Raw genomic sequence first — 144,179 nt, 5'->3', positions numbered from 1 at the left:
TGGGGAAGTAGCTGTGATTAGTCGCCGGGAACAGCTTTTTTAAAAGTCATGGTGACTAATCACCCCTTGTGTCTTGGTACTAATATGGTACATGTATGGGGGTGGTGCTAAATGGTTTGGGTTTTTATTGAGCAGGGCTGACAACATTCTATACATTTATTAGCACTGGTATAAAGCTGCTTATACACAGGCTGACCAGTCTACCCCTCCAGCAGGCTACCCTCTATGCTTACAATTTAAGTGTCGAAGTGGGTCAAGGGGGGTGAATTATTAGTAACAACTCAGTTGTGCTCCCTGCACTAGAAGTGAAATAATTTCTGGTTTAATAATTGGAATTTTGTCTCTTATAGTTACCAGTAGTGGCTATTTGCCACCATTGCAGGGCACTGCTGCCTGATGCAAGGTTCTCACCCTGCCGATTGTTCTGCCTAAATCTGTTCTGGTAAGGACTTCATTAAAGCCACTCGATCTCTCTATCTCAATAGACTCCCATTTAAAGTACAATAATTGGCCCCCTGGACAAAAGCCCAAATCAGCCTGATTTAGCCTAAAAGTGTAGGTGGCCAAATTGGACAAAAGTCCACTTCTTATCAATAACTCTGTGGCCAGCTTTACTCACTTGGGTATATGGGAAGTGGGTCTATGCAGTCTATGTGAAATCATGGTGTTACTTGCACGTAACAACGCTTCACATTCTGTATAAAGTAGAAAACACCACATTTTGTTAAAGACATTGTGGCATTAGGTTAACTCATCAGGCAAATGTCACGTGACTGCACTGGTGGTTTCAATAAATAGTTTAAGCCCCCCTGTGGCAGTTTATGTTTGTGAATGACAGACTGGATTATGCCTTATTTCTGCTTCACTCCAGTGAGGTAGGTATATCTTATTTTTTTCACTGACCTTTGTTTGAGAATCATACAAAGCCTACAAATGTTATTTTATTGACAACAATCCTGTCTCCCATGATGTGTCACTGGAGTAGCTCCTGTATGTAAAGGACGTGAATAAGACAGGAAATACTACGTTCTGCATAGTAAAGACTGTTAGTATGTATACAGATTGAAAAAGCAGAGCTGCATTTGGCAGCACTTCAAAAGAATGGGTTAGGAGGTGGGTTCCCCCCTGGAACACCCTTAGGTTATGCATCATGAAGTATATACAAGCTCTGGGGCACCAGGTAATACAAGTCATGTATGTACATTAAGTACAGGACTTCCTTTTGCCCATCAGACAAATGTACCTACGCTGTGCATTGGATTTTTAACCCTGCCAATGGTTCAGGTGCAAGTTCTTACCTTAGTGCTTCACCACTAACTAAGCTCTTATATTTCCCCAGTAATACTATACAGTGAAACCTGCTCAATACAAGATACCAACTCTATGTTGTGCAGAATGCATGCTATACAGAACCTGCCTTGCATATTAGAAACTTATTCAAACAGGCAGTGCATAATTATAGATAAGGAGCTGGCATGTTGTAATAAGTAAATGAGACTTGCATCTAATCTTAATTTAAAAATAGTATATTTCAAATAAATGTGATATTGCTGCTTATTAACTAACTTAAGAAGAAATGAACTGCTAAAAATCACGATGGCTTACCTGATATAAACCCCTGCTATTTTCCATTACTGAGCATAAAGGACTTCCTGACAACACAAGAGGACAGTTAATTCCCTATGGTGAGAACTGTTAAAGGTGAAATCGAACAAGTTCTGAGAGTCCGTGCCTTATGGAGTAATTAAAACTCTTTGAATACCTGAACAGTTAACTTCCGCAACCCACAATGCTCTCTTGCAAATAAAATAGATTTTGGTAGTCATAAAGTGTAGAATATGGTTATATAATAAAATCGCCCTATTATTTTAAGCATTTTATTATCTTTAAGCATTTTATGTATAGAACGCTGTACGTCCATTTTCTTTGCCATAAGCCATTTAGATATGAACTGTAACTAAATATTATTTATAAGACGTGACTATGGATCTGTCTACCTGAAACAAAACAGTAATGTTTATAAAGATACATAAGAGAGGGGAACTAGCTGGCATAGTTAGTAAGCAAGGTTGTTAAAAGACAAAACCATCAGGAGGCCAGCTGGAAATTTATGTTTGTAGAGGACCAAATCAGTTCTTGCCTAACCCCACAAATGGTAACCAGTGACTTCCTGTCTGGGTCTACAATGCCATAACAAAACTAATTTTTTTTCACTTACAAGGATACATAAGGATAAAATCTTTGGAAAAAAAGTGTTAAATACACTGAGAAATACCATTAAACTATGAAACCTTAGTTCCCTGTACTAATGGGAAACTCTGTATGGAAATGTACAGTGACCCTGTGGTCTATATCCACCACCAGACTTACTGTATACACTCACAGTGATGTCTTCACTGGCATCTGTGCCCTCTCCAGCCGCTCCTTGTCCCTCTATCTAACAATCATCCTCCTTTTTCTTTTCTTCTTACCAAAGCAGTAAGTTTGATCATTGTAAGAATTTCAGCACAAATTTTCAGTAAGAATTAACAAAGTTACAGATGGGCAGTAAAATGTCACTAAATGTCTTCATTCTCCCCTAGGAAAGAATGAGATTTTACTACATCTGAAGTGGCAATTCATTTCAGTTCTATTTTGCATTAGTTTAGCGTTGTAACTTTTGTAAAAGCTGACAAGGTGACATCAGGAAAATTATCCAAAAAATGTGAAAACTTATTTTACTACTTTAGCGCCCTAATGTCTAACATTCCCTGTTAACCAATAACAAATGTTGTGATCCCTATGCAATCAACTATGGAAGTCTAGAGTTTATTTTAAATCTTGGGGGCACATTTACTAATCCGAATCCTGAATGGGAAAAATTTTGTGACTTTTTCGTCACCGTCACGTTTCTTTCGTATTTTGCGCGATTTTTTCATCGCCGTCACGACTTTATCGTCGCCGTCACAATTTTTTCATATTGAGCAATTGTAAACGGCGGAAAAACCAATCCGATTTTTTCACAACATCACCGAAAAAGTCGCAGAAAATATACGATAAAGTCGTAACGACGACGAAAAAATAGCGGGACATACGAAAAAGTCGCGACGGCGATGAAAAAGTCGCAAAAATATCGATCATTACGAACAAACGCGTTCGGACACTTTCGGTCCGTTCGTGCATTAGTAAATCTGCCCCTTGGATTTGAATTCTTATCCTGGATGTTCAGCTGCTTGTCATTCCATGGACACCTTTTTTCTGAAGTTCTTCAGTTTCCTTTCATAATATCGTCCCCATTCATGCTTCTTTAATAAGGTCCGGTAGTGTATGTTTTCTTCTCAGGGTTCTACATGAATGAACTGCTTCTTTACTCACTTTAAATCCACCATTAACCTTATATATACATATATAGAACAGAGAAACTCCCTCACATAGGCTACTACAAAGTGAATTTTGAGCCCTTTCTCACATGTAGCCTCCTATACAGTAATTACTTTTTTCAGCTCCTGCTTTCAATTGTTAAACCTTTGAAGCAATTGCCCTTTTATATAGAATAGGTTTCCAAAACTTAGCCATGACTCTGCAGCTTAAATCTTTATTCAGACACCATTTTTTTTAAGGGACAGAATACTGCCAAGTTATAGGGCTGCATAACCACCAGTGTTTTAGTTGACTTGTTGCTGAGTAAAGCTGGCCATATACAGACCCTCCAGTATGACAGTCAGCAGTTTATCGTCATATGTATAGGGCTCTCAGAATGGCCTGTCTGACCTGTATCAGCAAAAATCTTCCAGAAATCAGGCAGGCTTAAAATTCCTGTCGGTCTGCGTTGATGTGGGTCTCCATTCGCCTGCTTTATAATCTAACTGTTGGTCAGTGGGTCAATGATCAAATCAACCCAACTTGGTCTAAAACTTTCAAGCTTAAAAGTAAAGCAACATATTCCTGTACACAGCCTACTCTCAGCTATTTTCCTAGCACAATTTCAGACGTTTTTATCCAAGGTTGCAGGTTTCTGACCTATGCTTCAGCAAATACACAAGTAAAATCTCTCCATGAATAAAACTTCCATTATTGTACTGTGTGAAAGTGGATTTTACTACCAAGCATGTGATCTACCATTTTATGACCGTTTTGCCACAAGAGGCACTATTTCACAATGCCGTCTATGGATATGCTCCTCAGAATAACAAGAATGACTGATCTGTTTCACAGGAATAAACACACAAATGGGGATAAGACTAGGCAGTATGACCCAAGCCTAATGTTTTGCTAAGCATTTCTAAAAATTCAAAGTGAGTGAAAACCTTAATTTATGTCATGTTTCACTTTCTTAAAAATGCCTTCTTGACATCTCAAAGGAACAAAACACACATCCCTCCCTTTACAAACTGAACTGTAAATGCTTCTGTTTCTTTTTTGCTGTTTATTCAGTTCTGTGTAACATCTTTGCAAAGTTGCTCATGTTCCTGCTGTATTTTACAGGTCTTAGAAGGTTAGCAAATACATATGTTTAACAGCTCTATCCGCAGATTATAAACAGTAGCCTGCCATTTGTGGAAAATATCATTGCGCATAATGTATTCCATTTCCAACATCAGTTGTTTTACAATGAGTTTATCTAATTGGCCACTAGATGGAAGCATTGAGTAGTAAAAGGTTTTGAAGGAAAAACAGCTTGATCAGAACCCTTTTTATATGAGCTGAAAAAATTATATATAATCACTTTCATTGTCTTTTTATTTATAAAGAATAACCTTTTATTTCCAAGCAACAAAATTAGTTGGCCACCAATTACTGCAACACAGGTAAAGTTTACCTAAGTACAAACAAACTGCTTAACTCTGCTTAAAAGAGCTCACAGTCTAAAGAAACTGTAAGCAGCACAGGGAGCTGAAAGTCACCTGGATTTGCTGGTGATTTCATTGTTGCTAATACATACTGGTATTATTTGATGAACATTATTATTCAAGTAAAATCTAATCTGAAGAAAAATTATTATGTTGATAAGCAGAAAAAAAGAATACAAGGCCTGTGAAAAAGAGAATGTGAATATTGACCACAGTATGACAGTAAATTAAGCTATTATAAATCAGTGTACCCTACTACCTATGCATTCTGAAGTGTGCCTTTATTTCTCTTCTTTCTAGGAGAATGACAAGCACTTGGGGAGTTCATTACTAACTATGCCCCATGACTATGGGGCAGATGAATATGATACTTGCAGCAGATATTGCACAAGAGCATTTTATTCTGTCTAGTCAAGGTACAACACTAACCTTGCACCAGCATTTCATTAAAGGTCTCTATAAAAATATATTGCATAAAACAGCCCATATGTAAACCCTGCTTCATCTTAATAAACTGTTTTGATAAAAATTTACTTTTTAGTAGTATGTGTCACTGAATAAACCTAAGTACAATATTGCCATTTAAAGTACTAAGGGCCTCCCCCGAGATCATTCCATTCACAATGCACGCAAACAAACTAAGGGCACAAATACATGTTAGGTCACATCAGCCAATTAATGGACAGAACTCTGTCTTTTACTCCCATGCTTCTTCCTGTTACAGTAAGACTCTTTCCAGCTTTCAAATGGTGGTCACTAATCCCCAGCAGCCAAAAACTGTTGCTCTGTGATGCTACAATTTTTACAATTGTTATTGTTACTTTTTATTATTTATCATTCTTTCAAACCACTGCCTGGTTGCTAGATAAAATTGGACCCTAGCAACCAGATAGTTGGCCAATTTCTAAACTGAAGGCCTGCTAAAGCGAAATAATTAAAAAGACCAAAAGCAAACAGGTTAACACTCTCTACATCATACTAAAAGTTAATTTACAGGTGAGCAACCTTTTTTACCAAGTGTAGTAACTTTAAGCAACCAGTTAGAAAGTTGCTTTTATTGTTTAACTTGGGCTAAACCAACTATTAGTACTACATTAGCCACTGTGGTTGTGAAGATGATAGTAAAAGTTGATTGATCATGATGGTTAGGTTTAAAAAATAAAATTCCTACAGGTATGGGACCTATTATCCAGAATGCTTGGGACCTGGGGTTTTCCGGATAAGGGATCTTTCCATAATTCGAATCTCCATACCTGCTAAAAAATCATTTAAATAATGAATAAATCCAATAGGATTGTGTTGGCTCCAATAAGGATTAATTGTATCTTAGTTGGAATCAAGTACAAGGTACTGTTTTATTATTACAGAGAAATAGGAAATCATTTCAAAAATTAGAATTATTTGCTTATAATGGAGTCTATGGGAGAAGGTCATTCTGTAATTCAGAACTTTCTGGATAACGGGTTTCCGGATAACAGATCCGATACCTGTAATAAGTTCAAGCTTTGTAAACAATGTACACACTGACCCAATGGAAGGAGATCAAAAGATAATCAGGCCAGTGGCCATTTCCGTTTCATAGGGAAAAAATATAATTCACCTCATTGTAACTTTTATTAATATTTTGTAACTTTTGTTAGAGCATCACATTTTCTAAAATCAAATGTTCAGCTATCTAATCTCTCTTAGATTTTCCGCTTTTCTTCTGTTGCATTTCTTCTAGCTTAATAGCTAAGTCAAGTGAGGAACAAGATGGATTATCCTTAAATTTTTCGTGTAGAGATTCAATTTCTCTGCAGACCTTAATTAACTGGCAGCCTCTATATTTAATGAGAATGGCCATTAAACGATTAGGACATTGATCAAGTGATTCTTGTAATTCTGCAGTATTCAGTGTAACACTCGTTGGTATGTGAGCTGACTGTATTAGAAGCCACCAAGAAGTTCCATGACCATATAAAGCCAGACGGCTGCAGTCCGAGCACTCTTATATAGGTAATATTGGCAAAAACAGAAAGAGATAACAATTTAAGTACAGGAGGTATGGACATTTCTTATAGACTGGTAACATAATTATATATTTTTCTAAATGCAGGGGAATATTTCTTACCATTAAAGCTAATTTATAAAAAAATCAAACCAAAGAAAGAAATCAATTAAATAAAGCTCAATATAACAGAATGATTATACTGAGAGTCAACAATAATTATAGTCACTCATTTTAAATTAACATTTCATGGAAACCTATTCCATCATGCAAAGATCTAATTAATTTCATGTGTGTTAAAGAGACTTTAGTCCCCTAATTGTCAGATAAAATGTTTCAGTAATTAGTGATTTAAAACGTGTGTGCCATATGTATTACTACTGTTATTACTAACTGTATAAATGAAATATATATATATATATATATTGCCCTAGAAATAGTAGAAATAGCACTAGAAGGTTTAGTTATAGTTACCAAATACTGATAACACAAGGAGCTTCATAGGCACCTGTACAGAGGACCATCTTTTTTTTAAAAAAAGAGCAATTCATTGTATTGCCCAGATATTACTATAAACTATCAATAAGAGAGCCACACACCTTCATAACATGTCTAGTAATGCATTCTTACTCCCCTGCTGTTTAACAAGCGCTACAAGCCCTGTATTTATATGCCTTGCAGGGGGCACAAATTAACTTTTGCCTTTGGTGCCAAAGCTCCTTGACTTAACTAGTTTAAATAATCATAGCTAAATATCAGTGGAAAGGGTAAATGTAGCATATGCATGCATAACAATAGCAAAGGACCCTCTATTCTAAATAAGGCTATAGTCTTCATTTAAGGAGGAGGCAGAACCTCTAAAAATCAATGTTTAATATATTATATAGTAACATAGTAACCTAGGCTGAAAAAAGACACACATCAACCTTTTGTGTCTAAAACCTGCCTAACTGGTAGTTGGTGCAGAGAAAGGCAAAAATGTAGAAACACGCAGGACACAGCAGTACTGAATTCTGCAATTCACCTTTTATTGGTGCATATCACAACATGTTTTGGGAGCTAGTCCCTTTTTCCCAAAATATGTAGTAACAAAAGGTGAAACACTCAAAATTGTACTTTGCTCACTGTACTTGCAGATTTACATGTGCACTAAGGACTCATAGTTGGAGTTAGGCTGTAGGCAGGCAGCTGAGGCTCCTACGGAGTTAAGAGAGAGGCAAAGACTTTGTTTTAATCAAGGACAGCAAGGTGTAGGGGCAAAGTAGGTGTTTTATGCCCCCTTTATTATACGCCTCCTTACTGGTGTACCATTACTGTGACTGGTTCTTCTTGTTATTTTCATCCAGACAAATGATTCGAGTTCTGAACAGCTTCTGGGAACCATTTTCGTTTATGTATATAATGCACATATCAATGCACAAAAGCCTTGTTGGCTGAGGCAAACAGCATTGTGAACATACAAATGGCTCTTTCCAGTCAACAACTCTTATGTGACTGACTGAAAACCCTTGTGCTCTGCTAGAGCTGCTGGCATCATACAGGAGAACAGGACCCTAGTGTTCTGTAAAAACATATAAAAAATATACAATTTCTTGGCATAGTAAGGAGTGCAGCAAAAGTGACTGTCCCCAGTGTTCAGCTAGTATGGTTTTCACTATCCTATGTTTTTGCCCAATAAAAGTGAAAAAGAGGAAACTCCACCCAAACACAAATTAAGCTTTTTGAAAACTAAACATAATTTTTGCAATATACAACAGTTAAAAAAAAAATTCCGATTTATAATGTAATAATATGATTTGGAACAGTTACCTAAGCCCGGCCCCCTGTTCTCCTTCTGATCTTCTTTGAGACTCAAATAAATGTAACAGTAGTCGGCCGCCCTCAGCCTGGCTTCAGCCTGCATCCTACAAAATCCCACAATTCCCTGCACACAGATGTCAATAAGGAAAAGAATGTCACAGTACAGTTCCTGCATGCCGTCTGTAAGCTGTGGAGAAGTTGTGAGAATTTGTAACATCAATGTTTTAGTCCCTCCTCCCCTGCTAGGATTTCAAATGATGCAGGATGAGAACAACTGTTTTGCAGCTGGATTTCAGCATATATTATTATTCATACTTTTTGGAGGAACAGATTACAGTGGGTATATTAGGGGTTTCTGTGTTGTGTGGAGCTCTTTAACAAACTTTGCTATGGAAGTTGGAGTTTCCGTTTAAATAGTGTTCTTACTATGAATTGTTTTTCAAAAATGAATATAGACAGTAATCATAAACCTTAATAGTTCTGTACAATCATAAAGCAAATAAAATATGTATGTTTTAACATATATGATTGGAATTCAGCTATGGGATGGAAGATGAAGGGGCTTTAGAGGTGAGCCATTGACTTTTGATTTCATGTAATTTGTGTTTGAATCTGTGTTTGATCCCTTCATGTCCCTGTGCATCAATTACCTGTGTTCCTCGATATACCACCTGCTTGAATCACAGGCCAAAGCTGGCATTGGAAAGCGGATGGTATTATGGCAAGCATCCCATTCAGCTGACCTGATAAAACTGAATGCACATTTGTCAAGGAAATTTACCTGGCAGTATGTGAAGCTGGACCTAAATAAAGGGGATCATCTCCGATCGCCTATAGGTAAAGCAAACATCTGACTGGGTGCTTTAAGTTACTAGACCCAGTGCAAACAAATACTATAGTAAACACATTTATTTGTGTCATAAATTGTGATTTTCAGTGTTCATTGATCCCTTTTGCCTGTATGTCTTGTAAGTCCTCTTGAAGTTAAGGTGGAAGCTTTCTTTAGTACTGCTCAAAGTAATCCACCACTGGTTCTTTATTGGGCTTAAAAAGATAAATTATTTTTTATTTCAAATATTATTACATCATTTCATTTCTGCAAAATGCCATACAAATGGATATTTCCAGGTGCCTTTCTGTAAGCATTTTGGCTGTGCTTCTGGAAACCCTTTTTTACAAGAGTATATAAAGGACAGTAATGCAAATAGCTCAGAAACACAAACAGCTGTGGAGCATACATGGACATGGAGTAATTTAGGCTTTTAGTGTTGAAGATTTTTAGGAAAACTGTATTTATTGTAACACTGCATTTACAGCTATACTTTAATAAACTTCAGTCAATGGCTGTAGTAACATAATGCTGCCCACTTGGCATGCCTCATATGCTGCTGAGTCAGAAACCTCTTCACTGCATATGCCATTATATTGATATTCTATTTCACTTGTCAGTTTCATGGAGATAAGTTGGGCATGAATTTCAGTACTAGGCAGTGTTTCATTACACTGAATTACATTTGGTTGAATGCCTTAAATACAGCTCTGTAGTAGAACATAGTTAGTAAATCACTGTTAGGGGTTTATACACTGCAATTTGGTATACACAAAAAAGTTACATCTTAATATAACCAATAACTACCTCTATAAAAAACAGCAGCTGGGTCTGCTGTATCAACAGTATTCTGTTCCATATTTATCCTTCCTACAAAGATTGTTGCGCAATGTAGTGCAATATTTCTACTGCCCTTTTAACTGAGCTTAGTAAAATTAATTAAAGATAATCTAACTGATTCTTCTTGTGTCGAATGATCAGATGGGTCACAAAAAATGCTGTATTCAGAATACATGAATTCCTTTCTCGAGGCATTACTATAATGGAAGCAGGCCGTGCAACTTTTGGGGGAAACATTAGTTATAGGAGGCCCAGTGGGGGGACATTTTTTAAAAATGATGAGATGACAGATAATAGATCTAACAGTAATATAGGAAACAGCTGGGTATACTTAAATAAGACATAAAAATGCCCCATAAAATGTGCCTCTGTACACTAAGATGCTAACTTAAAGGGAAGGTAAACATATTTTCCTTCTCCAAGTACTTCATTAAAAAATATTAAACTACTGGTAAAACTCTGGGAATCTGATAAGTGTCATCTGGTTCTTAAAGAGGCAATACACCCCTTGTTCAACATCAGGTCAGTGGATAGGGCTTATACTGAATATACTGTTTACTTATCGTTTTAATCATGTGAGATAATATATTACTGTATACAACCACTTTTCTACCCCCTTTGTTGTAACTGTTTAGTTAGCAGGGGATCCTTATCTGTGAAGATCTGTGAGCTTCATTTGACAATCTAGAACTCTTTTTTAAGCCACTCCTTAGTGGATTTTCTGTTTATGATTATTATTATTGTGTTGCAAGGCTTACTTTCTGTTGAGCTTCAATTTCTTTACAGAGGGTACAGGGAGAAGTTATTGTGGATTCTATGATGCTCAGGCCCTGATTCAGCAAGCAGCACTAATCCATAACATTTCCTCCACCATGCTTTACAGTTGTTGTTTTTTTCTTTGGTTTTTGTCAAACATGCCTTCTGCTAATGTAGCACATCATTCTACCTTTGCTCTGTCTGTCTAAAGTACATTGTTACAAAAGTCCTGGTCTTTGCCTAGGTGTTCATGGGAAAACTATTGTCTTGCCTCGTGTTCTTTCTGGACAAAGGTGTCCATGTGGCACACCTACCATGCAGATCTAATTTGTGCAATCTCTTTCTAATAGTAAACACTGCACAGAAGAGATCCCATGATAAAATTCTGGGAATCTGGAAGACTTCTTTATGCATCTTGCATTCTGCAGAACTTGCAGGGGTAGCCAGGTCTGGGCAACTTCTGGAGTGACTAATGTCCAATTATTTGGCTTCTTGATACAGATTTATATGCATTAATCTAAGAGTTCTTAAAATCTAGGTATGGTGATACCACACACAATTCAACAACAAATTAAGATGATCTTTAGAAATGTGACAATCATTTGTCTCTAACCTGGTGCCAGATACCTATTTTTAGTTATCTGAGCTAGTAATAAATGTAGGGGTTAACTTACTTTTCCACATGCAAAATGTGGGCCTTTCGTTTCCCTTATAATAGGCATATTACACATCTCCCCATGTAGAGAAAGCAGACCCTGCTGTCATGAGGGGGGCTTGGGGACAGGGGAACCTGTACTAGGTGAGTCTGCTTCCTCTGTAACTGTAGAGATCCCCACTTCCCAGGCACTCTGCTGCTTGAGAATAGGCTGTGGGGAGCAAGGCAGGCTAGCGGGATGGTGGGTGGGGAGGGGGGCTGGAAGTTAGGGGTTGTGATGGGTGTTGGGCTTCTCTAAAGATTTTTTGTAGGGGGCCCTGTGCCAAGTAGCTACACCACTGAGTTGTTTAAGGTCCCAAAACATCTCCAAGTTGACCTATCCTGCCAAGATATTGAAATTGCTCATTATTTAGGGCCTTACTCAGCCCTCTACACTCCTGGGCCCCCCTTCATCTGGAGGGTATGCTTCCTCCGTAGTTATGCCAACGGGAAACTAGGTGCCAACATTACTTTTTGTAATAAAGATTGTTTATTTTAGCAAAAAAGATAAACATAATTCCACTTGAATATGCAGGCGCGTTCACATACACTGATACGGTGGGCATAGTGCAATTATAAGCACATTCACCATGTTTTCTCCACAGCACAGCATTTTTTCTGGTATCATTGTGGATGCAAACAGGAGATTCTGTTGACGCAACTGTGCTGTGCTTACCACAGTTGCTTCTGATTCGCCAAAATGGACGCAACTGAGTTTGTGCTTTGTTGCAAATCTGGCCCATCATGAGGCACATAAATATCCATCCTAAAATGTGTTATTTGTAGACAAAACAATAATAAAGTCTACATTTTATTAGCAATTATCGGTTTCATTTCAGTAATGGTTAACTCAGAGAGTGGCATAAACATGGGAAAATCAATAAACAATTCAAACAAAACAGCATCACATAAAATGACCAGCTAACATACATTTCATTCTGGGCCAAATACAAAGCAATGAACCTGAAATATTAGATTTATGTAAAATTAAAAATGATAAGTCCAAATGCTATGTGGCATATAACTAACACCAAGAAGACATTAGTTTAAAAAGATAGTTATTATAAAAATCAAGATTATAATATATTGTATATACTCAAACACATAATGCATTATTGATATAACTATTCATTGTATTGTATTACTTGTACAAATAAATTACAAAATGTGCTTCACATATACAAGTGGTAATAAGATATAACAATATAATTGAAACTTCATCAGATCATACCTTAAGTTCCATAACTCCTTGTTCAGCTATGATGTTTATCAATCAAGCTAAATCTTCAAGCTATAAATTGTAATATAATAGAAAACTTGGATGAATTCTACTTGCATAAAGAGTGGACCATTTTCTCAACTGCAGGATTAGCAAAAAAAGGTTATTTTGGGCAAATAAACCATGTAGATATTAGAGTTAGTCCATGTAGGGGTAAAAACAATCCCTGATAATTATACAATTTAATAAACCACCCTAGGGCAGTGCTGGTCATCTGTTTGTTGGAGAATTGTCTTAATATGATGACCTCATACATACAAGTCAAAGTATCCCTTTTGAAAGATAGAGGCAAAAAATTCTCTTGAGTGCCCCTAGAACCATACAGGTGAGCTTATTTGGAGGTCTAAAGGAAGGAATTAATGGTTTTACAGGTTTACTTTGTGTGTTTGCCTGATAACTGTTCTATCATATTTACAATGGTAAAAATGATTGTTTAAAAGTATGGGGTAGGTGAGCTATGGTGATGGGATAAATGATGATACAGGGAACTATGTCACAAAATATGTCAGGGATTCCCACAATAATAATCTTTCCACTGAAACTGTAATAGAACCTTTAAAGTTTAACGCGTTTATTGATAGCAAGATGCTGGAAGTCGACCACGACTCCTTCACTAAAAGAGGTAACTATAATTCTCAACAACCACAGCATCTTGGAATACTTCAATGCTAGAAATAATCACCTTCTGCACAAATACCACGCAAAATGGGACTTATGGAATAACAGCAAGTATGTAGGGGAAAATCCAATTAGGAATTTTCTTTGAAAAATGTCTCTGCTGTTAGGCCTTGGATGCAGCTAAATAATTGATATACTATTTGTTGATATGCTTTTTTTATGCGCCTTGACTACTTTTCTTTTCTTGCCCTTCTTATTCTCTTTTTCACTTCTTTACCCTATCCTTCTGTTAGATCTGTTTAGTTGTTTAGTTGTAGATAGTTAAAAAATAAAAAACTGGTGAAACTGTGTTTAGTGTTCACCTACCTGCTATGGAAACAACACAACAGTGTTACATCATATTCTAGTGCTTTGGGCACGTTTTGTACCTTGTTTCTTTATACTTCATATGGTATAATGTAAGATCAATGTAACTTTTTTTTTTTTGATGTTAATTTCATTTTATTCACCAATAAAAACAATAAATAATAAAAAAAAAATGCAAAAAAAAAAAAAAAAAAAAAAGAACCTTTAAAGTTTGATCAAAATTGTTGTTGAACTGATAGTTGTGGAGAATCTGTATTTACTCCCTGGTTTAGAAGAATACTACATTTGTTGTCCTACTTAGGGTAGAAATTAAGTGGTCTCTATACAGGCTTCTGTGGAAGGATAAAAGATGGGTGGTTACTAACTTCACTAGTAAGTTGTTACTCCTATAATGTCGCTATACGATTTTTAAAGGAGACATTTTATATAAAGTTTATATTCAGTTATAATATTCATCCTACCTCAAAATGTGAAATGATGCAGAAAGAAAGATGTTTTGAAAGCATTTTACCTCCTAAAACTGTCATTATATGAGAGCTGCATACAGAACCTCTCTAATCAGAAGCCAGAGTGAAATGAAAGATGGGAGTGTCGCTTCAGTCTCCCACAGGAAGTGGTCACAGCACTGACCGACAGGCTCTACTCAGCAGTAGCAGGGAAAACCCCTCCCACCTGGGAGGACTGACTCCACACTTCGGTCAGTGCAGGAGGACCTGAATAACATCATGGCCCAGTTGGCCCAGCTCCAGGGGGACATCAGGGAAATGAAGGGCAGCAAGCCCTAATTTTATTTTTTTTTTATTTTTTTTTTAAAAAAAATGTTTTATTGTTAAAAAAAGTTTTTATTTTTGTACTTTTGAACTGGGTAATGTCTAATTATTTTGCCATAGTTTCTCCTACACTCTTACATTTATCAGTAACAGCATCAATATGCTATATGGTTTAAATTTTTGCAAATATTCTGCCAACAATTTTGTCTTTAGCCCATTTTATTATCTCTATCACTTCTTTTTTTTTTTGTTACTTATATTTTTATTGTTTTTTGGGGTTTTTTTTTGCAAATAAACATTTATACAGCCCCTCTCTAGCACTCTGTGCTCTCCCAGGGCAAAATGTCGCCAGTTTTATGCTGCCGATTGTCGCGTGCGTAATGTCGCGACAATTAGCGATTGCGATAATTAGTGTGCATGCGAAATATACCTCGCCCGTTATTTATCGCGACAAAAATATCGCTTGCAGTATCGCGCGTAAAATAGCGCAAATGTGCTAATAGTGAATCGTTCGAAAAGTCGCGAAAATTAAGACGCAGTAAAATTTTTACCGCACGCTATAAATAGCACACGTTTGAATCAGCCTCAATGTTTCAACAGTCAGAGCCACCAGGGCAGAGAATAGAAAAGGACAGGCAAGCACTGCTTCTAATAGCAATTATAAATACAAATAACTCAAAAACCATTACAAACTTGTAATAAATGCATATTGCAAAGCTGCTTAGAATTTTGGTTTCTTTTATTAGGAAAAAAATTATATTTTCCGTCGCCTTGTCCTTTAAGATAATATAGTTATTTGCTATGCACTATGGTGACCCATTGGAACATTGCATTGATATGCACATTGTATTGTTGCCTTATTCACTTTTTTTGCTGCAATATGTGTTGTGTATTGTTCCTTCTTTTATGGGCATGTAACATGGGCCCAGGGGAGAGGAAATGGTATATATTATTATGTATTGTGGTAACACATTGAAATTCGAAATCCAAATTGTATTTTTTTTTTGTACACTGTATTCACTCTTTGTTAAAATATGTGTTGTGTATTGTCTTTCTTTATTTGAGGCCTGAAATATAACAATTTTGTCCCACTGTGTAAGTTTCTTATGCAGTTAAATGACAAGATCTGAACTGAACTATAAACTTTTCAAATCAAACCTATAAGGGTGGCACAAAAAAGGAAGAAAATATGAGGTAATTAGTGGAGAGTTTCAGAGAATTTTTGGATGTAAGGTTGGAGATGTAGCTGCTTTTGTTGGAGGTGGCGTTGTTGAACGGTAGTTTATTAATAATTCTGGAATTACAAGCAGGTAATTTATTGGGAGGAGGAAAGCAACAAAGAGGAAGGCAAAATAATCTAACCAAGAAATAGCACATGGATTATTTACAGTTTGATTGTTTTTTGCAACAAAGGTTATGTTGTGACACTGTGACAGAACATAATGCAACAAACCAGATGGAAATATTTTGAGTATTATCACTACTGTTCATGTACTGCAGCTTTATCCTTCCATTGTTTGTGCAAACCATTGAGTGCTATGGCCTCTCTCTTGTAAAGCAGAGTTACTGTTTACTTCTTTCCCTTTTGTGTGCCTAAAGAATACCACCTGAACAATTTCAGTTTACATTCCATCCATAATTTTCTGGTTATTTCCTGCTTAACCCATATATTTTCATAAATTGTGTAATTTCCATGCCTACTTGAGCCCTTTCCACTTGACAACTTCCTTAATATTTTTGTTCCATTTTTGTCTTCAGCTATTTGTTTCTCCCACTGATTTCATGCAAATAAACTGTATGGAGCTAAACCAACCAAGCTGTGTGCCATCATATAATGTCAATCACAGTTTGTCTTAAAAATTGTACCTTGAGCCACAACCAAACACCCAATGGCTTTACTGTTGCCAATGGTTTACCTATTCTTTTCTGCAAATCTCTTAGATTTGAATACAAGAGGAATAAAATATTAAAAGAACTACCATCCCCCTCTGATCCGGTAAGCAAGTATACTCCTCAAGCAAAACAGGGGTATTCAAATGTGGTAGTTGTGCAATGTGTAATTCTTTAATTGTGGGTGATACATTTTTTCATCCTCATATCAGGGAAGCATACTCCATTAGGTACAGACTCACACACACCTCACGTAATGTGCTATATATCATTAAGTGCCCATGTGAGGTGATTTATTGTGGGAAAACCTATGGGTAGCTATGAGAGAGGATTAGCACGCACTGTGCCACCATTAAGGCAGCTCTTGAACCTAAACTAACAAAGTCGAAGAAAGACAACAAACAAGATATTTTCAAACAGCTGATGGCACAACACTTCTTACTAAACAGCCTACTTCATCTTTTAAATGTATGCCTACTGACTGTGTTCCAGATCTACTAAGTGGTGGTGATACTGACCGTGCTTTTTGGACACATGAATTAAACTGTGTGCATCCCAAAGGCCTGAATAGCTTACTGTCATTGAACTGTTTTCTGTGATTTTGAATATCCAGTATTGCCTCTACATTATAATGGCGAAAATTCTGAAATGGTAAATGTTGGTTACACTGTGTGTGATTTGTCTTTAACATTATATTATATTGCTAAATTATGTATTCCTAAGTTTAGTATTTCTTGATGTGTAGTGATTTGTTATAAGATCTTCATTATGCTTCTGTTGCCTTTCTGCATTCGACTTTGAGTAGATAGCTCTAGGGTAACTGTTGAGTAGTCACTTTATGGTTCTCTGATGTCACTTCCTGTTTGTTTCCCTATTATGGTCTTGTTGTGTATATATACAACACTTATGGCTGTGTTTTACTTTAATTAGTCAACCCATAATTGGGTTGTTAATTTCAATAGATCCGTGTGGAATATAGGTAGCAGCATGTATGTTTTTAAATGTATGAGAAACTCTGATCAGTGAGCCAATCCTTTGTCTGTACAGTATGCCAAAAGTTCCATAGCACCGGTCCATGCATAAGCTTAGCAACTTGATAGTCTCTGAGAAGACAGAGTTTAAAGTCTTATTTTGATATATGTGGTTTATGACAAACAAAACCACATTGTATTTCTTAAATAAATTAGCTCACCCATAAAGAATGTAGACTGTGTTTAAATGTCTGTGTAACTTATAATGTGAAATCTATGTTTATAAATCCTAATCAGAATTATTATACAAAATAAGAATTTTGCATAAATGATATTTATGTTGTAGATTTTTGGTATTATTTAACTAGCTTTTCAGGCCTTTCCAAATAATTTTCCATTCTAACTCCTAAACATGCCTGGTTGCATAGGTTATTAAGCCCTAGTAACTAGAAGCTATTGCTGAAGCCTAACTACCTTCCTTCTCTCTGGAGGTTTTTTCACTGTTTTGCTTGAGAAACCACTTTTATCTTGTCTAATGTAGAAGTAAATGATGACAATGGCATACATCACAATATTTAGAGAGCATTAAGGAATGATTTGTCTAATCATCTCTTTGTTTTGGATATTGGAACTAAAGTTTCATAGTACATTTTTATCTGACTTTCTGTACCGTAAAACACATTGATTTAGACGTTTAAAAACCAGTGTTTAAACCCTTAACAAGCTGTGAACAAGAACAGAAAAATAAAGGGTAATAAAGAGAAATCAACCTTTTTAAAATTACCTAAATAAATCTCCCACATAAAGTTTACTAAAGCATTTCAGCTCAGCCATAATATTAGGTTATTTATTAGTTTTACATTACTAGGTGACTATATTTAGAGCCTGTTTTGCCTTATGTGTTAAATGAATGCAGGGACAGGCATAGTGAAAGTTCACTCTCTGCTCCACATGTTCTTGGTATTTCCACCAAACGTACTCCTCTCTTTGACTGTTCCTTGTAAGACAGTTAAAAATGTGGTTTACTTTCATTTTAAGCAGGCCCGGATTTGTGGCGAGGGCGGCACAATTTTAGGGGCGGCATGCTGCCCGCCGCAACGAAATTTTAACATTTAGTGGCCATATGGAGCAATGGGGACTTCTCCCCACTGCTCCGTATAGGAGTTTAAATGGGCACACATGCGCACTTGTGTCGGCGCAGCGCGGCAGGGAGGTTTGTTTGCGCTTGCGCGCTGGGGAGAGGGGGGGGGCGGCCTCGAGGCGGGTGGATTTGAAATCCGGCGCTGATTTTAAGTATGTAATAGAATCGACTATATAGCAAGTTTTCATTTGGTCTTCATTCTTTATAGTTTTTGAAATTATTTGCTTTCCTTTTCTGACTCATTCCAGCTTTCAAATGGGCGTCACTGACCTCAGCTGCCAAAAAAACAAATCCTCAATGAGCCTATAATTTTATTTTTATTGTTACGTTGTCTTATTTATCTTTCTATTTAGATCCTCCTATATTCATAATTCTGTCTCTCTTTCAAATCACTGCCTGGTTGCTAGGTTAAATTGGACTCTGGCAACCAGATAGCTGATGAACAAAAAGCTAAAGGAGTTAAAAACCACACATAAGAAAAATGAAGATCAAATTGTCTCAGAATAACACTCACTACATCATACTTAAAGTTAACTTAAAGGTAAACAACCATTTTAGAGAAGTCTTCTTTTGAGTAGTTTACCAAGAATGATCCACCTTGCAAAGTCATCCATTATTGATGACCAAAGATGGTTCATGTCCAATGAAAGCCCTGGCTTAGAGACAAAATTATTTTTGAATCATATATTATTTTAATTCTTTTAAAAATATTCATATTGTATCATATTATAACCATTCCTTTGTCAATTCTGGAGCCCAAGCAAACCTGTACATGTATTTATCCAAATGTTCTGTAAACCCAGACAGAGATAAAACTTTATTGTTGTAGATAGAATTTCCATCTTTGTTTCCAGGACTGACCTGGCAATTTCTGTATTCTGCCAAATGCCAGTGGGGTCACTGTAAGATGCCATAGACAGTGGTTATTGGGCCTGTCTGTGGCTGTGTCAGGGCCTGTTAATAAGTCTTAGTTCAGTCCTGTCCCTGTTTCTGTATCTACAGCTCAATAAAAGGCTTTAAACTGAAAGCAGACAGACCCTAAAATATGGCCTAGAACTTGTACATATGATCCATGAAGCAGATAGCCTTGACAGAAAAAATATGTCATATATGATAAAAAAAAATGCTATGCAAAGATCCTAAAGCATACCACAATTTATATTAATTGCATTTTGTACTTGCATATAATAAATATATTGTTGAATAATATGGTGCATATCTGCAAAAAAATAAAAAGTCTAGTCCTTATTGTAGAATTTGCAATATTTAGGATTAAGAGCAGGTCCAAACACTCAGAGATGTTAAGAACAACTCAACTGTATAATAACTTGATTTTCATGGGTTTTATGTCTCTTCACAATTTCATTGAAACAAAGTCACTTTGGCTGCAAATTTAATGGGCCTTGTGATAATTTGTTTAATCAAGTCTGCTAATTTCCTTGGAAAATCTCAGCCACAAATCACCATCTTGCTAAGCAAAGAGACAAAGAACCTATAAAGAATGTGCTGAAAATGCATATGTTTCACAATGGGATCATTTTATTCGCATGAAGATTAAGTGACTTTTCTGGTGTCATAAGCAGCTCCCCTTTGGAATGAACTAACATTTTTTAAATGAAAATTGATTAGAAAAAATTGTGGCGATAGTATCCCTTTAAGATGACTTTAATTAGTATTCAAGTCTTGATTCTTCAACAGACTGCCTCATTCTTCACCTATGTCTGGCCAACACAGGAAATTTATCAGGCAACACCATCTCTAATACAGTTGCCATTTATCTAGTAAAATATTTCTAGTTTGTCAAAAATATTTCTAGTTTGTTCATAATCCCTATTAACACATACATAGGGCTATCTATACAACCTTGAGATACAATGGCTTAACAACCCTACGCCAGGGCTCCTGCAAAAAAAAAATCTTCAGAGGGGCCTGGCACGCACCTAACCTGCCATCTGTGCCCCCCTTTGCTCCCTAGTTGCTCCTACTGAGTAGGTAAGAGAGTGGCTGAGGAGAGGATTCATCATACAGCTATAGAGAAAGCAGACCCCACAGTCCAGGCCCCCCTGTCCCCCAGCCCCCCCCCCTTCCCACGACTGCAGGGTCTACTTTCTCTATAGTTAAGTCACTGTTGAGCTAAGTTTTTCTCATTCAGTTAATTCTTAACCCAACAAGAGAATATTGAAGCAAATTCGTAAAACTGGTGGGTTTCTCCACATATTTAGTATTTTTACAAATACACATAATGCTGTTCATATGGACAGACAAATGATATTAGTAAACATAGGTTTTGTAAAACATACAATAAGTAGACATCCTGCTAAACAGACATACATTAATATTTCTTTAAACACAATGCTTTGTATTCTAAAAAGCAAGAAACCCTGCCTGTACCAGATGCATGTTTGGTGAAATTAAAGAGTACTTTTGTGTTTATGCCATGAAAAATGTGATAGTATAAATGGATAAAATGACAAAACAGGCAAAATGTGTTCTAGACCTGCAACTGATTGTTGGTGTGGAGGTTATGGCAACAACGAGCTATAAAAGGGGAATTACTGTGACCGGCAACCCATATATATATCCCTTTCAAGAGTATATGTATCCAACCAAGCCATTTAAATTAGATTCATATAGGGTGGTGAGGGAACTTAATCAATAAAAAGAATTCTACACCAGCACACCCTCACCTCACCCACACCTCCAAAAGTTTACTACTTGGTGCACGGCCCAGAGAGTCGGCACTCTCAATGAAGTCCAGTCCAAATATTTCAGCCAGCACAACAAGTAAAGTGCAAGCGGGGCTTAGCCCCTGCATGTTTATTCAAAAAGCAACGTTTTGGGGGCCTACCCCTTCGTCAGGCATACAGACACACCAGTGCACATGATTAAAGTCACAACATTAGCATATATAATTATATAACTGATATATTAACCATTAAAACACTCTAAAAAGCTTTTAATTATATAACTGATATATTAACCATTAAAACACTCTAAAAAGCTTTTCCCAAATTGTGCAATACATAGTTCACAAAAACCATTAATAAATTGTGTTATACATAATTGACAAAACTTCCCAATGTTCAATGTCCATAAGTGAAACCTCCATAGGGACGGCATAATTCAAACAGTGTAAATAGATTAAGAAGATTAATACATAAAAATCCATAAAAACATGCACATCAACCTTAATTAAAAGCATTATCCCTTCAATCAGTTTTCTATATCCTTCACACTCATTGTTGTTACATAATCTCATCTAACTTTATAACCTTATACAATGTAACCAATACTACAAAACCTGAATTTTGTTTCCAAAGTTAACACAAAGTTACCAGATCAAAACTCAGACTCAACCTGAAGCAAGAAAGGATTCCCTGTCCCTGTAGCTCTGCATGCTTCCTCAAATATATAGTAAATTATCTGCAGAGAAAAATGTTTATATATAATTCACTAAACATACTACCAACAAAATTCATAAGAAGCAGGACATAATGCACTCTTCATTTAGTCCTCTAGGATACATTGTTTTTAAAGCTCAGATCCAGTAACATTCCCTTTGTAGTAAATATCCCGCTTGCACTTTACTTGTTGTGCTGGCTGAAATATTTGGAGGGAACTTAATCACACATTAATCAAGGCCACATTGCCCAAGCACAATATTAAGTACCTAGATCTGGACTTTCAGTTCATCTGATGTGTCCCTTACATTTTGGCTTTTGATTTTCTTTGCATGGTTGTTGAGAGAGACTGTAAAACATATGAAACATTCTCACACCGAGATGTAGAAGAATAACTGAGGAACGCACCAGGGATATCTTTGTGATATAGAAATAGCTTTACAATCCCTTCAGTAGGATAGAAAAGTTATAGTTTTGAAGAAACCTCAGAAGAAATCTGAAGCCAGACACAGCTGAGATCAAAGATAGAACATAAGTCAAGCCAAGTAAGGGCAACAGACAAGCAACATGAGGAAACAACTTGATGATGAGCAGGTAAACACTGAAAAGAGTGTAAAAGAGAAGTTAAGAAAAACAGATTTCATGGAATTCAGAAAGCAGAGAGCCACATATTTGGTAGAGTGAAAAGTGCTTATCTACTTTAAGTAAAAGCCTCAACTGGCATTTACCTTTTATAACTTGAGGGTTCAGGAAAACCTTCCTTTGTATAATCTACAAAACCAACTTTAGTAATTGCATCTAAATCTAATTGCTGATTGGTTGGTATGGGGTGGCTGCTATCAAAAGTGATGTTTGTCTCCACTGTTAATAAATACACCCCAAATGTGTTACTAGTTATTCACCATTGGTCTTGTCCTAAAATAACAACAAACTGTATATTAGTAGATCCTATCACAGCTTTATTTTATGAAAAACCTGATAAGTGATTAAAAAAACAGTTGTGGAAAAAAAAAGTAATCTGATGTATAGAAACACAAGTGAAATAAAGACCCCAATCGCATTTTTTTAAATGATATGCATAAACCTGGACTACGACTAATAATAAATCTACAGCTTAGAGTTCTACAAGTTATTCACATAGCTAAAACACACAAAACACGTTTTACAGGACTACTCTGCCCTGAAGCAACAGCAGATACCCAAAAAGTATACATTTCTTAGAAACAATAATGTATTCAAAATCTCAAGATTTCAAGACTGTGACAAGTTTTTGATGAAATTTGTGGTTTTCAAATATTTGCCAGAAATATGCACAACGGTGCACAGTGCAGAATCTCACATAGATCAGTTCACAGTAATGGGAGACCAAAATGGCCGATGAAGCCGCATAACTGTCTCAAAATTAGGCAGAAAATTCAGCAGGAAAAGTAACCCGCTAAGCTTGGATTTTCAAAAACGTTTTACATACTCTCTTATCATTCACAACTGGCAATCTGTAGGTTATGGCTAATGCAGGTTATGGCTAATGCCAGAGTGGCTGCTGTAAGATGGACAGTTACTATAGGGTTGATTCACTAAAGTGCGATAACGCTTATCGCATGCTTTTTTGCGTTAAAAATTGACACGCAAAAAAACGCACGATTCGCTAAAGTATTATCGCATGCGTTAAGTCGCATATCGTGTGTGTTAAATAGCGTAATTATAGAAAAGTACAGTTCGTGAGCTTTTGGCAACACAATATGGACTTTGTAGTGGGATTTATTCAAGTCTGTGTTGGCCCTAGAGTGATGCAGCCTCCAGTTTGCAGGGAAATGTCATTTTCAAAAAAAGTATTTTTACGAACGTAATGGTGTGTATGGCTAATATGGCGTGCACGCAATAAGTAGTGCACGTGCATTAATTAGCATGCGCGACAAGTAGCGCGCTGCATTAACTAGCGCACGTTGCGACGAATAACGCAGGGAAATAGTCTTCGCGACTTAACGCAAACAGCATCTCGTCTAAATTAACTCAAATATACTTTTTGTGAATCATGCGTTAAGACGCGATAAAATTTTCAACGCATGCTATAAATAGCGCTCGTTTTATCACACTTTAGTGAATCAACCCTTATGTATACTATGTTACCATAGACAGTTACTATGTATTGAGCCTGGGGGGAGCTGTTTGAGCCTCTGTGTTCCTGAAATGCCAGGGTCTATTTTAAATCTTAGTTTAGACCTGTTCACAACTCCTGATAAATAGGCAAAGTGTTGCAAAGTACAGGGAAGATGGACACAAGGTGGCCATGCAATTAGCACCTGCTAGCACATGATTTTCAGGTGTAGACATTTTCAGGTTGCTCAAGTTGCTTAGCAGTCATCTTTCATTTGGCAAGACTCACTTCTTAAAGGTATACGGTCACGATTTTTATGGTATACTTTTTATTTCTAAATTACACTGTTTACATAGCAAACAATTTACCATTTAAAATTGTATTCTTTTTAGCTGTAATATTGGTGTGTATGTGCCATCTCAGTGCATTGTGCCTGAGTCTGAGCTTTCAGAAGGAGCCAGCGCTACACATTACATCTGCTTTCAGGTAACCTATTGTTTCTCCTAATTCCATGTAACTGGAGGAGTCCCAAGCCGGACTTGGATTTCTTACTATTGAGTGCTATTCCGATATCTACTGGGAGCTGCTATCTTACTACCTTCCCATTGTTCTGCAGTGATCGGCTGCTTGGGGGGGGGGGCTGATATCACTCCAACTACAAGAGCACAGGTCACATGGCTGTGGCACCCTGGGAAATGGGGGTTAGCCCCATGTGAAATTTCAAAATTAAATATAAAAAAATCTATTTGTTTCAATGCAGGATTCTGCTGGAGAAGTTCTATTTACTGATCTGTTTTGAAAAAAAAAAAAAAAAGTTTTCCCATGACAGTATTGCTTGAAAGCAGTAATTTGTTGCCCTGCCTTTCTTGTAAGAGCGTCCATACAACAGGTTTTGTCACAACCAGTGCAATGCATGACATTGGCTCTCATTAACAAGCTCATTCTATGACTTTAACAATACATACATCATAGTGGAGCTTGGGATAACACCCAGCTATGTGCCATTAATCCACACTGTCGTGTGTCAGACACCTGGGTGGAAGAGCTGACAAACCCTTGAAATGTATTGATACAGTTTTGTATTTTAAACTGTAAGAAATATTAAGCTTTACCCTCTTTACATCTTGTATAGGTTATCTGTTGTATATTTGTTTGTGTGAAGTTTGATGTATAAACCCAGCTAATGTATAACGCTGCAGAGTGTGTTGGTGCTACTGTATGTAAACATGTTAAAAACAGGTTAACATTGGTAGTGACAATTCAATTCTCTGCATGTATCAATGTTGTATAATTTTTGTAATCCATATTTTAATATATTTCTTATGACATTTTTCTAGAACACTAGGGGAAACTGTCTTAGAAACAATACCTGTTACTAGTAATGCACTTTAATGTTACTTTAATATAACAGTATCTTATGTTATGTGCAAATGCTAAAATAAAACCTCAAAAATTTAGAATTTTCCTTTTACCTATCAAAATGAAAACCTTTTGTCATCAAGGCATGTTGTGTGCTCAAAAAGAACTTTGTTAACTTTCCTAGGAAAAAAAAAAAATGTTGCTGATATTGTTCTGTATATTGTGCCTCAACCTTTCTTACTTGAGCCATATTCAAATGTAAAAACACTTGGGGAGCAACACAAGCTTTTTGCGGGTGCCAAATAAGGACTGTGGTTGGCTGATTGGTAGCCTCTATGCACACTATCAGCCTACAGGAGGCTTTATTTGAATAAATCTTGTTTTTATTCAACCAAAACTTGCTACCAAGCCAGAAATTCAAAAAAGAGCACCTGCTTTTGGAACACTGGGAGTAACACCCAAGAGGTTGGTGAGAAACATGTTGCTTGTGAGCCACTGGTTGAGGATCACTGGCTTAGAGAGTCTAGAAAGTTGTTTAAAACCCCTTTATTTCATGCGAATGTAAGATCTTTTGGTTATATACTTCAGAGGCTATTTACTACTGACTGGGGGAAGAAGTGCAGAGTGCAACACTGCACCCCTTAGTGCTTGTTCAGCAATCACTTCTGCCCCTGGTCTCGCTGAGGTCTGTTCCTTGCTCCAGGTGAAAAAAGGTACAGGCCAGCCTTCTCCTCACTGTATGCCATAGGGCGGGGGGGGGGGGTGTCTTCATGCCCCCTCACCCACCTCTCTTGAATAGAGTGTTGCCAAATGCTGACAGTGCTTTATTCAAGAAAGGAGCTGCAGGTATCGGCATTACGCAAAGTTAAAAGAATATGCACATTGCTCCTGTAACTGTCTCTGCTCTTTCTCTGGTTATATGGTCTTTTTGATCTAGATCAATTTTTTTTTTTTGTGTTATTTAGACCCATCAGCCACAAATATAAATGGCATGTTTGGGAAAAGTAGTTCTTGGGAAGGTAAATAAAAAACAGTTGCATAACTTGCGGGGGTGCAGCTCCACACTACCTTGGGGCATGCTGGATGGCAGGAAATAACCTGTCTGGGGAGAGGGCACATCCTGCACCCATACTGGGCATGCTAGTTATTTTACTGGGCATTTTTTTAGTTGCTATGGTTGGAATCATTTGTGCTCCCATAGCATCTAACATCAATACCAATAACCTTAAAGGAGTTAAAGCTTTAAGGACATGTAAACCCCACACACAAAAATTTAATCAGTAAACAGCCTCTTTGAAATCTGTCAGTACCTGCCATTCTAGTTGTTCAGAGGTTAATAGTAAGGCTGCAGTGTCCCCTTTATCACTTAGATTTCCTTCTCCTCCTCTAACCCACTCGGCCCCCTCCCTTAGGAATTTGCTTTGACTTCTGGCTTGTGGGCATGCTCAGTTGTTCTAAACTCAGATTACTAAACACGCCCTCCAGTTTAGCAGCCAGTGAAGAGATGGCATTGCTGGTTCCCATAGAAACTCAGCTCTAGCTGTCTGCTTCAATTTTTTTTTACCAGAGACAGTTCTGCCTGTGTGAGCCTGTATTCTTGATGAAATGTATGCTGAATAAGGGCCTGTGTGTGTGTATGCTGTTTGCAGATTTAAATGTAACAGATAATGTATCTGAGGAAAAATGGCCACCAGGTGAAAGCTGCTATTTGCTTTAGGAAAATGTGATGGTGCTGGCAAACGGAGGGATATATGCAGTTCAAATTATGCCATTTGGGTGGGGGAGACATGCCCAACTGATATACATTGTAGGCAAATGTAGACTTTACATGTCCTTTAACAAAGTAGCAGGCTAAAAATGCTGCACATTATTTCTCTGTATTTACCATTGTACCAGCCCAAGGCAACCCCATGGCCCTTTAGCAGGGAAGATCTGTGCCTCCAAAGATGCCCCAGTAGCCCCCATCTTCTTTTCTGCTGATTCCCTTTACATGCTCTGTGCTGCTGTCACTTACTGAGCTTAGGGACCCACTCACACTATACTGTATATATACAATATAAATGTCACAGTATAAGGCTGATTAGTAATTTATTCAGATTTTCATTACATGGCAACTCAGAAACCTGTGCAGTTAGCATTAGAACCAACCATTAAATATCATTTTCTATGTCATGTGAACCTCTCAGCTGCCCTGAGACTTTAGGCTGATGCAGTAAGTTTAGTATATAGAATATGGCATTTCTAGCCATATTTGTTTTTAGGGTTTGGTCTTAAACGTTACTATGGGGAACAAAACGTAACGTTGGCTGTTCATGCATTTTTTAATACACAATTGATTTTTTTGCAATAAACTTGGCGTTGCTGGTCTTTTTTTAAAAAAATATATATACATATATATACAGTATATGTGTGTGTGTGATATAATTGGTATCACTGAGACCTGGTGGGATCAGGCCCGGATTTGTGGAGAGGCCACAAAGGCCGTGGCCTAGGGCGGCAGAAATTTAGGGGGCGGCATGCCGCCCCGCCACAACAAAATTTTTGAATTTTGCTCCCATACGGAGCAATGGGGACCTCTCCCCACTGCTCCATATTGGAGTTTAAATGCATGCGTGCTCTCTGCTGCGGAGGGGGTGTTCGCGCATGCGCACTCAGTGAGGGGGGGTGGCCTTGGGGCGGCCGGAACACAAATCCGGCGCTGGGTGGGATGCAACATGTGGCTGGACTCTGAATTTAAATAGTTACACTCTTTTAGGTGGGACATAGGGACTTTGTCTTTATGTAAAGCCAGAATAAAAGGCATGTGCTAAAGAAATAACCAGAGACAGCAATGGGGACGGTGTGGAATCCCTTTGAGTAGAGATTTCAGCAGGACTAAAGGTTGCAATAAAATTATCATTGGTGTATGCTATAAACCACCCTGTATATGTGAGGAAAATGAAGCCCAACTACTATTCCAAATGGAGTAAACTAGGTCAAGTTGTTTTTATGGGGATCTTCAATTATCTTCAAGGTCTGTTACTCTGACATCAGTAGTAGGAAAGCTTTTAGAAGGGATAATAAGGGATAGGGTACTTGAATACATTGCAAATCATTAACTACTGTGCCAGTATGGTTTTATGCGTAACAGGTCTTGCCAGACTAATTTAATTGCCTTTTATGAGGAGATGAGCAGGAACCTTGACTCTGGGATGGCAGTGGATGACATCTACTTGGACTTTGCTAAAGCATTTGATACATTACCACACAAAAAGTTAATGATAAAATTGGGGAATATTGGCCTGGAACATAATATTTGTACTGGGATAGAGAACTGGCTGAAGGATAGATTGCAAAGAGTGGTGGTAAATGGAACATTTCTCTTGGAACCTATTCAAGGATTTTGGGCAGATTTGACTGTTTAAATGCCCACCAGATGGTAGGGTGAAACAATTGTGTGGCTGTAAATAATATAAAAAAAAGTATATTGGTGGGGAACTAACAACCACAGCTTTTATTAAAATGTTGAAAAAAATGTAACACATCAGGGGAAATTTAAAAAAATGGTAACGGTAAATGTCCTAAAAATTTTGTATAAAAATGGCATTTGTGCGCCGACTTTTTCACAGACCAATTTTTTGTCATTTTTTTTTCAAACAATTTTCAAAAAAAATATTGTTAAAAAGTGTGTGTGGCTATTGTGTATGACCTTTCTGAGAATTAGTTGTATCCACAACATTTTTACACTAAAATATCTCTACCATAACAAAAATGTTTGGCAAAAAATTTTCATATTAAGCTTAAGTCTGTATAAAAATTTTTTTGCAATAACCGTGTATATAACACTTTTTAAAATGTGTCGAAATTATGACAAATCCATAGAACTACAAGATACCTTAGGTGCTGTGGTGTAACAAGCTGGAGGGGCCCGGCGAGTACAGCCTGCTTCTGTTCTGCTTGTAGCACCAGCAATCTCCCCACCTGCTCATGAGCGTGCCTGCCAGATGCGGGGCCCGCACACATGAGTGGCGAGAAGAGGCAGGGCTGGCCTTAAGCTAATTGGCCCCCACTCCCATGATGGTCCCCCCACCAGAGGGAAGAACCGATAAGAATTACCCCAACATATACAGCTGCCCCAAAACCGATAGACTCCGTCCACCCCACTGCCTGCAGATGTCAGGCAGGTTACCTCCCCACTCACTCCCTGGGTGAGGAGGCGGGGCGAAATATCACGAAAATGCTTACGAAAAAAAACCGTATTAGTCACGATAATATCGTATTGGCGATCCGAAAGTCACAAAATTTTCGTATCCGAACGATCGTAAACAGCAGGAAAACCTTTCCGACTTTGATCCATCTGTGCATGATTTTGGAAGCCTCCCATAGGACTCAATGGCACTCTGCAGCTCCAACCTGGCCCAAGGAAAGTCACGATACCGAAGCTTGAATGAATCCGAAACTTTTGTACTCGGCGAGACAATACGATTTTGTCACACAAATGTTGTTGCAAAGTACGAAAAAGTTGCAGAAAATAAGTACAGTGCGATTAGATACAAATTTTTTGTAATTCATACCTGTCGTACTTTAATAAATAAGCCCCTTAGTCTGCAGACACAGGTACTTACATTCTTAAAGTGTTATTCACCTTCATTCATCTTACCCACACATGCATTTCCCAATACCAAATATGGACATGTTATGTTTCACTGCACCACAAACCCCTGGATACTCACTTTGCCCCCACCAAAGTTTGGTTGTGGCCACTGTATTAGATAATTAATTTATGTGCTATTAGTATCTAGCAGAGACTTACTGAAATGTATATATCTGCGTATTTCGGAATAGTTTTTCTATAGAGGCCATAACCTCAGATCCACTGTTTTCCATTTAAATGGAATTACTGTATTATTTTTTTCTATTATGTATAGTGCAACACATTCTCATGGTATACTATATATTTCAACAGCACCCCCTAGTTAAACAATTATAGAAGCTGTGAGCAACTTCATAGACTTTGCCAATGAAGTATATTTCCTACAAACCTGGTATTACATTACATTAATGCTGGTTTAAAACCCTGCACTCCTATCATTATATGCCAAGCCATTCCACTGATTTTTACAATTTCCCCATCCATGTAAATCTGGCCATACATTGAAAGGTATGTTCCTTTGGCTAGGTTGCCAAAAAAGAGGGTGTTTCCCTGATATGCCCACCCAAAGTGGGCAATAGTGGACTGATCTGATCTTTTGAACCTATATTATTGGATCACAACAACAGAAATACAGGCTGATGGGGCAAGGACTGAATTGACCAGCCAATGCAGTTCTCGATCCGATGGGGATCAGTGCAATTAGCATCAGAATTTAACAATCAAACCTGTAGCATCAGTTTATATGACTGACCACCCTCATTTTCTGCTTGATATTTTGAAATGACCCCTAAACTTAGCTTCTCAACAGCCGCTCAGAGACCACTGAACATGTGCACTGTCCTGGACAATTTTAACAGAATCCAAGATGGGGAGCTCCAGTGTGAACTGTAAAGACCCATATCATTACTACTACAGAGATCCTGAAATTTTAAGCTAGTGCAGTCATTTTATAAATCTTTAGGGTATAGTTCTCCTTTAAGATGTACGCAAACGCAGTGAGCATTCAGTGACATGAGAGGGGCCCTTCCAACAGGCCAGGACCCCACATCAAATAGACCACAGCTAGGGATGTAGTGAACCAAAAAAAAAAAGTTTGTGAACACGTTTGCGAACTTACGCCGAAAAGTGTGAATATTAGGGAGGAAGTGATGGGGTTAACAGAGGGAGCTGAATCCTTATGGGTTGAGCTTCTCACAGATAGTAAGGAATCTACCAAACTAATTGTAGGGGTATGCTATAGACCCCCTAATGTAAGCGAAGAGGAGGAGGCCCAGCTCCTGTTGCAAATAGAAAAGGCTGCTAGTTTGGGGCAAGTGATAATAATGGGGGATTTTAATTACCCTGATATTGACTGGGGCAATAGTACTGCCAGGACAGTAAATGGGAACAAGTTTATAAACTTGCTGCATGACAACTTTATGTCACAAGTTGTTGAGGAGCCAACCAGGAACCATGCTATACTAGATCTAGTGATCTCTAATGGCCCAGAACGTATAGCAAATGTGCAAGTGGTTGAACCCCTGGGTAATAGTGACCATAATGTTATTTCATTTAATGTTTGGTGCAGGAAACAAATTTACACGGGGGCAACAAAGACAATGAATTTTAGGAAGGCAAATTTTAGCTCCTTAAGGGCAGCGCTTCAGGGCATAGATTGGGGCATTATGTTTTCTGATAAAAACACAGAGCAGAAATGGTTGTCATTTAAAATGATATTAAATCATTACTGTTCTCAATTTATTCCATTAATAAGAAAAAGTAGAAGTGTTAAGAATCACCCTATGTGGCTTAACTCTGAGGTAAAGAAGTTAATAGGGAGAAAAAGGAAAGCTTTTAAGAAATATAAGTCAGAGGGGACAGTAGCTGCGTTTAATGATTATAAACACTATAACAAGTGTTGTAAAACAGCAATCCGGAAGGCAAAGATAGAAAATGAGGAGCGCATCGCGGCCGAGGCCAAGACTAACCCCAAAAAGTTTTTTAAGTATATTAATAGTAAAAAGATGCAGGTTGAGGGTGTGGCCCCATTGAGTTATAATAACAATATGGTTACAGCGGATACAGAAAAGGCAGATGTGCTTAACCAGTTCTTTTCTTCTGTGTATTCAGTAGAGGAGCCAGTGGGCCAAGTCCCACCCAATAGCTTCACTGTTGCCTCAGCTCCAACTACACAGTGGTTGGCACAGGATATGGTGCTTAAAGGGTTACACACGATACATGTAAACAAGGCACCTGGGCCAGATGGAATACACCCTCGGGTACTGAGAGAGCTAGGGGCAGAATTGCAGTGGCCCTTGTTTCTGATATTCTCAGACTCTCTTTCATCAGGTATGGTACCTAGGGATTGGAAGAAGGCGAATGTCATTCCCATATTTAAAAAGGGAGTAAGATCTCAGCCTGGCAATTATAGGCCTGTAAGTTTGACATCCGTGGTGGGCAAGTTATTTGAAGGCTTGTTAAGGGATCACATTCAAAATTATGTAGTGGAGAATGCCATTATGAGCAGTAATTAGCAAGGCTTTATGAAGGACAGGTCATGTCAGACCAATTAAATTGCTTTTTATGATGAGGTAAGTAAGAAGCTGGACAGTGGGGATGCAGTAGATATCATCTATTTGGATTTTGCCAAAGCATTTGATACCGTTCCCCACAAACGACTGCTTTCTAAGCTAAGGTCTATTGGTCTTAGTAAAGCCGTTTGCACATGGATAGAAAACTGGCTACAGGATCGGGTACAGAGGGTGGTTGTTAATGGTACATTCTCTACTTGGAATAAGGTCCTCAGTGGGGTCCCTCAGGGTTCTGTACTGGGTCCACTTTTGTTTAATTTGTTCATAAATGACTTAGGGGAGGGTATTATGAGTAATGTATCAGTGTTTGCAGATGACACAAAACTCTGCAGACCAGTCAATTCTATCCAGGATGTGACATCCCTGCAGCAGGATCTTGACCAACTGGCAATCTGGGCAGCTAAGTGGCAGATGATTTAATGTGGATAAATGTAAGGTCATGCACCTGGGATGTAAAAATATGCAAGCCCCGTATACCCTTAATGGGACTGCACTAGGCAAATCCATAATGGAGAAGGACCTTGGAGTCCTTGTAGATAATAAACTTGGCTGTAGCAAGCAATGCCAGGCAGCAGCTGCAAGGGCAAACAAGGTTTTGAGCTGTATTAAAAGGGGTATAGATTCACGGGAGAAGGGGGTTATTCTTCCCCTTTACAGAGCGCTGGTAAGGCCCCATCTAGAATATGCTGTTCAGTTTTGGTCTCCAGTGCTCAAACGGGACATTACTGAGTTAGAGAGGGTCCAGAGAAGGGCAACTAAGCTGGTAAAGGGTATGGAAAGTTTCAGTTATGAAGAAAGACTGGCCAAGTTGGGTCTGTTTACACTGGAGAAGAGGCGCTTAAGAGGTGACATGATAACTATGTATAAATATATAAGGGGATCATATAATAACCTTTCTAATGTTTTATTTACCAGTAGGTCCTTCCAACGGACACGAGGGCACCCACTCTGTTTAGAAGAAGGGAGGTTCCATTTAAATATTCGGAAAGGATTTTTTACAGTGAGAGCTGTGAGGTTCTGGAATTCCCTCCCCGAATCAGTCGTGCTGGCTGATACATTATATAACTTTAAGAAGGGGCTGGATGGATTCTTAGCAAGTGAGGGAATACAGGGTTATGGGAGATAGCTCTTAGTACTAGTTGATCCAGGGACTGGTCCGATTGCCATCTTGGAGTCAGGAAGGAATTTTTTCCCCTCTGTGGCAAATTAAAAAAAAAAAGTTCGTGAACGCGTTTGCGAACTTACACCGAAAAGTGTGAATATTCGCGAACTTTGCAAACCCCATAGACTTCAATGGGAAGGCGAACTTTAAAACCTAGAAAAGCCATTTCTGGCCAGAAAACTGATTTTAAAGTTGTTTAAAGGGTGCCACGACCTGGACAGTGGCATGCAGGAGGGGGATCAAGGGCAAAAATTTCTCTGAAAAATACTTTGTTGACACAGCGTTGCGTAAAACCGCAAAGGCAGCTGGCAGACCTAGCGGAAATATGCGGCGTTTTTTGCTATTTTGCGCTATTAGCACCATGGAAACGGGATTTGCTGAAAAACGCCATGTGTGGCTTGTGCGGTGTTTTTAGGCCAAGAAAAAACGCAGCGGAAAAACACCACGCGAACCCAAATTGCGAACATACGCGAAAAGTTCGCAAACACCCGTTCGCGCAAACAGTTCGCTACATCTCTAACCACAGCCACAAATCTCAGATCCCCCCAGACAACAGCATTACAAAAGGTGGCATCTTTGATGACTTTGCCCAGTAGAACATTTTCTGCAGACACCAATGTTGAGGTACTCACTGGAGATAATCCAGGTCTACTAAAGGGTTTCACAGAGGTTATGTGGGATCCTGCCAAGTGACTACTAAGTGGTGTCAGTGAGTTATGATTTGTCAATAAGTGATGTCGTTCAGCAACACCGCTTCCTTCCTCCACACCCGAATGTGAGCTGGGAGAGAGGCTCCAGTGTAACCAATGCTCTGTGTTTGCTAAGCTAGTAGGTGAGTGCAGCTAAACTGGGGTTACTACAGGAAAACAGGATACCTGTAAAGCTACTCAAGGCAGCTGCACTTTGTGGCCTGAACTTTAGGTGTGCTGTGTATCAGAAGGCAACAATAACCATGTTAAGGACTACAGCTCAATTAGCTGCCTTTTACTGGGCGCAGTCACTGGCACATTAGCTTCCCTATGAAACAGCTCAGAGCCAGCCTGAAGGAGATCGAGGAATAAGTACTTGGAAGGAGCAACTCCATCACTTCAGCAGCACCAGTAACACTGGGGCAATTATTTAAGGCTATTGTTGCAATTGTGTTTCTTTGCAGCGGATGAAGCCAAACATATCTAACGTTATAAATAAAATGTACTTGTAAAAAAAAAGCCAACTTTGTCTACAGTGCTGTAAACTGTGAGGTAAACAGGGTCCTGCTCCACAGAGCTGACTATCTAAAGAGTTCCCGCAGGCTGCACAAAGCGTGCCACCAAGGCACACAGCCTTCTGTCTCAGGAATGGCTTCCTCTCACACAGCAGCTAAACTTATAAAAGCGCCGCGTATAATGGCTGCAATGAGCCGGGGGCCCTTGTGCTGCCGGGGGGCCCTTGTGCTGCCGGGGGCCCAGAGCACATGCTCCCCTGTGTGTGAGGCAGTTGGCCGGCAGGCTGGGGGCAGAGCCTGGGCTGCGGAAGGCGGAGGGTTAAGCGTGAGGAATGCGGGAGAGAGGAATGTGCATGCAGATGAGACGGATGCTAATCTCATGCTAATGAGTCTCAGGCTGGGAACAGGCCGAGGTTATTGGCTTCTCCGGATCCTAAGCCAGACGGCTCCTTGCGATCTCCTGCCCCGGAGCCCAGCAGCCCAGAGCCACACGCTTCATGCAGCGGGAGAGCCAGCCCGACATGCTCGGGGAATCCCTGCCTACGGTGCGAGCCCTTAGATAAAGCCGGGGGCTTGCCTGCTTTCATCCCCTCCACACAGACATCGCTAGCTCCCTTCCCAGCCCCGTTCTGTACTTATGGAGGAGCTGGTAGAGGCTGATCATGCCTAGGAAAGGGAATGGGCAGCTGCCTTTACCGGATGGCTGGGAAGAAGCGAGGGATTACGACGGGAAAGTCTTTTATATCGATCACAACAGCAGACAGACCAGTTGGATTGACCCAAGGGACAGGTATGTACATAAGTTCCCCCCTCAAATCAATTTGGAACACCCCCTCGGAAGGAACAGTCCTACTTTCCCTCCTCCCTGCGGAGTTAGGGTTTATATTGTGCAGCTTCCTACTGAGGGTGTAATGGTGCAGCCCCCACACTTACTGATACAAAGTTGTGATACAGTGAATATTATATATCTGGCAGCTGAGCGAGTTGTAAGCTTGTGTTGTATCTGTGCTGGAAGGGGGAGGCTGTTTGGGAGAAAGACAGGCAGGGCAGGGGGAGGAGAGCTGTTAGGGAAGGGGGAGGCCAATAAGTGGCAGTCACTTTGGGTAATGAGGGTGGGGGGAGGAGCCAGCTCAGGAATGTTGGGCTCTGCAAGGAGGATAAAAAAAAAAAGAGTAAAAATGTGGTGAAGCAAGAGAGAGGCTTAACCCTGAGGGGGGTGGGGCATGGGACTTTTTTGCAAGACTAAAGAGGCAACTAACTTTTTCCCACACTCTCCTCCATTATCACCATTATTATTTATAAAGTAGTAGTTCCATTACATAGTGTACAAACACCGGTTGCTTCCTAATAGTGAATGTACTGGAACAGCAATTTTATATTGGATATTGAGCTACAAATCCCTGGGCCACAGGCTAGTAATCAGTAACAGCCCAGTGTATTAATCCTGAAATAGTTAACTTGTATCGGCCCTGTCTGCAAGAACTCACAGTACATTCCAGTGATCTTTAATCTGATTTAAGGTTGGGGAATGTCCGACCCGTACGCATGAAAGTTAACTTTTTCTTTTTACTTTACCTCCTAAATCCTGTTCTGATTCTGTGCAAAGTGCATGTGGGCATGAAGTGGTTAAGAGCGGTGTTTCATTATCCTGGGGGACAGGGACGTACAATGGCTTACAGTTATAAAGTTCCTCATCTTGGAAACCAGGGCATTTGTAAAAGAAGCCTTTGGTTGTGGTATGCGAGGCACTGGCAGCTAAATAATGGCTCCCTCCTTTAGTGGCTGCTCATTGGCCCTCTGCAGTTTGGTTCTCTCAATGCCTGGAATGTGTTTTGTCACTGCATGGGTACAAATACCAGTGGTGCAGGAATTTGCAGCTTTGCTTGTGTATCAGAGTGAGTACAAGTACCACAAGATTGCATTGCTTGCAGGGGGCTTGCATACTTTAGTTTTGAAAGCCCTGTTTTCTGGTAATGTTGTGTCTTGGACTCCACGTGCTTTGCACAGTTACCGATGAAGTTAGGGCCACTAAACTTGGGGTTGGAGTTAATCCAACTTGCAGTCCTCCAGCTATTACTGTACTATAACTCTCACCAACTCCCAGTGCCAGCCTTTAGCAGTTTGGTAGTTATAGTTTCACAACAACTGGAGGGCTGCAGGGTGCACAGTCCTGATAGATACACTGAACATAGCTAACAAATTCAAAACAGTGTTATATGTTCTTTGTACTTAAAGTTTGCCCCCCTGGCTTACTGACAAGTCCATTAAAAGTTTAAACATTAAAGCAATGGTGTAAATGGTTGATGTGTAATTGTAATGGTGCATTAGGAGATTAGACACCCACAATAAATCTTCACTACTGCAGGTGACTAGTCTCCCCGAAATGCCTACCCACTCGAGGCTTAGTTTTTATGAAGTCACCTGGTTTCCTCGCAAGGCAACTTTGGCGACTTGTGTATGTTTTCAGCGGTTCACTTATTGCTGGTGGGAAAGCTTTTCAGGAAGTTAGTCACCCATGGTAGTGAAGATTTGTCCTGGGCCACTAATCTCCAGGTGTACCAATAATCCTAACTCATTGACTCCTGACCAGTGGCTCATGAGCAGCATGTTGCTCCCCAATCCCTTGGATGTTGCTCCCAGTGGCCTCAAAGCAGGTGCTTATTTCTGAATTCCTGGCTTGGGGCCAAGGTTTAGTTACATAAAAACTATGTGTACTGCCAAACAGAGCCTCCTGTAGGCTGCCAGTCCACATAGGGGCTACCAATTAACCAATCACAGCCCATATTTGGCATACCATAAACTTTTTTTAATGCTTGTGTTTCTCCCCAGCCCTTTTTACAATTGAATGTGTTCATGAGTATAAAAAGTTGGGGATCCCTGCCCTAAGTGGACTGGTGGACTTTAGCACCTCTTTTTGTTGATTGGTAATTGAAAGATATAAAACATATTTTTCTTTTCTCAATTTTCAAAAACAGTCATTTCATTTTAAAATATATGTTGAGTAGTCCTCAAAATGTGGCACTAACCAATGTAGAGGGACCAATGCAATGGAAAGGAGGTCCAACCACAAGGTCAATAAGGGTGCAGTTTTAGGTGTTAGGTGTGAATGCTTATTTACAGTTTTGGATAACCCTGCCGATAACTACAGCAGGGTGACCATCACTGCTCTGCTTTCCTATATGTATAATATGTAAAACCCCAGTTAATACATGACCAGGGATGTTTTGAATGGTGTAGTTGTCTGTAATTGGGTTGTTTATCAGGTAGGAAATATGACAGAAAATACAGGATGACGTACCACAACAATGATGTTTTACATCATTAAATGCCCTTGTGGATGTCTTGCGTTATAATATTGTTAAAGGGGATGCCACCTATTTTTTTGGTATAATAAAAAGGTTTGGTGGCAGGTAGTATTATATCACCTTCAGGTCAGTTTCAGTTCTTCTTCAGTAAAAAGGATTTTTATTGCCAAAAGCAGGTCATACATGGGCTGATATAAGCTGCCTACTTGACTGTTGGGGGGCTTTCAAACAGCATGGCCAAATGAAAATCCCACGTTTAAATATCCCAATAAGTAAGGACCTTGTGGATGCGGCCCTCATATGATGCATCTCTTCCTGCACCTGGTCCCCAATGGCCTAATTGTCCCGAGATCCTAAGCGAGTAGATTTGAAGTTTGACCAGCTTAAGAAGTGCAAACTGATTTGATCATTTTGTTTAGTTTCAAGTTTGTTGTCTAATATTTGGTAAGGTCTCCCTTTAACTCACATTAATGTCAAACAGAAGTGAAAACATTGATGACTTTTTAAATTACGTAGGACAGCAAATAATTATTCATTCAACATCTCATCCTGATTTTCTACAGTGTTTTGCACTATTCATACAAAGTGTCAATGTCGTTGATGTACTAACTCTGGGAAAATCAATTTTGCTGCCGTATGATAGATCAGGTTGCAACAGTTTACATAGCTAATAATGCACTCACCTAAAATACTGTATAAAAAACTTTCCATGGCTATAATGGTATAAGACTGTAGTAAAGGGTTGTGGAACTCTATCTGTTACAAATCCTAATGATGTAAACACGATAAATTACTTGTTAACATACACAAGTTCAGTGAATTGCGCCAAGTGTTTTTTTTTTTTTGTATAATATACAATAATGCACAAATTATTACTATTGACATCACTAAGCATTTCTTTAATAAGGATGTAATGTACAGTATATTCTTGGCTCTTGTGTATTATGATATAATGACTATTATTGTGTAATTCATGATGTTTTAGTACCTCTCTGTTTTTCAGTGTCCCGCTGTAAGTCTCACATAACAGAAATATATGGGTTAAAGAGTTCAATACTTCGAAGAATCTGTTATCTGATGCTGCAGTTTCCTGTGCACTCCTCACTTCCCGATCAGGAAATCTGCAGTATAGTGTATAAAGATGGGATAGAATGTGTTAGGTCTTTCTTTTAGTGTTGGCATGTCGCCTCACCTGAGTTCATTCTACATCCTTTTGAGATTGGACACTAGAGTTTGAGTCCAGCAGCACTTATCATAGAGCAGCATGTAGAAAGCTCGCCCCTCACTAGGGCAGAGCCATTGTATATCAAGTGTAGCATGCTGAAATATTTACGGATGTGGACCCTTCTGCCGTTCCATGCTTTGTGTATTTGTGCTGCAATATTTCTTCTTGTTTCAGTATCAATGCAGTACCCCAAGATTCTCAAACAGTGGCACATGTACCTTTGTGGAGTAGCCACAACATATCTAGGTTACTTCATTACCTCTACTGCAGTTAAACTGTTCTTTATTATAATTTTTACATGTTCGTTGAGGATTTTGTGTGGTTGAGTAGAATAAGCGGCTGAAATATATCACATGCTGTCTCTCCCAATTCATATATCATGATATCCCCAACAATAGCAGTACTGGGGAGCTCAATTCTCTGTTAACTTACCCAAATGGGTATCAGGTGCAATTACTGAAAGAACCTCTCCTTGCATGGGGGTCAATATCCAACAGCAAAGAAATCCAGTAGCACACTGAAGTTGCAAGCTGTGAAAAAAGTGTTTTATTTGCCCAAGTACATACAAAAAACAAGAGCAACGTTTCGGGCCCCTCCGCTTGAGAAAGGGTCCGGAGCGACCCGAAATGTTGCTCTTGTTTTTTGTATGTACTTGGGCAAACAAAACACTTTTTTCGCAGCTTGCAACTTCAGTGTGCTACTGGATTTTTTTGCTGTATGATATCCCCAACAGGCATATATCCATTTTATTCTGGTTACTTTAGTTCACTTTAGTAAATTACTTAAATACTCAATTCTTTTGGGTTAACAATCCAAAAAAAGTTAATATTTTTTTTTTATTTAATTTGAAACTAACAGCAAGATTTTCTAAAGTAGATTCCTGGATGAGATGTACCAAATAGCAATTGGGATAGCCACAGCTCCTCCCTTATCATAGAGCTAGCCATATGTTCAAAGATCTGTTTTTCTGGCAAGATCTGGAGGGACCAAGTCAGCAGCTTTTATTGGTCTGTGTATGGCTAGCTTAATACAGGAATATGATCTCTTCAGCAGTTGGGTATCTTCTATTCTGCTGGAGCATGCTGGGGGATGTAGTTTATCAGTAGCAGACAAAGGGGTGCAGGTTGTTACCGCAATCACCTCTCTGCGAATGCCACTTATGCCCTGCCAGTAAGGTCCTCCAGCACAGTTTATGGATGACTGCCGAATGTACATGCTCATGTGCCCCACCCCCCAGCTCTGTTGTCTGCCCCCTTATTATATTACAGAGTGAGAAGCTCTCTCAGTAATTGGTTACATGTTTATCATTTATTTATCACATTGTCAAAGGAAGGATAATTTAAGGAGCATGGGCCATATTAGAAACTTATTAGAAACCATATTAGAAACTTTTCTTTTATTAAACATGTTCAAAATAACAGTCTTTACTCAAAAATATATTATATGTGTGTGTGTGTATAAAGTAAAATATACTTGCGTATAAGCTGTTGGATTGTGACTGCAAATGGATTCTGGGAGCTGTAGTTCATAGGAGAAGGTTGCATGCTTCAGTTGCAGTATGAGAAGGACAACAGGCAGAAAGCACTGCATTCTTGATTAAGCCATTGAAACAAAAAAACAGATTTTACGTAATTAATACAATTGGCAAAAAGCATGTTTAGCACAAGTGTTGTCCATTGAACATATGTTGAAAATGATATCGGTCACTGCACAAACAGGGTGGATTTCAGTCCAATAATGCACCCATTTGCCTTGTGTGCTCAGTAACGGGGGGCTGTCATTCACTAACAGTAATATTTCTTCAGCATAAAGCCTCTGTCCCTGTAGAAAGTAAGTGTGTATTTATCAATGGGTGAAAGTTAGATTTTTGTGGACAGTCCCACATTGCAGGTCTGAAAAGGTACTGGGATTGGTGGAAATGTGGGAGTTTGGGTAGATCAGGGGTGTGCAGGCATAACTGGCTGTAGCCAGGGGCGTCATCTTATTTGTCTTATATTGTTTGGTAGAAAGTACTAAATAATATCTGTGGTGGAAAAAAGAAAAGGCTTTTGGGAATGGCTCTAAAGCTAAGGACCCACGGAGCTGTTTAGTGGCCCACAATAGATCTCTGCTGTCCCGGGCAACCAACCGCTCCGAAATGCTTTCCACCAGCAACAATAGGGGTCGCCAGCGGAAAGATCATCACTAATTGTTGCCTGTGGAAAGGCATTTTGGAGCGTTTAGTCACCCACGATAGCAGAAATCTATTGTGGGTCTTTAGCCTAAGGGACTAGGCCTACAGAATGTCTTTTGGTACTCTGGCCAGTCTGACCCTGGAAATGTGACCACACCATATGGAATGTTGACAATCATTTATTATTCATACACTCCTTTAGATGGTTTAGAACTCTTTGTAAGTAGTAAGTGCTAAAAAGAGTACAGAAAACCCTTATGGGTAAAGCCTCTAGTTTTAAGTTAAATTAAATCTATAATAAACTCTGAACGGAGTCGAGAAACCCCTAGCCCTCGGAATAAAACCTCTAGCGACAACTTCTGCTAGTATGTGCTTGGCTCTGGAGCACTGCTAACCTCATACTTGTCCTACTGTCTGCTTTAAGATTGCTAAGCCATTGCCTGCTTTCTCAACAGTTGGACTCAAAAAAAAAAAAGACCAAAACAACATTTTGCACCTGTTTAAATATTTAGTTATTTCAGGAATTTGGCACTGATTGCTGTGTAAAAAGTGACCATGTTTTGATTTTATTTTATGTTCATTTCACTTTTTTTTTTTTTTTTGGAGTGATTAGTTTGTGCAATTATTATGCTGACTTTATTTCATTTAAAGAAAACTTGTGTTTTTGCACTTGAATGACATTGGGTGAAAAAACATTTTGAGTTAAAATAACTCTTTCTGCCCTGTAAGTTGTAGCCGGGTGGGGGGCATAGGGTATTTTGGTGTTTTATCCCAGTCTACTAAGTGGCCAGATAAATTGTTTTGCTTATTTACTTCATGACCTGAACTAAGGGATTTGCCGAATTCTATTGGATAAAAAGGTATTTTCCCATTCTTCTTCCACCTGTGGAAGAGGCCACAAATAACAATTCCAAATGGCATCTATTTCTTAAAATGTTTTCCTTCACCGCGACTGCAGACTGATAGCACCCACACTATTTATGAAGGAACCAATAGCTGAGAAATGCATCCCCTAGTTCTGTGTTGGCCTACAGCGGCTTTCTACTCCCAGTGTGGGTGGTCATGCTGAGCAAGTATCCCAGATTAGGAACCCAGTGCCGGCCACCACTGTCCAAGGCTGAGAGGTTTGCCTTCGAGCTGATGCTACTGGGAAAGTAATTTGTATGCCATAGGTGCACTTTTAATTGTCTCCTAATTTTCTCTAGTGTGTTTATATGATATATTTGGATTGCAGACTGCACAGGGAGAGAGATTTATGTACCTAAATTATGTGTTAATCTCTGCAGAACATTTTGATAGATCCATACCTGGTATGGCCTGGGAATGCCATGGTCATCTTCCCTGCAAATGTAAATTAAGTGTAATGATAACATTCTTGCCATTAGGGCCTCATGAATGTAGAGTTTTAGAAAGATCTGCAGCATAAATAATTTCTAAATTTGTGCTTTTGGGTTATTTTAATATGGACACATATACAAACATAATTCCTTATGATCTTTGGAGCAAAAGTGAACTTAGTGTGGGCAGAGAGTTGCTGTGTTCTTAGAAACATGACCCAAGTGCACAGCATTCCAGCACAAAGGTTGTCATCTTCCATTAAAAGCAATGCACTAGCGCACCGTCAGCAGAATGCTCATTATCTGTATGTTACAAGTGGCCCTAAACCTTTATATTGTGCAGTGGTTGGAAAACCTCCAGTACACTTGTTTTTTACTGATTAATAGAAAAGTGACACTTTCACCCATGTTCATTTTCTTGGCCTTCCACTTTGTTATCTCAGTTATCTCAGATAACAGTTAAAAACACATTCCTCTGTTGTTGTTTTTTTATAAGCTTTTCAAGGTATAGAAACTCCCCGAGTCCTGAAAAATGTCTCTTTATCAGTGTGACTAAACACTTGTTAACAACACAAGCCCAATAAAAAGGTTTGGCATGGAAACATGTTAATCCTTTTCTTTCTAGGTAAAACATTTTAAAAAAAATGTTAAAGGCACGTTTACCTTCTTATTAAGGGCAATGACACAGTGCTATTTATTGCCCACTTTGTGTTGCTACAAAAAGCCAGAAAATACCTACAAAGGCATCTTTGAGCCATTGCGCAATTCAAGTGTTTTTGCAGAAACAATTCTCAATATTATCTATAGCAGGGTTTTTGCTATTTTCTTGTGGCCGCGGCAAATAGGCTACAAGATGCCAGCAATTGTGTCATTGCTAATAGCGCCCGCTCTCCGGTTGGAGGAAACAATACTATTTGGGTCAGAGAATGCTCCTAGCAAGCGCTGTGTTATGTGCACCAGGAGTTCCTGGTGTGAACTGCCACCTCAGGACTTTAAGCATAGGAATAATGAATTGTGTCCCAGTCGTTATACACATGGATGTAAAGTCACATGTATATAATGAACAATTCAGGAGACTCACTGATTCCGAGCTTTTGTCTGACCAAGCATGGCTGTCCGCATGTTCCCTCCCGGGTGTAAATTACATAGTGCTCCCTGTGAGTACCAGAGTACTGAGTAATTACAGCAGTGATCCCAAACCAGTGACTCGGGGGCAATATGTTGCTCGCCAACCCTTTGGATGTTCCTCTCAGTGCCCCAAAACCAGGTAGTTATTTTTAATTTGAATAGTGTGCATAGAGGCTACTTAATAGCCAATCTTAGCCCTTATTTGGTTCCTCCATGAACTTTTATAATGCTTGTAAAAGCAAAGTCTTTTTACATTTGACTGTGTCTTACCAGTAAGAAAAGTTGGGGACCCTGAATTATAGTATACTTTTAATTTGACAGCTGCTCTTTAGAAAACTAGAAAATTATTTTTTGATTGATTTATATCATATATATATTTTTTAATTTAAGCTTTATTATCATCTTACTGGCTTTTCTAGCAGAAACTCAACAGGCCAACTCTCATGTGCTTGTACTTATACTTTATTTCTTGCTCTTTCCCAATATGTAACTGAACTTTGAAAGCACACATGGCGCTATTCATTGATGGCTGGCTCTATTATATTATAGGAAAGTCACCACTTTCTCTATGGGGCAGATTTATCAAAATGTGTGATTAGAGCTCACCACAGAAATTCACCCACTTTCTATTGATTCCAATGGGATTTTTATAAGTATATTTATCAATGGGTGAAAGTAAACCATCTAATAAATACGCTTTTAAAAATTCAATCGGAATGTATAAAAAGCGGGTGACTTTTTCTGCGGTGGGCTCTAATCTTCCACTTTGATAAATCTTCCCCTTACTATCAATTTATATTCTTGGAGCAACAATATGAGTAAATATGGAAATTATAATATTGCTAAGCTTAATATAGTTGTTTATTATTCAGAGCTGTATGTAGCAGTGCTATTTAAGCAGTAAACCAACTCTTAGAATGGGCAATGAAGCAAATTTGTTTATAAAGACTCCAGGCTCTATATTTGTGTATACTAATTCACAGACCTATGGCTGGGTTATTATGCATTATAAGCATTTATTAATTCATACTGTGACATCAAGCCTATATTCAATATCATGCCTAATGATCATGTAATCATGTGTAATCTATGTATAAGCACATGTCCCAGTAGGCACTGTTAACCAGATGCACTAGGTTTATTCATAATAGAGGAGAACTTGTGCTTGAGTCAAAGGTACAGGTTTGCTGAGCAGCGATTCTTCTTTAAAAGAGTATAAAGGAATTGGTGACCCCTTCCATGAGCAGTATGACGTGGGCCAGTGATGAGCAGAATGCTTACTTTGCAGCTACATCTGTATAGTACATACATTGTAATATATTTATATTACAGAGGGGGTTGAGAGACATATGGGATTGTCTGCAGGTGAATTTTTGGAATCTTTAGAAGAATTGCTTTGAGAGGAAAAGTTTGATACCATTCTTTTACATGCTTTTATGCCCTATAAAATGGACTTGGTAGTACTAGTTAATATTCAGTGCTTTGAGGAGGAACGAGCAACATGTATGCCTTCCCACCAGTGATTCACTTAATTGCCGGTGAGAAGGCATTTCAGGGAGATTAGTCGTCTGTGGTAGCTGAGATTTAACTGCTGGCGACTAATCTCCCTGTGGGCCATTGCCCTTAAAGTATTTTTTCGGTACAGATAATTGACAGAGTGGAAAGCTTGTTGATTTGAAGGGATGCTGTGATTACATTTACCTAAAAACAATGTTAAATATTGTGTAGAGTAGTGTGATTTTGCAAACAAATTTGTCATTTTTTTTTTCTATATGGGGGAATCTATTTTTTGGTACTCTCCTGCTTACTTCTATTTCCTTTCCGGCAAACAGAGTCCTTTCTTGCTTTATGGCAAGGATTTTAAATATACTCCCAGGACAAATTGCCCTTTATCTGTATTGCTCATAAACATTTACTTGACTGCTGCTTGCAGTGCCTGTGGCTGGCTTAACAGTGAGAGTGAAAGAGATAAAGAGACTTAATTGAGCCAGTGTAAACATATACATTGTACTTATAATCTGTATGAATACATGAAATCTGAACCTTTTAATGTAACACAAAAAATAATAGAGCACTTTTAAAGCTTATGTTAAAATGACACTCTTATAAAAGGGGTAGTTATCCAGTGACAGTATCCTTTTAATGTTTTGCATTATCGTTTAAAAGAAAGTTACAGTAAGAAATCAGCAAAGAAACAGGAAATAGAGGACTAAGGAGAGAAGGGATAGAGGGAAAAAAGTATGGAGAGAACTACAAAGATTAGAAAATGTTTAGTTCCTCTCTTTGTAGTTTGGACCAGTGGGTGCACATACCTGTGGTTGTTTTGAATTATCTATTCTTCGTACCTGGGGCATTTACTTGAATTTTTTAATTTATATAAAGTGCTCCTCAGGGTTCCATTAAAGGAGAACTATATCCCCAGAATTAATACGTTTACCAACAGAGAATTTATATCAGCTCTAACTTTAACAGGAAGTAAAGTAAGTGTGGGAGTTATATGTATATTTACTTGGTTTGTTTGTGTATGATCCCAGGGTCGGCCCTTAAAGTCCCCATCGCCAAGCGAGCGGATCTTATAGTGTATGGGCACCTTACGTACTTAAAATGGCAGTGTGCTATTTAGGATTACCCAGTGGCGCATACTTCTAAAAAATATATTCTAGTATCGCTTATGCAGTATGTTTTTATAGATATGTTTTGAACAGTCACTCAGAGAAGTCACCTTTATAATAGCCCATTGCAATGTATAAAAATGGGGGTACATATTAGTTATCCTTCCTTTTAAGCCGACTAAATGACATCAAGTATGAAAGCAGGCTGATTTGTAACTTTTGTATAAACGTATCGGTAAAATTAGCTGCTGCAAATGGCAAATACCAAAACCATGTAGGCGTCTCATTGTATTGACTACCTTGCATACTTGACATTAGACAATTAGAGCTGCTAGCCTATTGGGGTAAGTCTCTACAAACTTGACTAACCTGGGTGTGTTTTTTTCATTTTCTGTCTCTGTCAGATTGTCTTGGGTCTGAACTTCTCTTCACAGATTTAATTCTTACTGAATTAAAGTCAGGTCTTGATTGATCCCTGTTCCAGTATAGCTTTGGCCTTGTGCTCTGAATTATTGACCGTAAATACTGATTATTCACTTAATATTAAAATATTTAGTATATTGAGTAAAGCAGCATTTTTTGTGAAACATTCCTGTATTTTCTATACTCTCCCTACCCCATGGTTTTTCTGCGGAGTGGTAGCTGGCAATAACACTTTAAGCAGTAGGCAGGGATGTGACATGTGCAGGAGCTGAAGTGTCTTATATCTTATATTTTCAGCACTTTAAACTAGACACTTCTTTGCTGATTTGGTCACTGCTGCCTACTGACTCATTTGTGTCTATGATTGATGTTTAGCTGTCACTCCCCTCATATAGAGGAAAAAACTAAGTAAAAGTAAACATAATATGGAGTATGTATTAACAAATTAATATGACCAAATAGAGCACTTTCTCAACACACCAGCTCTAGACCAGGCATCAACATCTCATTTGTTCTGCAGAGATTTAGTAACCTGGCCATTATTTTATCAGCCTGGCCATTATTAATCATGCTCCATGCCAATGTTATTAATAGGGAAATAAGAATAAAATATAGTAAGTTTGGTATTTTTTTCCAGCAAAGGTGGCAACACTATCAGTAGGTCAGAGAGGATTTAAACCCCAGCAGTCCATAGTATGATTACATCTATTTAGCATCATGTAAAAGTATCTTTTGCCTTCAAATTGTAGGACTAAATTTGGTCTTACTAAGTTGTATGAAAGTCGAAGACTGAGGCCTTGGGGTTGTAAGAGAGGGGCTTTCAGCCATATACCCTATGCAACATGCAGACTCACAAGCTGTCCCTCAGCATCAGCGGGACGAGCACCCCTTAATCTGATGGTTCTTACATTGTACTGCCCATGCAGTCAGAGTTTGCCAATGTGATGGTGCTTATCCATTTTTAAGGGGGTGGTTCACTGGTTTGTTCCTTGATGATTGGGGACTCTGCATTGTGCCTTCAGTCGAACACAGGAGATTGTTGACTGCCATAAGCAATGCCACTATTGTGGGTAGCCCTGAACTTCCGTTTTCTTTGTTGGTTTGTATTCTCCTCCATTAGATAAAGCAGTGCTGTCCAACTGTTCGTAGTGTCATATAGAGGGGCGTACATGGAGGTTTCATTATGTTAAAAGTATTACTTTATCCAAAAAGGTCAATGGAGCTCTTAAGAAATGAGGTGCATATGAATATTCTCAGGGGGCCATATCTGACCCATGGCCTCCAGTTGAACAGCTCTGCCTTAGAGGACTCTGTTTTCCTAAAGAAAAAAAGCTAAAAAAAAAAAAAAATCATTCTATTTAAGGGGCAGTTCCCCATTAAAGGAACAGTAACACCAAAAAATGAAAGTGTATAAAAGTAACTAAAATATAATGTGCTGCTGCCCTGCACTGGTAAAAGTTGTGTGTTTATTTCAGAAAGTCTACTATAATTTATATAAATAAGCTGCTATGTAGCCATGGAGGCAGCCATTGAAAGGAGAAAAGGCACAGGCACATAGCAGATAACAGATAAAACACTATTGTATTCTACAGAACTTATCTGTTATCTGCTATGTAACCTGTGCCTTTTCTCCTTTTTTCCAGCTTGAATGGCTGCCCCCGTGGCTACACAGCAGCTTATTATATAAATTTATAGTAGTGTTACTGTAGCAAACACACCAGTTTTACCAGAGCAGGGCAACAGTGCATTATAGTTTTATTACTTTAAAGCTCTTTCATTTTTTGGAGTTACTGTTCCTTTAAATGACCTGTCTTATGAATCAGAAAATGACTGTTCTTTTCAAACTCTGGAACCTGCCAACAGCTTAACTGTAGTTCTTTAAACTTTTAGAAAGTTTAATCATTTCAATTAAGAAAACAAAACAGCTGCCTCCCTAATTATTTTGTTCAAAGAAGCTGTGCAAGACTGTAATTCAGCAGAACAAAGTGGATGGTCATAGCACTGTGAAATTGGGTTAATTGAGTTCCTTTTTCTTTGCATATTTTCCCTGTATGTGGAACACAATGCTAGTGCAAAATATGAATTAATAAGTACGAATAAAATCCGCTATAGTAAATTAATTTCCATTCTGTTATTGTACGTGTTAAGTGTTAATGGGCAACATGTGCCCCTCCAGATGTTGTTGTACTTAGCACTCCCTGACCTTCAGCCTTGCTTGGGGCAAATTCTGTCCTTGTCACTGAATAACCCCCAGATTCCACAAGCTGAAAGGAATGTTAATGCTTTAAAATTACTTGTTATTATTTGGCCTTCAAAGATATTTAAGTTAAACTTTTACGAAATGTAGCAGAACAAAGCATATGGAAAATAGTTTCAGTTGGTCGTGGAAAACAAGTTTTTCTACGATGTTTATTCTGCACTGTTGGGTTTTATATATTATAATTGTTTGAAAAAGGAACATATTGGTGAGTATTTTATTGAACAACACAGTCCGCCGTTTTTTTGATTGGCTCCTATAAGGGCAATGGCCTACAGCACCATTCAAGCCTTTTTGTCACCTGAATATTTTTCAGCTCAGAAGGAGGGCAACAAAACACTTGAAATCTCCCCTTATTAATTTCAGTGACATTAATGCATGGGTCAGGAGTTTGCTGCTCAAAAATGCTGACTACTGCAATTTGGAGTGTCTCTTGTATTTTGTTCCTGACCACTTAGCTGGAAATTACTCATGAGTCAGAACACCAGGCCCGGACTGGGATTCAAGATAGGCCCTGGCATTTTAAGTACACGGAAGCCCTAACAGCCCCCCACCAGCCCACTAATTAGTAACTGTCTATGGCCTCTTACAGCAGTCCCTCTGGCATTTGCAAGATTCGAACCATGTGACATTGCCCTAACCCAGTGATCCCCAACCAGTGGTTCATGAGCAACATGTTGCTCCCCAACCCCTTGGATGCTAGGCTTCCAGTCCACATAGGAGCTATCAAATAGCCAATCACAGCCCTTATTTGGCACCCTCATGAATATTTTTCATGCATGTGTTGCTCCCCAACTAATTTTACATTAGTGTGGCTTACGGGTAAAAAAAGGTTGGGGTTCCCTGCCCTAATCTATTACAGTGAATATGCTTGGTTTACTTATTTTCTGGATTAGAAAGGTTCTGGTCTAAAATTGACTGGGGATCAAAGGCACATAACAGTGATCACAAATGCCAGGTATGAACCGGCAGAGTGGCTTGAAAGCAGATTATGGAATGGACAGGACCCAACCTTTTTGTATTTGGTGGTATATTTGTAATTAGTATCCTATACCTGTAATAATAATAATTATACCTCTGTTGGTAACATTGAGAGTAAAAACATAAAACTTTCCAGCTTAAAACTTTAATTTAGAGGTGAAAATGATTATAATAAATATGGTGTAGGCTGTTTTATGTCGCTGTAAATAAGGGTTTGAAGCATAAGAATGTAATCTGTAAACTGTAATTTTCCAAAAAATGTCTCCCACAACAAAAGCCACCTCCTTTGTGCATGGCATTCTGAATAAGTTATTAATTCATTCTGTATCAGGCTTTCTTGCTTTGCCTTGCCATTGCTGTGCATCCTAATGGCTGCAGGTTATGCCTCCTCAGTGCTACACTACTTACAGTGCTGTGATGGTTATTACTTGTGAATTTTTTCCCTCGGAGTTCTAGCATGTTTTTCACTTGACTGGAAATAAATGGCATGTTTTTTCTTCCTCTAGTAACCTTGTGAACTTGTTATGAGCTTGAACGCCAGTGTTCATGTAGTCCCTGGACTCATTAGCAGGATGCTGTCAGATGAGAATTGGTGTCTTTACCCTTGAGGTAGCACCAGGACTTAAAATACGTTGGCCTTTTCATAGCAGAACTTTTTTTTTTTTTTCTCAAGATTTCAATTACATTTATTCATTGAAGCATAAAGAAAAGCAAAATTCTTGAAGTCACATTTTCCTTCTTTGAAAGGAAACTATTTGGTAAATCTGATTACTGAAAGGCTGTTTGGTTACAGTCTTGAAATGCAAGAGGAGAATGCGTGATTATTACCTGGCTTCCTACTTCATAATATACCAAGCAATTTCTGTTCAAACAGCCCCCATAAGAACCTGAGCCAGCAGAGTAACCTAAACCATGCACCCTAATGCCCAACAAATCCTGAGGAAGAAAGCAGATGCCTGAGCCGGAGGTTTATATTGCAGTAATACCTTATTATTGCTGCTGCTTCATTGGCTTTTGCATTCACAGCCTCCTCTGGAGTTGTTTTTTTACTAAAACTACACTCAGGAGTTTTCTTACTGCTGCGTGTTCTTGTTTTTGTGAAGGGACATTCTACCATTTTTATATATTATTAATTGTTTATATAGCACCAACATATTCCCCAGTACTTTACAGAAATTATACAAAGCATTGCCTTCCCCAGTGGAGCTTACAATCTAAGGTCCCTATTACATATATATATATGGGCAAGTTTTATTAGAAGCAAAAATGTCATGTCTGACCCTGGAGCCTTTCAGCTGTCCAACACCATTGTTTAGGCTGGCAGATTCTGTAGTGCATGCCCATGTCCAAGTTGTAGAACAATACATAGATGCCAAAGGGAGTGAATATGGGTACTGCAAAATCTGTTATCTAATGACAAGCACTGAAAAGGTTAAACATGTCTGCATAGACTGGTGACATATACTCAAAACATTCTAGCCTGATATCAAGCCTTACAGCACTGTACACCATCTGCTTAAGGAAGTTAATTTACTAACTGTAAATTCCTTTTTAACCTTTAGTGTCTGTTAATGATTGTTTTTTTTGTTTTCATGTATGTTTAATGTATACACACACTTTTTTTGTACAACTCTGTAGAATATGTTGGAATTTCATTATCATCATCATTTAATTTTTTATATAGCACCAGCAAATTACACTGCGCTTTACAATACATTTAAACAAACAGGGATCAACAAAAAAGGGTATACAGAGTAACAATAGGAGGACCTTGCTCACAAGATCTTACAATCTGCAGGGTTTAGGGGTACATTGAAACAAAAGGAATGTGGTGGCCGAGATATACAGAGTATTAGTAATTTGAATTATAAATGCATAATAATAATAGGTGCTAATTTGCATCAGGGATGTTATCCATAGCAACCAATGAGAATTATGCTATGTGTTTCTAAAGTAGTGTATCATGTGGGGAGTGGAGAAGAAAGGGTTGAATTTGACACATAGGGGCCCATTCATTAAAGCATGATTGACCACGAATGAGAAAAACTCATATTTTTTCAAATTGTTAGAACTTTTCGTATGGACCACGATAATATCGTGAAGATAGTACAACTTTTTCGTGGTTTTCGTTAAACTCCACGAAAAAGACGTATTTTTCACAAAGACTACGACCATTTCAGAATTCATTCAAGCTTTGGTATCGTGACTTTCTTTTGGCCAGGTTGGAGCTGCAGGGTGCCATTGAGTCCTATGGAAGAAAGGTTTCCGTGCCGTTTACATTCCGATACAAACATTTTTGCACATCAGAAATTATTGTGGTAATTGGGGAAAATTTGTGCTTTAATGATTGGGCCCCATAGGGTTGAAAGGATGGATGATAAAATGGCATATACTGCTTTCACAGGGCCCACTTGCACCCAGTTTTCAGCTAATTTCGTAATAGTAACTCATGTCCATCCTAGCCTTTGGCAAAACTCAAAGAGAGCTTTGGGTTTTGTCTGACAATCAATAGTTCAGCGGCAGTTTAATTTCTTAGTGTGTGCTTTCTATGAAAAATATATGTGTGATGCTTCTTTGGTGTATACATTACTTGCTCAGTTAGATGCCTTCTGGTAGTGTATTGATTAATGATTTGTTTTCACAGTATGAATCCCATTTAAGGGCTAAGATCTATAATGGTGTGAATAAGTAGGGTAAATACAATTCTACCACTTTAAAGGGGATGTAAACGCAAAAGTAAACATGGGCCCAATAAAAGAAAATATAATTCAAAGCAACTTTTCAATCTACATTAATTACACATTTTTTTTCTTTATTAGGAAATTGCTATTAAAAGCAATATCGGTCTGCCCATTCCTATTCTCTGCGAGGCTGCTTCTGACTATTGGACCAATGTGGCAGCTCTCCTCCAGCATAGACTCCAGTTCCCACAATGCCTTGCATGGTTTTTTTACAGGCACAAGTACTGTTATTTTAGTCCCCTTTAACAGCTCTCATGATTTTTTTTCCCATTTTGTATATAATTAACATTGCTATTGATAGTAAACATGTTTACTACTGCATAGTATTTATTTTATTTACAAGCATATGCTGTCACAGGGGAACAGCACATCAGAACTTTTCTTTCACCTCCTTACCAGCCTTTCGTGCATTTGTATACACTCTGAAAGTGAATGAAAATGAAGCCAGTGTGTTATGTTACAGCTCAGTGATCTCCCCCTCTTCCTTTCCACTCTTATTTATATATGGCATCACCAATATCCCATTCTTCTTTATTATGTGAGTAGGACAGCCAGTCGAGTGCAGGGCAACACAAATTAATTTGAGGTGCTGCAAGGCCTTTTGCAATATAGCTAGCACCGGTGCCTGGATAGAAGATCTTTCTACAATAAGAAAAAGTGCAGACAATAGCAATGAACCCTAAGAAGATTGTTCCTGAAGGCTCATGATGTCTTCTTCTAGTGCCAAGTATTGTTGTCTAGGAAGGCTGATTGTTGATGCCCTGACCTGGCTGTTGGCTGGCACTAGATTTTTGCAGTTCACCAGCAAGTTTTGTGGCGTACAGTCTCTTATGTGTATGGCACTATATCAGAACGTTGTGGGTAATTATGGAGACCATCTCAAGTTTTCTTTTGTCAGATGATACCATAATTGTTTTAACTTTTCCATTGCTTGTCCATCTATGGTGTAATTTTGGCATTTTCTTCTTGTACGCTAATAACTATGTTACTGTTCTTGAATTAGTTTTTTTGCTTTTTTGGAGCGCATTGAAGGTTGTTCACATGGCCATTTATACCTGGCATTCAGCAGCTGCTAATGGAAAATGCCTAGATGGGACATACACTCTATGGCCAAAAGTATGCAGACATCTGCCTGTCCAACATGTCATTGAAAAAACCAAGGGTATTAATATGAAGTTGGTCTTAAAACAACATTTACCTTCTACTCTCATAGGAGGGCTTTCCACTAGATGTTTGAACATTGTTGGTGGAATTTGCTTACTTCATACATAAGAGGTTGGGAAGTTAGGACTGCCTACATAGGCAATCTAATTCATGCCACAGGCACTCCATTGGGTTATTCAGTGCAACAAATGAGCAAATTGCCCATTGTTACGTATTCTATAAGCATAGATTCAGCAGCAATACAGTCTGCGGCAGGTGTGCCCATGAGGAATTCTTCTCTTTCAGTCAGTCCTGCAGCACCGACATATAAGTAGCAAATATCTGTTATTCTAGTGCAGTGCTCTGTGCTACACAGAACAGGCTAAAAGCAATATTCATTAGAGTTACATGTGGATAATATTTGTGGCAATGATCTGGTACAGTTCCTATTTATAAGTAGCAGCATTCAGTTCTGCCTTTCCAAAGCATCATCTCAGCACTGTCTCACTTCTCATAATTTATGCAAAGCCTTTCTAAAGGGACTGTATTTTAGAATCCTACAGTGGGGCACTGAATAGAAAGCCAATGCAGGGACCCATGAAGTAGGAATTATTTATTTGTTATTGCTTTCATGACCTGGGCCTGAACTTTCCAGTGTTTGTCGAGCAGGTTGGTTGCGCATAACATTCCTGGAGTTTTTCATGCATTCTATGGCTATTTTATTAACACTTTCCTGGCTACGGACTTGGGGTGTCCTTTAATTCCAATACTAGTATCAATAGGATAATGTCAGTTATAACAATTGTAGTAGTTTGTTTTTTTGCATCGGATGATTCCAATTTAAAGGCCATAGAGTTGTAAGCTAGGAGCAGGGAATCGGAAACTCTACATATATTTATGTTGTATATTTTTGTGGTATTCTTTGCATTATTTTATATATGACTCCATTGTTGTCAACTGGTTTTTCCAGGCCACTGATTTTCATTTTTTTTTTATGATCCTTGGGTATTTTAATCACAAGAGCCCATATGTTCATTTGTACTTTGTATTGCAGCACAGCTGCGCTGGGATGTTGCAGTTTGCACATATTTGAATTACATGCATTTTCCTCTTATTTTGGGGTTCCCAGTCTTTCGCAATTCCTGGGGTCTCACATGCTCCAATTCAGCCCTGGAGGGTAGTGGCAGCTAAAAGTTGGAAATCCTTCATGTGATGTGCTTTTAGTAACATTTGCCCTGAGTCCCAGGGGACCCCTGAGGTGCTGGGGGCCTAGAGCACTTGCCCCTTCTGTTCTACCCCCAAACCTTTTCTGACACCTTTTTTTCTTACCTAAAATGTATTTATTTACGCCAGTCAGGAGAACTGACCTTTATGGGCTAAACTACATGGGAAATGGTGATCAGATTTTGTGGATCAGATTTTTAAATCTTTTCATGCAACAGCACAAGATTTTTTAACATCCTACGAAATCTAATCTCCTAGCTATAATATAAATCGGATCAGATAAAGTCGGATGGCGCCTTTTGTTTCTGCATCTATATCCAATTCCTTCAGACACCATCAGATTTTATCTTGTCAGATGCAGCATTCCCTTTCATCAAGCATGTTGTGTGGGGTGGAGAGTTTTTATGTAGTTTACGCATCAGATTTTTCTCTCTGTTCCATTATTTTTTAACCCATGCAAATACATCCGACTTGTAGGATGTAGGATCCAACAACATCCAACAAAATCTTCCACGTAGTTTAGCTCTTACAGAACACTCCCATCAGGATTCAAAGGGTGTATTTGTAATCAAAACCAATGTGTACTACACTAGTGTTTTATTTGATTATTTTTGGCTGGAATCAGTTTGTTTATTGCTACTCTTCTATCTCCTTGTTAGACTGGCAGCAGTGCTGTCATGGCAGTAACTGAGATTCCGGCTATCTCCACACCTAAACATGTGGAGTTTCTATGTGAAGTGTGTCATGATTGAATCCCTAAATGAAACTATAATAGAAGACTTGGGATTGAACATAACCTTGGCTATTTCTTGCATGTGCGATTCTGGGTTTTTTAAGGTCCAACTCTGTCACGGTGCTGTCAGTCTGTGCACTTGCTGTCTGACAGCCACGAGGAGGTTTAAACATGTCTCCGCTGCACCTGACGGATAAACAAAGCACTTTCACTCCTGTTTAAAATTTGCTGTTGCTGAATCAACATTTAAGTCTGCCTATGTCTGCTACCATTCTGAATAGCACTGCTCTGCACATTGTGACACTAAAGTGTAAATTCAGCAACACCTGTCAGTGAGGCTAACAAGCATCCGTCTCCTGTGCTGTCATGCCCTCGCCATCCAGATTGGCAGATACTTTCCGCATAGCAAGAAAGGGATATCTGCAATTTATTTCTACTTGATTTATTTTAACCCTTATGCGTCTTTTAAAATAGAATTTTGAAGACAAGTTCACTTTGGTAGAATGATGAAGATAAGTGATAAATTAATGTGATAATGGTGGAAATGAGAAGCATGTAGTTAATATAGGAATCAGATAGTGAATCAGATAGTTCCATGTATAGAAAATCAGTGCAATGCAATTTCTTGTAAGCCTGTGGGATTCATAAACACCCCTGTCAGTGGGATACTGGGAGTTTGTGTGGGAAGGCTACAGGTTGCAATGAGAATACAGTAAGAGTCTCCCAAAAGTCAAAACAGTAGCCATACCTCCCAACATTTATAAAAAGGAAAGAGGGACAAAAAGAAATGCGGTGCGCAGTGCGGCAAATTCTTTTTGACAATGCCCATTTTTGCAACCAGACCCCCTGATTACTTCTCCCATTTGACTAAATTTGGCAGGTTATTTATAGTTTGAACACATTTCTGTGGGTTTTAGGGTCTTATTTTATGTGTTATTACAGTTTTGTTAAAAAGCTGAAATTGCCCTTTAGGCTGATGCTACACGTGGCGTTTTTCCGCTGCATATTTTCTAATTCTCTCGGCGGCTGAAAAACGCCCGATATCATCATCCATAGAAACAGCTTGAAAAGACTCGAAGCAAACCACACAATGCGGAAATACGCTAGAAAACGCCTTAGCGCGGATTTTTCAAGCGTAGGCTGAAATACGCCAGTATTTGCAAAGCAAGCTATTCCTATGTATACGCAAAGGCATCTGGCAGACCTAGCGGAAATACGCGGCGTTTTTTTGCTATTTCGCACTATTAGCACCATGGAAACGGGATTTGCTTACGTCACCAGTACTAGGCTGAAAAACGCCATGCGTGGCTTGTGCGGCATTTTTAGGCCGAGAAAAAACGCAGTGGAAAAACGCCACGTGTGGCATCAGCCTAAAGCTGCAAGTCTCAGTTCCCCCAAGAGACCTGTTTAGCTTATTAGTTACAATTGTATCTCCGTGCAGGGGGGGCTTGTTAACGTTCTGGGCTTTCTGCCAAAAGCCCACTTGTTTAATTAAATGGGAGAAACAATGTTTCCAAGTGCAGGTGAAGCTTGTTAAGATTTCTGGGCTCTCTTCCAAAAGCTACTTTTTAATTAAATGTAAGAAATATTTGTATCTAAATGCGGGACCAAAGGGAAATGAGGTGATCATTTCCCTTTGGTGATCAAAGGGAAATGAGGGACTTTTCAGTAAGAATCCTGCAGGTTGAGCTGTCAAAAGAAGGACTGTCCCGTGAAAATCGGGACAGTTGGGAGCTATGAGTAGCTAATAAAAATGTGTTTATTAGCACAAAAAAGTTCCTCAAGAGGCATGAAATGCATTTTGCCTTTTTTCCTGATGTCCTAATAAATGACATATTCTCATTTTGATCTTGTATCATGCATTCGCAGACTGGGGTGAACTGTGAGTTAGCCTTCTATACTCAGCTTTTTGGAATGACTTAATTATACACTTTAGTGGGTTTTTTTGCTGTTTATGGCAACTTGCACCATGTATTCTTTTGCTTAGGCCACAGGTTGCACAACCTAAGTAGACACATCAGATATATTTGATTTCTTTATTTTTATTTTTTTAAATGACCAATTTACTTTTAAATCTAGGTGAGAAGCTCAGCAAGTGTTTCAGTAGTTTTTTCCAGAGGTATTGGCAAATGGCTGTCTTCCGAATGCCTTGGGCATTTTATAGCAACATAAATAAATACCTTGCGCTAGTTTACTTTTACTACGTATTAAAAAGAATGATTAAGCCAAGGCATTCATTGATCCCTGAGCTCTGGAATTCATTCACATCCATTTATATTCTCTTGCTACTCTGCAAGGAGTCATTTAGCCACCGGGTGGTTTATAAACTTCACATTTACTGCTCTTCTGTGAAAATTATACTAGTCAAATCGTTCAGGGATGTTTAAATTGCTGTCCTCCAACAGCGAAGGACTAACATTAGAGGCTGCTGGGAATTGCAGTTTAAAGAAAGGGACTATTACCACAGGGGCAGATTGGTCATCATTGATGCCTTTCAGCACCAGGGTGCTAGGTTTGATTCCAGACAGGGCATAGCTGAAAGGCATTTGTATGTTCTCCTGGTGCTTGTGTTGGTTTCCTCTGAGTATTTTAATTTCTTCCTACGCTTATAATACATACAGGCAGTTAAGTTGCCTTCTGATAAGATTGAGATTGAGAGGGGGAGAAAATATGATACGTTCTTTTTTGTATCTGCAGCAACAGACATGCCACTGTCCTGCACATGGAGCTGATATTGGCACAAAAATGCATACTTTCCAGTTATTGTACCAAAATCCACTCCATGTGTCACAGGTTCGTGCTGTCACTGCAGATACCAAAAAAAGTGGATGAGAGCAGATCAGTTTTTCTTCACCTGCGTACAAAATGCAGGTGAGGAAAAGCAGATCCCCTGCCCTGTGTGCCATTAGCCTAAGTTAAATAGGCCCATTAATTGTTCCAATGTGGCAAGGATTGATGTGAATTATGTATAATCTTTGTAAAGTTCTGCAAAAAATATTGGCACAATATAAAAGCATAGTAAAAAATAATTACTTTTAGGTCACTGAGTTGTTTCGCTTTGCCTTGCTAAGCTTATTGCTTTTTCCCTCGATTGTGTGTTTTCAGTCTGAAAGCCGCCCATACCAGCAATGTTAGGTGAATTCTTTTAGGGTGATGGCACACGTCTGGCTACTATGCGGTGCAAATTTTTCTAAACTGGTAATTCATATTAACGGGTGGAAGCATTTTTGGAGATAAGTTGATTGTGGCCATGGTGTAACTACAGAGAAAGCAGACGCTACAGAGTGCCTGGGGGTGGGTGCAGCCAATGACTTTGTGCAGGGGATGCTAGGTGGGGACGAAAACGTGGATGACCCATGATTTTCTTTGTGTCATGGTCACCTGCAACTTTTTCATGGAGTTACGCCTTTGGTCTGTGGCTTTACTGCGAGCAACTAATCATGTGTTTCAGGAGGCATAGCCAGATTTAGGTAATTATCTGCTTGTAAATAAACAATGGTGGTAAAAATGGCATGCTAGGTTTTGATGGCTGGCGTTTCTCTCCTGTTTCCTACACCACACACACACGCCTCTTCTACATCCCTCCCCCCCCACACAACTGCTTTTTAAAATATTGCACATTGTTTTTAGAGGCAAACTATTTTTTTTAATGATGGTATCACAGAAACTGAAGGGACCAAGGTTGGACATAGTTACATAGTTACATAGGGTTGAAAAAAGACCAGAGTCCATCAAGTTCAACCCATCCAAGTAAACCCAGCACACACAACCCACACCTACCAATCTATACACTCACATAAACTATATATACAACCACTAATACTAACTGTAGATATTAGTATCACAATAGCCTTGGATATTCTGATTGTTCAAGAACTCATCCAGGCCCCTCTTAAAGGCATTAACAGAATCTGCCATTACCACATCTCTAGGAAGGGCATTCCCCAACCTCACTGCCCTCACCGTGAAAAACCACCTACGCTGCTTCAAATGGAAGCTCCGTTCCTCTAATCTAAATGGGTGGCCTCTGGTGTGTTGATTGTTTTTATGGGAAAAAAGAACATCCCCCATCTGCCTATAATCCCCTCTAATGTACTTGTACAGAGTAATCATGTCCCCTCGCAAGCGCCTCTTTTCCAGAGAAAACAACCCCAACCTCGACAGTCTCACCTCATAGTTTAAATCTTCCATTCCCATTACCAGTTTAGTTGCAGTCTCTGCACTCTCTCCAGCTCATTAATATCCTTCTTAAGGACTGGAGCCCAAAACTGCACTGCATACTCAAGGTGAGGCCTTACCAGGGACCTATAAAGGGGCAAAATTATGTTTTCATCCCTTGAGTCAATGCCCTTTTTTATACAAGACAGCACTTTATTTGCTTTAGTAGCCATAGAATGACACTGCCTGGAATTAGACAACTTGTTACAAAAAACCCTAGATCTTTCTCCATTAAGGATCCCCCAACAAACTACCATTCAGTAGATAGTTCACATTTATATTATTTCTACCAAAATGCATAACTTTGCACTTATCAACATTGAACCTCATTTTCCAGTTTGCTGCCCAGTTTTCCAATTTTTTCAAATCGCTCTGCAAAGCGGCAGCATCCTGCATGGAACTTATAGTTTTGCACAATTTTGTGTCATCAGCAAAAATAGAAACAGTACTGTCTATACCCACCTCCAGGTCATTAATAAAGGACCAAGGACTGACCCCTGCGGTACTCCACTAACCACACTGGTCCAATTAGAAAATGGACATTCTTCTCTATTATATTAGGCTGTTAATTATTAATAATATACTTTGCTACTATTTTTGTTATTAATTAGGCTGATGCCCTACAGAGCATGTTAGATTTTTTCTGTAGTGGGCGACTAACTAACTGCTCTGAAATGCCTTTTCACTAGCAACAATAGGAGTCACCGGTGGATAGGCCTTAACGCTTCAGTTTTCCAAAGTGCAGAAAGAAACTTTGTGTGACTTCAGAAAGCTGGAGTGATGCAGCAGCCTTTTCAACTGTAACGCTTATTGTTGCTGGTGGAAAGGCATTTTGGAACGGTTAAGGTGGCCATACATGTTTCATACATTTTAGTCTTCTTCCAGCGGATATCGGTCGTACGTTAAATGCAACAATCTGAAATTAACATTCAGACTGAAGTTGTAGGATAAAGCCCTAAAGATACGAATTGTAGGATGTTCTGAACATGAAGTAATTAACAGACACCAATCGTACAAAAGTGACTTCCATTGTAGACCCCCCCAATGATATTGTCTGATACACAATACATGCTCAGGTTTTTTCATTAGCTGCCGGAAATTTCTAACCTGGCCGATCGACTAAACGACTGAACGCCACGGTACGAAAATTATTAGGATGATAATTTGGAGCCAAAACATGGTCTGAAAATCATACGAAACTAGGTTTCTAGAAGTTCTGAAAAAGACTGATTTTTTTTTTATCTTTTCCATTGGATTTTAGTAATATTTAATGTTTATCGGAACCAATCAGAACAGGATTTTTCATTTTTAATCACTTTCGTGAAAGGTTTAGTTGTACGAGGATATCTAAATGTTGCTTTGTTCCAAACACAAAACATCTTCATGCCTGAAACATTTGGGACCTGGAAAAAGGTGGTCCTACACTGTAGGATCTGCTTAGTTGGGGAGGTCGCCAAACAAGCAGATCTTCTCCGAGGCATGGGCAAATAAGCTGCTGAATTGGTCTGAAGGACCCATCTTATTTGCTTTATTAAAATCTCTCATGTTCCCAATAGGTTGCCAACTGTGCTGCATTAATGGATGCATATCAGCAACAGGGGAATGTATGAACTAATGTATCCATTATTAAGATGGCCTTATATTGATGAGGTCAGCGAAAAAGCAAACATTTCCTCGAGACAAACAATCGTATCACAGCGACAGGTGAGGCCCATAGGAGGACCCCATACATTTTACAGTTAACTGGTGGCAGTCTGAAAGGGCTGAATCAGTAGCTTAATTCTGCCTGAGGATGGACAGTTGACTGTATTGTGCCATCAAATTATAACTTTTTTTTAGAGATTTGCCATTTTAAACTAACAGAAACTTACAGCAAAAGAAAAAAAAAAATGTAGAAAGCAACCTAATTCTCTTAGCTTTATTTCTGTTGTACTATATATTTGAAAACCACTGAAGTGAAAAAGGTGTTTGGAATGTGAACTGAATATAGCAAACAGCAGAAATCCAGGTAAATAATCTTGCCTTGTTTTGTGCTGTAGAACGAGTTGGGTAACTGTCAGAAAACAATGCGCCGCCATTTCTTTTTGGCAGAAAGTCGATCAAGTCACATGTCCACCTGCAGTAATACTTCTTCATGTTTTCAGGTTGAGGGGTTGTGAGATAAAAACAAGTATCTTCTGTTACTGGTTACAGCATTAATACTGGTTTGATTTCTATACACAAGATAGTAAGCAACAAAAGTTTTGTATTGTTGAAGAATAACTTTCAGCATAACTGTGTAAGCCATCCAGCAGTATATTATATATGCTCTCTGTAGGAGAAATCTGCTTTAATTAAGTTTCCCTACAGTGGTTTGGTTTAGCGGCACTATAACTCATGTGAGTGCTTTGTGGGTAGGAGGCAGTTAAGTGCTGGTTGGGTTCAGCATTGTGCATTTTTTATTGTCTATATACTGTATATTGTGCAGCTGTCCCTAAGCTCAAGTAATGTGGTAACAGCCCAGAGAATGGACTATTGGGGGCATCTTTAGAGACACAAATCTAAAGATGCCTACTAAAGGTATGTGGTCAGGACAGATATCCCATTTGTGGGACCCAGCAAGCCCACCTTCCCCAACATATATGCTGTAGTAGGACCCTAATACTACTAAGCACCCAGAAACCCAGTCATCTATCAAAGTGGAATAACCAGACTTTCTTTAGAATCAATTCTCTTTTTATACTTATAGAATTATTATTTATGGACTCCCAAACACCATTCACTTATGTGTTTTCTTTAATAAAATATACATATTTAATACGATCCTTTCATTCTGTGCCCTGTGCATGCATTTTCTGGAACTAAGAATATATTAACTCTATCTGACTGGCAAGTGCTGTGTGCTCAATGGGAATAAGGACTTTAGTTAGGTAAAGTAACGGAAAATAGTAAAACAATAAAAAAGTTAAAACGGTAGAGCTCTTCCAGCTAATATTTAAATATGACGTCTGTTAAGTGCTTCCTTCAAAAGCTTTTACAGATACAGGTATGTCCAGGATGCGGTAGCCTTGGGCCGGTGCAGAAGCCCAAAATATGTAGCTTGTCTAGATTACTTCATTGTTAAGATTAAGGTCTCCTTAAACTACAATGATTCTGCATTTGTTAACTTTCCAGTCCTTTAACAGCTTGCCTCAGGCTGGCAAGTTACCATGGGCAGCAAAAAGCTGCTCTTGGTAACTAGAAGTGCTGAAATTTCGATTTTTATATCAGAATTTTGGGTTTTCTAGTGCAGAGAGCATTATTGCGCTCTCTGCACTAGTGATGCAGCCCCCCTCTATCCTCTTCAATGCAAAAAAACAAAGCAAGGGGGGCAGCATTGACTTGGCTGTGACAGCACAGAGGTGCTGGGAGTTGCAGTTTAAAAGGACATTTAGCCCAGTGGAATAGTGGTTTGCATTGCTGCCTTGCAGCTCCGAGGGCCTAGGTTTGATTGCAGCCAGGACACTTTCTGCAAGAAGTTTGTATGTTATCCCCAATATATGCTTTGGTTTTGTTGGGGTTCCTCCCGCGTTCCAAAATCATACAAGCAAGTTAATTGTCTTGATGATATATGGATAAGTTATGGACCCTGGCTTGTAAGCTTAACTGGAGTGGGACTGATGTAAATGATGAACAGTCTATGTGAAGCCCAGCATTAATGTGTCAGTGCTGTATAAATCAGGGGTAATAGATAAATGAATATCCCGTCCATATGAAAGTGCCTGTAACACTTGTGTAGGCAGCTGAATAGCAGAGTTAGACCTTAGCTTGCCTGGCTGGTTTGTTTACCTGTGTGAAGTAAGGAGTAAGCTGGTGACTGGTATGTAAGGAATGAGAAAGATAAAGAGCATTATGGATTCCATTCTGATAAGGACACATTTTGCAAAGCAGTAAAACCTTGAGTGAAAAAGGTCAGGAACTAGATGAAGAACGCAGCTATTTGCAGTAGTTAGCCAGATTTGTTGCCTTGCATGATAATTATACCTTTAATTAATGTTCAGCATCGTTGCTCAAAACTAATTAAACAAACTACTAAGAATAGCGCTTATGATTTATCTCTGTCATACAGTTAATGTTTATCATTTATGTTGTCCTCCAAAAATTGTTGTGTCCTTCAGTATATGCAGGAACATACATTTGTGGGAAGGGTGGGTGTCCTACCTGGAAAATGAGCTCCCACACAACATGAGTTTGTTTTCTTTAAAGGAAAACCAGCAAAAACTAACCAAACAATGTAGGCCTGTTATATTGCATAAAAAGTTCTTAAGTAAAAAATGTATATAAAAATATACTTTTTTAGTAGTATGTGCCATAAAAAATTGCTATTTAAAGTGCTAAGTTTGCTAAGATTATTTAATAGGCCAATGAATATGGTATAAGTTAGTTAAGTTTGGTTATTTTTAAGAATACTTTTTTTCCACAGGATTTTTTCATATGTAGAGGCAGGTATTTGTCTCATAATGAAATCCTCTAGTGTGTGAAGGTGATAGTGACTTGATGTACAGTCTCTGTAAAGTACTATATAAATAAAGGGTAATAATTACAAAAGTGTCCCATGTTTGTTGTTCACATGACAGAAAACTTCAATGACAGCCTGTGGTTGCTATGGTGCATTAGAGGCTCAATTTACTCCTATTTTTAACACAAGCCTGGTAAATAGACTGAGACTGCCTATTCTTATAATTTCACAAAAATGTCCAGATTCTTTCTTAATTGCTGCTTTCAGGTCACTACAACTCAAAGGCACTTTTAGAAAAGTTTTTTACTACATTGACAGGAATGCAGTTTAAATTTTTGACAATTTAGCAACTGCAAATGGGAATTATAAAGGCCATATACCGAATTTACGTATAAAGCTGAACTCTTTAGAGGACGATGCATGGAATTCTTTGTCTGTTCTGAAAACCGTCTAAATAATTTCTGCCTGAGTTTATTGCAACGTGGTTGCCGGCTGTGCAGAGTGTTAAAGTGTTATCTTGTGCTCTTTAGAGTAAGAGCAGCGACAGTCTCTGTATTTGATACAGCTTAAAAAGATACAATTTCTACTTCTATCCAAAGAGTTATTTTTAAACAAAGGGATTGAACTTAAAAGTCCAATCAAACAGGTGAAGTAATAGACAAACCGAGTGTACCAAATGGATTAAATTGTTACATGTGTAATTTTTTTTGTACGACTGGATTCTTGCTTTCCAATTGTACTGCCCCTTTAAAGCCTTATTTACATGAATAAAATGCTTTTTGTATTCAGCGCAAACCCCAGAGAGCGTTGGTTTGTGATTAATTAAAATTTCATAGTCTTTTGGTCTCATGCAAATATGCCTTCAGCAATTGCTTTCTTCCGCCTCTCTTCTGGCAAGCAAAATAAACCGTTTGCACATCTGAAGGAGGAAGACTGCGTGTAAAGTCCCTTTGTTGCCAGCCTCATAAGGGCACATGTCTCTGTTGGGAAAACTCTTCATTGTTCTAGAACTTTTATTTAACAATTTATATTGGGAGAGAATCCATTAACACTTGCTGATATCCCCGTGACACCCACACAAGGCACAAACTAAGGGCTTTAGAACATTCTTCCCTTTTTCCATGTGCTTCTCACACTTCTCTTCCTGTACATAGAAAAGCAAGGCTCAGGAGTCACTGACAGACATAAAGTTGACTTCTGGCCTTCTAGTATCTTGCCAGTTTTGGACTGGACTCCTAGCGCCCACAACAGAAACTGAATTCTAGGGCCACTTTCACAGCAGCTAGTTGTACATGCTACTTAATGTTATATAGGTGTTATATAGACCAGTGGTGACACTCCAGTTGGGGGCCCATTAGGGGTTGGGTTCACACCTGGAGATCCTCTTGCAGGCTAGTCTGACCCTGTATTCCTGTATTTGCTATCAGATAATGTAGCATTCAGCCCTATCCTACACATTTTTAACACTTGCCAATGGTTGTTTCAGCCATCTGACTATTTATGCATGATCCATGTAGCTGTATAAATGTTTCTCCCTTAATTTGTGGCACTGTCTGCAGGTGTAGTGTCAGTCTATCACTTTTATGTGTTCTGCTGTGAGAGGTGCTACAGTATTGGAAGTGGACTCTGTAACTACTGAAAGGACTCAGGAATGTAGATTGCCCAGTTGGGCCTTGACTGTCAGCCTGAATACCTCCCATTTACAGGAATGCAACAACTAAAACTTTTGACTGGCTATAATGCTAAACAAAGGTGTCTTTTCTACTCAACCAATCATATACAGCAGATTGGACTATACTGTGTGTTTTGCTTAAATACTAATTAGACATCTGTTGTTTAGGGTCCCTCTAGATCGTTTAGAACAAATTCATAGATGGAAAAAAGAGAGAATAATTAGAATAACATATATAAAAATGATTTAAGAAGATGATAAAGATAAATACAAGCAATGTACATGCATTATTTTTATGGTTAAATGAAAGGTAAGACTAATTTGTTATTTTTTTTAAGCTAACTTAAGGCTCACGTTGGTCTGTGGTTTAATAACTGGCTCCCCCATATACTTCTCTCTTGGTAGACTGAGTGAGGGAAAGGATATAAAGAATATTTAGCTAGTGCAGTGTATCATTACTGCCTAAAGTTCACATTAGGCCAGTCACACAATATTTCTGGCAGGGGAGAAGGGAAATTCATACGTTGTATTGGATTTCACTAAGACTGGCACTTTCCACTATTTATTTGTAAAATGTTCAAGAGCTGGAACAGCTGATTTCTGGAATTATAATGTAATAAAATCATCCGGGCTTCTTTAGTTGTTGTAAAAGTTTTGAATTATTTTGGTGTAGGTCCAGTATGGAAATAAGCTCATAAAAAATTGAGGGTCTATACCTGTTTTCATGTCTAGAGTTTCTCATGCATTTTTCAGCACTCCTCCAGGTTAATAGTGTATCCTAATCCATTGCTGCTACAAAGAGTGAAAAGTGAGAGTCTAAAACCACAATAACCGGGGAACCCTTGCAAAAGCACCAGCACTCTCCAACCCTGACTATTATTTGTTGTGGAGACAATAGACCTTGCTAATTACTTTCTCTGCATTTAAGGATTTTAGTCTTACATTGTGAACAGTGGGAATAATTTTGCATGCAGCACATGGGTAGAAAATATATGCTAAAATAAGTGAATGCTATCTCCTCACATATCGGATATGTTGGGTAAAACAATTTTTTTTCCTGTTTTTCTTATGTTGGCATCGGTCCCCTGCAAATTATTTGCATGCGGTTCTCTTAGATTCAGTTCTGTATTTTGTCCAAATCTTTTGCAAAGGATTTGATATTCATTAGTGGTCTGTTTTAACATCACCTTCCTGTATGTTGTTCTGTGTACAGAGGAGATGCATGGAAGGGAATACCTGTGGTTGTAAATATATTGTATCCTTCTGTACAGAATATTAGAAAACCCAGCAGCCTTTGGTAAGGCAATGGCAATTATTCAGCTTCACAATGAAATCATGTCATGCCTGTGGACTGCTAGGCTATATCATCATTCTGATGCCTTGTAATGGGAGTAAAAATCAAAGATGGACTATTGAGGTGATACGGTTGTCTCAAGAAATCTGGGGAGAGAGTAGCTGCTCACACAGCTAGCCATACACGAGCCAATAAAAGCTGCTGAATCGGCCCACTCCAAACCAAGCTTATCTTACCAGCCTGTGTATGAGGGCACTCGGGGGTTCCTGTCTGTGTCCTTTCCCAGCTGGTCCCTGTGGACCCACAGTATGATCCACTGCACACTGGGTAAAGATCTGATCATTTGATGAAAATTCATGTATTGCCACCTTTAGACCTATGGCACACAACCTGTATTTGCCACTGGCATTTTTTACTGTTAATTAAGGAAAGCACTTGCTCATGGCCAGGTGTCACAACTGAAAGGCAGATTTTAGCCAGAAGAGTTAATCTGGATCTACACAGGTTTCCTGTTTAATGACAATATAATTTGTACTTCTGGTGGCGCATTGATAGAGGCTTACACGTAAGTGTTAGAATGTAACTACTGCCATTATATTTAAATGGATAAAAAATGGAGTGCATTTGAAATCAGATGAATAATTGAGTAAAGATAAACCACAACTAAATTCAAGGCTGACCTCCTATAAATTACTTTTTGTGATCATACAAAATAACATGCACAAAATTCTTGCATTTTTTATTTATTTTTATTTTTCTAACCTGCAAGTTTCATGAAGAGACTCACAGTAAATTTAGAGTCACAGTCTTGTCCTTCTTATGTTAGGTTCATAGGTCAGCTGATTTCAGTTGGCTTGTCTTGTGACCCTTGTACCTTGAAGATCTGCCAGAAATTCCTATCGTTCCATTGCACTAGTAACAAAGCTTCCTGTAATTAGGTGGAAGACCTGTATGTGTAGTAGTCCATTAACATAAAACACCCGAGGGATTTCTTATTGCGCCAGAATATCTTGCTGTAGTCATGAATCAATGAGGATTTTGTTTCAGTTCCCGCTAGCATTAATACAGTAACATTACATATAAGTCATGTGCAGAATACTGTCTTGTCTCTTTTGTATCCTCCATTTACTGCTCTCTCTTTCCTTTGACCCCTGATATTTCTTTTATGGCTAACCTTTGGAGTATATTGGGCAAGAGGGGAGGCAGACTGGGCGTCAGGTGCTTAGGAGGAGAAACATTTATGCAAGTATGGGACCTATTATGCAGAATGCTCAGGACCAGGGGTTTTTCCAAAAAGGTCTTACCATAATTTGGATCACCATACTATTATATCTTAGTCGGGATAAAATACAAGGTGTACTGTTTTATTACAGAGAAAAGGGAATATGTTTTAAATTTTTTAATTATGCCATTAAAATGGAGTCTGTGGTATATAACCTTCTTGTAATTTGCAACCTCCTGGATAACAGATCCCATACCTGTATATGCAATAGTGATAAAATAAACCACAGAATAGTGAGTATTACCTGCTCCCTCAACTAGTAACAACTCTAACAATATCAGTAATATCAGTAGTACCATTAGCCATTATAACTTCATTTTGCATTTATGTTTGTCTAATGATGGTGTTAAGATTGGATTATACATTCTTTTTATAAATGCTTTAAAGTGGAAGAATAGATAACGTTTTAATAGGTAGGTAGGTTTCTTTTCTTGACGGTTCCTGTTCGATTATACAGTATACCTGCAAAGCTTATGGAAAAGGAGTATCTCTTCCCTCTGCTCTCACCCAGTCATTTGCAGTAACAGCCTAGTTCTCTCCATAGTATTAATTTGCACCTTACACCCATCTCTAGAAATTCATAGAGGAGGGACCTGAAATCCTCAGGAGCATGCAGAACAGAGGGCAAGATAACTGGCTGTAGTAGGAACATAGATGTGGTCTTAGCAGAATGGAGACGTGGGGAAGGTGTGGCCAGAATGCACCAGCAAATAATATAGCTGGTATTAAAATAAACTATATAAAAGTTTTGTCATCACAGATTGGGGTTTTCATGACTGTGCCATGGCAAATGCATGTTGTATCATGGGATTTGGACAGAAATTCATATTGAATTATGCTTAATTTATATACCTACATCCTCTTTCATCAGACTCCTTAAATCCCATGTGCCATTAAGACTTAAAGGAACAGTAACACCAAAAAAGAAAAGTATTTTAAAATAATGAAAACATAACATACTATGCCCTTCGATGGTAAAACCAACATGTTTGCTCCAATAATACTACTATAGTTTTGGTAAACAGGCTGCTGTGTAGCCATGGGGGCAGCTATTAAGTCTGAAAAAAGGAGAAAAGGCACAGGCAGATAACAGATAAGCAGATACAATCCCACAGAACTTTTTTGTTATCTTCTAACCTGTGCCATTTCTCCTTTTTTCAGACTAAGGGCTCTGGCACACGGGGAGATTAGTCGCCCGCAACAAATCTCCCTGTTTACGGGCCACTAATCTTCCCGAAATGCCATCCCACTGGCGAAAATGTAAATCACTGGTGGGATGGCATACGCGGCGGCGCGATTTCCTCTTGAGTCAACTTCCGCGATTTCGGGGGAAATCACGCCACCGCGTATGCCATCCCACAGGCGATTTACATTTTCGCCAGTGGGATGGCATTTCGGGGAGATTAGTCGCCCACGAACAAGGAGATTTGTCGCGGGCGACTAATCTCCCCGTGTGCCAGAGCCCTAAATGGCTGCCCCCGTGGCTACACAGCAGCTTATTTATATTAACTATAGTAGTACTACTATGTTTTTACCAGTGCAGGGTTAAAGTACATTGTATTTTGATTACTTAAAACACTTTCATTTTTTTGGTGTTACTGTTACTTTAATGTTGGTTTTGTAGCTGCTTCTACACGTACCAATAATATAAACAGTCTCCATATACTATGGATATGCATAGGTTTAGGGATCAGACAGGTTTGGAAAGTTCTCTTTGGATCTGTTCTTGGCTTATAAAAATGTAGGCAGAAGGAAGAATCTTTCTCCATGAATATAAAGAACTGGTAATTCACACATAGTTGGACCATCTGTCATGAGTGATGACATGTAATATTATTGCTGCGGCTTCCTTCTGCTTTGTAATGCCACATGTTGTTTTGGGAATATGAATATATAGTAATAAAATTAGATGAATGCTGCCTTTCTATCATGTGGCCAAGTATACCCAGGGCTAAAGGGAGCTAAATCATGGCCCTGTGTGGTCAGGCATTACTGTAATCTGACCTCTGTGTAGACATTAGGAGTTTTTTTTACTTAGAAATGTCTTTATTACACTCTTTAGAGACTGTTTGTAAACCATTCAGTTAAAGAAAGTAAAGAGAAGAGGAACTATATTCCATTCTTCCCCATAGAAACTATTTCTCATAAATCCTTGTTTCTCGTTTCTGACATATAGTGAGAAATGGGGTCAGTTTTATCTGACCCTCATGGCAGAATTGAACTCCCTCCCATTGGCTTGAAGTTCATGCTTTTCAACATGGTGGGACACTGGCATCAGACTGGCTGATAACAAATCTGTCCTTCACTAAAGCTCTAAAAGTAAAATACAAAGATTGCCTCACCCTCACCACTGGTTACTGCTTTTATGACTCTCATATTTGTCAGTAGCTTCAGGCCAATGCTATACAGGACAATTCTAGACTACTAATATGCCATTTAAGCTACTGCTGACTCAATTAAGAAGCTTGTTATTGCTGTCTATTTACAAGCTGCTTGTTAAATTATGCCTCCAAGTGTCTTTTTAAGCCTTTTTGGCATAAAATGTTGCATCAAGATTTAGTGACAATGATATAATTACTTGCATTGAGTATGAATTTGAGTTTGATTATTTGACAAACTCCCTATAAATTTGGGTCTTTCCAAGAAGTTCTTTTATCTGAACCTACAGTTAAGTAATATTGTTTATATATGGGTGTTTTGTGAATGTGTGCATTGCAGAATGTCAGACACGGAAAGATTAATTTATCTGTAACAAAATATGTGATTTCTTTACTTCTCCATGTAAAACCATGGAGATGGATAACATCTTAAGTGAAAACGTTGGCTGGGTCTTTGCAAACATACTGGTGTGGTCCTATCCAGCATGATTTACTGCATTGTGGCATTGACTGACCTTTGCTTCCTTTATATATAGAGGAATATTGGTTTTCATTTTGGCACTTGCCCTATGTTTTGCAGACTGTAACTATATGTATCTTTATCTAATAAATAGGTCCCTACAAGAAGGGTGGGTCAGGGGTAATTTCCTGCATTGATGACACAGAGGCTTCTATCACAAAGAGCCCTTCCATCCAGGGTAGTGTTTTGCACCAGTAAATGTCATCGTCAGTGATCTGAAACTGTATTGTCAATAATTTACATTATGGAAATTACTTTTCCTCCCCTGTAATGTTATCCTATCTGTGCTGCTCCTTTATCTGTTAGTATTTTTCCCTATCTTTTCATTTTCTGCTCCTATTCCTTTCTCTATTGCTGACTTCAGTCTATTCCCTTCACCTACTCCTTAGGAGCCACAGACTGCACAGTATGCATAGTATAGATATGACAAAATGATTGTCAGTTCTGTGCCTCACTAAGAATTTCTAAGCTCTTCCCAGTATTAATCTTATAGATAGCTGAACATTGGAAAATTTGCATTTATGTCTTGGCTAATTGCCACGCTTTTTCACTTTAACCCTATGTTAGCAGGATTCTGGGATGCACTCAACAACAGAAATACTAAGGAAAAGCATTAACAAATACAACATTAAAAAGGGAAAGTAAAAATTTAAAATACTATGTTTTGTGAAGGTGAACTACCCCCTTGGGTAAACCCACCCACTTGTTCCAGTGCACTCATTGGACTCCAGTTAGGGTTTTAGGATTTACAACAGGTAGGGGTCAGGTACTTTAACAGTTATTTATTGAAGTACATAATATATAAACACTCCGACATTTATTTGGAAGTAACTTGCTTTTTCTTATGTTGGCCATGTATACAATCATACAAGTAATTAATATTAATTCAGTTTCTGACCCATGTGATTGCACAGCAGTTCGATGACATTCAATTACATTTCCTTTCAAGGCAAGTTCCGATTTACATTCAAGCCGGTGGGATGGCATATCGGGGAGATTAGTCGCCCGCCCGCAACTAAACTGGTAAAGGGGATGGAAGATTTAAGCTATGAGGTTAGACTGTCGAGGTTGGGGTTGTTTTCTCTGGAAAAGAGGCGCTTGCGAGGTGACATGATTACTCTGTACAAGTACATTAGAGGGGATTATAGGCAGATGGGGGATGTTGTGTTTTCCCATAAAAGCGATCAACGCACCAGAGGCCACCCCTTTAGATTAGAGGGACGGAGCTTCCATTTGAAGCAGCGTAGGTGGGTTTTCACAGTGAGGGCAGTGAGGTTGGGGAATGCCCTTCCTAGTGATGTGGTAATGGCAGATTCTGTTAATGCCTTTAAGAGGGGCCTGGATGAGTTCTTGAAAAAGCATAGTATTCAAAGCTATTGTTATACTGATCTCTACAGTTAGTATTAGTGGTTGTATATATAGTTTATGTATGTGAGTGTATAGATTGGTAAGTATAGGTTTGTGTGTGCTGGGTTTACTTGGAAGGGTTGAACTTGATGGACTCTGGTCTTTTTTCAACCCTATGTAACTATACTTGCTTTCTGTGGCATAAAATGTCTTAATTGGAAAATCTTATTTTTTAGGGATATTTGTATCTCCTTTAATCATTACAGGGCTAGGAAAATGAAAAATGTGTAAAATAGGGTCGACGTTGTCTTGTGCTGTAATCTATCTGTATCAGTGATTGACAGCTGGCAGCTTTCTAGATGCTGGGGGTTGTGGTAGAAATATATCTGAGGTGGATACGTGTTGGCCATGCCTGTATAATATAGCCCTAAACCTACAACAAGGGTCTTTCAAGCTTGTTCTTAAGTGCCAGTGTTTTCCAGCAGCCAGTGGTCTGATATCTAGAATGGGGATGTCCAGCCTTCAGCCCTGTACCTGAATTTCAGACCATGCCCCTTCCCCCAGTTAAACTGCAATGTTCAGTATTCCCGTAGAGCACATGGGGTGTCCAAGCAATTCCTGAATGACTGACAAGTTAGGAGTTTTCATTTGCTCATGTATGACACGCCGGACATCTCTGACCTAGTCCAGCAGTGGCTGGGTGTAGCCGGTTGTGAATTGAGAGCCTGGTAGTAAATAATTTGTATAGTTGTGGACTTGCCAGCTTTTTGCTAAAAACAACTTCTCAATGTGTTCTGAACATTTAGCATTCCTTGTGAACTCATTATTTGTAAGGAGTGAGACAGCCATGACAGCAGTTCCATCACAAGACTCTCTCTGTATTCTACGCAACCTCCTGCACTGTGCGCTGCAGAATGGATGAGCTTGTTTTCCAGGCATGACACTAGCAATCCCTCACTGAGATTTATTGAGCAAATTACATCTGCTTGATTTTATGTACATGTTACTGTTCTGTAAATAATTTATGTGTTACTATTTCTTTACAACTTGCAGAAAAGAATAACTAAGTGGTGTCAAACCAAAATTCAAACAAAAAGCGTATGTATGTCAGCACCCACAGGGCCCGATTCACTAAAGTCCGAAATAAGGAGTGCTATTTATAGCATGCGTTAAAAATCTTATCACTTCTTATTTTTCGCTCGATTCACTAAAAGGACACTTGTCATAATTAAGAAGCGATGTTCTTGGCGTTATTTATCTTGCGACGACATATTTTCAAGCAACGTGCTGCGTAATATGTTGTGTGCTGCGTAATATATTGCTTGAAAATATGTCGTCGCAAGATAAATAACGCCAAGAACATCGCTTCTTAATTATGACAAGTGTCCTTTTAGTGAATCGAGCGAAAAATAAGAAGTGATAAGATTTTTAACGCATGCTATAAATAGCACTCCTTATTTCGGACTTTAGTGAATCGGGCCCACAGTGTCTCTTATATTCATGGATTTAACTTTTCCACTACAGTGTATAAGAGGCCTTGGTATAGAAATGTCTCCTGATCATGAAATGGAAGGTTTAAAATTGAAGGTTTAATGGAATTGAGACAAAATTTACATATATTCAGCTAGATCTTTTTTAATATGTATATTTTTTATTATCCCACAGGCTAACAAAACCTTTGTCATTTGCTGACTGCGTTGGCAATGAGTTGCCTTGGGGATGGGAGTCTTCCTATGATCCTCAGATTGGAGTCTACTTTATCAACCATATTAACCGTAAGTCTTTTTACTCTATATCTATATTTACCCTAAAAAAGACAGGATAGATTATAGTATGTAAACAAAAGAGACTAGGAAAATAAAGGGAAGAAATTGCCAGATTTGCCAGATTTACAAACCTGGCAAACCTACAGTTGACTTTAGTGTGGGTCTGCTGCTGCTTTTACCAATAATAGATTATTTTGGTCCTTCACCGTTGGTCTTCCCATGTTAATTGCTACCAGGATTAGTGCTAGTCAACCCTTTTTTTTTTGTGTTAAAAATTTTATTGTCCTTGTAAAAAGCACCTGCCTGGCTTTGAACTTGGATACATTAAGAATCCTTAGCTGAGAATGCTTGAAAATCATTTCCTGAATTCTGTGCTGGAAATGCATAATTTTCTGTATGAGGTTCGTGATCATTACATTATGAATGGTAAACATGGTCATTATTCCTGCTGTTTTATTGTATTTCCAGTGCGCTCTAAATTACTAGTTACCTATAAAAAGTTAGACTTTTTTTTTTTTTTTTTTACTTCTGGTCATTGAGTGTTACGATTCCAATTGATATTTGGTCAGTTTTTAAAAATTCTGGGACCAGGGACTGCCCATGAAATCAGGCATAGCCGCCAGCCATGTTAAGTGTATGCAATGCTAAAATACCTGGGCAAAAAGAGAAATCTTTTGAAAACTAGGTGAATAACATATAGAATATGGCATATCCCTCATATGTTTGATCCCTAAAGAGAGTGAGTGGTGGCTTGATATTGCTTTTGTTATAAAATGTTTTATTTATGCCTGTTGTTGTTAAACATACTGGATACCCAAACTGCAAACTAAAACGGGCATTGAGTACTTAAAGCAGGTAAAACGATTCCAATTGTTGAGTAAAACTGACATGAAGATGTTGTACCTACAGCTTTTGCAAATTAGTAGTGTTTTGGTTCCAAAATTTCAGGAATGTAATGTGTAAAACATACAGCTAATGTTCTAAGAAATATAATATTTCAATAAATACAGATTCTTTTATATCTGACTCTTTCTAGACAAGCAAAACATTTATTAATAGCTGCATGTTGTTGTGAGGGGTTACTAATTTTCAGTCATTATCAAATTGTATCCAGTAAGACCAGTACCAGCTGTCTGTTCCTTTAATTCCTAACTGAATGGGAAAAGAGTATTTTTCTTTTTGACCCAGTTTAATTGGGGAGATTAGCGTGTGGCTTTGGGTACAGGGTGCCAGGTGCGGAGGCTTATAGGAACAGATTGCCTTGCAAATGCAGCTCATGTTAACGGCGCACACTGACAGGCATCACAGGATATTAACAATTTTAATTCACAGAGATACTTAATCATCCTATTGTGCTAGCAGCAGCAAGATGCTGGATGAAGCTAAACCTACACACCATGCTGAGTTAATACCTATTCCCTTTTGCCTCATCGCTCTCTCCATATGACCTGAATGTTAGTGACTTTTAAGTTGAGGCAGCAACTAATTAAATGAGGAACTTGCTATTGTATAGATCAAATTAGCTGACATTCTGTAAATAAGAGAATGGAGACCAGCTAATCTGACTGTTAAGGTCGCCATATAGGGACAGATTTCAGTTGCTGAATTGGGTCCTAGGGCCAAATAATCGAATTAGCCCAATATCGGCCACCTTAGGTGGGCATGTCGAGAGACAGATCGTAATGTGTATTGCCACCTTTAGGCAAGTGGTGACAAACTGTAGTTAACTGTGGCATTATGGCTATTGATTTGCAAACTGGGACTGAATATTCTTAATTAATATTGACCATTGTGAGTCAATGTCTATATGTTCATCACTACTTATATGATAGTTCAGTGTAATAATACAGTATTTTCAGCAAGGGACTATGATAGCCCACTGAAGGACACCTACTCTGAGTGGTTAGGTGCACACTGGCAACATGACACCTTTAGGAATTATCTCCAGGTGTCTTAACACATGTCTTCCTGAACTAACTAATAATTAAACTCCCAGCTGTTGTTGATCTGCAGGTGCCAGTGGGGCAAATGCGGCCCAGCCGCACTGGAATATTCTGCCCGCATACGGAGCAATGGGGAGAGGGCACGCAGAAACTTCTGTATGCATTGCATGCGCGGGAGAGGTGGGCGGGCGGCCCAGGAACAACTGAAAAGCCAAAAAGCCTAATTTGAAAGTTTTCTTCCCACCCACAAATTTGGGGGTTTGGGAACTTAATTAATGGTCTTAATTGCCCTGTGGCTTTACTTTGGCCATGCCTGCTGACTGGAATTCATTTGCAGCCTCTTTTAGTAAAAAGCAGCATCTAGCTCTATATTTGAGAACCCTGTGGACAGAGCAGTGACAATGGGTTCATAAGCCTCTTGTTGGGGAAGTATTGCAATATTTTTAGGACTGATGTTTAGATTATGTACGTTAGTGGGCTGTAGAGCAATCCCATTTTCATAAAATAATATTTAACTTTCTTGATAAGGGGCAATAAAATGTGATCAACTTCCAAGTCAACACATTTAAATTAGGTTGTACTGCAAAAACTTGATTGAAAATTTCTCTTTAATCCAATTATTCACGAAAATGTATATATAAATTTGTCAGAAATGGCAAATAAATGTCAAATACCTGTATTCCATTGCGGAATATCTTGGGTAACCACTCTCTAGATAATTGTGCCTGCACAGCACTGTCTGATCTAGAGCTGGAGTGAGCCATGCAAGTAGCAGGAGGTTAAAAGGGTTTTTACTGAAATGTTCTGTGACATTTATTAGTGTTGCACTTAACGTTATGACCAGCAACTTGGCATACACGGCTGTCATGCCAGCCAAACTTGTGGCATCACAACTTGGATCAGACAGACTTGCTGTGACTGCAATATTTACTGAAGTGAAGCACTGCTGAAAACTCCCTCATTTGTGCAAATGATTATTTATTATTTGGTTTCATAACTCTGTACAAACCATCTAACAAAGTAAAGTGAAGTAAAAAAATTATATTTTAAAAATCAAACGTGGAAATCTGAAATTGGTCATTTTAGCTTTTTTGTTGTTTTGTTGAAAATGTGCCCTTCCTATTGCACTCTGCTCAATGCTGTGGTGAAAGTCACAGCAGCAGTGAGAAATAGGGCTGTGGAGGAAACAGCAGCAGGGTTTCATGTGGATTATTTGCATAAAAACCATTAATACAGAAAGAATTAACATGCCTCCAAATGTACATAGGGGCTTGGTTGTAAAAGAAATTCTAAAGCAGAATCTTTTGTTTCTGTGCCAACCTTCCTCTATACAATAAATTATATATGTAAATGCTCAATATATGAAAATGTGTTCACCCAAGTTACACTACAATATATGCCAAAAGCATAATTTTTTTTCCGTTACTTATATTTTTATTGAATTTTAACAATGTCAATTGTCAAAAGCATAAATTTAGTCTTGCTGAAGTCTATTGAAGTGTAGATTAAATTAGTGAAAGTCTAGGAAACTTGTGCAGAAACCTCTATAGTTACCTATTGTTTTATTAGCTGCACCAGTTTCTACACATTTTATAGAGGTGCCCAGGTTCCAATGCAGGTTTTACTTGTAGCTTCACAGCCGCTTCAAAACTTTTAAAATACAACCATTTTTACACATGTAAAACGTGCTTTCAATGTAAAGAGGTTAATGAAGAGAAAAGTTCCATGAACCTGATCATGGCATTTGGAAATCTGAACTATACCAGTCGTCTTCAGTCTGCTCTTCAGCAAGCAACCAATCCTGGAATGTTACTAAACCACTAAACCATCAGTTTCATTACTCAAAGTGACATTTAAGGACTGAATTGTGTGTCCAGCATGAGTGATAGTAATCTCTGTTATTGATTGTGCATAACTATATACAGAATGTGCAAAACAATGCAAGGAGAAATCAAAGACAAGGAAAAATGTTAATTAATTCTACCTGTAGTATGTGAGTGCTACTGTGCTACTTTCTCTTTAAAAAAAAAAAAAAGAGAGAGAATAAATGAGGCTAGCCATAGAATTCTTCTGTTCTCCTCTCCTAGCTAAAGAACTACTGGAATGTGGGCTTCTCATGGGGACATGACATCTTTATCATTGCTTGATTTACTGCATTCTGCATATTGTAGATAACTTGACATATGATGTGTTGTAGGTATGTGCTCCACTGAGCTCCCAGAGGCTTATCAAAACACTTTCTTTGAACTTTTGACTGTTTACCTTGCAAAATTATTCCCCTCCTGCAGAGCACTCACCATTTACAACCGCCTTGAAGTCAACAACATGTATCAAAAATGCCAGATTTGACTCAAAAAATGACACGGGTATGTAAGTAAGTGACAGATTTCCCTATGGAACAGGCAACCATTAGTTATCTACTGAATAGCTGCCACTTGTAGATTCATTTTTTCCTTTTGTGTTTAATTTGCAGCAACCAAACATATTTTTCATTAATTTTTTTATTAGCAGCAACAATGTATAAGCCTGGTTATTTTAAAATCTCTAAAAGGTGCAAGTTGGCATAAAACCCCTAGCTATTACAGTGATTTTTTAAAATCCTTACAGACCACAGAAGAGTTTGCCCATGTGTAGGCAAGTTTACAGGCAATATTGAGATTCATTTCCTTGTGGTATTGACCTCTTGTTTTTGAGAATGTTGCATACAAGTAGTGGTCTTATTTTATACTGGTATTTCTGGTTAACTAAAGAAAACACAATATTGCAGTGTAGCAGGAAAATAAAGTATTTTTAATACACTTTTTTCTTTTAAAAACATGTTTACAGAATAGTGCCTAGCAGCTTAAAGCTGTAAGCATAGTGTTAGTAGAGCCAGCCCATGGTATTGCTGAATCTATTAAAGGGCATGTCAACCCCAAAAATAATGTTTTGCATAATGAAAGAAAACATAATTCTAAGCAACTTTCCAATATGAAGTAATTAAAAATTTGTAGCGCTTTAAACATTATTTGTAAATGTAATTGCTATTGAAAGCTGCATTTGCTGAACTCCTGGTTGTTACATTTTAAAACAATGTTGCAAAGGTCTTGCTTCTCCAGCGAGTCAGGTCTGTCAGGCTCCTGCCCTGTGTTACATTGTTTCAACAGTCTGAGCCACCAGGGCAGAGAATAGAAAAGGACAGGCAAGTACTGCTTCTAATAGCATTTATATATACAAATAACTCAAAAACCATTACAAACTTGTAATAAATGCATATTGCAAAGCTGCTTAGAATTTTGGTTTCTTTTATTAGGCAAGTTGCCTTGTCCTTTAAGGAATGTGCTACAGAAGAAAGAGTGTTCCAGTTGCTTAAACTTCCCTATAAAGCCAGGAATGAAAGCCACGGTAAGATCCACTCATTTGGTGAGGTCACCCAATATGCCCACTTCAGGTTGAATTATAACGACTGGCATAATACCGTCAACAAGGCGATGCAGTCCCTGACTGAAAATCAAACCTGCCTGATCGAGATCTGCCCAGTTTTAGGCCAGATATCAGTCCCGTCGGGGGGGGGCCCATACACAGGCAAATAAGCTGCCAAATCAGTTTGAAGGACCCAAATCGGCAGCTGAAATCTGCCCGTCTATGGCTACCTTTACCTGCATGCCAGCTAGGTCCCATACAATAGGCTGCATGAACAAATTTATATGGACCCCCTATTGTATATTTGCAGGCTGTCTGCATCCATAAAGAAAATCTTAACAGGCATTTTTATGGTGAGCCCTGATTATCTAGGGCCAAATAAATGCTCTCTAGTCAACGCTGCTGGGGATTGTTTCCCAGTGGATCCTCTGTCTCAAAGCTGAGCCACCAGTGTTGGTTGGTGATATTGATTGGTCAGGTGATAGACACGCTATTACAGTTACAATTGTACAGCCTATTGCTAAGAGCCTTCCAAGGAAGTGAGTAGTATGATCACGGGTACTAACCTTTTCATAAGCCCTTGGCTCAGCCCCAAACACAGTGCCCGCATTGCTTGCTGCAAACGTTGCTTCTACATTACATTGCTACCTACATTTATTGCCCATCTTGCCAATGCTTGCCTCTTGCAGTTACAGCCCCTCTCTGAAATTAACCTTGATTCTGTTGATATTAGACAACTAGACCACTCCACCAGTTTGTTCCACTGGTTGCAGTATCACATGTGGGTTACAGACGCTGGCTACACATCTATACATTTTTTTGTATTGTTGCTCTTGTATAGGCTGATATTTTTGTATAATTTTGTCATGTGGTCGAATTTAAAATCTCTTGCAAATATATGCATTTGCAAACATTTTCCTAACTTCCAACTATCATGCAGTCTTGTTTTCACAAGCTTCAGAAACACTCAAATACACACATATGTGGTTTAGATATATATTTAATTCCAAATGGTATAGGTAGTGAATAGATACAAAAACTAGAGAAAATGTGCATTGGTCACAAAAAGGGTTAAAGATTGGTCAAAGTTGCTACGGGAATTTGAAAGTTTGTGAAGACGCTTTTGAATTATCTTGGTGCATTTAGCAGCTTATGGTGAATGCTGTACAAGCTTATGCCGCTGGCTTCACAGCAGGAGATAACTGCACATAGCATCCAGTTCTGAAGATCATATCTTCTGATGGGCATAAGCAATCTGGACTGAATTCAAAGAAAAACTTCCAAAATGGTGTTACAGCTAAATCTATTAGTACAGAATGAAGTCAAGTGAGGCAGAAAGTAGAACTGGATTATGTGCATGCAACTATTGGTTTAGCAGATAATGAACTTTTTTGTATATATTATAAGGCTTCTATCATACTTTGACCAGCTGAAAATCCAGGGTGAAGCTGGTTGTATTTATGTAAAAAATGCATTATTCACTAGTACAGTAAGGGCTTTCTAAGCATATTGAGAGTTAATCCTCTAGGTTTGGGAAAGGGTTGTTGTAATAGTTTGGAACCTTTCCCACTGCATATCATTTGTGCTGAGCTCACAGATACCACAGTCTATCATTTTAAAGACTACATCATTCTATGATATCCTATTGTTACTCTGTATACCCTTGTTTGTTAAACTTTTTAAAGGAGAAGGAAAGGCTAAGTCACTTGGGGGTGCCAAAACATTAGGCACCACCAAGTGACTTTTAATCGCTTCCCTTTTACCCCGGGCTGGTGCCCCTGTTAGGAGAGAACCGCACTGGGGAAGCTGCGAGCGTAGTCTCCTCTTCCTTCTTCTTTCTTCACGCGCTTGCACATGCGCAGTAGAGTTAAGAGTGTAACTTTAACAAAAAAGTCGACTTTTCACTCTACTGCACATACGCCGGCCCAGGGATTTTGACACAGAAGGATGAAGGATGCACTTGCTGCAGGTAACCCGGGCTGGTGCGTTTGTCTCCTAACAGGGGCACCATCCCGGGGGAAAAAGGTAAGCGATTAAAGTCACTTGGCCAAGTGACTTAGCCTTTCCTTCTCCTTTAAGATCCCTGTTTGTTTAAATTTATTGTGAAGCACTGCGCAATTTGCTGGCGCTATATAAATAAAATGATGATGATGAGGATGATATCGCTCTTACTGCTTCAGTTTTTAAATAGCACACAGGAGCAAGTTTTAGCAGAAAATAAACAGAAACGGTGGAAGGACAGGCAACTTTAGCCTTTTATAAGGATTGTTTAAGATAGTTGTTCTCAGCCTTTCAAGCTGTGGGTCCATGTGTATGAGCATTGACCATTAGGAGTACTGTAGATATGTGAGTCATCTGCAAGTAAATTACCAAATGTTGTGTTTCTTAATGAAACAAAACTCAAAGAACTTGGATTAGCTTGGGTGAGAATTTAAATATCCAGTCTATTGGCTCTCCTGCTTCTGGACTGATTCTGGGTCTTTGTGAAACCTTTAAAGTTGAATGGTAGAATCAGAAATATGTTTGGAAGGATAACTGGCCATTGAGCTGGATAGGCTCAGCCCCGGGAACAGCTGAAATAAGGTGTTCATTTTCAGCACAAACCCTTTATATATTGTTGTTTCAAAAGAAATATCCCTCCCACCATCTTGACAACTTTGAGATAACCCAAATTAGCTCAGCATGCCACAGGACAATAAGGGAGGGGCTATAGAGAATAAAAATGGCTGCTTTCACAGTGCTATTACTGTTAAGTTAAGAAAGTCCGAAAATAATATTGCTTTTACTGAGAACAAAAAAACTAGGCTGTATGCATTATGCTCCCTTCATAAGTGCTTGTAAAATCTACCTCTATAACAAATTAAACAGGGTAAATAAAATGGTTAATAATGCAACCATTGTATCCCTTTAAGGCAAACCTCTTAGAGGGCGACATTCTAGCGGTTATTATACACTAAATAGCAATGTGCAAAGCTGGTTGGTCCTCATTGCACAGTTGCATTTTTTGAATATTTCCAGACTAGAGGTTAGGGATGGGCTTGTGAGAAACTTCCCTAATAGGCTTGAGGTTGCTAGGCATAGAAGTCTCTGCTGCTGCACTGTGCTTTCTCTGTTGTGCTGTTAAACAAGAGACAACAAAGGGTGTTACTGGTGCACCTGGAAAACAACAATCATTATCAGGCCTTTTTGTGAACTGACTAATCAAAGGGTATGACCACAGGAAGCCAGTTGCTGTGAGGAACAGCATGACCGCTCCTTCTCATATAAATGAGAGGTATGCCGAGTCTGTAAATGCCATTAAATGGACATTGTATTGATTAATTGAGCAATTTGTAAGCTATAATGTATGTTATCCTTTTTATAGTAAAAACATATTTTGCAGTGCTTTACAGTGATTTTTCATTATTCACAGCAGTCACAGCCCCAGCAGAGCTTACAGTCTTAGCTCCCTACCACACGTGGTGAAAATAAATGACTTGCCTTCTTCTGATACTCACCATAAACAGCATAGGGTCCTATTTTTATCGGTTCCCATGCATATTAATTATGCTCTTGACCCATAGGTTAAGAATTCATGAAAATGAGTGATCAGGATTGTTCTCAGGACCCCAGTTATGCAAGGAAGCATTGCTAACCACTGTGTTCCCCATTTCTATTCAAGTTGGCATAAGCATGGACGTATCAGTAGGCTAAGCTGACTTCAGAGAGGCCCAGAGTGAGAGCCCAACAGATGTTGATTAGCAATAATGGTATGGGACCCATTATCCAGAATGCTTGGGACTTGGGTTTTCTGAATAAGAGATCTTTCTGTAATTTGCATCTCCATACCTTAAGTCAACTAAAAAAATAATTTAGACTTTAAATAAACCCAAAAGGATAGTTCTGCGTCCAAGCTACTGTTTCATTTTTACAGAGAAAAGGCAAATCATTTTTAAAAATTTGCTTATAAGTCTATGGGAGATGAACTTTCTGTTATTCAGAGCTTTCCGGATAATTGGTTTCCAGATAATGGAATATGTTTGTGAAACAGGCCTTTTATCCAAACATTTTAGGCCCTAAAAGGTTTATCTGTGGGGCCAGGACACTGAATTATAGCTATCATATAGCATTTGACATAAAACTGAAAGTCTGGGCTACTTGCCTTTAGGAAAAAATTGCCATCGTACCTTCTGTGTTAAGGTGCCCATACTCCTTCAGATCCGCTCGCTTGGCGATGTCAGATATCGGTCGGGCAGGCCTGTCAGTAGTGCCCATACACGGGCCGATTAGCTGCCGAATCGGTCTAAGGGACCGATATCGGCAGCTAGAATCAGCCCGTGTATGGGAACCTTTAGACAAGGCAATGTTAAAGCCACTCAAAGGGGAAAGAAGGGACAAAAGGGAAAGAATGCAAGTCAGCAAAGGGTTAAGGGACCTTAGCTATGCTATGTTTTTTTTCCACCAACTGCTGTGGATGTGTCATGATGCTGCCTGCTAATAAAAAATGCCATGTTCCAGAATAAAATTATATGTTAAAAAAGGTGGATACGGTTCCATAGGCCCCTATATTATGCTGACATGTTCTCTTAAGGTAAGGAGTGCCAGAGTCACTTTAAATGTATGTTAACAGTGAACAGTAGAGATGCCAGGTAAACATGGTTATCTTGTAACTCACAGGTAAGTATATAAGAAACTGATGCACAATAGCACTTTCCTTTTTTCTGTAGGTGATTGGTGGGGCCTGTTTGCTTTAGCTCGCTGAATTCCATAGGTGGGAATGCGAATGTGAATGTTTCAGTCTAGAAATATGTGAAAAATTATATTCTCATGAGCATGTAGGGAAGAACATCATGTACATTCTGGCAAAATAAATCCATAATGCAAATAAATACATTTTATGGTTCTCTCTGAAGCCCTGAACCCGTGCAGAAAAGGGCCATTAACTGGCTGCCAACAGGGCACACATTCTCACTGACAAATAATATCATACCGTCAAACCTATTCCAGCCCAGTATTTTTGTGTAGTATTAATACTATATGTGCCTTTTATAGAAACCACACAGATAGAAGACCCAAGGAAGTTATGGAGGAACGAGCAAGAACGTATGCTGAAGGATTACCTCATGGTGGCTCAGGATGCCCTAAGCACACAGAAAGAACTCTACCACATCAAAGAGCAAAGGCTGGCACTTGCGCTGGATGAGTATGTGCGCCTCAATGATGCCTATAAAGAGAAATCCAGTTCACGCACAAGCTGTAAGTAAAGAGTCCGTATGACCACAAGCATGCCCCTTTTCTAATATGAATACTTCCTGTGTCATAGGCACATTAGTTACAGTGTAACATAAACTTTTATTCGAGACATAGAAGTGGCGTAAATGCTAGTTTCCTGGCCTTCCTGAGCTAGAGTACTGTAGACATGTCATCCTTTGAGTTAAATTTAGGGGCAAGGTGGGTGGGCAATGGTGTAACAGAATTCCAAACTTTGGAGCCTGGAAGACATATAAAGATACACTTTTGTTTTTTGTCTTTTAAAATTAACTATGAAACAATTATTTTCTTTTCAGTATTTTCAGGCTCTTCATCAAGTACAAAATATGACCCTGATATCCTTAAGGCAGAGATATCCACCACAAAAGTGAGGGTAAGGCTTCTAGTATTATGTTTAATGTTAATACTGTCATTTGGGAGAAACATGGGGGGGGGGGATGGATTGAGACCCCCGGTGTTCCCTAGCCTCATCTGCTTTGCAGTAATTTTTAGAGCATGGTTAAAGCTTTACAAGAGGTGAGGTACATAGGGAACTCACCTGTGCTCTGTGAGGGACAGAAGCACTCAGTTATTTGCACTGGAATTTTATGGTGTAGTTAATATAAAATCATGCTCCAAGAACTGTCTGAATTCATGACCAAAAGAAGTCCTATTTGATGAACTTATGTGAAACATTCCATTGGTGTATATTACACATTAATATTTTTCTTCCTTAAACTGTCTACTATATATCATATCTGTCCTCTTTGGCCAGTGGCTTACCAGGCATTTTCCCTGCCTCTGTACCTAAGCCAATCTTCCAGTACTGTGCTTCCCCATTGGTTGACGTTTATTTAAGAACTTGTATTTTGTATGTGATCCCCTGCCAGTCAATAACTATGGAGACTTGGTCCTTCCCCAGGGACCTGTTTGACTTAATTGCCCAACATCTAATATATGGAATTTTTTTATCCTTGGCTGGCTTGAATGTGGATCTGTTAGTCTTCACTATTTACAATATTTGTTTCTAAGGAACCAGACATGCTCCCAGGCCAGTGTAGGTCCTGTTTGACTCCATTGCTTCCATAGCTAATTCTAATTCTAAATAACTGTCTCTACCCAAAGATCATAAAACCTGTGTTTGTTTTGGCACCAGGTTAAAAAGCTGAAGAGGGAACTGTCACAAATGAAACAAGAACTACTTTACAAGGAGCAAGGCTTTGAAACATTACAGCGGTAAGTTTAAAGCAGATCTTTGTTCTGTCAGCACCTCATTGAGCATCTTGGCACAGCACCCCTTTTTATTAACCGTAACCTTATTACTTAAGGACATGTAGGAAAATAAAGAGTGTTTTCCTTCAAAAGTCATGGGATTCTGCCATGTTTCTAGCCTTGAAATGATAATCCCCTGCTTGTGACATGACACTTTTTTTTTATGCCGTAACAAATTGTGGTGTTGTGAGCTGAAAGAAGGTTAAAACACGATATGATCCGATAATAAAACACAGATTAGTTCTACTCCCAAAGACTAATCCCCCACATATCTGCTGACATTATGACATTCACAGTCATACAAAAAAATACAAAAGTAAAAGACATGCCTGAACTTTTTTTTTTATACTTTTAATGATATGCTTTTAAAATGAATGCTTATTCTGAAATATGAATGTCATGAGAAGACTCTCATGTATAGAGGCAGAAACAGAATTGATTCCTCTGGAATTGATCTGGAAAGTGGTTATTTATTTAGCAGCATATGGGTGATTTTGAGAATTGAGGTCATGTGGCACAGAGAAATCTTAGGCTGCACTGCCATCTTCTTTCCTGTCCCCAGTATCTTTACTGCAGCCATTGGCTGTGTGTAGTAGAGCAAAAGTTTAGTTTTTTCTGATTTTACTCTACTCCACATGTGCACAGCCCAGGACAGCTGCAAGGTACCTTCCTATATATTTATGATCTATGTTCTAAACTGCGAAGGGTGATGGAAAACTTAGAGAAGGAAAAGTTTAATGGGTGGAGGTGGGGGGAGTTAGAAAATATTTCTGAAATGTTAAAAACTGCAAAAGAATTCCCTTCATTGTGTACTCTGGGGTGGGTACCGTGCATGATTATTTAGACCTCATAACCATACCACACACAGCAGGATAAAATAATTATCAGGCAAAATAATATTATTTTTACCTGAAAAAATTTGGATAACGATGAGACGTGTTGGGAAAAAAGATTCTGCTTTATCTGTATAATTCTTCTTGATGGGACTGCATGCATACTACCTCTCAGCCCTAATAGATGTCACAGATTTACTTTACAATAGAAGTATGGATGCACCAAACAATAGTTGAAAGATTTGGCCCACCCTCCACCTAAAAATTGATTCCCCCATCGGAGGTGCGGGCTACCAGAGCCTGCGCTCCAGATGGCAGAAACAATAGCTTTTTTTAAGAAAAGCCCCCTGTCGAGTGTTCTGACACTCACATTGCATCCCACGATCCTCTGTAACACGCATGCCTATAAAAGTGAGCTGGGGCACTCACTCGGGGGCCTATATTTCATGCACAACAGTGACAAAATATACCAGACATCTCCAACTGCCATCCCTGTGTAAAAATACATTTTTCAAATGATGTATTGATTTAGGTGTGACTTTCTGCCCACTTTTTTTTTACACTACCAGTATTTTTTTTTTTTTTACACTAACATTAACTTGCTCTCTGAATTTCTCCCATTGACATTAAGATGAAGATAAAGAGTTCACCATAAAGATCCTTATTTATTTCCCTATTTATATGTATTAACCATTTTAAAGCTGTAGATTACAGAGTCTGTGGTGCAGGCTTTTTAGGTTCATCATGCCGGAGCCACAGATTCTAAATTCTCGTGGCACATGTGTTGCCAACATCACTGGATTTAGAGCCACCACAAGGTTCAAATGAATAGGAGCTGGCCAACTGCTATCTTTGCCAAGATAACGTTCTTCTATAGATTGTAGCGAAAATGTGGTAATTAATTTGGTTTTGGTCATCATATTATTCTGCTGTAGTCTCTCAAAGAAGCAAGCAGTGCATAGGATAAAATACTTTTCCTATGCCATTTTTGTTATAGTTAAAGTTTTGCTTGACTGGCACACTAGCATTTTTGCTGGCTATCTCTTAGATTTGTCATCCTCAAATAACATCCCTTTGCTCTGACATAGCTGAATGTGGTGATGAAAAGTGAATTATTTTGGATTTTTTTTGTGACGTTATTGCCTGTGTGCCATAATAAGGTCAGACATGCCAGCAGGACACATTCAGTGGCCTAGATTTTGGCTCTTTGATTTCGGATCATTATAAAAGAGTTTAAGTCTACATCCTCCAGGCCCTTGCTTTATTTCAAGCTTGTGCAGATTTGCTTTCAGACAGGTCATTGAGCTTCATCTAATCTAAGCAGAAATCTCTTGTACCATTAAGAAAATGCTCTACTTTTAAAACTCTTCACAGTTTTTCATTATATGAGTGCATTCTGTTGTACGGCAGTGGGCACTGTACTTGAATGAGGATATAGGGATGCTAAGCTCTTTTATGCGAGGGGAGAATTCATGTGTTTATTAAAAAGCTGGATGTATAAAGTTGATTTCATACTGGTGCATTTTACAGATATTTTTCTGCTGTTGGTGTTTAAAGTGGTATCTCTGACTTGCATTATGGGAATTCTATTGCATTAAAGGAAAACTATACCCCAGAACAATGTAGGTCTCTATAAAAATATTTAGTATATGTAAAACCCTGCTTAATCTAGATTTAAAATTGCCATTTTAAGTACTAAGGGCCATGGAATAATATGATTCACATCGCACACAGGCAGGGGACTGTTGGTCGCTTACCCTCCAATGAAATATGGCTCAGTAATTACTACAACTGGCCCAATTAGGATGCACAGTGTTGCCATTCAGAACAGCTATAGGACAGAGAGCTGATATGTCTCATATTAGCACCCACTTTTTTAATAGGCATGTGGTTATAAGGAGAGCTTGGTTATTTGTGTTTGTTCGAAGTTCTCAGTTCTCAGTTCTCTGAAGTGGCACAGAATGTAAATGTTTGTGTTTGCTTTGAATGAAATTCACACACAGTAGTAGACGCACGTCTTATTATTCGGCCGCTAAAGCAATAACACCTCATTCCAGTGGGCCAGGATTAAAGGTTAGCCAAGCACTCTGTTGTTATTATATCAGTGCAACAAAGATGTATTGTTTTAAATCAGCTTGCTTGGAAGCAATTTTGATAGGAATCCAAAGCATGTTTGAGAGACTGTCAACAACATACCATATGGGAACAATGGGCAGTTGTTAAAGAAAGTCAGGCGGCCACACTGAAGCAGACATCATACCATGAACTTCAAACAGGAGGACTGACTGAGACTAGGGCCAGTATTCATGGTGCTCCTGCCACAGTTAAAAGCCTCTCTGTGTTTGGTGCTCCCCGTATTAACCAGTGATAAGCAGGGCTGGAACACCCATCAGGAAGAAGCTTACAAGAGCAACAATGCTAATATCATTCTGGGTGCTTTTAGGATACGGACCTTTCTCTTTCAGATATGTCCTTAAAGGGGATTTTCTCTTAACTGCATCTTTTAGTTCCCATGCACAGAGTACTAGCATCCAGGGCTATGCTTTGATCTGCACTTTGCATCGCTTTAAAAATTTAACAAAAGTTCAGAGTGCAGCACTATATGTATAAAAGCTCCATAACTTGATTGGGGGATTTGGCACAATGTGGCAAGAGTGGTGTGTGGGGGATTGATGACCATGTCCAAACCCCTGGTGGATTAACTTCTGTATCCCTGATGCACTAAATTATTGAAAAAAATGAAAGACTATACAGATGTATAGGTACATAATACTGAATTAATGCTCAACACAGTGCAACATGTGGTACAATAATACTCCATTTAATACAACTGAAAAAAGTGTGTCATTGCCAAATTTAAGGCCAAATCCACCAATACATTTGCTCAACCTGTGTGTTGGATGGGTATTATGAATAGCTTCTTGCAGAGGCTCATTATATCTGGCGTCTATGAACTGAATACCTAGTGTGACCAGTAAAAATCAACCCTTTTACAAAAATAGGTTGTGGTTTGCTCTCACAGTATGTCATATTTATTACCTTTCTTTTTTATTACCTTTTACTATTTTGTGGGTGGAAATAAAGGCACAAACAACATTTTTTTGGATTAATTGTTTATTGTTCTTAGTTCAGTGTCCCATTGGAGTATTATGCAATCAGTACTGTAAATTCAGGCACCCTTTTTCAGCACAATGAAATGATGGGTTTGTTTTGTAACAAGGAGCTTGGTACATGTGGGACAGACAAAGTTGTCCTATTTGGCCATTTTTGATTCAGCTGCCCTTTGGCAGAATGGAGTGAAATATCAGTCAGTGTCACTGACTCATCATGAATTTAGAAAATTTGGATCTGAACTTAGGTATCAATGGCATATATATCTGTGTAGTCAATTTTATATGACAATCTGCAGTCAAAAACATTGTCATGTAAAATTAGCTTAAAACAACCTAGACTTTCATTGATGTTTTTGTGTCTAAATGTTGGATTTTTTTTTATTTTTTTTTAGTATTGACCAAAAAATGTCAGGTGGGCAGAGCGGCTATGAGCTGAGAGAAGCTAAGGATATCTTATCAGAACTTAAATCTATTAGAAAAGCAATCAGCACTGGAGAAAAGGAAAAACAAGATTTAATGCAGGTAAGGAACAGTTTTATACTCCCCCCAAAAAAAAAAAAAAATTGTTCATTTTCTTGTAAGAGGCAAACGAGAAATATACTGGTGAGTAATGCATTCTGGGTAATTATTTTTGTTTTTGTCTTTTTTTTTTTTTACAGAGCCTTGTTAAACTCAAAGAGCGTTTCCATCTAGAGGAAGCCAGGGGCAGATCGGAACCGGACTTAAGGTCCAACCTCGCAAACTCTCATTTGTCTCTGTCAAGACAAACTCTGGATGCAGGATCTCAAACAGATATTTCTGGTGATGTAAGTTTTTTTTTCTACTGTGCTTTTGTGATTTACTTGGTATATTACAGAACAAAATCTTAAAGTATTTCCCTTTACATAATTCCTTCAACCACAGGTTTAAGAGCACACAGATTTGGTGCTCTTACACAGGTTTGGTGCAGTGCAGCATCAATTAAGAGGCTGCTAACACTCAACAGAAATATATTTGTGCTTGAAATCAATATGAAAAGTTTACTGAATAAGTAAAAAAGATTTATGTTTTTATGTCTTTTTGTGCTCATATAGATTATGTATTTCCTGGTACACTTGGACCTACCTATTTTCTCCTAGTCATCCATGAGCCCATGCCTTGAAAAAAAGCTTTAGGGGGCAACCCACAGGTGCCTATATATATATATATATAAATAATATTCGAGTGTAGAATGGTGCACACCGGGGATCCTTATATATAATATAGCTATTATTTAATACTTAAAACATTGTAGATCAGGCCACCGGTGGTCTTGATAAAGGTCTTAAATACAGACCGAAACGTTGGCCTGATGACTTTTACATCAAAAAGAATTACCCCTGCTCGCTGTCGGACACTTGTGGTTAAATCTGGGGACAGAGTTAAAGAGGAGGGCGGATCTCTATTCACAGGCCTTTTTTCGATCAAAAAGTCAGACCTACACAGGGACAGGCAAACGCATTGAGGTTGGGGGGTTACAATCAGGAGCCCCGTGTCAGTGGGTATAAAAGTATAATTTGCAGGTTGCTAAAGGGATGGCGCCTACCAGGGAGTGCGGTTTAGCTTAATTGGGGTGTTGTGCTGTGTTGATCTGGATCTGTTTTTAGGGGTTTTTAATTGAGATCTCATTTTACTTGTTGGCACCCAGGTGGACCAGATGATGAATGGGCTAAAAATTTGGACCTAGTTGGGGGCAGCCCTGTCCATAGATATAAAAAATTATGCCAGCGTGCAGAAAATTTGTGATCAGTACAAATAAGGTGTGTCGTCCGATAGTAAGTGTAAATAGGGTATATGTTGTAATTTCAATAACTGGCTTGTGCAAACAGGAATATTGGCTATATCTATGTTATGGTGTAACTTGCTAATGAGTGTCCGGCACATGCAGGATGTCACTTCCAGTTTTGGTCAGACAGTCTGGTCGGCAATGAAGGAGGTTATTATTATCTATACAGTGCCAACATGTTCCGCAGGGCTCAGCATGGCACAAATATCCATGTCCCACCTAATCATTCAGTGCATGTGGATATGGCTGATTTCAGTGTCCCGTTAAGCCGGCTAAAACCGTTGTTTTGTTAATGACAAATGTGGATCATTCGCACATTATCTCTGTAGAGGAAAGCGTTCTGTTCAGTAAATCAAGTGTCCTCCTCTTCACTCTGGCGTTAAAGTTGGAAACATGCGGAACACATTAGCGGCTTTTTTTGTGAACAAAGTAAGGTGCCCTCTTGCACTGCCGCCATTCTGTGTTGCAGGCCTTTCTATGTATGTTCTATAAAAATGCTTGTTAGTTGGCTTTTCTGCGTAAAACTTTCTTCCGGGCTTCTGATCATATACATTGTGCAGCTCTCTTATTCCTGCATTCCTATTATTTTTATATCTCTCTGTAGAAACCCCTTGACTTTCTTTGCCCCTGCAGAAGCAAATTGGTTATTTCTTTATCCAAGTCTCAAAATATGTGGTGAGAATGCAAGTCATGGGCAGGTCAGGCCTGCAGCTAATCTTATCATGGAATGGATTTTTCTTAAATCACCTGATACATTTTTTCACACTTTGTGCCAAAAGCGTATTAATTACATGCAGATGATTTCATGCCTCTCTTCTCTTACTCAGTTTATGGGTTAAACGGTTTTGCTGCAGAGATCATAGAGAATCACTAAATTATAAACATATGCGGGTGCTAGTCCAATTGCAAATCACCAGGCACCCCATAGGTGTTTTCCTGTATAACTACAATTCGGCAGCACACGTTGTAGTTGCACATAGTCTGGGCCCCTGCCAGGGCTACTATACCCACCTGTCCCTATTATGACCTTGAACTTGTATCATGTGGGCGCTTCACGTCTCACTCCTTTTTGTCTGAGACTTATAGGATGAATGAGTTCTCAGCACCTGTAAGGGTGAAGACACAGAGCTACTAGTAGCAGCTACTTTTTCATGGCTACTGAACACCAGAAAACCATAAACAATACTGAGAATTGCCTCTGCTAAAAAACACATAATGTCATAAATGAACAGCATTGTCTATTTCTGTAGTAGCTGCTACTAGTAGCTCTGTGTGTCTTTAACCCTTAGAAATGTTGAGGTTTAGATAAAATAGAACAATGGTTTCTATAGGCAAGGCTGAATCTGCAAGCAGAATATGGCCATATTTTACTCAGCGAGAAATCTATTCCCCTTTGTATCATAACTGGATTGCGCTAGTGTCTGCTATCAGCCTTGCTCCACTATAAGTAGCCATAGCCAGCCTAAAGCTGTGTTTGGGAGAAAAACAGCATACAAGTAATATAAGTTGAAAAAAAAAAGAAAGAACACAAAAAAAACATTAAAGTCCAATCGCCTTTCAGTTCACAAACATACTGTGTAATGTTGTTATATTATACCCAGGCGTAAACTAAATGAACAATGGGGGCACCAGGAGTTCTTTTCATCATAACTGCTGGATCCATATTTATTTCTGCACTGTCTGCACATAATATTTAATTGGCTAAAAACTAATTAACCACCACCTCTATCAGCGAAAAATGCAATAAGAGGAGCAGCTATTAAAATAGATTATTCAGTGCAAAAAAGATATTGTGGCTATTAATGTAGCGCGAGAAGTGTGTTCTGCCTTCACTCGCTCACATTTTTTCTGGGTTTATATATTTCAGTAGCTTTAATGGCATTTGGGTGCAAAAGGGAATCCTGAGCACTGCCAGGACCCCACTTTCCATCTGTAGATGTTAACCTTTGCACTCCTGGAGTTAAACCATTGTAACGTTTACATACAACTTTGAGGGGAAAGTTTCCTGTCTATAAGGAGGTCCAATATGCTTTCATATTGGAAAGTGTTATAGGATCTTGTGTGAAATCAGTGAACTCTGGCTAATAAAATGTGGATGCTACTTTCCACTACAATCTGCATAAATGCGTGTTTCTATCTATGTATAAGAAGGGGCTAATCTTTTATTCATTTTAATGCTCAGTTATTACAAATGATGTGGTGTTTTCCTTCAATATCTACAGATTCTCTTTAGAAAATTAAAGCAGAGCTATGAAGGGGTAATGGAAAACTACATCAATCCTTTTAAAAATGTTATTTTACCTTAATTATTGCATTCAAATAATACTACTTATAAGTACAACCTTAATTTTCTTACTAGTGATTCTAGGCTTTGCTTCTTTAAAGTCTAACTTGCCTGGTATGCTTTATGTTATGCTGACGGTATGCTTTATATGATATTTTCTGCATGAAATTAGCTGCTTCTTTGTTTTTTTTTTAATTTTAGATTGGAGTGAGGAGTAGGTCAAACCTGGCAGAAAAGGTCAGATTAAGCCTGCAATATGAAGAAGCTAAAAGAAGGTAAAGTACTCACATGGTCCCTGTTGTCCTAGTAGTTGTTCTATCAAACAGTGAACTCTTACTGACATCTAGTGGTCATTTGCAGTATAACCCTAGAAAGAAGTTCAATTACAGGGAAAACTTTGGGGAAATAAAATATGTTCTATAAGAGCATATTATAGGCTTTCTCTGGAGATGCCAATGATCCTTACATTAAGCAGAACTGATTTCATAATATATTGGCAAGTCTATGTGTACACAATAGCCGGGGCATCACAGGCATCACCAAGTCTGCTACTTAAGGATTTTATTTGAATCAGTTGTTGCCATTCTTTAATCAAAATAAAGAAAATCCACCAACATATTTGATTCTGATCTTCATGAGATTTTTTGCGTTGTGTAAGAATATGCATAAGAGAGATTAATAAGTATTTGAAATCAGGGATATGAAGTTTGTGGCTGTTGCTAAACACTAAAATTGGCTACTCTGGCCACCCTAGATCACATTGGAACCTTTTGCAGATCTGTTAGAAGGGAATTACCCCATGCAAATGTAAAGTAGCTGCAAACTACATCAGGAGGAGTTACGCTGGCAGCCACTGGCAGCCGTGTATGTTTTTCTCCTTTTGCTTAAGCAGAGGGTGATTGCCCCACTGGGTTAAACTTTATTATTTGTTATTTATACAGTGGCGACATAGTTACATTGTGCTTTACAGATTTATGGATTATTTGCATCAGTTCTTGCCCAGCTAAGCTTCTTAGTCTGCATCCTGTGGCCTCCCAGCTGTTGATAACTCAGCCATTAGAGGGAGCAGTTGAAGGGGGTTGTTATTACTATGGGCCTAATATACACTATTCAGTGAGCTCCAAAAATAAAGATAAAAAGAGGTTTCTAATGAAAACCTTGGTTACTACTCCCAGCCAGGGAGAAGATGATGATATGTGTGACTGTCTGGGCACCATCAGTTAAAATAAAAGGGAAGGCAGCTCCATTGAAGGCAGAGTTAAATCATTTTATTCTCACAAGCTCTACAATAATTGGGTAACATATTTAATTTGAAGACTAAATTATAAATAATGGGCTCAGACCACTAAGGACAGTTGAAATGTTGGGAGTTGTGGTGAAACCATCTGGAGTGGCACAGTCTGCAGATTATGGTGTTAAATAAAAAAAACAGCTGAAAAGACCATAACAATTCAGAAAAAGTCAAAAAGATTCCAGAGTTAAACTACAATTATAGTGATGGGAGTTGTAGCTCATTAACAGCTGGAGAGCTGCAGGGTGGGCATGTCCCTACTTAGTCGATGAGGAGTTACTGGCACTACAGGCACAAACTCCTGGTGCTCCATTTTGTAAATAACACTTCTGGGTGTATTTTGTGTATAACTTAATTTAGAAAGTGCTACAAGAATGCACAGTGTTACATAATCTTACAATGTACAACAGTACACACAGGGAGGACATGTATTATAATAAATACAAAGAATAAGTATAAATACACAGAATAAGTGCTATGTGGTGTGAGACACAGTAGAGTGGAAGTCCCTGCCCTCTAGAGCTTACAATCGAAGTTAAGAGTGGGGGACAAAATAATGGAAATAGTTCAAATGTGCAGCAATTTTTGCCATTTACCCAAGTGAAAATTTTTCACTTTGCCTTTCAGTCTTGCAGCCCCCGCTGTCCTAAATGGCTGTTTGGTCCCAATGCGGCACTGACACATAATTCGAGCATTTCTGTCTATTTGCTGCTCTAAGTGTCCATTTTAGGGTTTGTTTCTAAAGCCGGGACACAATAGCTCCACTATTTAGTTTTTTTTTTGCTGTCGTTTCAAGTAAGAGCATCACTTCATTGTTTTTGCCTGTAAACCCGATACTTTAACAGTCGCACTCACGACAGCTAATGGGAATTTTGTGCTTTCAGGTGGCTCTGCTCGACAATTCCAAATATAGCTGCTATTGATTTTACTTAACACTCAGCGCCACCTTCTCTAGCTGTCTTCAAATGGATTGACATTTATGGTCAGCAACGAGCAGTTTTAATTATACCGTCTATAAACTGCTTGATAAACACCTTCATGCGCACAATTGTTATTATTAAAGGGGAACTGCCATGAATCTGAGGTATTTTTATTGGTACAGCAACAACATGAACATCATGTTAAGTACAGAAGTATCACACCATGCAGTGGATTTGTTTGTGTTCCAACCCATGGGAATACAGAAGTTAACTGGCACTGCCAGATCCTGAATGCAGATTCTGAGTTAGAGTGGGTACATGTGCTTCTATACATGCAATCCAACAGAAGAGATAGGGGTCAGTTAATTCTTACATTTTTGTGCTGTGGAACAGCCAAAAAATCCATTGCAGGTAAAAAAAACACCCACATGTAAGAGCCCCAAAAGGTGTGCACTTCCCCATGTAACGCTGTTGGAGCATGTATAATTTATCAGCCTATGGGCAACAGGTTTAACATCCCTGCCTTTCCAGCATGGCCAATCTGAAGATAGAACTTGCAAAGCTGGACAGCGAGGCCTGGCCCGGGGCTCTGGATGTAGAGAAAGAGAAGCTAATGCTGATCAACGAGAAGGAAGAACTTCTGAAAGAACTTCAGTTTGTAACAACCCGAAGGCGCACTCAGGGTGAGATAGAGCGACTGGAGGGGGAAAGGAGGCGGCTGGAAGAGGAGCTCCTCTCAGTGAAAAGCTCTCCTAGCAAAGCACTTGCTGAGCGGTAAGTACCATCTATATGGCCTTTGTCTTTCATCTGCTTTGATGTACAGGTAGGGGATCTCCCACCTAGAAACCCTCTCAATTTTGGGAAGGCCATCTCCCATAGACTCCTTTTTAGTCAAATAATTCTATTTTTTAAAAATCAGTTCCCTTTTACTCTGTAATAAAAAAAACCATATCTTGTACCTGATCCTTACTAAGATATAATTAGTCCTTTTTGGTGCCAAAACAGTCCTATTAGTTCATGTTTAAATGAATTTTAGCAGACTTAAGGTATGTTGATCCAAATTACAGTAAGATCCCTTATCCAGAAAGCCCCCATTCTGCATAAATGGTACCATTCCTGTAACGCTTTTTTAAAGGCATTTTTTAAAGGGGAACTATTGTGGGTGTACCTATGACAGGTATTTAAAGGACAAGGAAAGCCATTGATATATCCTACATCCCCTTCAGAGGCTTCCCCTCCTAAGGGCTCTGGCACACGGGGAGATTAGTCACCCACGACTAATCTCCCCGATTTGCCATCCCACCGGCGAAAATGTAAATCGCCGGTGGGATGGCATACGCGGCGGCGCGATTTCTGTGAAATCACGGAAGTTGCCTTGAGAGGAAACTTCCGCGATTTCACTGAAATCGCGCTGCCGCGTATGCCATCCCACTGGCGATTTACGTTTTCACCGGTGAGATGGCAATTTGGGGCGATTAGTCGCCCACGAACAGGGAGAGTTGCCTTGAGAGGAAACTTCTGCGATTTCACTGAAATCGCGCTGCCGCGTATGCCATCCCACCGGCGATTTACGTTTTCACCGGTGAGATGGCAATTTGGGGCGCGAACAGGGAGATTTGTCGCGGGCGACTAATCTCCCCGTGTGCCAGAGCCCTAAACCTGCACTGTGTTGTTTACCACAGTTAAAATCGGGACCAGAGTTAGGGATGGACATGAAGTGGCCCAACATGGCTGCTCTGCTTTTATTATAATAAATTAGCAGCAGATGGGGCAGTATGGGAGGGGGCATATGATGCTCTAGGGATCTCTATGGGTATTTATGGGTAGGCTGCTCCCACTCAAACACATGAACAGACCTATGTGCTGCATCTGGCACAGCTTCAGCTTTCTCTCTTATTGTGCTGTAGGTACAAGTCAAGCTAAGCTACCAAGCCTAGTACATATTTATGTACATAGCGGGTACTTTGCACCCGCCTTAAATACTGCATAACCACAAAAATACAGCGCATTATGATTTAGAATTTTCATTTATGCATTTTATGCCTTCTGAGCTGTTATCACCTCCCCATATGCTTGAAAATCCTATTCTTCCCTGTGATCTAGCATGAAAAATAACCAAAGTAAATATTTCTCCGTTTCTGATTTTTATTGAGGAATATTTTAAATTCCCTGTAATTGTACTTTAAATATAGCCTTAAGAACAAAGCTGCCAAGTCTGTAAATTACTTTTACAGCTATTATTTTTATAGTGCTCTAATGATGCTCTTGTCACGACCTGCAATAGATTCTCTGTTTATTAATTCTCTTTTTTCAGAGATACGCAGGCTGTATTTTTGATGTTGGTCATTATGGTAACACTGATTGCTTGTGGAAATACATACATTATTTATGAGCTGCCGGTATCTGAATAATAGCACATTACAATTTAAATTTTACATATGTATTAGTGATCTTGGGTCACTGATAGGTGAGGCACTAATTTCAATACAGCGAGGGAGGGGGGGCCATTCTGAAACTAGGAGGAAGGTTTTGGTTGCGTTGTGTAGCAATACGGTACCAGTGTGGTATCTCTTATCTGGAAACTCATTATCTAGAGCTCCTGTTTAAATAAACAATTCTCTGATTGTCTTTATCTCTGCAATAACACGGTGCCTTGTACAGGATGCTAAATAGGTGAGCCTAGATCCATGTGGCAGCAAAGCAATCCCACTGGGTTTTTTAAATGTGTTTTGTTGCTCAAAAAGCACGGAAAGATGCCTTATCCAGACATCCTCAGATCCCAAGCATTCTGCATGATATATGTTTTACATTAGGCCAAAGTCCGAGTATCAGGCAGGCACTGGTGGAGCATCAGCCATGTATGCGCTTTTTTATAGTTTTACAAACACTCCCACCGCTTTTGTTGCTGCCTTCAAGAGCTTTTAGGGCTCTGGCACACGGGGGAGATTAGTCGCCCGCGATTAACTCCCTGTTCGCGGACGACTAATCTCCCCGAGTTGCCTACCCCTGCCATCCCACCGGCGAACATGTAAGTCGCCGGCGGGATGGCAGACGCGACGGGGCGATTTCCGGAAATCGCCGGAAAAGACTCGCCGGTGGGATGGCAGGGGTAGGCAACTCGGGGAGATTAGTCGCCCGCGAACAGGGAGTTAATCGCGGGCGACTAATCTCCCCCGTGTGCCAGAGCCCTTAGGGTGAAGATGCACTGAGATACTAGTAGCAGATACTGGTCACAGCTACTAAAAGCCAGAAAATACCCTGCCATAGACAATACTGAGAATCGCCTCTGCTAAAACACATGTAGAGACAATTATCAGTAAATGATCAGCAGTGTCGATTTTAGCCATGACAAGTAGCTGCTACTAGTAGCTCTGTGTGTCTTCACCCTTGGAATTCTAATTAATGGGACATTCCTGATTCCCTTCCCAATAAAGCTGTGGAGCAATTTTGTAAATTATCTTGGGTCATTCAATGGCTACCCATTTCTTGCTGAACTCTGTAACTCTGTCCTTAGCTGCCTTGGGAATGTAGGGATCTGTAGTAAGGCTGGTTACACTTGAGCCAGTATGGCTGGGAATTTGATTAAAATGGTTGGGCAATTTTGGACCATCACATGCAGCCACAGGCTATTTAGTAGTAAGGTTGAATGGAGCTACTCAAATATCTTCATCATGCTAAGGCAATATACGTTCATTTATTACCAAATGCCTTGTTGGTGTGAGAAAGAGTTTAGGGGCTTATATAACTGCCCCTTAGGTCCAGTATCCCATAGAACTCTATCAAGCAACAAACCAGTAAGTGCTTTCTACAAACATCAGCTTTGTTGGTATGGGCTAGTAAAACTTGGGTGATAACATCTTAATTCTCCTTTTGTAGCTGACTAAACTGTGTTTATTTGGCTCAGGTTAAAAATCCAAGAGAAGAAGAAAGAGCTGGTAAAGAAACTGGAAGAAGTCACAAAATCTGCTACCTATTTGCATTCTCAACTGAAAAGGTAGGTCTGTGACCAGGGTTACCTACATTATTGGTAAAACCTACCCACTTGTAGTGATGGGAGAGGACAAGTGATGTCAAAGGGGTGTGGCAAAGGGGTGGGATTTGGATCAGGGGCAGGTGGAGAGCTGCATGTTCTAAAGAGGGGGGATAGAGAACTTAAAAGTGATTTTATTAGCAAAGCCAGACAGAACTTTTTGCCTCATCAAACCTGGGACAGCATTTATAGTCTTTTCTATGTAGTTATTATATGTTTCATGATGTTGATCAGCTGATTACTGACAATCACTGGGAATCCAATTGTCCCCTTCAAATAACATATTCATAAAGGTATTGTTATGCAGAAAAAATAAGTTCTTTTTGCAATGCTAATACCCCATAACATGAAAACACTTTAGTTGTCTCAACATATGGATAGTTCTTGGTAAGCCACGCTGTATACACCTCCTTACTTCTGTTCTAAGGAAACATAATCTACTAAGCAGAACGCAATTGTACCTTCCACAAACCTAGAGACAGTGTAGAGATACCTCCTGCAATTAGAGCAGTGCATGAAGGGAATGATCAATTTGGTCTTTCTCTCTTTATTAGAAGACTGAATTAAAGAAGTAAAACTGTGGGATTGCTAAAGCTCTGTACTGATATCGAACTAAGCATGTAATAGGTTATAGACTGCGCCCTGCAGTAATCTTTTCCTAATCAATGAACCATACATCCGGTTTGTTTTCAGACATGACATATATAGCAGCACATATATACCCAGTAACTTTCTCTGGGACCGTTGGTACTTTTAATGACTTCAAAAACTAAAATAGTCTGTTTTCTGGTTATAAAATGTCATATAGGAAAGGCAACAAACCACTTTGTCTTAATTAGGTTTATATATGTTGATTGTTTGTTTTTAGCATTGTGATTTGTTGGATTAGGCATTTGTTATCTCCCTCCAGTTGATTACTCACAGTTAACATTTGGGAAAGTTTAGAATTAGTTCAGTGTTGCCTTGCTGTTTTAAAGCTCAGAGCACACAAGGGTTTTGACAAGACTCAAATGCTCTAATGTTGGGGTTTGAGAGGGTGGGGGTCTGCCTTTTACCTCATTGTGTGCTTTATAAGTGGCACGTCCACTTTGGATAACATTAAAAGCAATAATAGAGCAGTAATAGGGGAAGGGTGTTATTTTTTTATTCAGAACTCAAAATTTTTTACAATACCCTAAGTAAAAAACAAAAAAGAACAGACTTTTTTTATGGCATTTAGCAGTTGCAGTTTATTAAACAAGTGCTTTTTTGCTCTTTTTGTTATCAACCATTACAGTCTCTCTGCCAGCACCTTATCTGTGTCCTCTGGAAGCAGTATTGGCTCCTTAGCTTCAAGTCGTGGCTCTTTGAACACATCAAGTCGCGGATCACTCAATTCCCTGAGTTCTACTGACCTGTATTACAATCAAAATGAACCAGCAGCAGACTTGGACTATCAGTACAAACTGGACTTCCTCTTACAGGAAAAAAGTGGGTACATTCCTTGTGGGCCCATCACCACCATACATGAAAATGAAGTGGTCCATTGTCACGAGAGGATAGACTACACCAATTCCCCTACTGCCCAACAGGACACACAGGATGCCAAACCTCCTAAATCTGTGACATCACTTTCTTCTCTCTCTTCACTTTCATCATTGTCCCCACCAGGCTCACCCCCGGTTTTGGAAGGGGTGTTCTCCTTATGTACTCAGGACTCTCTCAGGACAGGTTTTGAGATCTCAGAGCTTCCTGAGTCCTTTGCAGATATGAACTTACATGAGAATCTGCAACTGATGGAATCTGTTGCTGGAGAATCTCAAGCCTTGGCAGAGAGAAAGAGTACAGGGGAAGGCTTGAGGCACCAGTCTTCAGCATCACAAGAAGGAAGGACAGGTAAGGGAAGGTCACATTTCTTGCCTAGAACACTTGTGGATAAAAACCCTGTATGTTCTATTAAAATGCAATCCTCATAGTCAGTCAGCGCATAATGCTGTCCTTACCTGGAGCAATGAATCTGGCTTTAAAGCTCTAAATAAGCACTCGCTGCTTATTTTTAAAGGGTTTATTTTCTGAAACTATATGAGTGTAAGATCTAGACTATTGTTCCCAAGTTTGTGCCAGGGGAAGGAGCCTATATTCACCAATACCTGAAATACCTGATGTCAAACAATAGATCAATAATACTAATATTGGGTGCTAGAAATGGAGTAAGTTGTGCGTATTCTGTGACACAGAGCTGCTTTTTGGCCAGGTATTTGGATAGCACATACGGTACATTGAAAAGTGAATATTTCTTACAAACTCTGTACTGTAATGAGATTACAAGGCAGCTTACACTTTGTAGTACTTAAAGGAGAAGGAAAAGCTAATAGTGTTAATCTCCAGCTGCAGGCATACCTTCAGTTGTCTCAATAGTGCCCTTAAGTCTCCCCATATTTCTCCCGTTCAGATCATAAGCCTCATAGGAAAAAAACGCTGAGCTGTGTAAAATAATGCCACACTCCTGCGCCAAGACCCCTGTACATGTGCAGTTAGTAAGCTTCCTGCTGATTGGCTCAAATCCACATTCCTAAGGGGGGGAGGGCGTTCTTAGCATTCTTGAGCAGGAGGGGGGAGAGAGCCATGTGTCTCTGGCACAGGAAAACAAAGAGACAAGAAATCACGTGTTTCTTTGGAAAGAGAACTCTGATAAACCTTACTTAGTTTTTACCTTTCTTTCTCCTTTAAACATCTACATAACTGGGAAACCCAAGAGTGATTTGAATAGCAGGTTGGAAGATGATGTAAGTGGCAGTTGCCCTCTCCCCTCAGACCCCTGCCATAAGCCCACACCTCTTAGTGTCTATGTAGAAAATACAGCACTGATCTAAAGGAAGCATTCATAGAACAATAGTAAGGGTGAATGAGCTACTTAGTAGCAGCTACTTGTCATAGCTACTTAGTGCCAGAAAATCCACTGCCATTTACAGTACAGGTATGGGACCCATTATCCAGAATGCTCGGGACCTGGGGTTAATTTGGATCTCAACACCTAATGTCTACTAAAAGATTATTTCAGCATTAAATAAACCCAATAGGAGTGTTTTGCCTCCAATAAGGATTAATTATATCTTAGTTTGGATCAAGTACAAGGTACTGTTGTATTATTACAGAGAAAAAGGAAATAATTTTTAAAAATTAGAATTATTTGCTTATAATGGAGTCTATGGGAGATTCTGAACTTTCTGGATAATGGGTTTTTCGGATAACGGATCCCATACCTGTACTAAGAATTGCCTTTGCTAAAACACACTTACTGACAGTTATCAGTAAATGATCAGCATTGTCTATTTTAGTAGCCGCAACAAATAGCTGCTACTAGTAACTCAGTGTGTCTTCACCCCAAAATGAATAAATAGATACATAAGGCAGGAATCTAAAAATCACACTTGGTCTGCATTCTGGTTGCTGAGGTTATTTACTAAAGCCACGGGTAGCTTCTAGTTTCAAGTTTGAATAGGAATTAGATAGAAAGAAAATAATCCTAAATCCACAAAAAAAATCACATGCAACATTACTTAGGGGCAGATTTATGGATTTTTAGACATTTTTAAGCATAGTAAAGCTCGCAAAATTGTGGGGGGGTTTTCTGTGACTTTTCCCATTAAAAAATCCAAATCAGGGAAAATAAATCTTACCCTTTGTAAATGGCCCCCTTAGTGTATTGATACCTCCAAAAAAGGTGTTTGGTAGATGAACCTCAAATATACATCTTACATAAAATCACTTGGTATGGTCCCTGCTCCCCTATTGGCCTGGGGCCATACACCGGCATAGCTCTGCCATAATCCCCCTGGCACGGGCCAAAAGAATCTTGCAATTTAAGTTACTCAACATCAATATGAAAGCGGGAAACTAATTTTAGTTGTGTTTTATGTGTCACATACATATATATATTTGTGAGATGCAGACACTTTAGATAAGAGCACCTTGAACAGGTGCAGCCGCACTGAGATTTGCCCATCTAATGATCTTATTAGTGCAGAAATAGCAGAGATGACATGTTGTTATGCAAAGACAAACAAAGGCAGGCTAAGTGACTGTTGCAGTGCTCGCCCTGCTAAGGAGCCGCTTTGAAATCCTGTATTGCTGTGTGACAAAAAATGCTGCTTGATTTCTTATTGTATAGGCTCCCCACTGCATGGAAACAGTGTGAATTTAATACTTCAGCTTATTTGGGGTAATTTGTGTTTTAAAAAGGGAGAGAGTGAAAATGGAGACAGGAGAAAAGGGAAACATTTGCTGCGCTGCTCTGCCATCTACTGGCCAATAGGATTGTTGCAGCTTTTGTATCATGTAGCATGTGGGTAAAGTGGGTATCAGCACACAGAAGTGCTCTAGGGTGGCTATGTGTAACACTTAATCCATACCGTACATATTACAGCCATATTAGTGATATCCATATCTACTGTTTTGTGAAGACTCTATACTTTATGACAGATAAAGGTTTGCATTAATTAGAAAGCCAGCCTGTACTTCTGAGTTGACTACACTGACCCAATATCCTGACTATTACCAGGTTGGAGGAAGTTAGGGCTCTTTTTTCTTGGTAAATTATTTTTCCTATGGAAGCTGCAAGCCTAGGGCTCACCTTCTACACTACAGTAGACAGACTTTCGAACTGATAAGATTCACCCCTATAAATTTACAAGCAAGGATGTATCCTTACATTCCACTGTTCCATATTCTGTTGGGGCACCACAGATTAGATTAGGCTTCCATGAGTGCTTAATGTACAGATGCCCAGTGTGAGGGAATATGTCTGTGCAGCTAGCCTTTATCCAGAATAATTGCTTATGGGGATTTAGCCCTGCAAGTCTGCTGCTAGGCAGAAATAAGGCAACGCAAAATAAAACAATAGAAATGTAAAATAGAAATTAGAACTAAATAGAAATTGTAAAAATCATTTTTTTGTCTAGAATTAAGCCTCTGTCCACTAAGCCTCAGTGCAAACTGATCCTGCAACCTTGGAAGTTGCATAAATTGTAAATTTGGGTTGGAATAATACAATATTCTATGAAGTTCATCCCTTCCCAATGACCTCCAGTGCATACCTGTACTAAACTAATTGTAGATGTTGAGACCACTGTAACTTTGGATATTCTGCAGCCAAAACATCACCCAGCAGGGCATTCGACAACCTTACGGCCTTAATTGTTAAAAAACACCTATGCTTCTTCAGCTGAAAGTGTATTGACTTAAGACTAAAGGTGTGGTCTCTGGTTCATTGATCTTTTCTGTGGGAAAAATTATCTGATATATCTATGATGTCTTTTAATGTACCCAAAAAGAGTAATCATGTCCCTTCGCAGAGAAAACAACCCCAACCGTGACAGTCTAACTCCATAGCTTAAATCTTCCATCCCCTTAACCAGTTTAGTTGCAGCCTCTGCACTCTCTCCAGCTCATTAATATCCTTAAGGACTGGAGCCTAAAACAGCCCTGCATACTCAAGGTGAGGCCTTACCAGGGACCTTACACAGCTTGTTATCCAAAAAATCCCCAAATTCTTCTTAGTTAAGAAGCTCCTGCGATACCACCACTCTTTGTAATCCATTCCTCAACTGGTTATCTATCCAAGTGAAGCCTTGGTATCAGTCATTGTAACCTTGGAGCAGCTGACTATAATGTCTGTAATGAGGCTTTGGGAAGGCAGCTATTTAGTTTTTTTCTCTCATGGCATCTTGCATAAAATGATGCCCCAAGCTTGAACACCTAAAGTGAATCAATTTATAGGGTTTATGTCACATGCTATAAATCAAGTATGTATGTATGTATGTATAACTTTATTTATAAAGCGCCACAAGGGTACGCAGCGCTGTACAATCTTACAGAATACAAAATTACACACAGGGAGGACAAGTGATATAATAAATAAATACAATAAATACATATATGTATATATATATATATATATATATATAAGTGCCATGTGGTATGAGACACAGTAGGAAGGAGGTCCCTGCCCCGTTGAGCTTACAATCTGAGTGGTTGGGTAACATACAGGCACAAACTGGAAGGTAAGAGTGTATCAGGTATGGGCATTTGCCCTTAAGCGCAGGACTGGGCAAAATAATGTTTTAGTGCTTCAGAATGTAACAGCTGAGTTTTTTCTAAAAGAGAGTTAGTGAGTGTTCCCTACGGAGGGATTCAGGGATAGAGTTCCAGAGGTAAGGAGCAGCGAGATAGAAAGGTTTAAGACGAGAGAGCGCAGTGTGTGTGGATGGTGTAAAAAGACGGAGGCTCTGAGAGGAGCGGAGGAGACGACCAGGAACATGTAGGGAGACCAGTGAAGAAATGTAGTGAGGAGCAGAGGAGTGAAGGGCTTTGAATGTCAGCAGAAGGATTTTGTAAGCTATCCTTTGCTTGACAGGCAGCCATGCTAGTGAGCTTAAATGAGGCTGAGCAGGTTCCCTCTTAGGAGAGAGCAGGAGGATCCTGGCAGCAGAGTTTAAAATTGATTGCAGGGGAGAGAGGTGGGAGTCTGGGAGGCCGGTTAGTAGGAGACTGCAGTAATCTAAGCGGGAAAGGATAAGGGCATGGATTAGTGTTTTAGCTGTTGCTTGTGAAAGAAAGGGGCGTATCTTGGCAATATTGCGGAGGAAAAAGCGGCAGGTTTTGGCAGTGTTATTAATATGGTTAGAGAAGGAGAGGGACTGGTCAAAGATAACCCCAAGGCAGCGTGCAGAATTTACAGGGTTGATGGTCATGCCATCAATAGTAATGGTGAAAGGAGGAGGAGGGCCAGGTTTGGGCGGGAAGACCATGAGCTCTGTTTTAGCTTGGTTAAGTTTGAGCTGGCGTTGGTTCATCCAGGAGGAGATAGCCAGGAGGCAGTTACCAATCTGGGTTTGAACATCAGTGGTTAGTGCAGGGGTGTCTAAATATATCTGGATGTCATCTGCATATAAGTGATATTTAAGACCAAAAGAAGAAATAAGGTCTCCCAAAGAGAGAGTGTACAGAGAGAACAGTAAAGGACCAAGCACAGAGCCCTGAGGCACCCCCACACTAAGCGGAACCGGGGTAGAGGATTTGTTAGTAAGAGCAACAGAGAAGGAGCGGTTAGAGAGATAGGAAGAGAACCAGGATGCTGCTTGATCCCGGATCCCCAGAGAATAGAGAATTTGCATAAGAATAGAATGGTCGACAGTATCAAGAGCAGAGGAAAGGTCTAGGAGAATGAGGACCGAGTAGCGTCCTTTGGCCTTGGCAGTCTGGAGATCATTTGCCACTCTACATAAGGCCGTCTCAGTGGAGTGCGCAGGCCGAAAACCAGACTGCATAGGGTCCAGCAGATTATGGGTGCAGAGGAAGTTAGTTACACGAGAAAAGACAAGACGTTCCAGGAGTTTAGAGGCTAGGGGCAGGAGAGAGACGGAACGGTAGTTAAAAAGGCTACACTGGACCCATCCTGCCTTTCTAAGTCAGAAATAACCGCTAGCAAGTCATACCATAGCAATTATAACTGCATTCCCATCAGTGATTAATGATCATTTTAAGAATATATAAAGGGCAAGTGATATCGGCATGTACCAAAACTTTTCAATACATTTGCGTGCAGCATCCTTCCATAGTAAATCAGAAATACTCGTACGTCCTCTATCAATTTGTCGACCAGAGCTGCGTCCTGCTGGTACGATTGCAGGGGCAATAAATGTGAAGTCCTTCCAGAGTCAGCATCTGTTATTGTCAGAGTTTCATGATAGCCGTGGTTATTCCTAGGGGTAATCAATAAATCATGTCACCACCTTAAATCTTTGTACAAAAGGGAAAAATGAAAAGCCTCTTTGTCATGAGAGAGGGGGGAAATCAGCATTCTTCTGTAATACCTTAAGAAAAGACATTCAGCAATCAAATCAGCAATCTGAGGCTTTAATACTTGAAACATCTTAACAAGATCAGCTCGGAAGGGGCTCGCGTGTGCATGCCAACACTCTCTGTCACTTGTGGATGAAAGGCCCACGTGGAACTGCAGAATAGGGCTTTAAACAAAGGCATTTGCCACACTGTAGGAGACATGCATGTGAATGTGGGCTTCAGAAACAAAGTGAAGAGGTTCAGCACATGGTGGACTAGATTCAATGGGACAAGAAAGCTTTCTTTTACACTCCATAGATGTCACGCCTAGGGACGTTTTATCAGCTTTCATGTTTCAAATAAAATAGCGTTCCTTTTTGTTGGCACAAAGAATAGTCATGTCAGTGAAGTACCAAAACCCAATAAAATTGAAAAATTAATAGCAAGTGGCACCTTTACCAAGAAGGCTGCGTGGGCGAACGGCAGATACATATTGATCTTTCTTTTGTTGAAGGGCTAATCTGTTAACTCCATATCTCCCTTGTCTATTCAGCCCTTCAGAACGTACCATAGGGCCCCAATCACATTATATATACTTTGTCTTTTTATTTAAGCTCTAACTTCTTTTCACAGTTGACTTTTTCTTTGATTATCTCAGCACATATCAGCAAAACTGTAGATTTGATTAAATATAAATGACCGTAGATAAGGCACCATTGGGAAGTACCTCGTTCAGATAATAGCTGAATAGCCTGGGGAAGGGTCATAAGAAGATGTGAGTGAGATTCATTGTCCATTTCCTTTTAGATATTGAGTTTCCAAGAAAGAACCCTGACCGTGTGCAAGAGGAAAAGGCTATGTGTGTATCTGCGGCAGTATCAGATGAGTCAGTGGCTGGGGACAGTGGTGTATATGAACCATCAGTGAAACCGTAAGTACCCACAAGAGGGTAACCTGAATACCATCAAGTTTGTCCTCTGTAGCACTCCCTTTATAGATGCCTAGAAACAATCCTTGGTTACAATTTCCCTAAATTCCGAAATTCATTTTACTGTTTCATGCAGAACTAGCTGACTTGCTTCTCCCTATGCCTGAGAATTGCCCAGTGACCCGCAGCCCTTTCCAATCAAGTGAATGGGAAGCAATTTATCCATTTGATAAGCTGCAGAAATAACCATTTTATAGCTGTTATGACCAGGGCCTCGGCAGTTGGAATATTTGAATGATAGCTCCTTTTTCATGCCTAATAATTTTTTTCTCTTTATCTTACAGCCCTGGCGAGGATCCTGTGTTTAATGATGATTATTCTATTCTGGGGGCAGCTCAAGCTCAGTTAATTCTTAGGTGAGGGAACTTACAAACACTATGGTGTTCTAATATACAATAATACAGAATCATAACACTGCAAACCTGATCTCCTCTCTCTTGTTCTCCATCCAGATATGATTCCGGAAATTCCAGCTTTGTGATTATAATTGTAAAGGCACGGAACAATCTCTCCTATGTCCAGTTTGGTTCCAGAATGTATGTGGAAACTTTTATAGATTAACCGATTTTATCTGTTTGCTAGATTACAAGTCCATTTGTTTAAGTAGTGCTGTACATCCCTATGGCCAGCCTAGGGACAATGTATTGTCTCACCAGACTGCAGTCTACACAGATAATCTAAGCTGTCCCTACCTCTTAACTAGGCCCACCTACGGGTGGGCGATATCGGGTGAATCCAGGCTAACTCAATTGTTTGGCCCTGAGGCCAAACGATCGAATTATAACGACGGATGTAGGAAAAGTCGGTCCGGGGACCGCATCAACAAGCCGACTAGATTTTTTAACCTGCCCAATCGAGATCTGCCTGATTTCAGGCCAGATATCGGTCGGGCAGGCCCGTCGGTAGTGCCCATACATGGGCCGATTAGCTGCCGAATTGGTCTAAGGGGCCGATATCGGCAGCTAGAATCGGCCCGTGTGTGGGCACCTTTAGCTGACAGTAACCGATAATGTCAAATCACCTTCTTACTTCAAATGCAGTGGTGTAGGCCACCTAGAGAGCTAATCAGAGATCAGTGTATTTTAATGGGCCAGATTGCATGGCAATAAGTCTATGTATAGCTAAGGAGCAATTTGTGCAAGCTATCTTCAGCTATAACATTTGGTACATTTCAGTGCTGTCCAGCAGATGGCATCTCATGAAAAAAGTGGTTTTATTAATCCCTATGGTTTAGTAGTGGAGGAACAAGCACAGAATGCATTATTTTCCTATGTACAGTTGGTCCCTTATTCATTAGAGGCTGAGCTTAGATTAAAAAAAGCAACTAATAGATAAAATATGCATCCTGTATAGAATAATCTATTTCAGTAGCTTTTACTATACTTTTAAACAAAAGTTAATTGAATGAAAAGCCCTAGTTATAATAGTTCAGATGTAACAATGTTCTTGAATGATGGTATATTTCTACTTGTGGTTGGGTTCATTTATTAGCATGTTAGAAACTCTGGTGTAAATATTCTATATAAAAAGAAAGAGATGCATTTGCAAGTGACTGTATTTAATAAAAATGAATATGATGAGATAATACACAAGAGCCATGAATATCCTGTAAATGATATGCTTAGAATTAGTGCTTGGTAATGTCACCATCTATAATTGATGCTTAGTGATGTAGTCACATGACTTGTGTATTATAATAAATAAAGTACCCCCTGTTGTAAATATATTACAAGTCACCTCAGAGTTATATGACCTGTATAAAAGCACTCGCCCTCCTGCTTTTATATGGTTATGGAACTCCTTGGAGACTTATAATATCCTTATATTTTACAATAGGGGGTACATTATTCACTGTATATCTAAAAGTCATAAAATAAATGATGCAGGATTATTTTGTATGTCAAAAATGCATATCCCTAAACATGCCTAACTAACATGTGGGCTGTCTGTGAGAACCTGCAAATGGACTTCTCTCTTTAATATTTTCAGGTCATATGACACTTTTTTTAATTTTTATTTTACATCATTTAATTTTCAATATATTAGCAGTTTTTAAACTGCTATGGTAATGACTTTGAAACAACAGCTCCACCTACTGGCCAGTTTGGGGCGACTCTCAGTTTAGAATGAATTCCTTAGAAAAGAATCATCTTGTGATGGTAGAGAGCAGAAAAGAGTCTCCTGGTCAGGCCTAAGCAGAGAAACATCACAAGACCATTTTCTCAGAAATGACCAGCAGGTGGTGGTGTTGTTTCAAATTCAGTATAATAACAGTGGAAAAACAGCTAGTATCTCAAAAAAATATGTAAAAGAGCAGTGTGAGCAACTTTACTATATTAGCATGCTTTAAGGTTTTACAAAAATATGGCAAATTGAATACTATTTTGCTTTAGTAAGACTTTGGGGAATATAGTTTAGGTATGTTTTGCCAAAAGAACAAACAACCTATTGTCTTCTCACGTCTATCCATATGCTCTTAAAAAAATACCCACTGCCTGTTTTATTATGCTATACGGTGAAATCAGCAAGCGGAACCAACCCCCAAGTTTTGATTGGTTATTGTCACTGGGACAAGTGTTGTGCAGAGAAACAGTTAACTTGACTTGAGATGGCTCAGCTTCACATTGACTTCTGTTTAAAATCAACCTTCAGGAAGAGCGCAAGCATTCCCTTTATAAGCAGAGTTGAAATAGAAAATTTCCTCTCAAGTTCTAAGTACTGTTTGTTACAGTAGATCTGCAAGTTCAAAGGGGAGTTATGAGATACAATGGAGACTGCTGTTTTGGTTGATGTCTGATTTATCTCTTTCATCCTGATATTGCCTTCCCTAATTGCAACTACATAAGCTTTTCTTTCCCTTTTCTTGAGGATTAAAAGTCTCATAAGCGCTTTCAAACTATAAAAGCAACAGCGTTACAGAAATTGGCATGCAAGTTCTTCAATAGCTTCCCGGCATGTCGTGCTCAGGGGACCGTGCAGGGACACACAAATGTACTTGTTGACACAGACATTAGAACACCCTAATTTCTGAGAGGTTTGCAAATCACCATCCCGCTGTGCACTTCCGCCGCTAACAGCTTCACATCACGTTCGCTTTTCTTTTTTTTACTAGGAACAATGAATTCACAGATTGCTCCGATACATTTTTTGTGCCATTAGTAGAACCAGTTCAGTTTTGTTGGCAGTTTTTACCTTATCCAGATCAGTTAGATGGGTTAGTTACTATGGGCGCTGGATGAAGGGGCCACACAAATCACTGCAATTTGTCTCCTTGGAGCAGTTGGAATTAATAGTATTTTATATAGTATAGTTGTGGTTTCTTTCTTCTCTGCCAGAATGTAGAGTTGATAAGGTGACTTTGAGAGCTGTACCTTATTACCACTGAAATACTAAGAAATTGCATTTTCTATTGAGACTGTTACTTGCTATTCATGAAACTGGTTTTGCACTTAATTTACTGTGTATGAGGAACCATTGGATCAAAAGAAAAAATGTTTCCTCTCATCCCAAAGATGTTTGTATCCTAAGATGTATTCTAAGTAGAAATTTCAGAACCCAGGCCTTCCCACCCTTTTTATAAAATCAGGGGTCTACGAATGACTGGGTGATACTTTTTTTATTGATTTGTCTTTCATACAAGAGGCAGTGTTGCCAGTTATGATCTAGTTGACTAGTTTCTGTACATTATTTTTGCCACATTATTACCCCAGCCCCCCTTTTTTGCCAATATGTTTATAATATGTGAGCTTAAAGGGACAGTAACACCAAAAAATGAAAGTGTATAAAAGTAATTACTATGTAATGTACTGCTGCCCTGTACTGGTACAACTGGTGTGTTTTCCTTAGAAACACTACTATAGTTTATATAATAAAGCTTCTGTGTAGCCACGGGGGCAGCCATTTACAGGAGAAAAGGCACAGGTTACTTAGCAGATAACAGATAAAACCCCATTATATTCTTCAAAGCTTATCTGTTATCTGCTATGTGCCTGTGCCTTTTCTCCTTTTACCCAGCTTCAATGGCTGCCCCCGTGTTGACACAGCAGCTCATTTATATAAACTATAGTAGCATTTCTGTTGCAAACTTACCAGTTTTACCAGCGCAGGGCAACTGTACATTATATTTTAATTACTTTAAAACACTTTCATTTTTTGGTGTTACTGTTCCTTTAAACCTTTTTGGTTATGAGCAGTAAAGAGCAAGGAGGGTTTTGTTTGTTTGTTTATAACATATGAATTTATACAATATGATATTGTTATGGTTGTTAGGCATAGGATGGCATGTCACACTTTACTAAATAACCCACACCCCATATTTTCTTGTGTCACCTTGAGTCACCCTGTACAATGTTATTTTTGTTTCAGATATTTCAGAGTTGCTGTTCTTCCGTCCTCTAATGATACCAGCTGCCTCTTCCGGACCAAAGTCTACCCTGCAACTGAATCTGTCTTATTTAATGAGCTGTTCCGAGTATCCATTTCACAGACCACCTTGCAGCAAAAGACTCTTAGAGTGGACATGTGCTCTGTTGGCAAAACACATCGGGAAGATTGCCTGGTATACTTTGAACTACATTTTTTTTAATTTTATATTCTAGTTAATTTCACATTGGCATATTCTCTGATAAGGTCCTGGTTACATGGACATGTACTGAGGGAAGCAAGCAATGCCTTTTCCAGGTCTCATGCATAACTGTTGAATCCCAAGATTGGCACACTCTGTGTTGCTCTGCTTTCAAACTACTTGATAGATCCCAAAAGAACATCAACACAAAACTTTGAGACAATACGTATATGCCGAATAACCATAAAGTTAATGCATCTCCACAGCAGTGCACTGATCAAGTAGAAGTATATGTGCCTCAGGCAATCCACAGTTACATTATTTGTCCATAACAAGTTAGTGTGACACATGTATGTGCTGTACCTTAGTAGTCCCTCCTTGCAGGGGTGCAGTGCTAAACATCACACCAGATATAAACTAGAGAACCTGATACTTTTACCTAGTAACTGTGACAACCTAGCGCTTTGCTATAAAAAAAAATACTTAATAAGTACCTGAAGCCAACTGTATCTTGATCAATATCAACATTTCTTGAGACAAGCCCCTGCAACTAAATATCTGGTATTATCTCAAAGCAAATGAAAGGGTTTTTGTACTGGTCCTGGTGTCTGTATTTTGTTGCCAGTACAGCGTGCTTCTCAGCTAAGAGACCAGACTAGAAGTTTTCCATTCCACAACACTTTAAAATCTGCTCGAGTTATAGATGCCTCATAGAGGCCTTAAACAAACGTGTACTGTTGCTATGTATCTCCTAGGCCAACAATACCTATTGCAGCTCTTTAACGGGTCACAGATGCCTTTTTATACTTAACAAACATTGCCAATCACAGGCCAAGGTTAGGTAATGTTAGGTTAGGTAATGAAAGCTTTAGGAAGGAACTGTACTGTATAAAACCATTCATTGTAAGGACTTCTTATATGGCTATTTATGTTTTCCGAGAGACAGCTTTCTGGGCTATTTAGTAGATATTGTATAGAACACTGTTTAGCTGATATGGGCTCCAGGTAGTCAGGCTGCTGCAATGCATCTTGATTATTTCTCAGCACAGACTGATGCACCACAGGACTATGTTGAATATCAGTAAGCACATCACAATGCGCTCCAGGAATCGGTTCCCTTCACATAAAGCCAGTTTCTGTTTGTATTGATCATACGGCATGTCTGTTAGCAAAAAAGAGTGAAAATACAAATTATTCCTTTTGACCTGTGCAGTGTGGAGTCCCGATCAAATGTATTATAAATGCACTTTGGGTGTTTTTTGTTAAAATTGTCTCAAACATGAAAAATGCATTTGAGCTGTTGGAGAAGCTTTTACGGCAGCCGACTGCTTAAGGGAACAAAAAAAAAAGGGCAGCAAAATAGCTCATCTTTTTCAACTTTCCTTTGTAGGCTGGGACGCAGATCAGCTTGGCAGACTTCTCCTTTTCTAATGATGTCCATACTCAGTGGTATACCTTGCTGCCTTCCAGAACCATTCCTCTTTATAAGGAGCAGCTTGAGAAATCAGTATTGAGTGCAAGCAATACCCAAACTGCAGCTTTGGACCTGGTATGCTGTGTATTTTTCCCATTGGCTTCAGTACATTTAGTGACACTGCCCCTTGGTGCACAACCATCATGAGGGAGGAAGTTTGACTACACTTGGACATTGCATACAGTGATAGGGCATGTTTAGAAAGGTGATGTACCCAACTGTGGCATCACAGTCCAATAGGGATTCATTGAATCTAGACTTTCTAAATGTTCAGCCAAAGAATCCAAACCGTTAAAGGGGTAGTTCACCTTCAGGTTAACTCAGGTAACTTTTAGTATGTTATAGAACAGTCTATTCTGAGCAACGTTTAAACTGGTCTTCATTTTTTATTTTTTTTTATTTTTTTTGAATTTTTTACATTCTCTTTTGACTCTTTCTCGCTTTCAGATGGGGGTCACTGGCCCCAGCTTACTCTCTAAGGCTACAATTTTATTTCTATTGTTACTTTTTCTATCTTTCTATTAAGGCCCTCGTCTACTCAAATTCATGTCTCTCTTTCAAACCACTGCCTGGTTGCTGTGTTAATAAATTGGACCCTAGCAACCAGAAAGCTGATGAAGTCCAAACTGTAAAGCTGCAGAACAAAAAGCCAACTAATTCAAAAACCACAAATATTAAAAAATCAGGACCAATGGCAAACTGTCCCAGAATAGCATCCCTACATCATAACTTAAATTTAAAGGTAAACAACCACTTTAAACCTGACTTTAAAGCTCTGGAAAACTGAAACATTAGGCTTCTAATTCATGTTGGTATTTGGATGAATCTTTTGTGGAGAATTTGACATTCCAGTTATGGATTTAGTGCATCACTGTAGTACAATAATTCCAGTGGTAATAGCTAAAGATGGCCAGCACTGATTTAATATAGTTTCCTTTGGAACAAATGTTTTCTTGTACGCCTACGTTTGTTCTTTTATGAGCATGCAACATTTATAGATACAAATACATTTAAAATAAAAAGATTCATGTCAGACCTGTCAGATATATTGCTAGAAATGGTTCTAATCTTTGTTTAGTGATATCACTTTTGGTACATGATTTGTTGAAACTGGTGCAGAAATGTCATGTTAGCTGGTGGTAACTTCTCCGGTCCTGAAGGTGGGAGTGTAAAGAAAAAACACTGTTAATTACACACGTAGCGTGGTTTTAGTTTTTATCCTGCTCCTTTCTTCAGGTAAATGGTGTATTTAACTTTTCCTGCTGAATAACTTTCTCTGATTAGTTGTGCTTTTATACTGACGCAACCTATGTGTGTGTGTGTGCCTTTTAGGATGCAGTGTCAGCATTGCTGGAAAGGACATCTGCCGAGCTTGAAGCAGTGGAGCAAGAACTGGCCCAAGAAGATGATGATCAGGAACAGTTATGCCCTGGTGATGATTGGTATGTAAATAGTGCACTCACCATACATTCCAATATTTCAAAATGTAAAAACTGGAACTTTGTAGGGCACCCTCCTGATACCCCCATACAATGCCCAATCGCCCCCTTATTAACATAACCCACACCAATAGAATGCACCAGGTCTGGACTGGGACTCAAAATAGACCAGACCAATACACTGTGACTGCCTGTGGCATCTTACAGCAGCCCCTTTGGCATTTGCCATAATCCACAGATTGCCAGTCTGAGCCTGGAATGCACTAGACTGTTGAACTAAATTCATGTTGCCCTTCCTTATAATCTGTAGGTGTCATTTTCTTCATACAGTTCTGTATAATGATACTCCACGTTTTTTTTATTGTTTATTAGTTTTTGCAAATGAACTTGACATTTCAATAATGAATCTTTGTGTGTTATTTCTTCAGTTTTGCAGTGCAGTAAGTTACCACAAAAGCATAAGTTCAAGGTCTGAATTTTAGGATTTGGGGCTGAACCTCTAGCTTTCTCAAAAATCTTGTGTAATATTTCAATTGTTTTGGTTCTCACCTTTATTTGTTAAAGGTCCCAATGAGAATCGAAGCAGTAATGTGATTGTGGGATTGAAGTGATACTAACATGTTCCATTAATCGGTATTGGTTCTAAATGAGAGTGGAACATTTTTCTGAAAAAAAAAACCCTGAGCCACCCTGCTGACACTCTACCAGGCTTAAAGGTGGAAAAACCAAATTAGTTAGGTTTGCTAACTATAAACATCTAAATTATATATCTTAATGTAAAGGCATAAGCTCAATGGTGGAAACTTGGGGTCCAGGTTCACATGCCCCAAGACTCACAGATCCAAGTGTTAAAGGAACAGTAACACCAAAAAATGAAAGTGTATAAAAGTAATTCTAGTATAAATAAATTTGAAGCAACTGGACTTGTTTAGTAATCATTGAAGACGTTTCACTACTCATCCGAGCAGCTTCTTCAGTTCAACTGACTGGTATGGGAAGTCCTCAGCATATATACTCTTCCACTAATCCAATCGCAATGGCACTATGTAACTCTTCAGAAAGGTGACATCTGAAACTCACAGAGGTGTGAATGCTGTGGAGTTACTTTGAAAGGATTACCCAAGTATCATGCAACTCTTCAAACAGGTGTTACTTGTTAGAGTTGCATGAATGGATGTGTGAAGAGTTCTGAAACTGCCGGGGTACAGATGTTAGAACAGCATTGTATGTAGCAGACAGATGGTGTCGAAGTCCCCCGCCTCTGTTAAGGGATGGTTTCTCCACTTTGACATGAATGGCCTCTTTTACACCTCTTTCAAACCAGCGGTCTTCTTTGTCCAAAATTTGGACATTGCTATTTTCAAAGGAGTGTCCCTTGTCTTTTAGGTGTAGAAAGACAGCAGAGTCCTGGCCTGTAGTGTTCGCCCTCCTATGCTGAGCCATTCGCTTGGAGAGCAGTTGCTTTGTCTCACCAATGTAAAGGTCTGTGCACTCCTCGCTACACTGGACTGCGTATACAACATTGCTTTGTTTTTCCTTTGGTGTTGGATCCTTTGGGTGTACAAGTTTTTGTCTCAGTGTGTTGCTAGGTTTGAAAAACACAGGGATGTGGTGTTTGTTGAAAATTCTCCTGAGTTTCTCCGACACTCCTGCTACATAGGGGATGACTATATTGCGCCTTCTCTCTGCCTCAGGACGGTTATTCCTTTTGGTGTTCCTGTTGGGCTCAGTTGCTCTTGTTTTGACAAAGGCCCAGTCTGGGTAGCCACAAGCTTTCAGTGCTCCTCTGAGATGTTTACATTCCTTGTCCTTGGACTCTGTATCAGTTGTTACACTTCCACCAAGATTCAAGGAGTCAAACTAGAGGCAGAAGAAACTATGGTATCATATGATGTCACTTCACTGTTCACATGTATACCTACCACAGAGGCTACTGAGACTGTAAGAAATCGACTGCAGAAAGATAACACCCTCAACAGCAGAACGAAACTCAGTCCCAACCAAGTATGTTTATTGTTAGATTTGTGCCTGAACACCACATACTTCAAATACAAGGACCAATTTTACAGGCAAAAACATGGCTGTGCAATGGGTTCACCAGTTTCTCCCATTGTAGCAAACTTGTATATGGAAGAAGTGGAAAGGAAGGCCCTACTCACATTCAATGGAACTACACCAAGTCACTGGTTCGGGTATGTAGATGACACATGGGTTAAAATCAGATCCAACGAAGTGGCGGCCTTTTCAGAACACATTAACTCAGTGGACAACAACATCAAGTTCACAAGGGAGGATGTCCATGAGAACAAACTTGCTTTTTTGGACTGTTTGATATCCATTCAAGAGGGGGGTATCTTGAAAACAGAAGTATACAGGAAACCCACTCACACGGATCAATATCTGTTGTTCGATTCCCACCATCCGCTGGAACACAAACTGGGTGTCATTAGAACTCTACACCACAGGGCGGAAAGTGTAACAACTGATACAGAGTCCAAGGACAAGGAATGTAAACATCTCAGAGGAGCACTGAAAGCTTGTGGCTACCCAGACTGGGCCTTTGTCAAAACAAGAGCAACTGAGCCCAACAGGAACACCAAAAGGAATAACCGTCCTGAGGCAGAGAGAAGGCGCAATATAGTCATCCCCTATGTAGCAGGAGTGTCGGAGAAACTCAGGAGAATTTTCAACAAACACCACATCCCTGTGTTTTTCAAACCTAGCAACACACTGAGACAAAAACTTGTACACCCAAAGGATCCAACACCAAAGGAAAAACAAAGCAATGTTGTATACGCAGTCCAGTGTAGCGAGGAGTGCACAGACCTTTACATTGGTGAGACAAAGCAACTGCTCTCCAAGCGAATGGCTCAGCATAGGAGGGCGAACACTACAGGCCAGGACTCTGCTGTCTTTCTACACCTAAAAGACAAGGGACACTCCTTTGAAAATAGCAATGTCCAAATTTTGGACAAAGAAGACCGCTGGTTTGAAAGAGGTGTAAAAGAGGCCATTCATGTCAAAGTGGAGAAACCATCCCTTAACAGAGGCGGGGGACTTCGACACCATCTGTCTGCTACATACAATGCTGTTCTAACATCTGTACCCCGGCAGTTTCAGAACTCTTCACACATCCATTCATGCAACTCTAACAAGTAACACCTGTTTGAAGAGTTGCATGATACTTGGGTAATCCTTTCAAAGTAACTCCACAGCATTCACACCTCTGTGAGTTTCAGATGTCACCTTTCTGAAGAGTTACATAGTGCCATTGCGATTGGATTAGTGGAAGAGTATATATGCTGAGGACTTCCCATACCAGTCAGTTGAACTGAAGAAGCTGCTCGGATGAGTAGTGAAACGTCTTCAATGATTACTAAACAAGTCCAGTTGCTTCAAATTTATTTATACTAGATATACCATGACCTGGATGAATGAAAATCTTCATAGACACATGTATAAAAGTAACTAAAATATAATGTGCTGCTGCCCTGCACTGGTAAAAGTTGTGTGTTTACTTCAGAAAGTCTACTATAATTTATATAAATAAGCTGCTGTGTAGTATGGGGGCAGCCATTCAAAGGAGAAAAGGCACAGGCACATAGCAGATAACAGAAAAAACACTATTGTATTCTACAGAACTTGTCTGTTATCTGCTATGTAACCTGTGCCTTTTTTCCAGCTTGAATGGCTGCCCCCGTGGCTACACAGCAGCTTATTATATAAATTATAGTAGTGTTACTGTAGCAAACACACCAGTTTTACCAGTGCAGGGCAACAGTGCATTATATTTTTATTACTTTAAAGCTCTTTTATTTTTTGGTGTTACTGTTCCTTTAAAAGAAAAGTATCATTTCATACAAAAACAGGTTCAGGCACTTAGTCAGGCAGGCTCACCTTTTATTTAAAAAAATACCTTTATACCTTTAATAAATCATTCTTAGCATTTTATTACACAAGACCCTATGGACTACTGCATGTTTCATTCTGGTTAATTTTACTTATTTGAAAGCACCAAGGCCATAGAATGCACAGTAATATAATAGATACTGTATACCACATTGACCGATATATATATATAAATATATGTTTATAGGCCAGAGATGGCACCAGAAGAATCGTTCAGCACCCTGGAGGAACATGAGGCAGACCTGCTGCTCAGTGGTGAATACTACGCTGTGCCGCTGCAGTTATCCTCTGAAACGACAGAGAAATCTGAAGAACTCTATGGAGAAACAAGCAACTGGGACTCTGTTGTGTCTCCTCTCCCTCAAGCTGAGCTTCCAACTCTGGTACATTTTGCACCTTACCCTCTCTCTGCCTTTCCTGCTGAACACGTTGAAGGCATCACTGCCTCTTGGCCAGACAAGGAGAGCAGCAAGAGCTCATTCCATACCAGAAATAATGTCACTAGTAGATTTAAAATCATTCAGTTTGATTCATTGAAATGCCAGCAGGAGTTCAAGTTGGATATTTGCAGTCAGGGCTTCTTTTTTTATCCAAGGGGAGAAGGATAATCTTGGAAATCCTATTTATTTTCATTGTAGCCCTCCCATTCACACAGCTAGTGTAACCTTCTAATGAGGAGCACTGGCTGGGCAAGCTCACCTCAGCATGTAGTTGTGCTTCACAGTAATATATGATATATCTGCACACAGTGAAAACAGGCTAAAGCAGTATTGAATGTTTCCATGCTGCTCTGGGTCATTTAGATGGGTAGAATTCTATTTTTCGGTCGCGGTTGTTATTTCTTTGGCCACATTATCTTCAAATAACACCCAGGTGCAAGCTGAGAGTCATATTTTTGAGCAAGGTAAATATCAGTTTCAGCAATATCCGTTTATTTAGGAAAATCACCCTCTGCTTTACTTTACTGTAAATTCATCTCCTTCCCGTCCCTGCAGCTGTTGCAAATGCCACCTCCTTTCAGCAAACTATTGGCTTGCAAAGCATGATTAGAGTTTTATTTCCCAGGAGTAAGGTTCTGAGGCTTTAACCTCTGTTGTGCATGGCAGCATTCCTACCAATATCCCTGTGTCCCTGGCCTTAATTTATTACCCATATCAGCACTCCGTTACACTTGTGCTTAATGGTCTTATGATGTCTTCATTCTCTTTTATGAAAGACAATGGCAGACAAGTGATGAAATATAGGCTTTGCGATTTGACAGAGGATTTCCGGGTTTCCATAAACCATATGAACCTGAAGCATATTATTCTAAAATAAATTAGAGGCAAAGTTATAGCAATTACGAGCTTCAAGTCAGGTCCAGCAACTAATAAAATGTTTGCTTTTTAAACAGCAGACTAATAAATGCTAAATGCTGGTTGGCTGCTGAGAGTTAATGGGTCTAGAGAAACCTTTACCTCTCTACAGGGCTGAAGGAAGACTATAACAATGGCATTGCAGGAAGATTGGTGGCCCCATCTTAGAATAAGTCGGAACTGTAACTTTCAGTACTGATGCTGGAATAATGCATTGCCATATTTTTAATTCCTAATATAAAAAGCATATTTTACTGAAAGGTTTTATTCCAAGGCTACTAAAAGTTGACATAGAGTTGGGGGTTGCCAAGGGGTGGCTCAGTAGGATGAAAGCTCATGCTCACCGAGGAAACAATAGGTAAAAAGATGGGGGAATGCAGTGACCAAGAAAGAACAAAATACCCTTTGATGTAGAATAAGCACCTAATTTAGCAGTAATTTCCTTTGCACTTTAAGATATTAGACTCCACAGGGCAAACCAATCCATGCTTCCAATGACATCCTATGACTTTGTAATGAGAAAATATTGAAAAGTGATGATGCAAGAAATGATCTGTGGGAACTGCAGGCCCTCCGAGGTGCAAGAGCCCAATAACAGTTTAACATTCATACCGCCAAAGCCTCCCAAACCTCAGTGTTTCATAAAGTCTTTGCCTTTGCTAGACAGGCTAGTACATGAGAATGCTCTGTAAGCAGACACAGTAGCCCAAACCATGCCGAGTATCTGTTATCAATGTAAAACTACTAATCTTTTTTTTTTTTTTTTTTTTTTTCTTATTCTTTCATCTTGATCTCCAATAATAGGTTGACAAGGAAACGAATACAGAAGAAGCACTTCAAGAAAATCTTTCAGTTCGACCAAAAGAGAGAGCAAACCTTGGATCCAGGCAGCGGCCTTTTGTTCGTAACAGCATGATTGTCCGTTCTCAGACCTTTTCCCCAGGAGAAAAGAATCAATATATATGTAGGGTAAGGCTGTAATTAAAATCTTTTATCATTATCATGCATTAGAATAAGTCATTTTTTCCTGGCTGCCTGACTTTGATCAGCCAAGAAATCATTCCCTAGTATTTTTTCATACCTATAGAAGTGTCCTGCACAGTGATGTAATCAGTACTGATACATACAGCTGGCATTACACACGTCAGCAGCAGCCCAATGCTATGCTAGGAGGCATGTTTAAGGAAAAAGGCATCTGCTGTTGAGCCCATGGGAGATTGCTGCTAACATTCACAGCTCACGAGGATCAACTACATGCAAAGGAAGTGCAAGCACATAAGACTGAGTGATTATTTACTATGCATGTTTCAGGGAGTGCCTGCATTCTCAACTGTAACTGGTCCTTAAAGGGATTGTTCAGTATGTTTAGTATGATGTAGATAGTAATATTCTGAGACAATTTGCAATTGGTCTTCATTTTTCATTATTTTTAGTTTTTTTTAATATTTCAGTTTTTGTTCAGCAGCTCTCCAGCTCGGAGTTTCAGCAGCTATTTGGTTGCTAGGATCCAAATGACCTTAGCAACCAGGGTGTGGTTTGAATGAAAGACTGATATATGAATAGGAAAGGAGTTGAATAGAAAAATAACTACTAAAAAGTAGCAATAATAATAAGTAGTTTCACAAAGCAATCGTTCTTTGGCTGCGGGGGTCACTGACCCCCCCCCCCCGTTTGAAAGCTGCAATGAATTAAAAGAAGAAGGCAAATAATTAAAAAAACTATAAATAATGAAGACCAATTGAAATGTTGTTTAGAATTGGCCATGCTACAACATACTAAAAGTTAAGCTAAAGGTGAACTACCTCTTTAATGGAAATGTAAATTCTCAAAACAAATGAATTGAAAATTGTTTCTCTAAGCACTTTTTTAAAAAATTTTTAGATTTCAAGATATTAGCAGTTTAAATGAAGTTCAGATCAGATGCCGCTCTGCTTAGAAAAGAGAACTGTCTGTAAATTTAACACGATTCCTACCAATTAGTCGCCTTGTTTCAAAAAAAAAAATCCATCTTTATTTTAGCGTCTGGCAGGGGAGATCCTACAGATCATAAACCAAAATTGAATTTTGCATAAATGACCCGCGCCAATTATGGTTATGGTTCACTATTGAAAATAGCAGAGAGGAATAGAAACACTGCTAATTATTGTATAATATTGCGTAGAAAGGGCTGTGTCCTTATTGTCCGCTTAATATGGCGCAGTCGCATATTACAGGGGTTTGGAGGGGATGCTGTAAAGCCAGTATAACGCTTTGCAAATCTTTTTAAGAAACTGCTAACTTTGGCTCATGATCCCCGCTGTGAGTTAGTCAAGGGAACTGACATGACAAGCCCTCCCTCTTGCAATTACAAAACATTAGCCGGTAGCTCTAAGTGATTCCTCACATTACAGTGCCTGGCATATACCCACACCACCTCAGTAGAAGTCATTGTGCAAGCTACACATTAGTATACCATCATTTCCAGGAAGCATATAAATCGGCTATACTAATGGTATATAGATCAAATATCAGCAGGTAATCTGCATTCATTTTAAGGGGACAATCAGACTGAACCAGCCCCCCCCCCCCCCCCCCCCCCCCCATGAATTTGCTGGAAACATCAATCAGACATTGATAATCATTTGTTCCTCTTGTAAACTGACCAGCTGGATCCTGACCAGAAATGGCATTATCTGCCCCGAGATTAGGCCCCGCCTCTTGTATCATAAGCAGCAGCATTAACTCTTGCTATTGCTTTCTCCATGCAGAAGGTTGCAGCTGAGAGCTCTGCTGTCTCTGCTGATGGTTGTCACCATTTTCCTCACATAAAAGGTTCCACTCACAGCCAGCAACTGTTGTGACTATAATTCCCACAATACGTTAAAAGCAGAAAGTAATGATTTAGTACAAGAACCAAATACTTTGACGATACCCTGCTAACTATATCCAATCATAAGGAACGCTGTAATATTGTTTTTTTCTGTCTATGGCTTCTATAAAGCAGGTGTTTCATAATATTAAAGTGGATACTATGTGTAATAACTCTATGTGTAATTCATAGTAACCATCCCATAATGCGGAAGGGGGAAAGATGCAGCCCTGTATAGGGTACATTTCACAGGCATTTCTTTTAATCACAGGGGTGAGTTGTCGACGTATTAAATTGATACTTTCATAGTTACATAAAAACCACATGCAAATTATGAGCTGACTAGGCATACAGCTTGGGATTTCTATGGGAATCCATTTCATAGGAAAAGATTTTGTAACCCAAAAGTACATGCGACCCTACCCTTTATAAAATGCGTTGTGCATGAGGAAATAAATCCTGCAGGCAAATTTCCTAATTTTTCTGTATATTAAAGTTTCAACATATTCTAAAGCAATTCTGTTGGACTGGTTTACAGAGTGGTTGGAGGGGGGGGACTTTATAAAGCTTTCAAGGCATCCATATCACTCTAAAAATGTTAGCAGGTAAACAAAACTAGAGGTCTGTATGTCCACAAGTGCAGCGAGCAAAGAGACAAAGAGAATTTTGCCAAAATGAATTTGCGTTCCGTCATTTCTGGTGTTCAGTGTGCAAGTGATGTGTGCGCCCTATTCTTCCAGCGATTGATGCAGAGCGCCAGGGGAACCATGGAGTTACCGCCTCATAGGAGGTGGTAGAAGCTCTAGGGTTTCAGCACTTGATTTGCTGGAGGGACTAAGCAGTGCCAAGTGCAACTATAGGCAAGTGCTTGGAGTTTGTTTTGACATAAGTACCTTTATTGAAATGCAGGGAGCACAACTGCACTTGCGGGTATAAATGAGCCCTTATGTCTTGCAACAATTTTTACATCTCTGCTCCCAGCCATGGTCTTTCTAGAAGGTAGACAGACTAAATTGCCCAGAATTCCCTTTCTGGTAGCTGTGGCAGTAGCCTGACAGAAACTATACTAATATTAGTTATTGGCAGGTTTCAAGAAACTGAATGAGAGTGTAAAATGTTCACAAACATCCGGGGGAGCTTCACACATAGTGGCCTCTCCCAAAGGGAAAAGTTCAGCAATACAACACCTATAGTAGCAAGTATACCTCGGGGGCCTATGTTTGCCCGTTCCCCCCAGAATTTACACAAAATGCAGGGCACCCTTGGATTCCACGGTACACCTCTGCACCTAACATAACAGCACCCATGGCAGTACTTGGAGTAATAGCCTCAGAGTCAGGATTGTGGGGGCAGCAGTTACATTACACTGATTGGCTTCTTTTTGGAACATTATTCCTTCTTTTTGTCCAAAGCAAAAAATAATTCTTTCCTACATGCAAAAATAAGCCAAAATGTGCTTTACTTACCAATAAAGAACGGAGGTAATGAAATTGTTATGCGGAATATCAAGGGATCCAGGGTTAGATTTCTGTTTCCAGCACCTTCCATTTGAAGTTTATGACTTTATCTCATGCAAAGCTCTTATTTTTCCCTTACAGACATCATTGTATGCAAACTCTGCATTCCTGCTCATATTGCTGCAGGCTATTGCTTGTAGAAATCCTTCCCAGAATTACCACTTAATGCAGGATATTCTAATGTTTGTTTTAAAGACTTTATTGCATCAGTAAGCATTATCAATGAGAACCATGGAGTATAATGTTTTATATGCACCTGTACCTTGCGTCCCATTGGTGTAATGTTGTGATACTTTGCTTTTGTGAACTCCGTCTTTTCAATAAGAAGTTTACAGCCAGATATTCAAAACATTTTCTGATCGCAATAAATCAAAGGACATGTAAACACACGATAAATAAATACTGTAAAATTGCTCAGATTGCTTTACTAAGCACTTTTGCAATCAACATTTTTTTAATTTAATTTTCAAGATATTAGCAAACTTAGCAGCTGCTGGTCAGTTTTCCTAACTGCACTACACATGGTCAGAAGTACTTACCAGCAGATGGCACAGTTATATTACCCACTGTAATAGTCCTAATATTTTATTACTTTTGAGGGTTTACATTTTCTTTAAAATGAAATCTATTGTTAAAAGCAAATCTTTTTCATTAGACCTACAGGCCACCATCTTGGTAAGGAAGACCCTTTCCGTCATTCTGAGACATCAAGTAGATCTGGGGTTTCCTGCTGTCCTTCCCTGTTCCTTGTACTTTGTTTCTTTAAGCTGCCTGTAATCTGACCAATATTTTATGGCTTAAATTTAAATGAATATTATTTTTTTAATATAAAAAGCCCCTTGTGCCATTGTTTTCAGGACGAGCCTTGCGCTTACTGTGCCTGTCAGACTAACAGGAGGTGATATCTGGGTGCTTTTTCAGTGGTTGGGGAAAGGAAGTCTAAGCTCAGGCCAGAAATAATGCGTCTTATTTAAATTTAATGCACTATTCTCTCTTCACAGCTGAATCGAAGCGACAGTGACAGCTCTACCCTCGCCAAAAAGTCTCCATTCATTAGGAATGCCAATGAGAGACGAAGTCTGAGAGTCAAGCGGGTATGCAATTATGGAGCTTTAATTCAGTCTTGACACTGTAGCCATTTACATGTTTCATAATAAAGTACTGCAGCTGTGCCAGTCTGATGCTGTATTAATACAAAAACAAAATCTCATGCTGATATTCAAACAGCCACCCAGTGATTCTCCTAATCTTACAAGGAAACCATTTGCAAGCAACTTCCCTAAATATGGAAGGATAATTTCAGCGCTACTAAAACCATATAAGAATGCATATACACTTTCAGCACTAAGTTAGCCCAAGAACAGTAACCCATTGCAACCAGGTAGCGCTTACTGGTCACCTGTTTATAAACAAACATCTTATTGGTTGCTATGGGTTACTGCTCCTGGGCAAACTTAGTACCTTTTTTATTATATATGGGCAGGGCCGGAACTAGGGGTAGGCAGAAGAGCCAGCTGCCTAGGGCGCAACGATTGAGGGGCGCCAGGCAGGAGCCTCTCCTGCCTACCCCATGTGCTACTTTGTCATTGCCTCCGCCGCTTGTCATTAGCGGCGGAGGCAATGACCGATCTAATCGCCCCGCCCCCCCCTGCACCGCCTCCTGTGCCTTGGCGCGCATGCATGAAGGTGGGCGGAGTTGGCCGACCGGGTTGCCTAGGGGCGCCCGGTCGGCTTGGCCTCCCCCTGTATATGGGGGTGAATGTTGCACCCCTTTATGAAAGTTCTGTAGGAACAAGAATATATTGTTTTGTCAATCACTGGGAGAGTGGTGTGCAGCTCCCATAACATCATTAGTGACACATTATTTGTGTGTTTAACTATTGAATACCTGAATCACTCTTTACTAGACTTATAGATCACATTGTTAGGTGCCCACATCATTTGCACAAATGGTTTCCTTGTAAGATTAGGATGAGCATGATTTGTATTTACAGATATAGGATCTGTTATCCAGAAACCATTAAAAGCAAATAATTCAGATGTTTGAAAATGGTTCCCTTTTTCTGTAATAATTAAACAGTACCATGTAAATGATCCCAACTAAGGTATTATTATACATTATTGGAGGCAAAATAATCCTCTTGTGTTTATATCATATCTCAATGATTTTTAGTAGACTTGAGGTATGGAGATGCAAATTATAGAAAGATCCCTTATCCAGAAAACCCAGAGCCTGAGCATTCTGCATAATTGGTCCCATACCTGTATTTATGAATACAAGATCCTATATTTTGTATCTCAACAGATGCATCTTCATAGACACAAAGCATTTGTGTTTTTTATATACTAATGTTATATACTGTACTGTATCATTTTATAAACTAAGAGGTTAAAAAAGCAATATTTCTGCTGTACATAGCCCATCTGCCAGCCGATGACCAGAAGAACTGTGCATGAATGTCGTGAGAGGACCTCTCTAGACTTGGAGCTGGATCTCCAAGCATCGCTTACCAGACAGAGTCGGCTCAATGATGAGCTGCAGTCTCTACGAGACCTAAAGCAGAGGCTGGAGGAGATGAAAGCCAGAGGAGAGACAGAGTTGCCACTTTGTGTACTGGAAGATGAGCGTTTCCAGAGGCTCTTGAAACAAGCTGAAAAACAGGTACAGGGTGAACAAATCTTTGTGAGATTAATAAGCCTTAAATGGACAATATACTTCTTTCTCAACATATATGCAATGAATAGGGTTTGTGCTGAACTTGCTGTTTGCTTGTTTTAATCTATGTTTTTTTTTTATTTCTAGAGCTAAACAGGGCAAACAAGGAACCTCTAGATTCTAGAGCTAGAATAATCTCCCTACATGATTTAAGTTTATCTGTGCATTGGCAATCTACCTTGCAAAGATAATAAAGTAGCATTGCTTGGCCTGTTTGTTAAAGAAATAACAAAAACTATAGATTTTTTTGCAATTAAAGCAATAGGCAAAAATATGCTCAGCACAAGCCCTATTCATTGCACTTGTGTTGATAAAGTGGGGTACACTGCCTCTTTAAACAGGGGCCTACAGCTGATCACTTCACTAGGGTGTTACTCACAGAATTGATCTTGGCTACATAAATCACAAGTTTTTGTTTTTCACACATTTGCCCATAACATATTGCATTCCCATACTATCTTGCCAAATCAGACACAGAAATAAGTTGTCAGAAAAGAGTTGTGCACTTTTTTTGAATGTGCTTTGTATCTGACAGGCGATGTCTTAACAGCATGCTAAGCATTTCTGTATATCTGTAGGCTGAACAGTCAAAAGAGGAACAAAAGCAGGGTCTGAATGCTGAAAAATTGATGAGAAAAGCCTCAAAAGATGTTTGCAGGCTCAGAGAACAGAGCCAGAAGGTGCCTCTTCAAGTTCAGTCATTCAGGTGAGGCTCTCTCTGTGCTGTACAGTATAATCAGGCATTGCTACTACATTACTCATTTATACCTCTTACAGCTTTGATACTTTTTAAGTTTACGTCTGTAATATCTAAATATTTATCTTTTATGTATTTATGCAAATGAGCAGAAAACAATTGTGCACACTAAAAGCTACACATTGATTCATGGTATGTTAAAAAACCATCATGTTGTTATTATGAAGAGTTCACCACAAGCAATCTGTGTGGTTTTTTGTTTGTTTTTGGTTTTTTTTACACACAATGAAACATTCTTTCCCAGAAACCAGCATCATTGTGCAGAATTTTACATGCAACACAACTTAGGCTGAGTTGTCAATCCTGGCTTAAAAGTTGCATCTGTTTCATATCTTAGGTGCCCCTTACAACAGTTGCATCAATTCAGCTGGTGCATGGGGGACACCTAGGCAGCAAATAATGGGGGGCTCTGTACTCAGGCAGCTGCGCAACGATTGGGGGGCGCCAGGCAGGAGCCTCTCCTGCCTACCTCTAGTCAGCGATCCTTTTCGCATCGCCCATTGCCGCTCTCAAACTGCGCATGCGCGCCAAACGAAACTGGGGGGATGTGCGCGGTGCAGGGGCGTGGTGGCCGACCTGTTGCCTAGGGCGCCCGGTCAGCTCGGCCCGCCCCTGTCTGTACTTATTGCCTGCTCAAATACAGGGCCCCCTCTTTACTTTGTGCCTTAGCAATAAGCATGTTGGCACACAGCATAGAAGGCCACTTATAGGCACAATGAGCCTAGTGAATAGTGATTTAAAAGGTGCATTTCTTTACCCATTTTTGCATCTAGCACTTGGGGCACAAGTGCCAGAGAGTTTTGAAAGCTAATGCTAGCAGAAATGACTGGAGATGCCTTGCTTGTGTATTGTACAAGGATGTTCAGTAAGTGTTTAAGCTAGTGGTCTACATGGGGGGAAATCTGTACCTAGTGTTTAACACAAATGTTCCTTTTATTGCAGGGAGAAGATTACCTACTTCACGAGAGCAAAGATCAGCATACCATCCCTGTCAGCCGATGATGTATAGTCATATTCTATTTTTTATAGCTGTATTTTTCCGAACCTCCATCTTTATAGATGAACTTTTTTGTAGCATAGATATATCTGCTTTTATGGGAAAAAATATTTTTTTTACAGTAGCCCATCATTTGTAAAATACCGAATTAATATACATATAAGAAAAAAAAAAATACCAAAAAAAAAATGCAACCAAAGTAGGCTAATTTGGTACATTGATGGTAATTTTGTACAGTTTGTGTGTTATAAACATGTATTCCTAATATTTTGTAAAATCAGCGCAAAGAAACATTGGACGCATGAAGTAAGTGTCACTGCGCTCTGAAATACTGCATATAGCAAACTGGTTTAACGATTTCGCTCTTTTTTTTTTTTCATGTAAGCTGACTGTGAAAATGGCAAACCAGCCATATATATAAATATATATATATAAATATTATTTTTTTTGCACCAGAGACTGACTTTTTAAAGTCAAAACCTTTCTCCAAAACATAAAGGCTGGCTCATGAACCAGTTGCTTGTGAGATAGCTTGGTGGTGCTTTCTTTGTTGTTATGAAGAGTTCAGTTTGATGATAGTCTGATAGCTGCCTTACAGTTTCAGTTATAGTAAAGTATCAAGTGACCCTCAGACTAAAGAAAAAGCATTACCAAAAATGTAAATAATTTCCCTTCCAGGTGGGCTCATATAAAAAAGGCACATATACATTTTATTGTCAGAAATATATATTTATTTTTACATAAACATAGATTATTTCTCAGATTGAAAGGCAACCATGATAGTCTGTCTGTGGCTCACAAGGACCATTCCCTCACCTCCTCTTTGACTGGAAGGTCATTCAACCCATTTCTTTCCTTTTTTTATGTTGAAGTGATGGATTCTGGGACTTGAAGTTCCTTTGCTTTCCAGAAAATCTGTGGATCACCCACCATGGATGGCAGAGAGAATGCATAACTACAAAGGAAGGTTTGGCTGAAGGTCCCTCCAGACTAAATCAGCAGCTTATTGGCACAGGTATGCCACCCAGCAACTGGGCTGCCCTACAGATATATGGGCAAAAATCGTCCTAATATTTAGACATGCACTGAATTGACTATTTTCGGTTTCAGCCTAACCCCTAACACTTTGTGAAAGATTTGCCTGAATATCGAACCAAATCTGAATCCCAATTTGGCCAGGAGTGTGAAGCCTGGCAGATTTCCGTATGTCCCACTGGATAAAGTGATCATTGGCCCTAGGGCCAATTATTGGATTAGCCCATTCCCAAATCAAGCCTAATGAGGTTGAGTAAATGGTGCCTGAGCGTCAAAGGCAGACCATTGTGGTTTCCATTCCATCTAAAGAATCATCTATGCACCTGTAATAAATATAAGTTTAGTTTTCTACATAAGCTCAAGTCAAAAAGGGGAATGGTCTCACTTTAAATACATCATTCAGCTTCACAGAACCTACAGTTTTAGATAGTATGCCTCAAATAATGATTTTTTTAATTGCTGTTTCTAATATACTGCTTTTGTAAGCTGTAGGTTTTAATAATGAGTTTGAATAATACTCCTCCCTGTGATATAGGCTCAGGAGTCATGTCACTGATATGCTCAACTCTTAAAATTTGATACATTTCTCAGCAGCATCAGAGGAATGCCAGCAACTAATTCATCAAGTTGCTCTAAAATAGATAATAGTAGAACTGAAGGAGCATGCTCAGTAGGGGCTGAAGCTACTGCATGGCCAAACAATGTTCCAAATAATGTATCCAGCCGTGTCAGTTTCCTGAGCTGCAAATGGTAAACAACAAATGGACTAAAAAATGTGAAAAAATAGAAATGAATTAAAAAAAAAAATGATTTATTTGTGGTGTACTATTTAAAATGTATATATTCTCTAAATCAGAACTGCCCCTTTAATACAGTTACAGCCATGTATACCATTTCTTCTTGACTTCTTAAGGGAAATGCAAACCTTAATAAATGTATGTAAAAAAACAGCTGGTATGTTTTCTGACTGTGACAAAAGAAAAACCGAACTGTTCTGATGTTGTTCTGCTCAGGAAAGAAAAGACATCTTAGGTTTCCCCAGAGTAGAGCAACTTCAGAACAGTTCTTTTTTTATCTTCTCACATTCTCCCTGTATCCCTGTCGGAAGAATTGACCAGCAGGTGTTGCTGTTGTTACAAAATTCATTCTATTTGTAGCCTACATTTTTCTTTATATCTGGCAATATTACACAAAATAATCAATGTAAATTGCAGATGGGCTTGGAATAGCACTCTCTATTTTTAAAGGTTTGTATTCCATTGTGTATTATTGCAGGTTTGGTTGTAACCTTTGAAAGGACCTTATAAAATCTGCAGTGAAATACACCATGTTCATTAGAATGGTCTCATTCACATTTAGTTCAGTAAGAGATGGGCACCTATTATTCTGCACAAGAGGCTTCTTTATTCTGTTTATGTGTTGCTTGTTGTATGGGAAATATAATCCTACTTATTTAAAGTGCCTTTTCTGTCTTCCCCTTTCTGTCAATTTTTTGGGGGTGGGGGAATTTTTGGTAATGCTTTCTCTTTAAACTTGCAAAAAGCCAGCTGATATCTGCATCACTCACAAAGGTCTGTGTGTTGTGCAGAAAGCGTATGCTGTAAGTAGGGAGTAACTTACACTGTAGCCATTGTGACTCAACAGAGCTAGCATTCTGGCTAACATTTAGCCCTCCAGCTGCCTTAGATAAAGTCCCACCATTCACCTTTCAACCAATGGATGGCTGATAATTATGGAAGCCATAGTTCTAAAAGAGCTGAAGGACAAAAGTTGGGAATCCCTAACCTAATCTTTAATTGCTAGGGGTGAGACAGCAGTGTGCTTGGTACCTGTTACTCCACTATACAAATGTATTTCCACATTCAGACTCTGAGAACAATGAAACATGGAAAATATGATGATGAATAGGTTGGGCACAAGGGGAAGGACGTGGAGCTATGAAGGGGGTTTGTTCTGAAACAAACCTTTTGTGAGTCAGGTTGTGATTGGAATAGAAGAGGCGGGATGTCGCTGTGTATCTGTAAAGTTGTATGCACTTACAAGATCTAGAGAAGCAAGTAACCATGTTAGGCCATGTCACACCTCATAAACGTAGCTGGTGCTCAGGTATGACTCTCATCATCTTGTGATTGTTGGGAGGTGAGTGTTGTCCAGCCCTAATGCCATTCATTGACCGGTTGGTCTGGTTGTGACCAGTGGACTGAAGTGCCATTTGCCACATGGTCTGTGCTGAAATACATATTTGTCCCCTAGTCCAATCTACTCCTCTCCACAGTGAGTTGTGATGTCCCTGTTTATCAGCCTCGAACCTCTGTATCCTATTTGAGTAGCTGTAGAATGATATAGAGATGGAGCATTTTGCATCTGTCGGCTGGGAAATAACCTGAATCTGAAAATAAGCCCTATAAATCTGGTTATATAAGCTTTAGGTGAAACTCTGCACCGCACACTGCTTTGGCGATCAACGGCTTTGAGTGTGCAAATCACACCTCCATGTGACTATTGTGTAATGACAATCAAGTATCCTGTATTAGCAAGAACAGATTCCATTGGATCCCAGTAAACTGGTTATGGCAGCACACACTAACTCTGACTGCATTGAAGACTACTAGTGAGCAAGCCGTAATCGACTTGTAAGGTCAAAAGAGTGTGGGGATGAGGTGTGAGAAATATGAAGTTATTTAACCCTTCAGTGCTAAGGGCAGTTGTAGACCGCTGTCGGCTGAGGGTTTCATGTCAAGGTTTAATGAAGGTTGCCTGTTTTTGTTTGTGTCAGCTTTTGATTTTGTAAAATGTAGAGAAACAAACTGTGTAGAGCTGTTGTATGCTTTTAATGATTTATTTTTCCCCCCATTTATTTATTTACGGTATTATTTATGTTCTGTTTTTGATGTAGTTCAGTTCTGGTCATTTTAATGAAGCTAGCAGGCTAATTCACAGCTTGAATTACACGTGGGGCTGTTACTTTATTTATATGTAAGTATCTAAGTATTACAAAGGGAGGTCTGGAGCAGGCCAGTCATTCCTATGTGCAACCGAGGTCCCTTGCATTGAGCCGGTGCTGGTGCTGCAGGGGCGCTATCATCAAACCCACAAAGGGATTCTGTTTGCCAGTCACTTTGTAGAGTTAATATTGCATCTTTGTGTTAATCCTACAGAAATGTTTTACTGCTTGCTTAGCAGAGAGGACTTTCTGATCAGTTCTTCTTTGTGCTGCATTAATAAGCAGAGGGATTATATTTACAGTACTAGGGGATAGGAATCAATTGTTCATATTAATATAACAAAGCATACAATATTATAGTATGTAGGAAAGGAGGAGTGTGGTCCCTGCAGGAAGGGGTGAAATGACTTATATTAGGATGTCCATCCTGCAGCCATATACATTCTATGTTACCTCAATGGCCCCTTCTCTTCCCTACCCAAAAGCAGGCACTCATTTAATAGAAATTGCCATGGCCATGAATATTATATGCTTAAAAAATTATTTTGATGATAGCTTCCCTTTCATTTCCTTTTAGTAGCTACAGACAGTGTGCTACAGAAGGAATTGCAGTATACAGCACCCAGACCTGGGGCACTGAGCTAGCAATCTATCCCTTGCATATACATACACACACCATAGGCATCATCCATTCTGAAGGTCAGTATCTGACCAGCAAACTCATACAGAAAGCCCTGGAGCCAGGGTGCACAGATTACACTCAAAAATTTTAAAGGCAAAGCAAACATGTTGTACATTCATTGTTGCTGGAAGAAGAGCCAGCAATCTCATTTCGGCACAGAATCAGCATCCCATAAAACATATTGTGATTAATGGATGTTTAAGCTTTTCTTATAATTATGTAACTATTATTCTTGGTAAAAAACACAATAGTATTCTTTTTACATGTTCACTGTTATCCTCGATATCATACTACTATCATTATGCTATGTCGAAAATCAAAGTATTACGGGCACACGAAAAACATTTTTCATTTTTTTTTTTTTTTTAGCCAAATGAACAAAGTTGTACTGTCACGGAAATCAAGTATTTTTTTTTTTTAGCTGTATTCTTTGTAAACTGTGTTAAATATAAAATGCTCAGAACTGAACTAAATTTGTAATCAGGTTAAATTCTGAATGTGTGTATGTTTTCTGTCTGCTGTCTTTAATAGTATGGAAATGCTACATCACTTAGATTAACGTTGTCTCTGCACTTTCTGTGTTTTTCAGTGATTTGAAAAAAAAAAAAAAAAAAGAAAAAACATTTTTTTAACAAAGCGCCTGTTGTCAGTGCCTTATTTTTGAGAATTAAACGACTGTTTGGTATATTTTTGTGTGTATGTACAGGTATAGGATAACCCATTTGAAAAATGATAAATAATAAGATAATACCTTGTAATTAATCCTAAGATATAATGAATCTTTATTAGAGGCAAAACAATCCTATTGGGTTTATTTCATGTTTAAATTTTTTATTTTTTTTAATGCGGACGCGAATGCTAGGTTAAGAAAAATACGCAATAGAATATTCCCGCTCACTTTTTGTCTCAGAAAAAAGGTCAAAAGCTGGCGGAGACCTAGAAAGTAAGACCCCTTACCAGGAAAACCTCAGGTCCCAAGTTTTCTAGATAACAAGTCCTTTTCCTGTCTATTTATAATATACTGTATTCAGATTCACACCTAGAATAGAATTGAAATTGCTGCTCATACAGAGTAGGTTTTGCGAGCGCGTCCCTGGGCACCCCTCAGTGTAGACGCACAAGCTAGGGAGCAGCAGGGGATGTAAGGCAGTGGGCAGCCCTGTACTTACTGGATACCTACCAGAATAGACCTCCCTTACTCCTGCTAGTCCTGCACTGTCAAGGGCAATATGTCAGAATGTGCCAAGTGCATCCCGCAACCCACAATGCTGGTGTAAGTGTTGCATGCAGAAGCCTTAAGGGGTACAGCTTTGCATCCCACAGCACTGGCACTTCCACCGTTTGTGGATCCTGGGATTGTTGATTCACAGTGCACACAAACAAGCCAAGGCACACATTCTGCTAGGCCCCATCAGCCAATTAATGGACAGAGTTCTGCCTTTTGCTCCCACACTGCATCCTGTTACAGTTAGAGTTGCATTATTTCCTGTCAGCTGATCTCTGAGGGAGCACACAGCCCATCACTAAATGGTGGCTCAAGGGAAACAATGTAAAAGGACAATTTTTACAGATATAAAAATTCCAGTTAAGATTCAATAATAGGTCACTTAATTGATATAAACTATCTGTTGCTTAAGTATTCATTCTGAAAGTATAGTTTTCCTTTAAGTCAACCATAGGACAGCAGATTTTGAATGTCTTTTTGTGAGTTTTACTCCAGCATAGGCAAAATCTGTCAGTGTATGGGTACAGACTAATACAACTCTGCTCCAACTGTAAGAAGACTGATTATTATGACTATGAAATCTCTCCCCAATATGACTGGTTAAGAACCCCACCCCGGTTAGCAGAGCAGTGATTGTAAGGACAACAGCCACATCCCAAGCGGGCATTATATTTAATTAAGGTTTAAGAAAGTTCCACTGTATTTTTATATATACTTGTAGGTTTTACACAGTAAACATTGCTGCCATTACATTTTTCTTGGTTAGATAGAGATCCCAAACCTGACATCTGATCATTTACCCTAAATCAGACTTGGTATTCCTGCTCACTGACTTCTGCATGGTCTTATATTTCTAATTATAGCAATGGCTGCCATTGTAGGACTCTCCCAGGATAGACACTTCTTCCGCTGGTGCCTTCAGGCTTATCCTTTCACTACAGATCTATTCAATGGTCTTGTTATTAAAAAAGAAAAAAAGCCACCAGGCAACTTCTTTTTAAGCATCACTGCCCATTGGAACACTCTATACGACTCCGAATGGTCATTGTAACTGAAGCAGTTCCTAAACATGAGCTTCTTTGTTGAGATCACAATGTGTGTGCCCTCAAAATTTGTTGTATCCAAGTGCATTGTTTGCAGATGAATATATAGTGACAGGAACATGGCATGTATTGGGAAGGTAATAAAAGTTACCTTGTGCAAACACAGAAACAAAAGCTGCTTTATGAAATCCAAATTATGGTATCATTTATATAGGTCGGGTGTGTGCAGTGAGGAGAAGAATATTATTTATGGGACACTCATAGGGACCACTTGTGCATACTGAGTGCTGTGCAAATATCCCATTAACAATCACAACAAATAATTTCCTTCCAATAGAAAATAAAATCCATGAATGAAGCTGAAGTTCCTTACAATGGTTCTAATGATGGTTAGAATAAAAGTGCATCAATATTACTGCAACAAATCTTACAATATAATAATATATAATGCTTATATTATACATTAGAGGGTATATTATTCCCTGTATAATTTAAGTCACCGAGCAGTTCCATGACCATACAGTATAAAGGAACCAAAGCTGAAGGCCAGGTGCTTTTATCCAGGTTGTGGAACACTGCGGTGACTTCTCGTATCCTCATATTTTACAACAGGTTATTTTGGAATACCTGTACATTTAGGGGTAGATTTACTAAACCTCTACCTTTTCTGATTTTCTTCTTTTTTTTTTTTTTTTTTTTTAAATGTAAATAAAATCATTTCCATGAATGTCTGACATTTACTAAAAAGTCTGAACTGATAAAGGGTTTGCGGGAAAGAGTCACAGAAAAGTCTTGTTTTTCTAATTGTCGCAGAAAAAAAAAAACACCATGGAAAATCAGAAACCTGAAGCAAATAAGAACCCTCCAGGCAGGGCTCGAACTAGGGGTAGGTAGAAGAGGCACCTGCCTAGGGTGCAACAGTGAGGGGGCGCTAGGCAGGTGCCTTTGTTGCCAACCCCTAGTCCGGGATCTCTTAACCCCACTGCTGATTTCCTGGTGCTACCCCCCCCCCCCCTTACTTGCTGGCCCCCCCTCCTAAAAAAATCCAAATCGGGAAAAAAAAATTTGAGTGTCTCTTTAGTTAAAAGAGAAGGAAAGGCTAGTAAAGAGTTAATCTCAAGCTGCAGGCATACCTTCAGTTGTCTCAATTGTGCCCTTAAGTCTCCCCATATTTCTCCCGATCAGAAGCCAGACATGAAGGAAAATGCTGAGCTGTGCTCTCCTGCACAGACACCCAGACCAAGTGAACATGCTCAGTTAGTTAGTGAGCTGATTGGCTCAGATCCACATTGTGTGAAGTTCTTATGGCTGTATATACATAGACCTTTCTGATAAAGTTTAGTTTTTACCTTTCTTTCTCCTTTAATGACAAAGCTCATACACTGCATTAATTTTAAACACATGAGCGTTTCGCCTTGGATTCTCCCATGTTCCACCGCAGGGGATCGTAGAAAAAATGCAGCCCATTCTTCCTTATCAGGCCATAGTGACCCCGGCAAATCCAAGGGCCAAACTGCATCATGTTGTGTTCCATTTGCATCAGTGACAAGTGCATCAAGAGAACAGTCTTCTACAATATATTAATCAGTTACATTTTAACAAAGGGGATACCAGGGTTCAGGCTCAGACTGGGATTCAAAATAGAGCCTCGCTTTTTCAGTGCACAGAGGCCCAAACAGCCCATACCAACCCAATACATAGCGACTGTTTATCTTACAGCAGCCCCACAGATAGCCAGTCTGGGCCTGCCATAGTTTTACTTAATGAGAAGAAAAGGTTTTAAGACTGGGCTGGTGTGCCTTTAGTATCACATTCTCTGGTAGGCCCTTGGTGTCCCAATCTGACACTGAGTGGTAGTGGTTAATGGTTGCCTGGAACAGAGGGAAATAACAGATCCTTTAAAGAACTGAGTACATGTAATTTGTGTAGTTTCCCAAGACGTTGGGGGTATCCAAATAATTTAGCTTCAGGCATTACCCAGGGACCCATAGTTACATAGTTACATAGGGTTGAAAAAAGACCAGTGTCCATCAAGTTCAACCCATCCAAGTAAACCCAGCACACCTAACCCACACCTACCAATCTATACACTCACATACATAAACTATAAATACAACCACTAATACTAACTGTAGATATTAGTATCACAATAGCCTTGGATATTCTGATTGTTCAAGAACTCATCCAGGCCCCCCTTAAAGGCATTAACAGAATCTGCCATTACCACATCACTAGGAAGGGCATTCCCCAACCTCACTGCCCTCACCGTGAAAAACCCCCTACGCTGCTTCAAATGGAAGCTCCGTTCCTCTAATCTAAAGGGGTGACCTCTGGTGCGTTGATTGTTTTTATGGGAAAAAAGAACACCCCCCATCTGCCTATAATCCCCTCTAATGTACTTGTACAGAGTAATCATGTCCCCTCGCAAGCGCCTCTTTTCCAGAGAAAACAACCCCAACCTCGACAGTCTAACCTCATAGTTTAAATCTTCCATCCCCTTAACCAGTTTAGTTGCAGTCTCTGCACTCTCTCCAGCTCATTAATATCCTTCTTAAGGACTGGAGCCCAAAACTGCACCGCATACTCAAGGTGAGGCCTTACCAGGGACCTATAAAGGGGCAAAATTATGTTTTAATCCCTTGAGTCAATGCCCTTTTTTATACAAGACAGCACTTTATTTGCTTTAGTAGCCATAGAATGACACTGCCTGGAATTAGACAACTTGTTATCAACAAAAACCCCTAGATCTTTCTCCATTAAGGAAACCCCCAACACACTACCATTCAGTAGATAGTTTGCGTTTATATTATTCCTACCAAACTGCATAACTTTGCACTTGTCAACATTGAACCTCATTTTCCAGTTTGCTGCCCAGTTTTCCAATTTTGTCAAATCGCTCTGTAAAGCGGCAGCATCCTGCATGGAACTTATAGTTTTGCACAATTTAGTGTCATCAGCAAAAATAGAAACAGTACTGTCTATGCCCACCTCCAGGTCATTAATAAACAAGTTAAAAAGCAAAGGACCAAGGACTGACCCCTGCGGTACTCCACTAACCACACTGGCCCAATTAGAAAATGTTCCATTTACCACCACTCTTTGTACTCTATCCTTCAGCCAGTTCTCTATCCAATTACAAATATTATGTTCTAGGCCAATATTCCTCAATTTGATCATTAACCTTCTGTGAGGTACTGTATCAAACGCTTTAGCAAAGTCCAAGTAGATGACATCAACTGCCATTCCAGCATCAAGGTTCCTACTCACCTCCTCATAAAAGGCGACTAAATTAGTCTGGCAAGATCTGTTACGCATAAAACCATGCTGGCACAAACTAATAGTATTGTGAACTGCAATGTATTCAAGTACCCTATCCCTTATTACCCCTTCCAAAATTTTTCCTACTACTGATGTCAGACTAACAGGCCTATAGTTTTCAGGCTGAGAACGGGATCCCTTTTTAAATAACGGCACCACATTAGCAATCCGCCAGTCTCTCGGCACCATGCCAGACCTCAATGAATCCTGAGAAATTAAGTGAAGAGGTTTGGCAATCACAGCGCTCAGCTCATTTAATACCCTGGGATGAATCCCATCCGGTCCTGGACCTTTGTTTACCTTTACATGTTCAAGTCTCTTTTGAATTTCCTCCCGAGTGACCCACGCGCCAGTAGCTAAATTACTAGAACTGGGCATATTACAAGGGAAGCCTTCATTATCTGGCTCCTCAGATGTATAGACAGATGAAAAATAAGAGTTCAAAATTTCTGCTTTTTCCCCGTTCTCATCAACCAACTTACCCCCCCGTGATAATAAAGTTCCCACCCCTTCTTGCTTCATTTTTTTACTATTCACATAATTAAAAAATAATTTAGGATTCTTTTTACTCCTAGCTGCAATATCCCTTTCCATCTCTATTTTAGCTTGCTTGATAGCTTTTTTGCTGCTTTATTTGCTTCCTTGTACCTGATGAAAGTTTCTGCTGTCCCAGCTAACTTGAATGCCCTAAAAGCACGTCTTTTCTTACCAACGTCGACCCTAACACTTTTATTCAGCCATAAAGGTTTTGCTTTGCGCTGCCTCTCCTTGTTTACAAGGGGAATATACTGTTGTGTATACCTACAAAGCAATGTTTTAAAGATGTTCCATTTTCCTTCTGTGTCTAACCCCATGAAAAGCCTTTCCCAGTTGACACATTGCAGAGATGCCCTTATACTGGCAAAGTCTGCACGTCTAAAATTGAGCGTTTAGTTACTCCCTTATAGAGCTGTCTCTGCAGCATTATCTCAAAGGAGACCATGTTGTGATCACTGTTCCCCAAATGCTCACCCACACAAATGTTAGAGATGAGTTCATTATTATTAGATATTACCAGGTCCAAAATAGCGTCATTCCTAGTGGGTTCTTGAACTGCCTGAAATAAAAAGTTGTCATTTAGCATATTTACAAACCTACTAGCTTTTTCTGACTTAGCCACCCCATTACTCCAGTCAATGTCCGGATAATTAAAGTCCCCCATAATAACAACTTGACCCAGTTTTGAAGCCTCCTCCATTTGCAAAAGTAGCTGGGACTCATCCCCCTCATCTATACGGGGTGGTTTATAGCATACACCAATGACCATTTTCTTTGTGACCTTCAGCCCTACTGAAATTTCTACCCAAAGAGATTCAACGTTTTCATTGGTAATGTCTTTATTACATGGCTTTAAATCTGATTTTACGTAAAGACAAACCCCTCCACCCTTTTTAATCACTCTGTCCCTCCTAAAAAGTGTATACCCATTTAAATTCACAGCCCAGTCGCATTTATCATCCCACCAGGTCTCAGTGATACCTATTAAATCATAATTTTCAATACATGCAATAGCTTGCAGCTCCCCTATCTTTCCCGACAAGCTACGCGCATTAGCCAGCATGCAGCGGAGATTACTACTTCTTCCTCTGACGTTTACATTAGCTAAGGGAGAGTTAGAGCTAAGGCAAATATGAAACTGTTTTCCTTGTAACGGAAGCTCCTTATCTGATAAACTATATGCCCCCCTCACTCCTCCCCCACAACCCTTTGCTAGTCCCCCTGCCCCGTCTACACTAATATTCCCATAGAACTCTAGCTCACCCACCCCCCCTTGTCTAGTTTAAACACTCCTCCAACCTCTTAACCATTCTCTCCCCTAGCACAGCAGACCCCCTTCCATTGAGGTGCAATCCGTCAGGGCTGTATAGATTGTACCCCAAGGAAAAGTCAGCCCAGTGCTCTAGGAACCCAAACCCTTCCTTCCTACACCAAGACTTTAGCCACGCATTTAGCTCCC

General features: G+C 39.2%; 1 protein-coding gene across 1 annotated transcript; it reads left to right on the top strand.

Moving 5' to 3' along the window:
* Positions 1-35,674: 35,674 nt before the first annotated feature.
* Positions 35,675-132,099, top strand: wwc2 (WW and C2 domain containing 2). The gene is given in 23 exon segments (NM_001004872.1): positions 35,675-35,984; positions 75,330-75,439; positions 85,807-86,010; positions 86,322-86,398; positions 87,161-87,240; positions 91,615-91,744; positions 91,882-92,028; positions 95,512-95,585; positions 98,053-98,295; positions 101,426-101,515; positions 102,828-103,426; positions 110,180-110,303; positions 110,645-110,716; positions 110,813-110,896; positions 114,726-114,918; positions 116,315-116,473; positions 117,731-117,840; positions 121,934-122,129; positions 123,906-124,070; positions 128,468-128,560; positions 129,886-130,128; positions 130,761-130,888; positions 131,882-132,099. Coding segments are annotated over 23 exon segments (3,516 nt in total). The 5' UTR covers positions 35,675-35,856; the 3' UTR covers positions 131,949-132,099.
* The last annotated feature ends 12,080 nt before the right edge of the window (positions 132,100-144,179 follow it).

Source organism: Xenopus tropicalis, chromosome 1 (genome assembly GCF_000004195.4).
Source record: "Xenopus tropicalis strain Nigerian chromosome 1, UCB_Xtro_10.0, whole genome shotgun sequence".
Classification (NCBI taxonomy): domain Eukaryota; kingdom Metazoa; phylum Chordata; class Amphibia; order Anura; family Pipidae; genus Xenopus; species Xenopus tropicalis.
This window is presented reverse-complemented; position numbering and strand designations above follow the sequence as displayed.